Below are 144,179 nucleotides of genomic sequence, written 5' to 3' on the forward strand. Positions count from 1 at the left end.
TCCTAAGTGTCCTCTCCTCCCCCCCCCCCAACTATTTTTGTATCCTCTGTCTGCTGGAAGCTCAGGCCTCAGTCAGGTATAAACTTGTTATTAATGAAATGGCATTTGTTGTGACTTTTCTACTGGCCGAACAAAGGACACCAGAATCAGGAGTAGATTGTTCTAGTGTTTGCTTTATTTAAGTTTCTAGAAGAACTCCAGTAAGTCTGAAAGAATTATAACATATACAGACAGACCAAGGCAACTGAACAACAATGCAACATTACAGGAAAATTTAATCAACCAATAACAATGACACAATGCACATATTTCTCCTTGCCAAAATATAGACCTTGTTACATTTACAAATCTAGGTGCTATGGTTGTTTTAGTATGTGAATAGAATAAAATCTTTCACTGCAAACCAGCATACTTCAACAGGAAAAAGAAACAACCTCGTGTTGTGTGTCTACTTCAGGGGTAGGCAGTACTGGTAGACATGTTGACAGCCTGAACAACTTATTGCAAGCTGTTTCGTTTGCTGGACTATTCCCAGCCACCAAACAAAGCTACAGGTTAGTGTCTTCACCTTTACCATCCAAGATGTCCAACATGTAGTTCCTCCAACACTCAGGTTCTCAAATGATTATTATTACTCTCAATCCCCACATAATACAACTTCTGTTAAGTTGAAATTCATCATGGAGCTGGTAAAACTCCACGGACTGAAATTCCAGCCAGTCTGGGTTGCCACATAGACCTGAAATAGTGTTGCGTCTCTCCTAGTTTCTGCTTCAATCACTTCGGTTTTGAAGGGAAAACTTTTCATCTCTATCAGAGAAAACATGTCAAAGATTCTCCATCTGATGTAGATTATTCAGTCTGTTTACCCTGTATGATTCATGAGACAATCTGTCTACATCTGTGTGACTGTGCATCCATTTGAATTCTATTTTATATCTGTGCCTTTCGAGGAACAATCCCTAACGCTGCATTTCAGCAGCTGCTATAAACGGAATCCCTTTTTGTGGACTAAGCATTGACATTAGTGGTTAGTGATGAGTGATGATGGAAGAGAAGTGAAACTCTCTTCTATGTAAGTCCTGGTTCAAACATTTAACTCTCCAAACCAAGCTCAACACTTCCTTGTTTATTTGTGCATTATTTTTTTCTGCAGCTGTGAGTATGATGCAAAAACTATCAGGCATTCACTGCTGTCTTTCCTAATGTGTGACATAACTGCACCAGTGACATTGTGAAACATCTCCAGCCAATTCCACTGGTAAACATGCGTTACCATGTGTGATGTGTGGCTTGATATCATTTTTCTTTGCTTTTGTGAAAGCTTGTTTACACACAGGCTCCCCACTTGTAGTAAAATATTCAAGGGGTGGAACACAGTGGCTAAATTTGGCAGGAACTTGTTATAATAATTAACCAAGCAACCCTAAAAGCCTGTAATAATGATAAAATCCTTTGCCTGTAATTATGGTGGGAAACATCTTGGAACCTTCTTCATTCTCCATCTGTAAATAAGCCTCTGCTAGATCTATTTTGCTGAAATGTTGTTCTGCAGCACAGTTGGCAAAAACACTCTAAATTCTAGACAAAAGGTATTGCTCACCCTGTAAGAGAGGATTAATGGAAACTTTAAAATCACCACAGATCCTGATATTTCTAATTTTTTTAGCTACAAGAATCACTGGTGTAGCCCATGGGCTCTAGTCAACTTTTGGAAGACTTCTCTCAGCTTCTGTCCAATCCAGTATGCACCTTTTCGCATATGACAAATGGATGTGCTTTGTGAAACTTTAGTGTGTTGTATTTTCCTGGAAAACTAATTTATCTTTGATGTGCTTGATATGCTAATAATATTTTTTTAATACAGGCATAGCATCATCCAATATTCTTTTCAGCATACTTTCAATGATCTCTGTGGACAGAAGAGTAGCATGCAGATTGTTGATGGAACTCCAAACCTCAGCCAATCACAACCCCAGAGGATAAGTATACCTGTTTTCACAACCTATAAGTTAATTGTATTTTACAGTTATAAGTATCACTCCCATGGGAATTATCTTTTCTCCAATATAAGTTTTTAATTATATTTCTGTATAAAATGCCCAGTCATCAATGGCACAAACACATCAATCTTCCCAATAAAGCAAGCTTTCCTGCTGTGCTCCCCTTTGTCTTTACACACTGCAACTGGTAAATTCTTCTTTTGCTTGCTTGTTTGTTTTTACTGCAGCTTGAGTGGCTTTTTTTCTCCACAGTCCTAATTTATCATCATTTTTCTACACAATAGATATTTCTGCTGTTTTACTGAAAATTCTAGAAAAACTAACTCCACTGAATCTGCAAGAATTACAACAGATATGGTCTGGCTAAGGTAACTGAGTAGCAGTACATAATTACAATCATGCTTAATCATCAATAGCAATAATAATCCAATACACTACAGCATTTGTGATAAATTTTAAATGATGAAAGGAAAACAACTGTGCCTTGTACACCTACAGAATGCATAGAACTACAGTAGACCCACCTGACATGAGGCTATCAAGCAGAACAGCCTCTGCCTGAAATGTACAGGAACTCCATGAAAGTTGGATTTAGAAGAGAAAGAGGCTCCTGAGATCCCACCGTTAACATCTGATGGATAATGGAAAAGGTAAGGGAATTCCAAAAGGACATCTATTTTTGCTTTCTTGATTATTCAAAAGCTTTCAAGTGTGTAAACCACAGGACATTAGAAACATGGGTGTCCCAGGCTGAACAATTTGTATGAAGACTAGGAAGTAATAGTTAAAATAAAATGGATAGCAACTAAACTGGGAAAGAATATAAGAATATACCTATACTTATTTATATAACTCATATGCAGGACATACTGTATCATAAGAAATGCTGAACTAGAAGAAATAGAAATTGGAATTTTAAACAATTGGAAGAAAAAGCAGCAAACTCAGATTTCACTTTGATTACCAGAAGTAGGAAGATTTAACAAATTTCTTTTGAAGGTAAATTAAGAGAATGTAAAAGTCAATCTGCTGCTCAGAATTCAAAAAACCCAACGACTAAGATTATACTAACAGGCAATGCCAATCCAATGAAAATAGATGAAGAAATTGTAGTAGTAAGGTATTTAACTTCCTAGGTTCACAAATTCACAGGGAGGGTGATTACTGCCTTAAAATAAAGAAACATCTGCTACTTAGAAGAAAGACTCTTATAGATCTAGACAACATGCAGAGGTATCACACTGACAACAGAGGTATATATTGTCAAGGCCATGATTTTCCCAGTTTTAACATATGGCTATGAAAAGTTGGACCATTAGAAAGGCTGAACAAAGGAAAACCAAGGTCTTTGAATTGTGGTGCTAGAAAAAAAATGTTGAGAACACCTTGGACTGTCAGAACAACAAATAATTCTATATAAGATAAAGTAAAACCAGACTACTTACTGGAAGCACTAATAATGAAACTAAAGCTTAAATAGTTAGACACATAATGAGAAGGCAAGAGTCATTGGAGAAAATCCTGATCCAAGGAAAAACCAAAGGCAATCAAAAAAGAGGCCAACAGAAGACAAGATGCCAAGATACTATCACTGATGACATGAGCATGAGCTCACATGAACTCAAAGAAACAGTTACTGACAGACAATCCTGATAAACTGTTGTCCATCAGGTCACAACAGTCAGAAATGGCTGAACAATAACAGAAACGGGTGGAGGAGGGAACGAGAGGCTCTTGAATTGTTGCTGAACAACTCCCCTCACCATTAACAGACTAGTTGGAATGCAATAATATGTGAAGTACATCATATTTTCTTTACCAAGTGTAACTGAATAAATCTGCAGTTGAAGCTTCTCAGGGCACACGTACTAAACTGTACCAGCTTCCTAGAGATCATACACTATCCCAGAAGAGTAATAGAAAACTGAGCAATAAACCTAGCACCATAAATTTAACTTCTTTATACTGTTATTTTAGGACAGGATCGGTATCACTTGATCAACTATCAATATAATTTGCAGTCAGATAAATAATTAGAAACAGGAACAATCAAATCATTTTGAGACTGTGTTCATCCGACAGTAAAACCCCACTGAGCATAAACAGGCTGTTTTTCTAAGTAGACACACATTGCATGGGCTGAAAACCTACAATTCTAAGCAATCAATTGGCCTTATTTCCAAGTAAACATATATCCACCATGTAATTAGGATATTGAGTGTGACTGCCAGAGCCTTCTTTCTCTGGTTGAGGATAAGTACTGTGAATGTACATATGGGATGTGTTAGTCATGCAGAAGCTGTTAAAAATGTTTCAGAGATAAATCTCAGGGATTATACATGGTCATTCAGTTATGAATACTCCTCAAAGGTCTCTGAAATGGCAGAACTTTAGAGCCTCCGCTAATCCTTTACAGATCTGACAATTGTGGAACTGGGAAGGGTATGATGGCATATGATTAAGATCCACATTGCAGCATAAGCAGTATTAGTTATGCTGTAGCATGCTGGATTATTATAACAAACAGCCTGATCTTGTACATGTTAATGAGAGGGGAAGGGAAATTTGAGGGTTCACAGGATTGAAGCCATCTCAGTCAGGTTTACTCCTGAGTAATTACATATAGTTTAGAAGCAGGCTAAACATTCAACTATTTATAGTTTTGCACTGCAATCTAGAAGTCATAGTTGCATGGACCTGCAATATATTTAGCTAGCTTCCTTGCAACCTCATCATGTGCATCTACTTGAAAGTAAAGCTTCCTATGCTCTGCGGTCATTGCTTCCAGTAAATGTTCAAAGAACTGCAACTTTAGAAATAAATTACCTCTACTTTGATGTCCCCTTCACGGATCATTACTTTGCAGTGATGAAGGGGCTTCCACATCCCAGTGACATTAAGAGATGTACCACTGGGAGTGTACACTCCCAAAAGAATCATCCATGACAGGTCACAGACAAGAGATCAGACTGCACACAGTCCATTAGAATTGTCAACCTACTCCAGAAGTCTGTCAAGAAATCCAAATCCATTTACAACCAGGACAATGTCAACATGATACTGAAAGATAAACCACCACCATCACCACCCCAGATCAGAAGATAATTAATGAGCTACTAGGGAAGAGCAGAAAGCAAGTAGAAATAGCACCAATGCTTATGTGTCTGGATTAAAACACAAAGGAAGTCCAGCTGATATATGCCCAGAGGCAAAAGGAAGTTAGGAGCTGCAAAGACTTTCATGCCATAAACATCAGAAGAGAATCTTCTCTTGCAGACAAGAAAATCATAGAAGAAATGGAGAAGCAATAATTATTACCAAAAGGGTATCAAAATCCAAAAATTATAAAATGATTTCAATTCAAATCTAAGTCAAGTCACTCAATAATATGGTGATCCAAGTCTATGTTCCAACTACAAATGCAGAGGAAGCAGAAGTTGAATGATTTGCAACATCTTGTGGACACAACATTAAAAAAGACATCATACTAATTATATGAGAAAAGAATGCTAAAGTTGGAAATAAGTTAGCATCTGGAATAGTGGGAAAGTTTACCCCATGTGTACTAAACAAAGCAGAATACAGAGAAAACTTCCCACAAACTACTCTGTGTGTGGACATAACCATATGGACAACAGGCAGGCAGGCAGGCAGGCAGGCAGGCGGGTGGGTGGGCAGAATGAATGAATGAATGAAGGTAGACCAGTGACTACTGGTGACCTCCACTTATGGCAGAATTCTACATTCTATATAATATTCAGTATTCAAAGCAAATGTGATAACTGGGCCTATTTTGTAATCATTGAGTTCAGAAATTACACTAAACTTGAGATAAGACAAGGCGGTGCCCTTGGATGTGTTATCATTGATGCCAACCAAACTCTGACTCACCCTATTTTAAGGCATAATAATGAAGGTGATGGAAGCTGGCAAAGGACAGTCTCTAATGATATCTTTATTTACAAGAATGTTTCCAACTGCAACCCAGTAGTTTATAAAGAAGTGCACCCGTCAAAGCCACTACCTTTCTTTATTGCACATCAGTGGCTGCTGCTCCGTACAACAGGTTTCTATGTAATTTTCCCCCCCCAACCATTTCACACATCGGTCCCTCAGCTTCCCAAATGGTTTCTGTGTTTCAAATCGTTCTTCTATACAGTACAAGCGACCACTTCCTGGAAGGTTTCTTCTTCCAGAACAAGGATTACGTTCGCCTGACACGCTGAGCCACAAACAACTGGTCGCGTTCATAGCAATGGCACTGAATGAAAGCAGCTGGTGTGATCAATTCAGTGTGTTCTGCGAATCGAGAAAACAGGGCCGCGCAATCATGGCCCTGAGTCCTCTTTACGTCGGAGCTTGCGCTCTTGCTTCAGAGCCATAAACGAGCACACTCAACATGAGCGCAGAGGCGACAGGGTTGCGCTCGCCCGCCACGCAATCTGTTGCTCAGATACCGCGGCGCGCGCCAGACAGCGGCTACCCATCGCCGACTGCGCTCTCGCGCTTGGTGACTCAGCAGTCGGACCGAAATCGTCGCCTCGGAGAGAGGCAGCGAAGGTAGGCCGCCTCACCCAAGCGAAGGGAGGCAGCTCAGCACGGGTGTCTTCCGTTTCCATGGCTGCACGCGTACACGCTTAGCAAACCGCGCGAGGCCTCAAGGAAGGCCGGGTTTTCCCAAGCCGCGGGGCGGGTTTTGGAGACGTGGCAGCGGAAGGCGGAGCGGGCTGGGAGGAGGCACTATGGCAGGGGGTTGGGCCGGATTCTCGGAGCAGGAGCTTCGGCGGCTTCAGGGGCATCGCAAAGGTAACCCCAGCGAGGAAAGATGCTAGCAGCGGCGGCGGCGGCGGCGACGAGGAGCGGGGTGGGTTGCTGGGATTGGCGGAGACCGGACCGACTGGGATTCCAGGATTCCAAAGCATCTGATCGGTTCTCCTCCTCTGACGTCATCTCCCCAGGGCGGGGGATGCGCGAGGCGCAGAGGCTTCGGTTCTCTGCCAGAATGGGAATAACCCCCCTTAATTCCAGAGGCGCTTTCTCTAAGAAAACGCATCGGGTCGCTTGTTGTGAGAGCAAGGATGAGCTAGGAGGTCTCTGGACCTACCTGCCGCAGGGAAGCTAGCATTGTCTGCACATTTTCGAATTAAGAAAAGCCCCCCCCTTTTTTTAATGAATTTAAAAATGGATCGTTAAAAGATTCAACGCAAACTGAGAGCCAGTTTGGTTAAGATTCTGGTCTAGAAACCAAGAGACGATAAGTTCTAGTCCTCCTTTAGGCGCAGAAGCTGTCTCCGAGCCAGTTGCGCGCTCTCAGCCCAGCCCACTCCATAGGGTTATTGTTGTCTGGAAAATAGGGGGAGAGAGAACTTTTATGCTGCTTTGAGCTATTCAGAATAAAAGCGGAATATAAATCTAATAAATAAATGCCACAAAATAAGGAGGACTGTTCTCTTGCCTAGTACATAAAGCTTTACACAAGGAAACAAGCATCTTTTAGAACATTAACTTTCCTCTACCAGACCTCAAAACTCTTGGGGGGAGGGAATTTATGGATGAGGATGGGCTTCATGGAAAGTGCCTTGGAAGAGTAGAACTGGGCTCCTTAGCAACTGTTTACCCAAGGCCTAAACAATCTCCCATATCAAACCCAATTTAAGGAGCACAGAGTAACCTCCTCTGGACCTTGAAGACTTTTCCAGCATTTGCCATTCTTAGTGCCAGCTGAAGCAACAATTTCTTAGGGGGGAAAATGAAATAATGAATCTTCTTTGCTGTATTTGCTGATAAGGATGGAGAACTTGTGAGTTGTAGTCAAAAACCATGTGGAGGCTAACATCGGCTTGAGCTTGCATGGCTGATGATCATGGAAAAAATATTAGTGCTGCTATTTGGGCAGGGGTGGGGAGTGAAGATGTAAAGGACCAATCCCTGAGTCATGTTCTTTGTTGAGACTAATTTAAAAGGAAAAACTGCTCCCATGATGCTGTTCCAAAAATACTTGATTCCAAAATTAGTGCTAGTCTATGCAAGTCTCAATTCTTTTATATAAAAATGCAAAAGTTCTCCTATTGTATAGAAATACCCCATTCTCATAAATATATGAAAGTGTGGCAACTAGGAACTGATGGGCTTAAAGAAAAATGACCACATATTTATTGCAAATTAGGTCCATGTACTACTTCTTGTAATGTCAGCAGGAGCTGCAGAAGTACATTTCTTAATAGTTTAAGCCAATAGTATCTTTTAAATATCAATGTCATGTGAATTTTTAGTAGTTTAAATTGTTTTTATGAGGGCTGAACTCAGAACAGATGATCTCACATGTTTTTCTTTTATTCACTTCTTTGGCGGAAGTTATTTTTTCAGAGGTGTAAAACCAACATCTACCTATTTGTGCTATTTAGATCCATCGGGTCCCCTGTCCAAACAGCAGAATCAAGCACTTTCAGTAAACAAAAGCTGCCAGCGTCTGCAACAGAAAAAGCCTTCTCAGAAGATAGAAGCAGCAGTGGAATTGCCAGATGGAGCAGCTTTGTCACCGTTGGAGAAGAGGCTTACTGTGCCCACTCCAAAATCACCATGCGAGCCTCTGGCATCAACTGAACAACAGGAAACCAGAAATCAACAGGTGGAAGTTGGTCTTAAACAGTCTTGTAATGTTGATCCAACTGCAGCAACAAGTCATCAACTCGTGAAAAAGAAAATGGAATTGTTAGTAAGTCTGTGATAAAGTTGCAAGAATGTTACCATCCTCGATAAGTTAATTGGAGATTTGAATAGTAAACTGACATGCACCCATTTTTTCAATGGTTTTTAGAGTATTAAGTAACAAGAATTTTTCTTCTTTTTGTTTTGGTATGTTTTGTGTATAGTGCAACACCTGATCAATTCCCCAATCTTGATGTCAGATGCGCAAATCCTTGTAGGCCTTTCCTTGGGTGCAGACAAAAAAAGAGGGTTCTGTGTCCATAATTTTCAATTTCTAGAGATACCTGTACACGTGTATAATTTTTGTAGTAGAGAAGAGTTTCAGGCAATTATTTCCATATTGACTCATTTACCAAATACAGTGCAAAGAATGGGGGGGGGCATTGGAGCAATCAACTCAATACTTATTAGAGTCTTGTGGGGAATTTCTGCTGCTCTGAAGGAAGCTGGACTGAAAGCACACTCCACCATGCAGATTGCAAAGGTTGCTTCATTTACAGCTTTTCATCGAAAAACCCAGATGCTTCTCAAAAAAGCTGCAGGTTTCTTGAAAAGTTTGAAAATCATAGATGCAAAGGATTATTGTATGTTTTCTGTAATGTCAGCCCAACTCCCTCCATAGAATCATTATTAACTAGTACAGAATTTGTCAAGCAGAAATAATTGTTCTGTGGCTGCTGTATGTGACCTTCCTGAGGTTTCAGTTTGGCCCTCAACGGCCCCTCCTTATTTGCAAATTGGGCATACCTACAGAGGTCTAGTCAGAAGGAAATCATATTCAGAAGAATGAAGCTGCATTCTACTTCTATCTAAGATCACTCTGAGGGCCCTAATATGTGAAATCTGTAGATATTCTGCCCTTTGAATCTTGTGATGCATAGGCTACATTTCTCCTTTCTCACACCCATATATTAAGATGCTATTTGATCATGTATCCTATTTGAGGAATTCAGAGAACCTGAGGGATTATAACTGAACTCTGAACTATGCCCAAGAGACCTGACTTCTGAATCCAGGCCTGGCACTGGAAGAGTTTCTTGAGATTTTTCAAACGTTTTGAAAAAAATGGAAGATACATTGTGAGTCAGTTATTTGTTACAAAGGCTAATTGAGGAGAGAAAAAAGGAATAGAAGTATGTATTGATTCTTTTATTTTGTCATTGTTCAGGCAGGAGAAGTCTCGGTGGGAAATCCTTCAACAAGAGCAGAAACTGATGGAAGAAAAAAATAAACGCAAGAAGGCTTTCCTTGCTAAAGCAATTGCTGAAAGGTGCGGAGACTTACAGCTGGAGAAACACAATGCACGTTTCGTCTGTATTATTACATTTTAGTTAATCTGTTTTGCAGCCCTTCCTCTTTAAACATGATAGAAATTAAAAGTCTTTTGCCAGGTTTTTAATTAACTGAATTAATTAGCCTTAATTTTAATTTAGAGTGTAACTATTTTTATACTTTAAAAAAAAAAAGTTAGCTGCTTGAATATGCATTCAAGTAGAAAAGTAGGATGTAAATCAAATAAGGAAATATACTTGAAGATATAATCCCATTAGTTTCATAAGGGACAATCGAATTGTTTCTCTCTGTGTATCTTGGGGCTTCTACCATGAGTCCTAACCAGCATAGGCAATGGTAAATGATGGCCTGAGTTCTAATTCAAAACGTTTGAAAGATGGTAGGTTTGCTTCCTGAAAGTTACCCCTTAGAAAACCCAGGTTGAAAACTGCTGGCTACTTTTCTTCTTGCAAATGAATATGTGGCCTTAAATATGTTTCTTTGATTCTCTTGAGAATAACAAACATCCTTTCAGGAAAATGATGCAGTGTAAATATAGGCTGCTGCTGCTAATTCTAAAGAAAGGGGATTTAAGTGCTGTTCAGTGAGGGCTGGAACCCTGGTCTCCAGCGTGACAGAGCCATTTAGTTTTTCAATTTTGAGTTTCTAAAACAACTGTTTTCGATATTTGTAGAAGTTGAGTATAGCTGTTCTCATATTTTAAATTGATTTGTTGAGTATAGCTGTTCTCATATTTTAAACTGATTTTGCTAGCAAGTATGTGATTTGGCAGGGGATATAAAACCTATTAAACTGATGTCTGTTTTAAGCACAATTTATATTTTTAAAAAAGTTTTCCTATAACTCAAGCTTTCATTAGAAAAAAACTCAGAGTTTCTTGGGAATCTGTGTCTCCCCTCTCTGGAAAATAGAAGCTCCTCTGCTTCTGTAATTTGCATTTTAAAAGAACACGCAATGATTTTGGGTGGTTGTATCGGGCAATTGTATCTTCTATTGAAATGCATGGTTGGTTGTAAGTACAGGTCAAATGAATTTACTTGTTTCTTCCCCAGATCTAAAAGAACTCAGGCTGAAACAGTTAAATTAAAGCGAATCCAAAAGCAGCTCCAAGCTTTAGATGACATGGTATCTGCTGATATTGGGATCCTGAGAAATAGGATTGACCAGGCAAGCTTGGAGTATTCATGTGCTCGGTGAGGACTTAATGCCAACTTATTTTTTTCTTCCTAACAGCGGTATTGTTTGATTTGCTGCCTTAAAATACAGCACATTCTTGCAAAAAAATTATTTCATCAGCATCTGCTTTCATTATCTTCAGATTTATTTCCTGCTGCAATGCTCATTAGCCCTGTTCTGTTGTTATATTTTGCTAATATAGCCTGTGGGCACAAGCAGTTTGAAAAATGACATAACGCATCGCTGCTCCAGCGAAAAGCTAAACAAAATTGAAGAAAGCAGCAGTGTTGATCACCGGTCTAATTTGTTTGCATTATGGCTGAAATTTTTTCGTTGTTCAGTAGATGATAAAGTATTGTAATTACTCTGGTGTGATAACTATTGTTCTCACTCAAATGTTACTAATTTCAATAATCTGTGGGGTTTTATGTCTTAATTATCAATGTGTTAACCTTGCCAATTAAAAAAAAAGTTTCCAATAAGAGAGATAACAAGCGAGCAAGAAATGGAGGATGCCAATTGCAGTGATGCCAATGCAAGATTCTGCCCCGCTAGTACTTTCTACATCTCAATACCCATTCCATTTTCTGTCAGAGAAAGGATATCAGGGTCAAAGGAGTGCTACTCGTATACTGAAACTCACTTGCAAACCCATTATCCCATTCCCTGCAACTGTTGGCCTTTCCTGTGTTAGGTTTGCTATTAACTTGGTGTAAGCCTTTTACACCATTGTCAAAATACCTCTTACTAAAATACTGTACAATTAAATATAATTAAATGTTGGGTTTTTTTAGGAAACGTTATGATAAAGCAGAATCAGAGTATGTGGCTGCAAAGCTGGATCTCCAAAAGAAAACAGAAGTCAAAGAACAACTCACAGAGCACTTGAGCACAATCATACAGCAAAATGAGCTCCGCAAGGCCAAGAAATTGGAGGAGTTAATGAAGCAGCTGGAAGTAGAAGCTGATGAAGAGAACCTGGAACTGGAGATAGAGGTAGAGCAAATGTTGCAACAGCAGGAAGCAGAAGTTGGAAGGCAGGTGGCTGAGGCACAAAAGCTTGCTCCAGTTGGTGTGCAGAATACAGCTCCCCAGACTTTCAGTAAAGGACATGAGAATGAAAGCCTCAGAAACGTTAATGGAGCAGCCTAGAAATTCCCATACAAATGACCAAAGTCACACAGTAAACTTTGGTTCTGAAGAAATTATGGTTCATCTGGAACATGTCTGATAACTCATCTTTGATTGTTCGTGTCATAGAAGCACTGGCATATAATGACAAGAAGCCTTTGAATTTGTGCAGTTTTCCAGTCTCTATTATTATTAGATTCATGGTTTATATATACAAATGATCTTTTTCCCCTCTCCACCTTTCCTTCTTGCATGTGATCTATTATGGAGGGAAAGGATAATGTTATCTACATAATATTTAAAATGCAAAACACCGAGCCAGTAGGAGTGAGGAATTGTGTATATCTTGCATGATAGAAGATCTCACTAGATCCTACATTATTGGCTTAGACACACAAGTTTTAAATGACACTCGTTTTTCAATGTTTACAAATGAATATAAAAGGATATGGATGAGTGAATCAAAGAGTGTATCAGAGTGTGCCCCATTTTTGTCCTTTGCCCCCAATGTGATTCTCCAGCTGGCAAACATTTTCTACCCTTGTTAGTGATTCTGTTAAAAAAAAATGGTTGGGCCATTAATGATTTCTCCTTTAAATTAAGTGTTTCTGGACTAAACCTAATTACTGAGCAATAAAAAGGGGAAAATACCTTCCAATATTTTAAATGTATTATTATTAATTAAAATATAAACAAACAAACATTGCAATCAGTAGCAAACAAACAATGGCAAACACACATTTAACACTGTGTTAAATTCATATTTGGATTCTCCAGATTTTCTAGTGATTTAATTATTTCACCTTTTTGTTTTATTCATCCTTGCCTGTTTCTCTACTGTTCATGTGTTGTTGAAGTGTTAGTCCGTTGTCCTTACTTGCATAATCAATCAACATGTGCCAAATTTCAATAAAAATGTCCCTGCTCTTAAGAATTGGGTTAGTTTTTCTTGTATTGCTGCGTTCTGCAATTATTGGACTTCAGAGTTACATCAAAGACTTTATCATATGCACTAAAATAAAATGATTTCATAGAGAATTGTTAACATTCTTGTTTTTAAAAATGAAAATGTTGTGGTTATGAATTGTAAAGCCAAATACAGCACAGCTTTTTTCCCCTATTACCTGTAGCTTCTCTATGCCCTAGCCGTAGCCTAACCATAAAACAAATCAATTCATGTTAAGAGCCATTGCAGTTGTTACCTGTTCACTTCCAAAGAGGAAGTCACATCATCTCACTGTCTACTGACTAACTTGGTGTTAGATGGTTATTTGATAGATCAAGCTATTGTGTGTTACTTATGTGCTATACCAGTGTTTCTCAACTTCAGCAACTTCAAGACATGTGGACTTCAATTCCCTGGCTGGGAATTCTGGGAATTGAAGTCCACACATCTTAAAGTTGCTGAGGTTGAGGAACACTGTGCTATTCTGTCATCAGAAACTAAGCAAGGCAAGCTGTTTTCATTTCTGGGGTGAAAGCAGATAATGCTGTTAAGGGCAAGAGAGAGAATTTGAAAGCACATCACTTTCAGCACAGACTTGTTTCTTTTATTTTTATTGTACTGAACTGTGAAAAATAGCTGCATGTTCTTAGTATGGCTCAGAAAAAGTGGCAGTGCCAAAGAGGAGGGACTCAGGTCCTACTAAGACTGGAGGACCTGTCATAAATATTATTAAATGGTGAGCATGAGTGTTTTTGCCCTAAATGTCGGTGTCACCCTGATAGTTAAGCTACAAAATAGCAGAACCCAGGGAACAATATAAATTAACTGCTCTCTTCACATGGCTCAGATTCTGAGTAATGCTTCTTGGCCATTTCAGCAAAGCAAGAAAAGAAAAGGCAACTTTACATGTTTCAACAACAGTTACTTTGCACTCTTGAGTATTTTAAATAAAATAAAACTTAGGTCGTCAAAATCTTTCCAGATCAAGTAAATGCACCCTCGCCTCTTCATTCAGTTATTTAATGAAGTGATACTAAGTACTACTTGCACTAAGTGAATCTAGTGTTGACAGAAATGGAACACAAAAAAGATACTAAAACTAAGGAAGCGGTAGCATGCTCGTATAGCCGCTCAACTTCCAATGAAACTATGGGTGGGGAACAAAAAACATAATACACAAATCAATTAAAAGAACCTCCGTAAAAATACTTTATCAACACATCCTCCCCTCAAACATACTGGGCTCCATTAACATCCCAGCCTTGGGGAAATGTCAGATCTTAAAGGCCTTTTGGAAGGCCAACAGGGTCGGGCTGTCCAAATCTCCAGGGGGAGGCTGTTCCATAAGGCAGTGGCCATGACAGAGAAGGTGTGCTTCCTAGCACCCACCAGGTGACACTACTTCACCAAGGGGACCTGGAGCATGCCCACTTTGCCATATCTAGTAGGTCAGGCGGAAACCATCAGGGATAGGCAGTCCCACAAGTATATTATCCCATGCTATGTAACACTTTAAGGATGACAATCAGCATTTTGAATTGCACCTGAAGCCTACCAGGAGCCAGTACAGCTTACGTACAGTGGTGTTACATGGACATACTATGGTACACTTAACACTGTGTGTGCAAGAGCATTCTGGATCAGCTGAAGCTTCCAAATGCTCTTCAAGGACAGCCCCATGTAGTGAGCGTTCTAGTAATCAACTCGGGACATGATTAGAATGTGCCTAATAGACAAGGTTGATATGCAGCATGTCCAAAATGTACAGGGATAATCCCAATTGTCTTGTGTTATTCCATATACTCCAGCCCTTTCCCTCTATCCTCCTATACAAAACACTGTTTGCCCTGTTTGTGTTAATGGCTGTAACCTCTCATTTCACAGCCAGTTAAATCCCAAATCCCCTGGCAATTAGATAAGCTTTGGAGCAATCTGATCCCAGGGGTGTGCTTTGTATGGACCAGCTGTCTTGAGATCCTCCATTATTAAGACATGATTGCCAAGGATCAGCAATTCTCTGCACTAGTTAAGTTACAACTTCTCTTTATTTTACCATTCCTTGCCACTTAACCATTTTGGTCTTGCCATCTGAGGCAACCAACAGCAGCTGTGGATTGAGAAGATATGGATCTGTATCTGTACCAAATGTAAATCAAACCCCCTCTCATTTGGCTTTCTTATAATACAGTAAAACATATCTCAGATATTAAGAAAATCTTGGTGTGATATAAGTGTGACATCAGATCCATATCATATGAGAACAGCTCAACAGAATAGCTCAACTGTCTACTCAATTGATTGCCATCTTTGGCTGTACCCACAGCTCTGCTGGAGCCCAGGGTTGCAAAAGCATCTTCTTCTGCTTTTTTGCCTTTGCTACTCTTCTACTTGCAAAGGTTTCAATGACTTTGGGTTGACAGCTGGTTAGCCTTTTTTTCCTCTCCGCCAAGATCAAGAGACTGCCAGGATGTATAGAGTTTTGGCACATTCTGTCAACATGCTTGCAACTCTGTAACAGCGCTGGTTGATACCAGAAGCATTAGGAGGCAAAGACAAAGCACACCATATCAAGCAAATGCTTTTTTTAAAAAAGTGGAAAAATATGACTATTTTGTTACGTAGCTGGATTCTTCCCAACTATGCAGAAACCTCTGCTTTACATGTAGCTCCCTTTCCTTGCTTGCAATTAGCATGGAACCACCAGGTTTGCTATGAATGGGGGTGCAGATACACCAATCATGTCTCAGTGACTAATGGCTTTCATTTTAGTACTTCTTTTTACTAAATGCTGGCTGTGAAATCATATAATTGAGCTTTTTTTTTTCTGCCTGTCATAGTGCATCCTATGTATGTTTTGGGATAAATTTTACTACAACAAGTGAGATAGAAGTTTTACAAATAAGCAAATATTTCGTGGTATTTTTCCTACTAAGTATACACCCAGCATTAAGGAGCTCTTTTTAGTTCCCATCTTATTGGATATTGGTTTTCACTTAAACTCTGTTCTGATTCATTCTTCATCAATCTTCTTTATATAAGAAGCTTAGGAGAGACTATTGCTAGAAAAGGGAGGCCAGAGTAAATACAAAGAGCACCTGAACAAACCATGATTTGACACTCTCAGTTACTAGGTATTTTTCTTCTTCAAATGTTTGTTATAGCACAATAAGTTGTATGAATTAGGGGCCATATTTTGTAGTTACAGTCATTTTTTCAGTTAGCTAAGCATAAATCTGGGATAATGAACTGTTTAATGTTTGCGGGACAGATTGTATATTCTTGGTTTTGTAAAATCCCCAGATCTTTTCCAAACTTCTATTAAATGAATATGTTCCTGCTTGTTCATGTTCCTCCCATCTATCTAAGCATCAGTTTATAACTAACATTATCTGATCTAGAGAACAGTCAATCCATGGCAGAAAGAGAGAGATTAGAAACATTCTGAGGACCAACTAGTATAGCTGTTCTGTATTTTAATTAATATCTAAAGTACCTGGTAAACTCCTGTAGTTTTCCTATGCTGTCTTAGTTGCAATAAGCCAAAAGGGAAAAAAAAAAGTGATGACCAGGTTATGAAAGGTGCCTCTGGAACAGAATCCCAGCATCAGGGCATGGTTGCATACAAATATTAGGCACAAGAACAGTTCACTATCCCTTATTGCAAGGCAAGGAAAAGTATCATTTGCTTAGTTCCTTCAAGTCAGCTGCTTCAAAAGATGCAGAGCCAATTAAAAAATGGCAACCTAGCATGTGCTTTGCATAAACTAGATACTGTGGTCAGCACATGTATTTATTTTACAGATATTCTGCTTTTCCCTACTTCAGACCTTAAAACAGAAGTCCCCAAACTCTTCAGCTCATCAACCCCTTCATGAAGTTTCAGATTGTTCATCGACCCCCAAACATTTATTATATGAAAATAATTTAATAAATACTACTTTAACTAATAGTACTGCAAATAATAAGAAGAAGAAGAAGAAGAACGGCCCCTTGGATAGTTCCATTGACCCTTGGGGGATCAATACTGACCACTTTGGGGAACCTGCTTTAAAAGGATAGGATAAAAAAAATCAGGGAACAATGGATAAAAACAGGACGGAAATAAAATAGTAAATATAACTGTGTATAATACACAATATCAGTAAGTGCATATCAGCTGAGTCTTTACAACTAAGAAATGTTATGACTTACTATTGTCCTTGCTCTTATTTCTGCCATAGTTCTACTAAGCTCACCCCTCATAAATGAAAAGCTGAACCTAAACTGGGCACTCTATTAGGTTCTTACATCTTCCTGATCTGTATCTGACATACCGTCCCAAGTCTGTCTGCCAAGTATGTTTTTTAAAAAAAAAGCCAAAATGGTGGCCACAACCATGCAATTAAACCTCTGCCTGTTTCTTATGTGCCCATAAAAAACAGGAGGAACTTCAGTCACACCATTTTGACCGCCATCTTGACTTTTTGACCATAGCTTGTAGACACCCCTGCACTTTCCTCTGCATTCAAGTAGCATGCACAAAAAAGGCCTATCTGTGCCAATGTCTTCCAAGGGGCAGGTTCAGCTGTCATTCAGCCATTTATCTCCTGGAAGCGCCTAAGTCTCCACAACAATAACTAAGCAGAATCAGAGTGGTTATAGTCAGGGTTTACTTGGATTATGGCTCCCATAGAAGAAAAGGAATAAGTATAAGCACTAAAATAAATTAGCAATAATGTCTTTGTCAAGCCATCCTCATTAAATCTGACGTGGCTCTAATTATACTCGATGCTAATTTATGGCTACCAGATGGGGGCTACAAAAATTCAGATAACACCTAGATGGCAGAAAATATATTTTTTTAATTAATTAATTAATTAATTAATTAATACAGCTGCCCACCTCACATATGTGATGCAGAAAAATTTAACTCTGCATTGCCATCTAGTGATTATCTCAGTTTTGCAGCCCGGATCTGGAAGCCCTAATTAATTTGGAACAAAAATCCTTTCCATTGCAAAAACATGTTTATGTTGAAGGCAAAGCCCACTGGGTAAGACCAATAAGGAGTCTAGTAGCATCTTAAAGGCAGGGCTCTAGACATTTTGGTGCCCTAGGCAAAGTCATGTTCTGGCATCCCCTATGGTTTGGCTCATCTTCCAATTTTGTTAGGAATTTCAAAAAGGCACCCTCTTGTTTCTTTTTTTCTTCAAGTTTTTGGGCTTTACACTTAGGATTTTCAGCCCTGGACAATTTTTTTTTCTTTTCTCAAACATTTTCACATGATTTACACAGTAAGTAATTTTAATTACACCAGCACACATTGTTGTCATATGGCAACAATTCTGAGAAATGATATTCAACCCTCCAGCAGGCGCACTGGCTCACAGGGTACACCATTACTGCTTTTTGCTTTTTTATTGAGTTTTTCAGAAGTCTTTTCAATTTGGATGCCCCATAAAATTTGGAGCCCCTAGACCAGTACGTACTTGGCATTAGAGCTGGCCCTGCTTAAAGATAACCCAACTCCACTGCATTATTACAAAAGCTTTTATGGATTACAATCTACTTCATTCTTTCTCAGTCCAATTTACCTCACAGAGTTGTTGCTGCAGGAAGAAATTGGAGGGAGCACTAGAGGTGCTGTTTTGTGAACTTCTATATAAAAGGTGGGATATATGTCTCATAAACAAAAGAGGGAGAGAGAAGAAGAGGAGAAGGAGAAGGAGAAGGAGAAGGAGAAGGAGAAGGAGAAAGAAAAGGAGAAGGAGAAGATTGGAAGATACACCACTAAGGGCCCAAGAGTCTGAGTATCCCCAGAGCATTTAGCCTAGAGTCCTTCATCCCTGGCAGTGCTGTTGACTGGACTTCGCCAGGGATGAAGTTCAGATTAGGAGATGTATGGACTTGGGGAAAATCACATTCTCTTGGATCAGGTCTAGTGAGAGTTATGTGATGAGGTAAGAAGCATTCACTTTCTGTTTTTTCTTCCCCTCTTGTTCCCTCCAGGTCTGTTGGGGATCTCCTTCCTCAGATCTGGCAAGAATCAGACAGCACAGTGCCCATCCATTTCAGATTAGTGAAAGAATGTGATGGAATGTCATCCGGAAAAGTCTCATTTGCTAAATATTATGGTTCTGGAGAAACAGAAAATCTAAGTGTTATTTCAGAAGATCAAAACATAAGAAATAAGAGGGTGAAGATGATGTCTTGTGAAGAACCGGATGCATTTTTAATAAGACTGCAACTTTAATTCAGTTCAGAACGTAGTCTACACTATTACAAGTTATGCTGATTAATTTGTGGGGAAATTAATTGGTGGGACTGAGAGTTGATGGCACTGATTTTTCTTTGGGGGTTTTGATTCTGTTGTATTGTTAAAGTAGGCAGTGAAAAAAAATATTGTATAGAATACCTTTTACTTCTAACAAGGAACTGTTGATTTTAAGCCAGGATAAAAATATGTGACAATTTGCAGATGGTTGACCACATTACTTTTTTTATAGTACTGTAGTCCCTTTAAAGTTGAATTTCACAGTCCACTTGAAGACTCTTGATTGTCATAAATAATGCACAGATTGGAGACTCTCAGTGAGTTTAGTCTATAATAAAGACACTCTCACAAACATATATTTTTGTACAGTACTTTTAATTATTTTGCAAATGATTGTTAAATACAGCAGATATCAATTTTACTTAGTGCTAAGTTATGTAATAAATAATTACTAAGATAGCTAATCCATCATTCAGTTGGTCCAATACAATAAAATTCTGTAACTCTAATGGGGGTAATCAAAATCAAAATATGAAATGCAAACTTTTGGGTTACAGTCTTCTTCAAGTAAAAATGGAGAGAAAAGCTTTTCAGCAAGCTCCTCCCCACATCTGCTGGCTATCTTGGTTAAGCAACAATTACACAGGAAAGATCCTGTGCAGATGTAACATTATGTCTTAAATATAACAGCAATGTCATAAGATGAAGCTACTGGAAAGTGGTTTCTTTGCAGATGCTTTAGCATTTATGAGATTCTGGCATTTGTGCTGAATCTGGCAGGGTACCTAATATATTTGTTTGCATATGTGTTTGTATTAGTTTGGGAATTTGGGACTGCAGCTCATCTTAATATCTTAATTTGGGAGCTAGCCTAGAATTCAAAGAAAACTGTCTTTTATACACATTAAACTTTATTTTTCTTGCCAGTGAGTTTCCACCATTTTTATTAACTGAGTTGGGGGCAGGAAATTTAAAGACTGAATCCAAGTTACTGCAGTGCTCAGTTAGAGTGCTCAAAAAGGAGAACCAGTGTTAAAATACTGCCTCCTCCTCTGATATCTCTAACCCTGGATATCATATAAGTAATATAGGAGTAAGGATGACACAATAAGAACAATGTAAAAGAATAAATAAAAATAACAAAACACAGGTGGAAGAAAGATCAGTTAATGTTTATGTACACTTACACAGTTATTATTACAAGTCCTGTACGTGAAGTTGAGAAAGTTAGGCTTGTTGAAAGTATGCCAATCCTGATTTAAAATACAGATCACATTTCTTTTTCTGTTTATGGCATTTTCCACTAAACTCTTCCCCCAAAGCCAAATTGTTTCTTCGTAATCTATAATCAGAAACAGAATGAAGATAGAATTCATTCAGATGTCTGGTCATGCAAGTTAGTGCAAATAAACAGGGATGTTTTCACCGCTTACAGCTATATTACAAAGGGTTTCTCTGTGCTGTTTTCTTAGGACTCTGGCCCAGCTAGCAGTGGTGGGACTTCATCTGTCCCCAAATTACTCTGTTAATCTCTCTCTCTTGCTCCTTTTGGTGCTCCACTACTATTCCCCCAGTTGCTAAGGCGGCTGTAGGTTTCATTTTTCCTCTGCCACTTCATGACTGATTGGTGGCTGAATTGTGAATTCTGCTCTGGACTGACTCTTAGCTTTGGCCTAAGTAGCTTTGACTACTAAGTATTAGTATTAGTTTAACACTAAGTCTAATACCCCATTCGTTTTTTGTTGTCTGAGACATTTTCTCATGGGATGGAAAACATTTCAGGTTTTGATCCACTAATACAAGTACCTGGGCTGTGCATTCTGTGCTCAGCAGAATTTATCCCTTTATATGTTTGGGATTTGAACTAAACATAGTATTACACTTCTTAGTTAACACTGTCTTTCAGACAACATAGAGAGAGGGGGGAGAAAAATCCTTTCTGTCAAACAACCATGAAACCTATAAATGTCAACCAGAACAAAAATATCTGTAGTCTCCTTTTCAACATTTTTTAGAGACTCTGACTTATTGAAAGATAACCTGCCAAGAAACATTTCCAACTTACACAGAAAGGGTAGGAAAACAGTATAGCAGTTGTGCAAATTTGTTAAGATATTAATTATACCACTTTTTCCCTGAAAGGTTTAGATAATATGTGATATTCTACATTACAATACATGAAATGCACTCTCTTTACTCATCACCTTTAGATGAACACCAAAAGAATTTTTCAAAGAAAAGACAAAAGAATAATGGATGAGGCTAAATGTTCTCCAGGACTTCCAGCTGTTTTTTTCTTTACAAAATTAATTTTTTAATTGCTGCAAGGGCCATGCACTTTGCACTCTTATGGGTTTTTTTATTTAACTTTATGTCATTAAAATATAGAACAAAATTTAATGAGAGGCACAGAAATGGAGAAGTAGGGAAGAGGAGATTTATTGACAGAAATGAAATTTGAGGAATAAAAAAGGTGGAGCTCTGAATAACTGTCTGAGGGCAAAAGAAGGTAATAGCGGAGAATAAAAAAGTGAAGGGTAAGAGAAGACAGGGGAAAAAAAGCATGGAGGAGTGAGAGAATATTTAAGAAGATGAACTTACTAATATGTACAGTAGTAAGTTCTTAGCCTCAGCCATATTTATTTATCAGCGTTTTGCAGAGAAATTTCCAGGTCCTTTTTCTAATTTGCTACATTTGATACCACCTTCAAATCCAAGTCTTACAAAGACAAGAATATCTGACTGCTTCTCTTACAGACATTTACAGACTGTCCAAAGATACATATTTTTGAACAGATCTTAGCCCTAAGATCCAATTTTCTTTGGGCATCTTCAATCAAGCATTCCATCCCATCCTTCCCCAGTTGCACAGAATCTATTTTGTTCCAGCTTGAAAGGAAGGGCTGCCTCTATAGATTTGCATCAGCCTAGATAGATAACTGATATCCACTTGATTACCTACAAATCAGACAACTGTCACCCTTTCTTTGAACTGCTGCTGAAGCTGGATGGGAATGCTAGCTGGATGCATCTGGATGTTCTCAAAGTCCACTTTAGCTTTAATCACATCAGCAAACTGATTGTTACTCTTTGGGACATGATCTCCCTCCTGCAGGTATCTATCTCCGGAATGCATATCTTGTGTACTCTTGTAAAGATGTTGTGGCCTAATTAAAGATGGGCCCTGTTCTCTAATTTGAACAAAAGCTCCTTTCCTTTCCTTTCCTTTCCTTTCCTTTCCTTTCCTTTCCTTTCCTTTCCTTTCCTTTCCTTTCCTTTCCTTTCCTTTCCTTTCCTTTCCTTTCCTTTCCTTTCCTCCCCTTCCCCTTCCCCTTCCCCTTCCCCTTCCCCTTCCCCTTCCCCTTCCCCTTCCTCTTCTTTTTTCTCTCTGTCCCATAACTTAGCATTTCCTTAAGGCTGTTTTCATGTTGAATGGATACCTGGGAACAATGCTTTGGGCAGTGATATTTCCAGCGATGAAAAGGCAGCCAAAGTTTCTAAAACTCATTAGAAGGATTCATAAATAAGTGGGGCTTATCTAAGTTGCTTCCAACATGTTTGCCAACAAGAATCCAATTACCTCATTTGCGATGAAACAATCCGCTGGACCTACTAAACTTTAATTCCGAATTTCCTTTTCTCATATACCATTGTGTTACAGTCTGCTGCTTTACAGTTACCATGTAGTTTATCTCATAAAGAAGGGCAATACGATATGGCAAAATGTCAGAGCCAGAAGTAGAAACATATTTCAGAAGGGTAGCTGAATTAGTTCTTTATAAAACACCATCCACACTAAATGGAATTCCAGCCAAAAGAGCATCACCAGAATTTTTTATTTATTATATATATATATTATTATTATATATATATATATATATATATATATATATATATATATATATTATTATTAAACAACTTTTTAACAAGATAAAACAGTAAATTTTTTTGAAAAGAAATACAGAAAATAAAGAAATATAGTGAATAGATAAGAAAGAGAAGAGAAAAGAGAAAGAAAAGAAAAGAAAAGATTATAAAGAAGCAGCTTCTGATCTTCCTAATGTTGACCCTTCATGTTGCCCACATTTCCAGCAGTTATAAATGCATTTATATTTACCCTTTCTCTCTAAGATTACATCATAAATTCCATCTTTCCATAGTCTACAGTTTCTAATCAGCAAACCCATAAATCACAAATTCATTTTTTTTCTTCAACAAAAAGTCCATAACGGGTTTCCCATCACTAATAAATGTAGTTATTGTTCTTTCCCTAATCAGACAAGTCAATTTTGCCATCTCTGCTAATTCTGTCATCATCACCATCCAGTCCTCCATTGTGGGTATTTCAGAGTCTTTCCATGTATATATAACAGTTTCGCAGCAGTTATCATATACAAAAACAATGTTCCATAACTCTTTTCTAATAGCAAGAAAAATTCTGGTTTCAGCTGAATGTTGATCTTTAAAATTCTTTGTATCACTGTGTGTATTTGAACCCAAAATTTTCTGGCTTTTTTTACAAGTCCACCAGGCATGACAAAATGACCCTTCATGTTGCCCACATTTCCAGCATAGATTTGAGGTACCTTTATGCATTCTGGATAGTTTTTCTGGAGACATTTACCAACAGTACATCATTTTATAAAATTTTCTTTTAAGTTATTACATAATGTAAATTTCAGTCCTTTTAACCACATATTTTAAGAGCATCTCCAGAAATTTTAACTTACCATGGGGTGACTTTAGACAGTGGGAAAGCTAGGGTTGAACCACAAAGCCAGGGCCCCACAATCAAAGGGGAGGCAATGAACCCCAATGATTAGCAGATGATGACGGTAACAACAAACTGCCCTATGGACATACATAGTCCACCAAGGACATGCCAACATCCATTAGGGATGACTCTCATCACAGCATTTCTTCAAATTCATTCTGTACTTGGGGGTCAAGATAGGAGGCTGGCTAGTGCTACAGCTGTGCCTTGTTTCAGTTTTAGTTTAAAATACTGTAACTGTTTTCAGCAAGAAAAGAATAATTATTCCTAAAAATTCAGTGGGCCATCAAAGAGCTTCCGCAGCGCAGCCCAGTATAGCTTATCAAGGAATAACTGGCAGGTTTGTGCTACTTTTTTTTTTTTCTGCTGTCACTTTTTTATTACTCATGAGCACATAATTAATTGATGAATTGGAGTTCTGCTGCTTTAAAAAACCAAAGAAAAGACATGTGGGGAAGATCAGGAATCAGATGAGTTACTGAATCTTAAACTTGGTCTGGGGTGAGGTTGCTGAAATGGTCACTTAACAAAACAGCAGGCAGATAGGACTAGTGTTAAAACGTGACATCCTTATTTTCTTGTTGTTGTTGGAGCAAGGATGTAGATAGTGCATGTGTTATTAAAAAAAAAGTTATAATAGTTATTAAAAAGTGTATGTGGTGGTGTGTACCAAATGATGGCCTGTCTAAATGGATGTAGCATTCATCCAGCTAGCCGAATCAAGGTCCACTGCATTTGTATAGTTATGATACTGTTATAATTTAAGTGAGTTTAAGATGCAGAACCATACATGTTCAGAATGTTTCTCCTTTGTTCAGGCCAGGAGGAGGAAACAGAAGAAATATATTTGCGTCATCACTGAATTAGCACAAATGGCCATCTCAAGGGAGCTGTATGAGACTATGGAGTCCAAGTTCTAAAATGATCTTGCCAGGAGCAGAAGGATGAACACTGCAGCCCATGACCTCATGAGAACTAGCCCTCCCCACCTCCCAAATAGGAAAAGAAGGATGTAACACCACAAGAGACTTCCTCAGAGTCTTCCATATTCATGGAATTCTTTCCCCCCACCCCCAACAGTTACAATGTTGAATTACTTTGCCAGTTCCAGTGGTGATATTTACTTATTAGCTGTGCAGTCTAATCCTCATATGCTCCAGGAGATCATGGACCAGACTTATTGTCAAAATTTAAGATACTTCCATACTTACTACAATCATTATTTTCTAAAATAATTCAGATCTGTGTTTCCATGTCCGTAAAAACAAATCAAACAGCAGTCAAGGGGAAACTGCTTTAAAACACAGAAATTTGTTTAGTCCAGCTAAATTCTGGATTAGACATTTTTCTTCCCTGCTGACATTTTTGTCCATGCATTTATGTAACTTTGTTTATGAATGCAAGGTTTTGCAAAACCAAAGCCTAAGTGGAAAATTCTTTAACAATAATTCCAAACATTCTCATTTATTATATTTTTAAAGACATGACAGCATGCAATGAAACATTTTCAAATGAGTAAAGAGGATGCAAATGACATAGTGACTTTTTAAAGATTAAAGACAAGTTTAGAAGTCAATGAGATTTTAATTAAATTAAATGGTACTTTAATGGGTACTTACTAGGGAGATTTATGGAAACATATAAATTTAGTTTCCATGAGGTGAAGTCTAAGCTTTTAAGAATTACCCTTCGTTGTTTTTTCCTCATGCAACATAATCCCCAAATATTTGTGAATTGTGACTAAATGCTGAAGTTTCCTTTTTCAAAAAGAGAGTTGGAAGGTTGAGGGGGGAGTTCAGTGGTGCCAATTTGTCTGCCTGTGTTCTGATTATTGGGTGCATTTTTAATTGGGGGTGTAAAGGAGAGTGGATGAAGGGGGAGAGAGGTTTCTTCCTTCAGGTTTAGTGATATCTGATATCCATCCTGAGTGCAGCCAGAAGGGCAAACTTTACTCTCAGGCTGCAAAGGAGGGAGGGAGACCCTGGGGAGGGGAATGGGCAATGGATTTGATTTTCCTTTTTCTATGCCTTTCTTTTGTTTTTTGCAAACTTTGCAGGATATCTGTTATTTCCTGTAGGCAGTGATGCCTGTTTTAGTATTTCTAACTCATAACTCTGATTTCCCCTTCCATTTTAAAGAATGGGATAAAAAAGTCCTTGAAAAGAAGAGGGGGACTAATGTGCACTTATTTGTTTACATATTCTCCCTCTTGACTGCCCCTGTCTCCTGTCTAGAAGTGCTATCCAATGACCCCTGGCACTGATTAAAGTTTCAAGATGACCCCGGAGAGCTTTCGTTACACAGGCTGGTCATAAAAGTTGTTTAAATGACTAGCTTATCCAAACTCAGGGCTTTCTCTGCGCAGAGTTCTGAGTCTGTTCAGTTCCCAGGCACAGAAGAGCCCATTAAAGGGCAGCCCCACTGAAGTACCACTTGGAACTTGTTCATCCCTACTCTCTGACTCAGCTCAGGCATCACACAGATCTACGGTGTGGTTTGTTTTTGCTTAGCATGTGATGGGAACCCAGCTATGGCTTATATTCAGCATTACAGTATGTGCAAACCCATCTATTATGAGCTATTCAACAAACTATGGTTAAAATCAACCATGTCTTAGTACAATGTGTGACCCTGGAATGCTCTCTCAAAACTAATCAGCAGACATGGTCTTTGGTAAATCAGTGTTTGGGGTCTAGCCATGCCTAATGTGAAAACCTCTTTGGGGAGGAGAAGCCACTCCGTGGCAGCCATTTTGCTTTAAAAATGTGTACAACACAGTCGCCAAAGTTTGACTGTGTCCACTGGTCAGCCCAACATTCCATGATCTCCTTGTGTAGATTCTGATCAGGAGGTGAGTGAGAAAAACTTGCAGTGGTGAAGAATGAGAGGTTCTTAGTCTGAGTCCAGAGTTCAAGTCTGCTTTTTTTGGAACTGCTCTACATGCCCCAAATATCCTTTCTGAAGGAAATATTTGAATTAATTTTAGTTAAGTACACTCATGTTCTCAATCAATCTTGTAACAAGATGTAGTGAGTGCTGAACACTAAACTGACTTGACTGCATGAGACATGAACTCAAACATGCATTCTTAATGTTTTGGAGAAGTAGAATAAACTTTGGTTTCAAGTTGCTGCCCTCTCGTAGACTTGATTGGACTCCGATGGTCTGCTCACCCTAAAGTTGCCTGAGGTATTTGGAGTTCTAAAGCCTAATTTTCAACTGCTTGTGGCATTTCTAGATGATATCAAGATGTTTGGGATTTTTTAAAAAGTTGAATGGACTGTGGAAACTTACCATAGCCTTCCTGAGTCCCAAAAATCCTTTGAAAAGGAGCAAAATGGAAGAAGCCCGCACCAGGCTAGGTTAAAAAAATTAATGCAGGTAAGTAATTTAAGTAAGATTATAGCTCTTAATTCAGTTTTGCAGGAAGAGTGCAGTTTTGCAGGAAGAGTGCAATATGAAGCAATTTTCAGCAAGTGAGATATTAGTTATGGGAAATATTTCAGAGAGTGCCCCAACACTTTTTTCTTAAGTAGGTTTATTTTATTTTGTTTTGTTTTATTTTATGGTTTACATTCAACCTTTTGTTCAAGAGCTCAAGGTGGCATACATTGCAGTCATTCCTTCAATTTTTTTCAACACTCAGTGATGGCTGAATGACCCAGAGAGCCTCTGTGGCTGAGAGTGGACTGCAACCTAAGTCTCCCCAGTTCTTTTCCAAGACTTTAACTGGTTCTGGTCCTCCTTACTGGATATATTCATCCAGAGGATAGGCAGCCATCTCTTAGGGATGCTTTATTTTAGATTTTTGCATCAAGCAGGGGAAGGACTCAGTGGCTTCAATAGCACACTTCTTAACCATATCCTTTCTTACTGATGAATAATTATTGCTTTTCTTGGCTGTTGCTGTTTCCCCTCTTTGGTGCTTCTTCTCCCTTCATCTTCCTTCCCCTGGCCCTAGTCTGGCTTTTTTTTTTTTTTTTTGAGTGATCTGAATAAATCAGTAATTGTGTAAGAAACTACCATGATTTGGCTGCATGCTAATCTTATGAAGGCAAAGTAGAGCTAAAGCAGGGGATTCTTGGATTCACCACTCTTTAAGCCTCCTTCAAATGATTGCTGAAAAGAAGGCTACTTTGGAGAGCTGACCTGAAACTTTGCCAAAAATCATCTCCCTTTTCAAGTCCCCCTTGGAACTTCTTCAAATCCTCCTGAGCATTCTCAAGGATCTCCCGTCATCATCATCATCATCATCATCATCATCATCATCATCATCAGTTATACCACTTTCTCACCCTCACCCCAGCAGCCAAGATTTAAAAGGCCCCAAATCCCTTTGGAGGTCAGGAGGTATCTACCCAGCCAGACAACTGGTGCTGATCAGAGATGTAATGGCTCTCAGCCAAAACGCCATGGATTAGACAAGAGGGAAGTATCTCAAAGTGGGAGCGACTATACGGGTTTGTTGAAGCTGCCTCTGGCTGTTTAACCTTTGGCCCCTCCCTGCAAGATCTCTCACCATGTTATGTTTCTGATTTCTTTTCCAAAATTTAGACTGCCTGCCTTATGGGAAAAAGGAAGGAAGGAAGGAAGGAAGGAAGGAAGGAAGGAAGGAAGGAAGGAAGGAAGGAAGGAAGGAAGGAAGGAAGGAAGGAAGGAAGGAAGGAAGGAAGACTGTCTACAGGACATCCATATACTTTCTCTAACTGTATTTCAAAGAATACTGAGAAGTAGCTTTCATCTATGTGAGGGAAGTAATATCACATACTAATTACCTGGATTTTATTTCCTTCCTTCAAATAGACCAAACAACAGGTCTATGATGCTTCTTAGATAAGTTATTCATAGATTTTGACATGGCTGTTGAACCATAATGGCTTAGTTCTTACATACTTTTAAGTCTTACTAGGAGGACTTTCTTATGTTAAGCCAAAAACAAATGGCTTACAAAGTACATTTTTAAAAAATGGTATAGCATGAAGTGTGAAGGCAGCCTTAGTGTATGTCAGCCTTCAATAACTGGGTTGAGAGAATGCATTGCATCCTACAAGTTAGCCAAGACAAACATTTTCAGAAACTTTTATTCCTTGATATATAAAATCCCTCCTTATCAGGAGCCTGGCAAGTCTTAAAATTGGGGAGGGGAACTCCACTGGAGAGTTGGAATTGAAGAATCAGATATAACTTTTGGCTCAGAGCAAAGCAGGATTTTTCTGAAACCAGAATTCTGAATAAATAATTATTTTCCTAACAAAATTCTTGACAAGAAAAGCCACTTGGGAAGCAATTTGAAGTAGTATAACACAGGCAGGAGGAAAGTTAAATGCTGTTTTCCCACTCCTAATTGCCATTCTAAAAACAGTTTTTCTCATGGAAATTGGGTAACATTGTATGCCTTTGTGTGACATTTCATCTGGCTCTGAGAAAACCTTGACGTGATGAGGGAATGGAGCAAGGAGTTTGAGAGGGGTGTGGATTCCTCTTTGAAGACACTGTCTTGGTTTCATCTTCTTTAGCAGGGCATCTGGGGGATGGATAAGAAGTAGAAAAGGCAACACTGAAAGGAGGGATATGGACTGGTGGATAAAATTATAAACAGCAGGGAGAAGAACTCACCTAACAAAAAGGATTTACAAGAGATTTAGGACTCGTGAACAAATGCATGAAATACTTTCATAACATGCCACTTCACACATTTGCACATGAGTACACACCAACTTCTCACTTGGAAAATCTAGGATGTCTGAGAGAAGACTTCTAGCCACAGTCAAGATATCCTGGGGTTGAGATGGTGGAGGGGGCAAAATTTCGATCATGCAGGGCCAGCTGCTTTCTGAAATGGCATCATCCCGTAAAAGTACACCTGCTGCATAAAAGAATAGTGTAGGAGGAAGTCAGGTTGAAACTATTTTTACACTGCTATCAGCACAAATGATCGCAGCAAAAACCACAAGGTTTGTCTTTATTTAGCAACAATCAACCTGAACCCAAGGTAAGCAGAAATGCCTGATTTTGGTGTTACCCTATAGAGTTACCTTTATCTAGCATTTTTATTCCTTCTTCAAAGGCTCTGGGTGCTATTCTATTGCAGCAGGACTCTCCTGGTATTTCCTTGTCCCTGTATCTGCCTTCTCATGAGACATAGGCCTTTTTATTGCTTTCTAAAAAGATGATTTCACTGATTTCATGGCTAAAATAGCCCATGTCAATGATATGGTCAAAGGATGCCGGGGGTATGGGATGCCTGTGGCCTCTTGAGTCTTTGGCTCCCTGCCGTTCAGTCCTTGTCAATTACAGTACATCCCAAAGCTGATTTTGTTCAGTCTTTGAGGATTTCCTGGCTTTCAGGTGGAATCTGGGTCAGTCCTGAAGAATAACTAGCTGCTACTAATTGGTGGCAGGGGCTCTGGTGCAGGGCAGTGTAAATGATTTATTTATTTAATTTTTATATAGCCACCCATCTCACATTCATGACTCTGGGCAGCTTCCAATTAAAACATAAACAATGCCAAAGAACAAAAAACAAACCCCCAAACCCCATACAAACAATACAAAGCATTAAAACAATTAAAAACCATACAATACAATCACTGGAAAAGCACAGTAACTGAAGAACTGTACAGCCATTTTATAGTTGCCACACCACTCTCTGATCCCCAGGCCAGATGACAAAGCCACATCTTCAGGCTTTTCCAGAAGGCCATCGAGGTCGGAGCCGGCCTGACCTCAGGAGGAATGATGGGATGGGTAGAAGAGAGGCGGTCCCTCAAAGAACCCAGCCCCATGCCACGTAGGGCTTTATAGGTCATCACCAGCACCTTAAATTGGACCCAGAAGCAAACTGGCAGCTTGCGGAGCAGAGGTGTAACATGCACAGATCTAGTTGCACACATAACTGCATTTTGCACCAACTGAAGCTTCTGAATACTGTTCAAGGGCAGCCCCATGTAAAGTGCATTACGGTAATCCACATGGGATGTGACCAGGGCATGAGTGACTGACTGAGGGTAGAGCCTCCTGATCCAGGAATGGGCACAGCTGGTGCACAACTTAAAAATGTGCAAAGGCCTTCCTAGCCACAATTGCCATCTGCTCTTCTAGCAGGAGTCATGAGTCCAGAAGGATCCCCAGATCGCACACCAATTGAAGAAGAACCATCCAAAATGTGATTTACTATTTGAAATGGTTAACATTGTTTAATGTTCCATTAAAGTTGACAGCAAATCTGTTAAAATATCATCCCAAGAGTTAGTTTAATAATTTGGGTTTCCATTCCCATATACTGGGGATTGCCTTCAGTGAACAAAAACAGTAGAGGAAAAAAATAGGATGCAGTGAAAAGAAAGTGCAGTGGACTCTCATCCCTGGGACTCCAGAGTCATATAAAGGGTGGGGCATCTTATGGGTGTCATTTTTGTTTTTGTTTTCCCATAGGCATGGATACAATATGATCCTGGAAATGTCAAAACAACAAGGCTAACATTACTGAGTTACGCTACTGTCTAAAGGCACATACTTGGTTCCTGCCAGGATGCTATCCTCACTGTATTTAAGTGCTCCTGCTTCAAAACAAAAGAAAAAAAGACCTTGGTTGAGTCACTCTATGTTCCACTCAGATCAGCATTCTTTGCAAAAAATCCCAGCAGCAATTAGTGGTCCATAAGAAAGGTGGCTATTTGGCTAGCCATCGCTGCAGACAGGATGCTGGGTTAGACTGAGCCTCAGTAGAGAGGTTTTATCTCCAATCCACCTAACCCTGCAGTACAGAAAGTTCTTCCATGGGTCCTGGGAAGACATTTCTGGGTTTTATTTGTGGGTGCACAGGGGCCAATTGCAAATGCTCAGCAAGGGACAGATGCTCGGCATATGCCCAGAATTATTTTTTAATATTTCTTTTACGTTCATTGAATGTGGATATGCACAGAAGACGAGGGGGTGGGCTCCATATCCAAAGTTATCTGGAAGAGTTTTCTGGTGTTTAAGAAGATCCTGCTTTCAGGATGGATGCCTGTATCTGTGTCTCTGAGTGTGGAAAGAAGCATTGGAGGAATTTTGTCCCTAACTTGGTAAACAGCCTGGCAGCATCCTACACAGCCTGAATGAGAGAGAAGACAGGATAAAACAGCCTCCTCCCCATCCAGAGCTCCTTAATTAAATGCATGGCAAGAACCAGGGGAAGCACATCTGGTTTCAATCTGCACAGGCCTTTGATGGCATCAGATGTTCTTTTCCCAAATTGGGGGTGGGGGTTGGAAATCTTGGCCTGCCTGTGGCAGCTCTGAGCCCAGGCTGGCTCCTATCACTGAACCACAGGGGCCCTTCTCTTTCCCTGCCATTGGTTGACCTTTACAGCACACTCACTCCCCCTCTGTCCTGTTATTCTCCCCATCCAGAGAGCACTCAAACCTGGTGAAGGAAGGTCCATGTTTTACCTGCTGTTTCCCTGCTTTTTTATTTTTTTTAATTTCCAAAACTATGGCATTTTGGAGGAGTTCATATTGTTTTGGGGCTCCACATTTAAGGAACTGTTTTCATTAAAAAGCATTGAGTTTGATGAGATGGGAGATCAAATGAGAGCCCTGTCTGTGGTGTTGCATCACCTGTGTATGATGAAGACCCTGTGACTGAGACCAATGTGTCTGTGGAGACACATGCCATAGGAAGCCATCCAGCAGAGAATCAGGAATGGTTGCCGCTCTTTTGTTGCCAGTAGGCCTGCCATGCAAGGCTGAGTTTTGTTAGGTAAAAGTTGAGCAACTTAAGGCAAATCAGCCATTAGTTTAATATAGGGGCAGGCACACAAAAGCTTTACGAGACAATCATTAATGGGTTGAGGGACACAGATACATCTTATGTATGCATGTAAACATACATGTAGGTACGCACACAAACTAACAATTTGCATTTTCTCATGTTAGCTGTTAGCTTATTCTTTGGCCAAAAATGAAGGGACTGGATTCTGTCTTACTTTAAAATAGTCCTATCATATTTCAGCTGTATCAACATGTTTGTACATGATTCTCACAGCCTCATTTTTTAAATGGAAAGCCTTTCTGCTAGAATGGCCCTTTTGAGCCTGAATATGGGAAATGAGTTCAGGCAAAGCAAGAGACTACCTGAAATAGAGCCGCACCAGTTCCTCAACAATCCCTCCAGCAATCAAAGCACATCCTAGTATGCCAGGTCAGCTGGGTTCTTTGGCACTTGGGTCAGAAAATCCTTAAAAAGCTTCTCTTTTTTAGTGGCAGTGAAAGGACAACCATAAGAACTTCACCTTGCTGGGTCTTCCCCAATACCCCAAGCAGATACCTGGGCAGGGGACTTACAATTAGGTCTGTTGCAACAATAATGAAAAAGCCCTCTTTTCCCCAGCAGTTTTTCTTAAGAAGCATAGCCAATTGCTCCTGGAGAAATCTGAGGATCTTGTCTTCACCTGTGAATTGATCCCTATTCCCCTGACCTTTTAGATTTGGGTAGAGGTGTGCTGTGGGGGTGGGGTGCTGCTGTTGATCTGGTTTTTCTGAGACTCTCTTTGTTCACATCTCTCCTTGTTCTTGTCCAGGTATATGGATTGTCTTCCAAATCTGTCAATGAGCAGCTTGGGGATTTCTTTTACAAAAGCACCACACCCCAAAGTGGCATGAGAAGCCTGGCCCCGAAAGGGAGTGCAGGAATACACCCTCAGAAGCTGTAGCAATGGCCACTCACATAAATGTTTACACTGGTTTAGAGAAAAGATGGAAGAGCAAGCTCCCTCTGACTACTCATGATGGACAAGTGACTCCTCCAGTGCCGAAGGTAAGATGCTTCTCAGTGGCAATTGCTGGAGAAGACAAAGGAGAGGCTTCCTGTTCTGTGGTGGGCTTCCCATGGGCATCTGGAGAGTTTCTGCAGGAACAGAACAGGTCTCTGTAATGCATAATGCATTTCTACATTCACATATAGGACAAAGAGAAAGAATGAATGTCCTATGCAGGGAAATATATTCAGTTTATTGACATGATCCAACAAAAGGTCAGCTGTTTTTACCACCACTGATTTTAATGGGTGAATCAAATTTTCTCTCCTATTGAAAGTGCTAGGAGTTAAGAGTTAAACTTTGAATAAATTGGTGCTATTGACACCCCCTCTTTTGCATCAACACAAAACAATGCCCCTGCAAATCCCTATCCTGCCTCTATTGGGACTCTCCGCCACTCATTGCACAGCTATGAAACCAGGAAGATCCAGCAGCCTTGCTTTTCCTCTCTGCAACATCCTGAGTATAAGGAGGGATGTTTAAATGGGGTTTTGTTGATTATTTTCATGTGACTCTCCGCCACTCATTGTTTAGATTTGCAGAGCCACCATTGTTTCAGGCAAACTTATTGGTTTTCTGTTCTGCCTTTGCTCTGGTCTCTCTTGAGCACATCACCAGCCAGCAGGAGGAGATCCATCAGTTAAAGTGTTGCTGCAAAAAATAGGGTGACCAGATGTCTTTGTGCCATTCTGCAATTTCTGGCTTCTGCTAGGATTTCTCTAGGCTGATTTGTCTGCTCCCCCTCCCCGCCCCCAACTCGGCCATCTCACAAGTCAAATATAATAGGAAATCAAGAAACACAGGGGAAGATTACTCCAAATTATAAAGGGGAATCTATGAAAAGTCCTAAAGTATCTATGCAGTGCCAAACAGACTCTAATTTGGGCAGAGAATCAAGACACCAGGGCAGAAATAGACTGAGAGAGGAGATGGTCCCTGCCATAATTGTGGCACTGGGTCTTCCAGACTGACTAGTCACTGGGCAACCAGATCTCTTTATAGGGAGACAGGATTGAAACTGACAGTTGTAGGAAACATGAAAATAATCAACAAAACCCCATTTAAACATCCCTCCTTACACTCAGGATGTTGCAGAGAGGGAAAGCAAGGCTGCTGGATCTTCCTGGTTTCATAGCTGTGCAAATACTACCTCCGTCTTCTGTAAATAAAATAGCGGACCTCTGCTTTCTCCTTCTCCACCTGGTGAGAAGTCAGAAGAAAAGTTGGCGTAATAAGAGAGAGGCTGGTAGGGATGGAAGGGGAGGCAACTGATATGAAAGCAACTCTGGAAACAAAGCACTAGCGGAAAGGACAAAGGCTGTGAGAGAAAGAGTTGCAGTGGAAGCTGGCCAGTGACCAACATACCCCAAACTCACTTCTGTTGGTCAGAACCACAACTGGTCATCTGATCTTACCTCCAGGGTAATGGATGCATTAGACTCACCTTGGATTAAAAGAAGGAAACTATTTTTTCTTTTAATCTGGCAAATGAAGTGACAACATAAAGGTAAAGACTCCCTTGAGCCCAGTGTAATTTTTATTGATTCCATGTAGTTTTCTTGGCAATTTGCTGTTGCTACTTCTGGGACTTTTTCCTTTACTTCCTACAAGCCTGAGATTTCCTAGTGGTCTCCCATCCAAGCCCCAGGACATTCTTACCTACAGTACCTTTCTCAAGATTAGTGGAGGTCAGCAACATGCTGCCATCTGCTGTAGACCAGGCCGTTTTAAGGCAGGGGCTGGAGAGGGATCAGGCCAAGATGTGTGACCCAGTGACCAGTCTGATGTCCAGGCAAGTCTGAGTCATTTTAAATTGCAGTTGGGGAAAAGGCCAAAGACAAGAGCTTTTGACTGAGCCCATTCGAGCTGGGAAACACTGAGTAATCAAGTTCATAATGGACTAGATACGGTAATCCTGTATTGTATTTACTTTGTCGGCTAGGTCGGAAAGAAAACACTCATACACGCTGCTCTATTTTCCTTTCGTTTGTTTTAGTGGCCCGAAGCAACACCTAGGACAAGTGGGGGGAAATATACTAAAAGTCTAACAGAAGCTAAGTTGATTAGCCACGCCCGGGATGGTTTCCTAAAGAGCCCCCCGCACGCCCCGCCATGCAAATGAGATTCTCCGGCAGGACCTTCAACTAATCCTCCTCAGCCGTTAATTAGCAAAGCAAATAAGCAGCCGGGCTTGGGAGTCATCTCCCGCGTCCGCCTGGGCTTCCTAGCTTTCGACTCTTCGCGGGGAGAGGGGGAGGAATACTTGGCTCCGGGCAGAGAAGTCGCCACGCGCGCGCGTTCCGGCTAGCGGGTGGGAAAGTGGATCCCTAAATGCGAGGGTGTGTGCGCCGAGGCCGGACTGGAAGGGGGAGGCAGCGGGGGCGGGGGGAGGAAGGAGGTCTGTGAAACGTCAGAAACAGCACAAAGCCTTTGCCACGTAATTAGAGGCTCCTGTTAAGTCTGGCTCTGCCCTCCTGAGGGCCCTGCGAGCTCCCCCGCCCGCTTGCCAGGCTGCGCCGTTGCAAGTGCCGGAGGGCCGCTTGGTCAGGAACCCCAGCAGGAAGCGGGCCGGAGCTCGCGCACTTCCCCAGCAGCCCCCCTGCCCTCACCTCGCGGGCGAGGGCTCCGCTGCGCCGCTAAGTCGGCCCGTCGGCAGAAAGCCTCGGCAAGACGTCCGCCCCTCCCGCCTCCGTTGCTCACCCGGCTGTCCAAGGAGCGCGCCCAGCCAGGGAGACGCAGGCGGGTGGCGGGGCTCGCGCTTCAGTCAAGCTCTGCTGGGACTGAGGAGGCGCAGGACGCGGCTGGATCTGCCGGCTCTGGGCCGCTCCGCGCGGCTTCCCCACCTGGAGCAGCCTCGCGGCCCCGGAAAACGGCAGTGGCTGGCGGGCTTGGCCGGGCGCCTTTCGTCCGGGACTCCCTCCGTCCTTCTCTCCCTTGGCTCCCCTCCTCCTGCTTGGCCGGGGGAGGCAAAGCCATGACTTCCAGCTACGGGCACGTCCTGGAGAGGCAGCCGGCCGTCCTAGCCACGCGCCTGGAGAGCCCCGGCAGCCTCGACAGCCTGCAGGCGAAGAAGAACTTCTCGGTCAGCCACCTGTTGGATCTGGAGGAAGCCGGCGAGTTGGTGGCGGCTCAGACCGACGAGAGCGTCGGGGAAAGCGGGCGAAGTCTCCTGGAGTCTCCGGGGCTGACCAGCGGTAGTGACACTCAGCAGCAGGACGGTAAGTGGCGGGGCCGGGGTTTCCCGCCGGCCGCGCGGTTCGCCGGATTGCTCTTTCGCCCTCCCCTTTCGGATGGCCCCGGAACAAAACAGTCTCCTGACAGCTAAGCATCTGATCCAGGAACCCGACTTCTTAGACACGCGCGCGTGCACACACACGCGTGACACGGCGTTTTCCAGGCTAGGTACACAAAGGAAGACTCGGAGGATAAAGCCGATGCATACGTGCGGAAACGATGCTGTCCTATTTTTAAGATAATGCGTTTAGAGGGGAAAATCTGCACCCATTCCACGGGGTTGGGCATCCCGGTCTCTGTCAGCTCGCAGGAACAAATACCTTGAAGTTAATATTAGGAGTCATTCCCATGACCACAGCTTCCCTTCGTTCACGAATTCAGAGCGGCTTAATGTTCATCACTCCTTTTTGACTACACCTAATTGGCAGTGCAAATTCACACCCCCACCTTTTTTCACATTTTACGGCGAGTGTGAAAAGATAACGAGAAGCCAGCACGTGTTGGGAGGGGTTCTTCTCTCAGGTTGTAAAGGCACTTCTAGTCCTGTGAGAGGCGTCGGAATATCAAAAAAAAACGGGCGGGGGGAAATAGAGATCGCCTTCAGCTCATGGGTGTTTAGGATAGAAAGCTTCCAACGGAGCCGCCTGGTCGTGCCCCATACTTGAAAGTCTTGGGGGCCCTCATTTGGGAAGAGAAAACCTTGTGGACATCAGACTTACTGCCGAGTAAGCATGCGCAGTACTAGGTGATCAGGCCGTAAAGCTTCCAGGCGCGCGGCCTCTTGCTCGGGAGAGTCCTCGGATCTCGGTTCCGGGGATTTGGAGTTTCTGATAAAGTGCGCCGCGCGCGCTCGTTTGAAAAAGCTGAGCGGAGTAGAAGCGCCCTTCAGAAAAACCTCTGCAGAAAGACAACGACCTTACTCTCCCGGCCGGGATCTGTGGCCGAGCTTGGAAGGGAAGGAGGGCGAAAGTTGAGCGGCCCCAGCAAGAGGGCCCTCAAGTCTGGCCTTGAAATGTGCAGCGTGAGCGCCGCCGAAGGTTTTGCTGCCTCGGCGACCCACAGCTGGGGTGTTGTAGGCCCAAGGCGAGCAGGCGGCCGCTCAGTTCTCGGAAGACTGAAGTTGGGTCCGTCTTTTTGGAAACACTTCTGATCGGCGTAGGGAAGCCTGGTTCCCTCGCCCCCCCCCCCCCATTTTGCTGTATACCGCAGAACAAGCTGGAGCTGGAGGCTTTTTCTAGGTATCAGTTCCAGCGGTCAAGCAGAGCTTTGCGGGGTTTGTTTTCCATGCCGTTCCTTGCTCCCCCTTAATTTGCCTCTCTTCCGCTCTGTCCCCTGCATGCTTCTCACCGAACCCTTACAAAAGCTTTTACCATTTCTTCACTAGGGATATTTAGCATTTTACTTCTTATTCAACCATCGCTGTGCTGCTGCACTAAGAACGTCGGGCTTCATTATCGCGGCAACCGTGATTAGGAAATGTCATAACCCACTAGTGACAAAATGGGGTTCCGCTGCCATCGATTTGGCTTGGCTTCAGCAGGATTACCCAACCTTGGGGCGAAAAGAGAATTTTCAGGGCAGCGAGGCGAGCCCTAAGCTGGCTCCAAAGTCTGCCCGCCGGCCTGTTCTCAGAGAGTTCCCGTTGGAAAAAGGAAACCGTCTCGCGCCCCTTTCCACCCGACGCAATCCGCTCACCTTCGCCTCTCCTGGACTGTTGCCCTGGTCACGAGGCCGATCAGAGCCCGGCCACTTTAAAACAGGCGGGTTTCAGGGAATTTAAGGAAGAAGCCTCATTAAAATAGGCAGATTTTCTTGGAAATAAATATGCTGGGGGTCAGAAATGAGTGGCAATCTGTCTGTGATAATAGCCTTTGCCAGAAGTAACTTCGAGTACTCTCCAGAGTTAAAGCTGCAGCCCTGGAAGTGAAGTCCAATGTGTTCAGTGGTACTTATTTCCAAAAAAGATGGGTTAAGTGTCACCTGAAGGGAAATACTTTTTCAAATAACCGATTGGGGATGGGGGACTAGATTTTGCAAGACAAGTCCTGCTGCAGAGGCGATCTCGGAAGCGTTTCGACGCCATCTAAACTCGCTGCAGAAAATGTCCCGCGGGTTTACCTATACGTGAAGACGGGGAACTCTACTTTGGTGTCGTTGAATCTCATCAGTCTGCACTTCTGAGTCTTGAAGTGTTATTTCCAGCGTCAAAGCATAGGCTTAGGATCCATTTTCGATCAAGGGAGTTCTGACCAGATTGTGAAAGGCGAAACTGCCAGCTTCTTCTTAATTTTACATTCATTTCGGTGAAGGACGAGGAGCACAGATTCGGGCAAGACGGCACATTCCCGTGATGTCGTCTTCGTTGCTGGACAAAGCAGGCAGATTCTGGAGAAAGCTACGCTCACTAAGAGGATTATAGCCAGGCTCTGGTCAGGGGTAACCTCTTCCCCGGGAATTATCACAAAGGATGTTCCGGTGGGAGTAGGAGAAGACCAGAGGAGTGGGGCATAATGGTATTACGGCTATGTGGAAGACCATTGGGTGGGCTTCGAAGCATAAAGCAACTATTTGCACAGTCACCAAGAAACGTGCAAAGCGGATCTGCTGCAGGACTGTGCCCTGCTAAAGTTTCCGGGTAGGGAAACTCAGTTCAAATATCTTGTTAACTTTCTGCCACCTCCTGAACATGCGCACCAGGAGATAACTAGCCAATTAATCAACTAATCCAAACCCTGCGTCCCCATAAAAGGCCGAGTTGCCCATCTTGACGCATCATTCCTTGAGAGAACTTGCGCCTGAGCAACGCTTCTTTCCATCAAGGTGACTTCTTTGACCCCTGAGAGGTGGCGGTGGTGGGGGAGAACCAGGGAGGAAAGAAGCACCCAAGGAAGGGTCACCGACAGGGCTATGGACCAGATTACACCGCCTGCAGAGGAAAAACGGTGTGCTTGTCGGTGGATTGCTGTGTTCTGGGAAGCCCCTCGTCCTTCCTGCGAGGGGGGCGCCGTGCCTCCTTCTCTCTGGCCGAGAGAAAGGAAGCTCCTCACCCCCGGCCGTTTTCCTTTGCCCAGGCTGGAAGGTTAGATTAGCGGGCTGCCCGTTTTCAAGGAAAAGGCTTGGAGTCGGAGAGAGACCTGTCTCTGTTGGAAGAGGCTCAAGAAAAGATGGGAGGGCTTGAGTGTCGAAGCCCATCAGGAGTGGCAATGATTTTGGGGGGGGGGGGCTGTGTTGAATTAATGGGTGTACTTATTGATATTCCGCGGCTTATTTTTTTTAAAAAAAAATAGTTCTCCAAAGTTACTGTGAGTCTCGGAGTACTAAACCAGAGAACCTGGAGGAATGAAACTGACAGCATCTGGTTTTTGAATTCTTCGTCCTCTTCTTTTCAGTTCTACCGTCTCAGCTTCCCTTACCTTTCCCACGTTGCAGAGGGAATGGAGGAGCCGGCGGGGAGATTTTTATAAGGCTAGCTCGAAAGTCGCAGCTCGCTCTCTAGTTCCCTATTCATCCGGATCATAGGCGGATAAATTCTTTAGCTCTTAATGAATCGCACAGCCGCTCTTCGCGGCGCAACGGACACCCTAAGCAACATACAAGAAGAGTTACACACATCAGTACCGCGGCCGCTTTCCGGCGCAAAGCCGGAATCCGGACTGCCCCGCCCGCCACTCTGGTGAGTAATTTGGTCATACGGACTCTGAGCCAGCTGCAAAGCATCTTTCTCCAGCAACTTAAGGAAGGAGTACCAGGCTTAGTTTCTCTAAAACTGCATGGCTTTCTCACTGGGAAAAATCAGCTTGTCAATAGCAGGTCTGAAGCTAATCCAACCAATCTGAGAATTAAAAACAAAACAACTCTTCACATAAAAGGACCCAAACTCTTTTTTGGAAGAAAAGGTTCCACCAAATGAGGAGTCAGTCTCTTTGAATTTATGCCCACTGGAGTGGAGGGCAAGGCATAAGCAACGTTTGACCCAGTTGTCATCCTTAAATATATGCTGCCCATTCCAGCTAACCAGAAAGCTTTTGGCATTTCCACCTGGGTTTAAAAAAAAAAAAAATTATGACGATTATATGAGTGATGAATAATAATCTGTCTGAACTGACATGATCTTCTGTTATACGGCCTGATGGAAAATCCTGTCTATCTCCAACGTTTGCCTGCCCTGGCATTCTAGATTCTGCCAAACAGAACAATGTAGCTATAGATTTCGGATCCAAAGGGGAACTGACTTGCTTTTCTGATTGCCTGATGAAGAACTGTATCTTGCTGCAAAGCTTTCCTATCCTAGCATCACTGCACAATGAAAAGGAGATTTAAAAAACAACAACTTTAGAACCCGTGGCAATTATTCAGATAAAAGCCAAACACAGAGTTGTCAAGATCAACATGAATTTGTTTCACGTAGTTTTTCAGGAGGAACTAACATACCAATGCAGGTCGGAGGATGTTGCGGTTTGCAATAACCGTTGCAGAAAGCCCGGCGCTGTTCATCACCTTGCTTCAGAACCACTTTTCTGCGTGTTAATTAAGAACCTCTTCAACATCCAGCCTCAACAGAGGTCTGAGTAAATCAAAAGTTGGCGCGAGAACTTGGGCTGTGGTCCAAATAAAGACAGGCATAACATTCGCTCTTAAGGAAATAGTCCTAGTTACCCACTGAAATCAATCCATCTGATAGTGATTCTGTCAGAAAAAGACATCATCTGGAACTGAGGACAAAATGTCTTGCATGTCACCTTACCTGATGGCCCCGCATTTCCTTCTAAAATGTCCCATCTCGGTTTGGTTATTAGCAACTGGTATCCAACCAGGGACGTTTCCACTGATCTAAGAGCTTCTTCCCTCTTCATTGTGAACTGTGTCTGAGTGAGCTGTTCAGATCTGATTTATTTATTCACTGATTAACTGGTAAAGAAGCAATGACCTTGAATAAAATCCAGCCTAAACTAAGCACTTTCACTGATAGCGATTTCAGTTTAATGGGCTTTCAACCAATTAAGAGGAACAAGAATGAATACCCTTCCCAACTTCATTTGCAGTACCTATTATTTCTCTGTACGATTCTCCTTTTAAAAGTGGCCCGATTTGGCTGGAACCCAATCTGATCTAGGGGAAAATGGGTACTCTCCATTGATTTCAGTGGTGCTTTTTCCACATAGAATTTGGAAGTACATTCCACTAAGCTGCTGAGCTGAACTCTATCCAGATTAGTCGATTTATATCCAGATTCTCTCACCAGCAAAATCGATTTTTTGAGATGATTAGTGGTGGGGTTTAGAGCAATTAATTGTTCAATCGCTTTGAAGAATTCCAAAATATTCATTCAAACTACAAATGCCGCCATAGTGCATTCCGCAGAACAAGAACAAAGGCACGGAACGCGAGGCAGAGGCGACCACACCAGTCCTGAATAACAAATACTAGTTGTTCATCTCTGTTCTGTAATCTGCATCATATGTATGTGCATAGAAAGAGAGCACATTCTTTTTAAAGAGAGAGAGAGATTAGTACGAATGCACCTCACTTTGAACGCAACAACAGTTTTCCTCTCTTGCCCTTGATTTGCAAAGGAAACGGGTTTGAAAGCCTGCAAAGGTAGTTTCCCAACCTCTTTAAGGATCGAGCCGCGCTTTTGATGTTGGTCAAACGAAGCCACTGGCGGTCTCATGTGGCCCGAAAGGAAGCTGCTGCGCAGCCTTTCTTTTGAGTTCGCGGCTCTCAAGGACTCGTTTCAGAACGCTGCCGATCCCCAGTTAGATTTACACCAAATAACCCAGATGCATTGACCAAGGCAGGGCTGTCCCGGTCTCCTCGTCTCCCCGTCCCTTGCATCCTGAAAGAGCCGCCCCGCAGCTCGAGATCAGGAAGACAGGAGCCCCCTGCCACCCCCCGCCCGATCCTGGGCCTTAAAACAGCGACGGGGAGATACAACTTCTGCCCTTCAGGGAATGTCGGCTTCTCTCTCCGCTGCTTGCTCGGAATAGTCGGAGAGTCCCCGCGAAACTCCTCGCGCCGTGTTTGAGGGGGAAGAGGGGTCCAGTGCCTAGTCTTGTGCACGGCCGTTTAGAAAGGGGGCAGGCTCGAATTTTGCCCCGGAATGCGCCGAAACGATCAGCTGCGGAGGCCCTCGGTCGCCTCCTTCCTTCCGTCGTTCCTTCTTCTAAATATCTCTCCCAAACCGAGGGAACTCGCCCGGGTCGAAGAAAATCAGCTTGGCGAGGCTGAAAAGGAAACTCCTTGAAACTTAGGGTTCCCACCATACGCCTCTCCACGATTAATTCGCGTTTGCTTTGTTCAGCCTAGCTGGCTGCGGTGCCCCACGCAGCGAGCTATAAGCTAACTGCTTGCCATGAATTCACCTCTCAGGGTGGATTGCCGAGTGGCTGTGGATGAGGTGGTGTTTTGGAAGCCCAGGCCTAACAGGCTGTGAACATCGCCCGACACCTTGAGGAAAGGCGGCCGGCCTCGAACCAGCTAGCTGTCTCGGTGCAGCCTCAAATGAGGAGAGACTTCAACAACAGAGAAGCCTCCCAGCAGTCGGTCGTGTGGATTGGGGTCTTCTTTAACACCTCGAAACGAGGGCAGCTATGTTCCACCATATGATGAACCACAAGCTAGTCAACACCTATTACATCACCCCAGTGACATTTATAGCTTAACATATTATGAAAATACAGGCCTTTGGTTTCACCGAAGTGTACTTTAGCGCGTGGGGCGAAGGTGAGAGTAGGTGCGCGCTAGCCTAAAGGGGCATGAAGAATATTGGGAATACAAGGGGGAAATTGGAATTAACATTATTTTTATATTCTTTACCTCTACCACTACTTAGTTTTCTTATTACTTCTCCAAGTAAGAGGTGTCTTAAGCCTAAGCAAGGGGTCGGTCCCACTGACTTATCTTTCACAGCCCGCTGCCCAACACGTTTCCTCAGGTATATCACGGGTTTTGGAGATGAAGCCAAAGTCGCTGTCGTTACGGAAAACAGCCCCAGCAACATGATTTGCGAGAGCTACTTCGACCCTGCTGGGGAAATTCGATTGTATTATTGATGAAACTCGGAATTCAGAGCCCCGGGACTTTCACTTTGCAGCAGTCAAGATGCTCTCATGAGATCTGCCCAGCATAGAACGAAGACTGAGATCTATTGTGACCCAGTTTCCCTGTTTGGAAGGACCTAGCAGAAGCCCTCCTTCTCCTTAGTTGTCTTTTCAACCATTTCTGGGGCTGATTCACCGCAAAATATGCAAGAGAGGTTAGCTGGCAAATAACGCATTCCTACACAAGTCACTATCACCATCTTACTCCAGTTTATCTCAGAGGAAATTTCAGGTAAAAGTGTTTCTGACTGCAGCCTCGAATCTCAAAGCCGCGGTTTCAGAGATGAGAGCCTTCACATGAAGGGGACGGTGAAAGCGGACGGCCAGACTGGCTGGATCCTCTGAACGCTGCAGAGTCAAAAGGCTGCATCCCCCAGTTCTATGCTTCAGTAGAACTCCCAGAACTCGGGGGAAATTACTTCTGAGTAAAGAGGTATAGGATTGTTCTGTTCGAGCGGGAAGGAAATGCCGAACACCCCTCATTAACCTCCATAGAGGTCCGCTGCTTTATGGAAGAGAGTCCGATCAAGAGTCTCATATTTAGAGGACAGGCGAAATCCACTTTAGGCGGGGACTCAGTTGTTTTCGCTGGAGCCTTATTTGCTTCTAATGGCCGCTGGTTGGGACAGCGCAGCAAAATCAGGCAGGCTACAGGATTTGGGTAGAACAGCTTTCTGCAGCCGGGCCCTTCGAATATGTCGGGTACTCCCCTGATTCTCAGCCAGATTGGCAAAGGTTGGAAAGGCTGCCACAGAACAATTCCAAACAAGTCTGGAATGTGGAGACCCCGCATTCGGCGGGACAGTGAAAAAACAGGGACAAGATCGGGGCGCGGAGTCCGGGGTTCAGCCGCAGCCCCAGGCGCCGCCACCAGCAACTTTTGCGAAGAGAAGAAAAAGCAGGGCAGGTGCACAGGAGTCAGGCTGCCGCCTCGAGGCATGCTTCGTTGGATTTCAGCTTTAATTAATCGAGCTGCTGATCAAGTCATTTAGCAAACTATGTAGAGACGGTTTCTTAATATACGATGGATTTTTCGGTATATGGTGCCTCTGCTGTCTTTCAATCTATGGCAAACACTCAGAGCGACGAACCGCAGCACAAATTTTAGGATTGCCTCAATTCAGCCATTTCCCTTTCTCTCCCCCCAGCTCCCAACACCATCGAGATAGGTTTTCTCCAACACTGTGTTCTCCGGATGTGAGATTTCAGTGCCCATAATCCTCAACCAGCATTTTCTTGGGTCGTGAAGTTGGGGATTCTAGGATTTCCTGTGCTCCAGCCTAAATTGGAGATTGGAGGAGCTGGTCTAAATCAATTCATGGTTTAGGATAGAATATGCCAACGAATCTTAGCCCCGCTATCTATAAGCCGCTTATTTTTCAGGTTTGATTTGGTTGGAGTTTGACTATTTTTCGTCCTCCAGCTTAGGTGGAATTCAAGTTTCTGACTCCCCAGAGATCTTGGAGAGAACAGTTTCAAATGTTAGGCATCTGAGAAATTATTTCCTGTCTTTTTACTTATGGTAATAAGTGGTAGTAAGAACATTTTCACTTGAATCCTGGTAGTAAGTGTGAAACTATAACCTTATGTCTGTAGAGTTTTATGATTGAAAGCCACTCACAAGAAAGATCAAACAACATGGTTGTGCTTGCAAGTAAAAAAGTTTCCTTCCTAGGAAAATTAATCAGAATGTTGCCTGCATCCTATTTCCATGAAGATTTGCTATTGTCATATGCAGTGTGTCTTGAAAGAGGCTTTTATCTGTCAGTTGCAAATCACCCACATTAATCCCCTTTGCTTCCTTTTCTGATTTCTAACTTTTTAACTACACTGGCATGATGCCTCTACCACACAATGTATGATACTTTTACATAGTATAAAATGCTGGGGTGAACCTCAGTGATGCTAAATATTTTCTTTTCTTTGATTGTCTTTCCAAAAGGAAAGTCAGATTTCAATATAGTCAAGTTAACATTAGTTTGTCTTTTTAACTGCACTTTCCTGTTTGAACTTGGTTGTTGAGCATTCTTTGAACCTTTTACTTGCTGTCCTCTGGCTTTTTATTTAGTATAGTTGGGAGGACCCACCCAAAGTCAAATAATTAAAATTCCATTAACTTCAGTAGGAGATTATTATGTATGAGCTTGATGCTTCAGTTTAGTTCTATGAGTCTTAAGAGGGTTTAGTTCTGGTTTGATTGCTTCTTTAATATTGGGCAACATTTGAGAGGTGACAAATTGCATTTTATATTTAACGGTATTTAATATTGCATCTGAATTTTACTATTTATGGACTAGGATGCAATTGTATTTGCCCGCAATATTAATTTGGCAGCTGACATCTGCCAAATTATTCATCTCCAATGAAATATGATTAGAACAGTGATATGAGTGTCCTAGTGACCCTTTCCTATGGGTCTCTAATTGCTTATAAAGACAAGCACCCACTCATCTCCTTCACATGGCCAAACCAGCCTTCCTCACAAAGCAGATTAGATGGATTCCCAGCTTGCTATTATGGACCTGGGAATGGAGTGATTGACTTATTCTATTCAGCTGATAGCTCCACTTCCACAGTCATAAGTGTCTAATAGAATGCAAAAAGGTGCTTGCATAACTAATTTCACTGTTGCTTGAGCAGCAGGAATTCCAAGGGATCATCTGGCTGAATCCTCTTGACCTGGGATGGTGTATGATAGTGCCTGTTATAAGCATTGATTCTGTAATATTATTGTTGCTGTATACTTTACTTCCATCACCAAGATGAATCCATAATGATAATATGTTCCTGACTGTCATTATGGATCCACCTTTACAATGAAAATAGGATACATTCTGTTGAAATTTGCACAGCACAAAATCCAGATGAACTAAAACATTTTGGAAGAGTGTTAACTGCCACTGAAATCTGAATGATGTTCCTAAATATTTGGCAGTCCTCCAATTGTGCATTGCTGTGAAGGAACTCAATATCCATTCTTTTTCTCCACTGGCCATGCCAAAGTTTTTATTCCCTGTGATTTTCTTATTGAGGCAAGAGCTCTAAAATTGGTGGGTGTGGTAACATATCACATCTCCATTTCCCCCCAGTATCAGTGGTCAATAATTTATAAACATTCTACAACAATTCTTCCATCTAGATGTCTTTATTTTTCTGTTATAGCATTTATATAGTGCTTCTGGAATATTCAGTTTCATTTATATACAATCAGAGGCATTTTCCAACGTGCCAAATTAGAATATTATCCATATGGTGCAGTGGGAACCAAGAGAGAGACAGAGAGAAGAGTTTTTCTTATGTCTTAAGGGTAAAGACTTGAATCAGGGACACCCCAATTCATTATATGCAGCCTGTTTCAGTGTTCTGAAATAAGTCTGTTTCCATGTGTGTAATCATAAGAAAGTATCCCTAAACTCCCCATTCCTCTTTTAGTTTATGAACTAAAGGATTATGAACTAAAGGATTATGATCACCATCATTAAACTCTTACCTAGTATGACTTTTTTTCAGAATTAAAAAGGTTGAATATCAGAGATAGAAAGTTGAATATCAGAGATAGAAAAACAATAATTTTCAAAAATTTGACATGTCAGATAAGAAAGCAGAAGATAGGGGGATAAGAAGGTTGTCAGGAACCTAAATGTGTAGAAATCACATATAAACACTTTGACAAAGCACAGCTAGTAAAGTTAGACAGAGGGCTTAGCAACAGGAGACATCTTTTCTGAAATTATTAGACTAGGCTGATGAACTCGATAAGAGGCCAACATAAAGAAGTTGATCCTTGCTGTAGCAGGGGAGATGGACCTTAAAGCATTGAAGGAATGCATATCTTTCATGAACTAAATCAGAAAATACTTTCAGGATATTATAAATAAAACCTCATAATGTCTGGATTCACTAACATGCTGATAGTTTGAAAGAAACTCATTCAAAACAGCAAGCATTTTGTCAAAATCCATCCTGAAGCATCAGCTTAAATTTTTAAGAATGTTATTTTAAAGCCAGTGAACGTATCAGCAACATTCCAATGACAATGAAAAGACTGCTTGATCTTCTCCTAAATGCTTTTTGCAAAAGGTTGCCCTTGAAATCTAAGTTCAATTTCCAGAAATAGAATATAATACAATATTAGTATTTCATGGTTTAATCGTTTTCAAAAGAAATGTTTGAAAGGTAAATTAGAACTATGGGCATAGGACAAATTTTTATTGGCCAGATTTTCTTTCAAAATATCAAGTTAGTTTGTGCCTTGCTCTTAGAGGACTAACTTGTTTTGTTTTCTCCCTGGGCATTCAGCGCCTATTCATTGCGTTTCGCTACTTTTCTTTCATGTGGGGATTGATATGCTGGGCGTTTTGAACTTGAAACATTTCACTTTTGAAATGTAGAATGTCAGAGCCAACAGGAGGGAGCAGCATAGTAGTCCCATTGATCAACTTGCTCAGTAAAGACTGTTTGTCTGGTCCTTTATCCCATTCAGCTTTACCTTCCCTTGGCTCATGTGACATTGCCAGAGCTGCTGGATCAAACCAGGAGGAAAACTCTACTCCCAGCTTTCTGCTTTAAGATCAGAAATTTGTACCTAGAAATTTCTAAATGCCGGACTTGAACCTGGCAGTAATTGGTCATATCGGCAAACTATTCTCTGCTTGAAGGGTGTCAATAATCCCATTTTCTTTTATTTTACTATTTTTAATTTCTGTACTTTGTATTACCTAATTATATTGTACTTATCAGTATATTTGATTTGTGACCATAAATTATTATTACTATTATTAATAACACCAACTGCTTTCTAGGCATTGTGTAATGACTAAAAAAAAAAAAAAAAAGGACACAGAGCCTGATGTTAGGCTTTTAGTGTAAAAACAGCCTAAAGGAAAAGGGATGGAGAATGAAATTAAATTCAGGCACCAGGACATTTCAGTTACAGAAAGGCCAGGTGAAGTAGCTATTGGGGAGATACATTTGGGACAGAGGAGTCCAATACAGCTTTTCCCAGCTGAGATGGTGCCCTGAACTTCTTGGATTCTCCCTCAGCTGCAGTCTCTCAAAATATTCCTAATAAAGGATAGTCTAGGGAGAGAAGAAGCCAAATGTCCCCTTGTCCCACTCAAGCAAATCCTACTTCACATCCTCCTGTAATGCAATTTATCATGAATCACATCTAACAAATTGCGGTTTGTGAGGTAACATGGACTATGATGCTGTAACTCTTGTTAGCTGTGAGTAGGCAAAATGGAAATAAGACGCAGAAGTTGAATTCTGGAATTTATTCTACAGTGATGCCTTGCTTTTTATAAAGAAAGGTTAAATAAACATGCCAAGAGACAAAAGGGTTCAGGGACGTTCTTGGCAAACAGAAATATTAATTCTAGCAAGTCAATAATGTCAGGATAGCAAACGCAGCACCTCTTTCTGATTTTCTGTTTTGCTTCAGTCCCATGACACATGCCTAAAGATGCATCTCTTCAACAGTGGAAATATTCTTGACTATATTTTAGTGCTATTGGTATGTATAATCTGAAAGAAGTCATCTTTAATTGCAGTCTTTGGTGAGATGGAAGATTCTGTTTTATAAAAACATAAGTGCAAGCCTTCTTTGCACTCTTAATTGTTGAGAAGTGTCTCACTTATAATGCCAATATATCCCTGTTATATAAAAGGTATTTTCCATTCACTTATTTTTTGTTTCCTCATATGGAAAATAAATAAGTAAAACACCTTGGCAGTCTTTTAAGTATTTTCCAGTCTGCTGTATGCCTATGTCCTCCTTTTTTTAAAATTTGCTATTTATGTTGCATGAAGCACAATGAATGCTATATCACTAATATAAAACTGCCTAATGAATAAATATCTGTTAACACATCAGGGTTTGTAAGATAAAACATTGAATTGGCATGACTTGACAGATTGTCTTTCATGAGTATCAACAGTTTTTCATTTGCACTAAGTGTTCATTCTAGATGGTGTAATTTAATGAAGTATGAAACCACGATAGAAGCCCATGGGAGAGTCCATTTTAAAAGCTAAACTGTGTAACCATTACTCCATCAACAAATCAGGCCTTTTCCTTTCCCTGAATTGCACTACAGGTTAGAGACAGATGTTTAAAGTACACTAAAGCAGCATTTATTTTTCTTCAGTTATTTAAGATTTGAAAAGGGCTTAGAGTTAGTAGCAATCTTTCAAGAGTCCACTGTCCTGGCGTGCCACTTACTAAAGTACTTTCCTTCTTCAGAGGCAACTTTTTCCATGGATTTTCTGGGTAAAACTCTACCTCCAGCAGAAGCTAAGCTGAACATGGGCAGAACTGTTTATGCTTATATTTGTCTTTCCCACATAAAAATGTGGATGTTGTAAATTCTTCAGGGCATATCTGAATCTGTCCTTCTTTGTCTTACTTATATGAAAAGCACCAAAGACATTAAGGCTCTTCCTGCCTGCCTGCCTGCCTGCCTGCCTGCCTGCCTGCCTGCCTGCCTGCCTGCCTTCCTGCCTTCCTGCCTAGGAAGTCCCAGAGAAGCCCTTTCCAGTTTTTTTTTTCCTTTTAGAAAGTCTCTCTTATCTTCTGCTCATTGGAGGAGGTATTGTATTCTCCAATTTGTGATAATAGCACCTCCCAAGAGATGGAGAGAGAACCCCATCTGTTACGAATTCTGATTGCTGAAATGTCACTATGTCACCCTAGTCTATTTGCCAGCAATCAGCCTAACAAGAAAATGGTCAGCCAGCAATTCTAAGAATACTTATTGAGAAATATTTATAATGATATAAAATTATTTTTTTTTAAATAAAATGGTTCTCAATTTATTTTTATTTGTTAAACAACAAATAATTCAAAAGGCACATGGAAAATGGGAAAACAATTTGTCAATGTCTGTCAAAAATAATTTGCCTTCTTAGTTTAAATTCTTTGTGGAATAAAACAAGGCTTCTGAGGGGGAAACAAAATGACAAGATGGGGGAGATCTGGTTGATCTTCCATGTTGAGGGAGAAGGTCCTTTCTAGCATAATGGGCGTAGCAGACAGATCTCAGGTAGAAGAACCAGTTGATCACAAAAGACAGCAGAGTCATCAGGTGACAACAGATGACCTCCTAAGTCTGTTTAAGTTTCACGTTAAGAGGACTTCCTAAGCATTGTAACTAGAATTCCAAGAACTGGAATTACTAAGGATTACCTGCTCCAGCAGACAACATTTTTGCTGCAGTGTTCAGTAGCATCTGAAGTTCCTCAAAAGGCAACCATATAGGAGCACTATTCAAAGGCAGCACTGTAGGGAGACGATCTTGAGGTGTGATCATAGAGGTACAATTAATACTGTACCTCTATGATCACACCTGCCTTAAGTGTGAAAGCATACCATTGTCACAATAGCTCCTGGCCATTGTGTCATTCACTTACAAGTCCTTTTGCACAATTGTATGCAAACATCAGAGGCAGAATTGCCGTTATTAAAGCCACTTACTTGGCTGATGGGACAGTTTTGGTCCTGAACAGTATGAAGCTTACATGCTCAGTCCAACTGAGCTGCCCTTAACTTTTTCCCCCATTCACAGCTAATCCTTCAGCAAATTCTTGGATGAGGTTTGCTCTTTCCTGTGTAGGAACAGTAAGTCGTGCCCTTTTGGCCTCCAGCCCTGGCACCCAGACTGTTTACTTAGCACTGGGCAGAAAAGGTGAGGTTATTCCAGAGATCTGCTAGAGTGAGAGGCCATATCCCAGGGAGTGGTGACAGAGCAGCTCCCTGATCTCTGCGGTTTTCCATGTTTGCACTGAGGCCTGTGATCTGATTCCCCCTTAGCAAGCAAATTGTACAAACGTTTGCCTCCAAGCACTCTCTCCAGCAAAACCTCAGGACTGTTTTCCCAGCATGGGATATTTTTCTTTCCCTTTTGGACTCAGCAGAAGCTGCAATGTGGCATGAAGTAAGGCGCCTAAGAGACTCCAGGGCTGCATGATGTCATGATGGATCACAGTAGAATATCAAGGAGAGAGTGGAAGACAACGTAGGGATGGGGGCTTAAGGCAGGAACTGAGCAGCAGCAATCAGATCCCCAAACAGGCAGGTTTGGATGGTGCGTAACAAGAAAATGCACTGGGAGCAAGAAATCTAATTTCTTTGTTTCTCTTGTTACACACCATTCAATCTTCCCAATTTACAGCTCAGTCTGATAAGGCCTTTCCTTTTGAGCCCTGTTCACTCAGCATCAAGCCAGCTTAAAAGAACACTAGCATAAACTTGGCTGTTCCCATTGCTTCTCTTGTATCTGTTCCAAGTCACTGATGAAGGATGTTGCCCTGATTGGAGAGAATGGCCCTTGATATAGGCAAGGGGAGGGGATCTTCCCCCGGTCTCATTGCAGTTCTCTTTCAGCCAGTCACCAGCCAATACAGAAAGCATCCCCCAGACAGGGCCCTGGAGCAGGAATGGGGGAGATGAGACTTCAGGGTTCTCTTGGGCTTCACTAGGTTGGTTTGTCTGCAATCTCATTCTGGCATCTTCCAAATTTAAATAACGTGAACTTTAAAAACATCCAGGAAGACCCCAGGGCAGAAATGAGCCCAGAACAGAGGGAGACAGATCCTGCCAGGACTGTCCAACTAGCTTGTCCTACAGAAAAAGGTAACCAAAAAGGGCTAGTTGTTGTGCAACCAGCCTGCTACTTGGATGAGGAGGAGGAGGGGGACGTGATTAAAGTGGACCAATAGAAGGAAACTGACAAATAAGCCACAAAAAAACAGTTTCAATTCCTCATTGTTTCCAAACAGTGCATTTCAGAATACCATTATGCAGAATAGTGCAGAGCCACTCCTCCCCAAAGTAAAATAAAGGAGATCTGCTCTCCTCCTTTTTGCTTTGTTGGAAGCTTGGAAGTAGCAGACGGAGGTGAACATGAAGGGAAGGTAACTGAGGAAATACAGTGCTAATGGAGAGGGCAAAGGCTGGTTGTGGTGGAGGCTGTGCAATGGACAGAGGAGATGGGTTATGCTCCCGCCTCCCCAAACGCTCTTCTCATCACATTAGATGAACTGTGCTTGCTGCCGAGACAATGGATGACAAAACATTCAGATTTTAATATTTAATTTAACTTAATTTATTCAATTTAGGTGCCACCCAGCTTCAAACTTCACTCCTTGAAGTTATGGTAGGATAGTATCTACTTCGGAAGGAAAAATGCTACTTTACTCCTTGAAGTTATGGTAAGATAGTATCTACTTCGGAAGGAAAAATGCTACTTTAAAACCAGTAGATCTAATGATGATTTAAAGACGTTACGCTCAAGCGCTTCATGCTCCTTCCTTGCACTTAACAATCTTCTCTGGAAACATCAGTTTTCATCCTTGATGGCACAGCCATGCCTTCATCTCTTGCCCCAAGACCTGCAGCTAGTGCTTTTCTTTCGTTTTTGTTTTTTGTTGTCGTTCAGCTTGTATAATTGCAGAGTGGAGTGTGGGAAGAGAGGTGCAGAAAGCTGAGAAGCCCAGATGGAGTAGCAGAATTTCATCAGACCCCACTCTGTCCTACCCTAATTCCTGCTGCAGTGCTGGGATTGTTGGATGTATGGGCTGCCAGCTGGGCATGTGCTAAAGAGGGGGACAGGAAGGTCTGAGTCGGAAGCCAAGTGTTTTGCTTATATCCTGAGTGCACATGCCCAAATCAAGACAACACCGTTTTGCACAGTAGAGGCAGAGTAGGGATCAGCAGCGGGAGCAGTAGATTTCATACCAGTGTCTTTTTCTGCTGACTCCAGGATGATGAAGAACACTTTGACTCAGAAGTAGAAAAAGGCCAGAAGACAGTGTCATGTAACTGAGAGGGGAAAGATTGGTGTTGTCAGGGAATGACTGTCATGGTAAAGTGCAAGTGGATGCAGTCATAGCTAATACACCTTTTGATATTTCAGCAATCTGCCTTCAAATTTGTGCCAGGCTGAAAATATTTCTTCTGCCAATCTAGATGAAGTGGCTCCTATTATCCGCAACCTTTCCTGAGACTTCCTCACACTGAAGTGAGACTGTGGAACATGTTGCTTGTTAGTGGCTTAGCAGAACCCGTTGCATTTTTTCCCCTGCCTGTGCTTCAGAACAACTCAGTGGGTAAAACTGATCAAATACACAGAATCCTGCTTGCCTATTATGGAGGTGAGGTTTCCAATTCAGATGGTATAGCAAAAATCTTTCTGTTCCTCTTGGATAAAACCAGGACTGAATAGAATGGTTGTTACTGCCTGTTACAAAGAGTAAGTTGAAATTGGAGTGATTCATCCCAGCTATTGATAATTTAAGGAGTATACCACCATCTATTACGGGCACTGGATAATCTTCCAGTAAATTGTGTTATGTGGCTCAGATCTGTTTCTACTCATCTGCCTCCCTTCACGTTTATCCAAAACTTCTACCTGAGACATCTTCCTCACTTAATCCGTCTCTGTCCACCTGCCTTGATCAAACCAACTGTTCAGTTGCCTCAGTTGTTGCATAGTCCATCACAAAACTAGGTAGATTGAAATCAGTTACCATTTTAAAAGTACAGTATAGATTTAAATTGCTGACTTCCTAATTTTCCTGTTTTCCAACATCTACATATTTTGATTGGTTGTAATAACAATTAAAATAGAATTGTTTGCAACTATATATAATATTTCTATGATGCAGTAATATAAAAATCTGGTTATATTGTTCAGATAACTGCTGTACTTATACAGCACTTAGGAGGGCAACTGTGAAATTAAGCATTTCAGCTTGGCCATCTATGCACACATGTAAGATAGGAGGCAATATCACTTACTGGAAGATTACATTCCCAAAACTTTCCATAAGGCAGAAGTAGCTAGTACTGTACAGAATAGCATTTCTCTAGTGACTTACAGGGACAATCAACATCAGTGTTGATGTTTACATTTCACCTGAAACATTGTTTGCTTAACAATGGTTTATTGGATAAATTGCAATTGGTTTGGTTCACAAAATATGCTAAGCTACAAAACCATGATTTACAAGTTGCAATGTCTTGATTCCATTTGTAGTGTTACATTTATTTCAGCTTGGAGTCTAAGAAATCACAAAATAACAACAGGATCTCTCATTTCATATTTGATCATACTTTGATAGACACATGGATTCATGTTTATTAAGACTTCAATATGCTTCTTTGTATTATACTGATTTAATATTAAAGCAATTTGTTTTGAGGAAGGAATAATATATATCAATCTTTAAATCTTATTTAAATACATTATTTTATTGGAATATCAAATAATAGTATTAAATCTGAATTTTAAATTCTAGTTTTACCTGGAAAAATATGCTATTCTTTAAAACTGATTCTTACAGTAGGATATAAAACAGTAGGATATTAAGTCAGCAGTATTGGGGAAAATGCAACGTCATGGTATATTTGTCTTTGTGATATTAATCTCATGCACCCTGAAAAGTAAGAGATAATGGCCTATAATAGAAATATTCCTCATCTTATTATTTAGAAAAAATTTTTTGAATACAGCTGGTACATTAATTTGACAATAGTGGGGAAAAGGTTTTCTTTCCTGCAGTGATGAAATGGGTACTGGCCAATAGCTCTCATAACAGCAACACACACATCTGTTGAATTAGACTGTATCTTCCTTCCAAGGAATGAAGGGGAGGAGTCAAATTTCCCCTAAAATGACAAAAAAAGAAAAAGAAAGAAAAAGAGTAGTAAAAGTAGGAGACAATTTTTTTCTGATTGCAGTGGGAGAAAAGGAGTAATATATTTACACTGAGAGCTGCAATAGTACTTTCTAACTGCCTTCAGAGTTCTGAACATTTTTTTTCTTCAGCTTCATTTACATACCATACAGTTAAAAATTAACATATTAGTAGATACTCAAATATAGTAAAAGGAAAAAACAAAGGACTATTTCTATTTTAGATTGTTCAGTCTTCCAGGAAGGTCATGAAATAACTTTTAAAAAGGTACAGACAGGATTTTTCTCTTTCCAATAGAAAGTTGCTTCATACAGTAAAAACCTGCATCATGGTTAGAATGACATAAACCTTCTGCAAGGGTCAGGTATGACACCTTGTTTTCAGTCTTTGTCTTTCTGAAACATACGTTGTTGTGCCTTGGAGTCAATCTTGACTCCTGGCAATTGCCTGAACAAGTCCTTGCAGTTTTCTTGGCAAGATTTCAGAAGAGATTTGCCATTGCCTCCTTCCCAGGGCTGAGAGAGAGTGACTGGCCCAAGGTCCCCCAGCTGGCTTCTTGCCTAAGGAGGAACTTGAACTCATAGTCTCCTGCTTTCTAGCCTGATGCTTTAACCACTATACCAAACTGGCTCTCTTCTGAAACATATCTACCAATTAAACTGAAATTTTGCAGACTTGGTTGACTGTTCAAGATGAACATTGGGGCAAAAAGTGAGTAAAAATAGTGTCAGGGACTTTGAATGAAAGGAAAGTGGGCTGGGAAAACTTTATCTCTAGGCTGACATGTTCTGAAAAGAGAACAGAACCAGAGCTTAGATACTGTAAGTTCTAAGTAGGCCGGTTGGAATAGAGCTGGATCTTTGCAGGAAAACAGAAGTGGCAGAACTTAGCAAAACAACCAGAGTGTTTGTATAAGTTGGAGTTTTAACAGATCTTTGAAATAGTACATACCAAAGACATTGTCTGTGTTCCTATGAACCTTTCAATGCTAGCCCAAAAAATACAGAAAAAGCTCTTTCCAATAACTCCCTAACCAATTACAGTTTCCCTTTACAGAAACAGGCAGCATTGATTTTCTCCTGCCTGTCCTCCTATTACAGGTAGTCCTCGTTTAACAACCACTAGTTCACAACTGTTCAAAGTTACAACAGTGCTGAACGAGTGGTACTTATGACTGATCCCTGAAATTCCGGCCATCCCAGCACCCCCATGGTCCATGATTGTAATTCGGGTGCTTGGCAACTGGCTTGCACTTTCGGCAGTTGCAGTGTCCCACAGTTACATGATCACCATTTGCAACCTTCCCTGCCAGATTCCCACAAGCAAAGTCAATGGGAAAACCAGCAGGGAAGGTCGCAAGTCACTCCAGTAAGTTGCTTCAACCCTCTCCCACCTGGCAGCAGCCACCTGCAGCTCTGCCATGCCTCATGCCGTGCCTTACTTGCCTTCTGGCCTGCTTGCAAGCCACTGGAACTCACTTAATGACCCATGATCCTTGCTTAACAACGGCAACGGGGAGTGCCAGGATTGCTGTCGCTAGGCAGTGCAGTCAGGTGATGTCACGCTTTATGACCACATCACTTAGCGACAGAAATTCCAGTCCCAATTCCAGTTACTGTCATTAACTGAGGACTATCTGAATCAATAACAGAGAAAACTCTTTCTAGGATAATTTAAAGAAATAGTGGTATGGAGTTGAAAGGAGCCAGGGCCATAAGTAGCAGTCATTCTGGTCCAAAGTCTTCAGAAGCCTGTTCTTTTCAAAGATTTTCCAACCTTCTTCCCTTGAGCAAATAGTTTCTTCCTATATTTTTGCAAGTCTTTTGTCTTGTTGAGAAATAAAGATGTAAAGTAGAATTCTATGGAATTCCCCAGAGAGCAGGAAATCTGTTTCCAGGATACAGCATTCTGACCAACAACTGCAATGAAACGACTGATGAGCTCTTGGGCTCTCAATTTTTAAAAATAATCTCACTTGTTTGCATTTTATTTTACTCTTATCTCATTCCTTGAATCTCACAACTATGTGTCTATGAATTAAGTGTAAAACATCACGTATCTAACAACTTAGACTCTGGAAGTAGCTGTACTGATATCGTATCCTGAGAGTTTCTGTATCTATGAGCCATAAGTAAACTCAATCATGCTTTATAAGGCAAAAGTGTGCACAAGCAGTTTCAACATATCTGGATTATTGTCCCAAAATGTTTGTGTGCCTGCGTGTGACAGGGAGAGAATATATGTAAAAATTGGAGACTTCCATGATACCCAACTTCCATCCCTTATCTCAGCGTCTGGAGCTTTCCCCATTATTCAACATTCATCCAAGAAGGGATCAGAAGTTCAGAAAATTAAATGTTCATTTTTTTTATCTCAAGAAATTAAAATGGATTTGCTTTATCTGGCTTCTTTCCTTGTCATAAAGAATTATAGCCTGCCACTCCAATGGCAGGCTTTATTTGGCTTTTATTTTATTTATTTGGCTTTTATTTTAAGTCAGAGAATTTAAGGCAAGTTTTCTTTTTAGAGTCAAAAGTGATATGATACTATAGAGCTATTTGCAGGTGTTGAAGTTTTTTAGAGTGTGCATTTGGGTTTGGCCTATACAAAGGCTTCAGAAAAGAGTTCTGTTTGACCTGAACCATATGAGAGGCTGCACAGTATAGTCAGATTCCAATCCAAAGCAGAATTTGTCTGGACATTAATTACTGTGGGAAGAACACAAACAACTATGGCTTTTTAAAAGAATAATTTTCATGTGCAGTGGATGCTTTTCAAGGGATGAAGTTTGCCAGACTTCAGGGAAATAAATGCTCACATTTTGAAGACAGCATTCCTTAAATTGCGTGTGGTTTTTTAAAGGAAAGTGCAATACCTGCAATTTTGTTCGTTTGGAATGGAATTAGATCACAATTTTATTTATTTATTATACGCGCACACACACACTTTTATTATTGTTGTGAATCACCTAGAGTTGTGTTTTACAAAATGGGCATATATATATATATATATATATACACACAGAGAGAGAGAGAGAGAGTGTGTGTGTGTGTGTGTATATATATAATATATATATATATTAATATATATATATAATAATATATATATATTATATATATAATATATAATATATATATATATCCGCCCATTTTGTAAAACACAACTCTAGGTGATTCACAACAATAATAAAACCAAAACCAAGAAAACCAGGTGCCTAACCCATCATTTCCAACCCATTGATCGATACAATCCCTGGGCTCATACCTTCTCTGTTCCAGTGCCCTATAGGTCTAGCAGTAGAGATAAAGGGGGGAGGGAGGTACAAAACCATCACTGCATAAAATATTTTGATGTGGAGATGATCCCTAAAGTCTTTGGCTACAGACTGACCATTATTTGACTGCATTCTCTCACTTGTTTGCTCCAAAAGTTTGATGCCAACATTTAATGACTTAATGAAGCTTTTCCCCCAGGTATAGTATTCACCTTTCTTCAATACTCAGGAATATGGAGTTGCACACAAAACTTCCTGAGTATCCTATTTCATTTGAGTTATTAAGGCAGTAGTTTTGGCATATCAGACTACAAAATTAGTCCACAACAACCCAACTTGATTTGGATTGGCCTAGATTTCATGTACATTTTTCATACTTACAGTACTTTAAAAGTTCAAATAAAAAGATGATTGACTAAATTACCAGCAACCAGCCACTACCAACTGATCCTGTCTCCATATCTCCAAAGGTCTTCTGAATGTGAATATGTGGCCTTATATTACCATCTGAAAAGCAGGGATGCCCAGGCCATGCTTCCCTTGGCTCCCAACTGGTGGATTCCCCTGTTTCTTTACCTCATCCACTTGTGAAAGAAAAGCGGGCACCAATTGCTTTCCTTTCCTTGAGTGGGTCTTTGAGAACATGTGATTTCCATGTTCTCATACAAATCATTGCCAGTGATTTCCACTGGTAAACTTTTGTATGTGTTCCATTGACTCTCTTCTTGTACTTGACCTGTCCCCCATCTGGTGTGTCCACTGGTAAAAAAGTAAAGAAAAGACCACAGTTTTTTCATTCTTTCTGTCACTTGGATTGGAAGGGGTGTTGGGGTTTGAAGTGTTCTCTATGTTAAGAATACTTGAGAATGGGACTCTGACCTGAGCAATGATTAGTGAAGCAGGTTTAATAGCTATAATAGAAGGGAGATTTGTTTACAGGAAAGACACTGCAGGAATAGACTAGAGGAGACTCCAAGAGTATGTAGTTGGTGTGTGTATGCCTGGCAAAGAAAGGTAGAAGGAAGTGTCTTCAGATTAGCAATCTCTTAAACAAACGGCAGACAACACGATAGACAAAGAGGGGACACACTAAGTAAATCTTTGCCTCTCTGTCATATCTCTTGTCACCAAGTCATGAGCTACTGAAGAGATGGTGCCATTGGATTTGGACCTCCCACAAGGGGAAACTAGCAGAACTCATGTTAATTTCACCTGGTTTTAAAAAAGAAAAAGAAAGGTCTATGGTTCAATGAGTGAAAATGTAAAAAAGAAAAAGAAACAACCCTCCAGCATTTCTCCAGCCCATCAATGAAACAAAGAAGAAAAAAGGCTTCCCAGGAGAGGGGGCAGGCAATCCAACCATGGAGAACAAGCTGCCTGTGGAGCAACATTCCTGCCACAGTACAGTAACCAGTCCAGCTGGAGGCTCTTGTTTATAATGAAATGAAGCACAGCAGGTGAATTAGACAACACCAGCTGTGTTGGCACAAGATAGTTTGATGTGGAAAAGGAAAAGATGGGCAGAGGTTGGCCTCCTGGTGGACCGCAGTCAGGTAGAGAATGACATTGTGCACTCTTGCCCTCAAGAAATGGCTAGTGGCCCAAACTCCTGGTGAGCAACCTGGTCACGCAGATTAGCCCTTAAATTGGGCAGGTAGGAAAAGAGTACAGGAGTACTACTCTCCACCATTTGTTAGCTGACATATTTTTTTAAAAAATATTCCTATTACTGCAATTCAGTAGATAACCTAACAGATTGTCTAGTAGTAGATTAGTAAAATAAGCCAGTTTTGCTCACAATGAAGTAAATTCCACTGCCTTTAATGAGACTTTTCTTATTGCCTTTTTCAGTATTGCTTCCTAGCAGTATAATTCTATGACTGCTTACTCTGAAATAAATCTCATTCTGTTCAGCAGTGTTTAATGTAGCAAAAGCCCCAATTGGTGAATCAGATATGTGATTGTCGTCTGACAGTATATGGGTTTTAATAGTGTTTGATTTCTTCTAAAGAGTTTAGGTATAATAGAACAAGCTGATCAGGAATATTTCAAGATTAATAAATAAATAAGTACATACATACACACATTATTTATTATTATTATTATTATTATTATTAAATAAATAAATGCATACATACATACACAAAGCTGTTGCAAACCTGTTGCAACCTTCAACAACTTCTCAAGCCAGAAAGCAGTGAGGGACTTTGAGACTGAAGTCTTGTTCCTTCAGTATCTACTGAGACTGCTTTGGTGGCACTAAGGGGGCTGCATTTTCAAAATTTTCTGAAGCCTGTCTCAGTCACTGGAGCATTGCTTTTTTCCCACAGTGTGCTTTCCAGATGTGTTGGATTGCAACTCCTGTCATCCCTCAGCCAACGGTCAGACTGGCTGAAGAACGATGACAGTGTAGTCCATCTTATTTGGAAGACAGCCATTTGGAGAAGACTGGTTTATTGGTTTCTATTTAGGACTAACATGTCTGGACTGCAGAAATGTGAATGACCATTTGATGAAAGCAAAGAGATCTATTTGTTGCCATCTAGGGAGCATCAAGACTTTTGCAGCCCAGATATGGTAGCCCTAGTTTCTACCCTTAGCTGATCTCCCTGAAACAGGTACTAGTGTATTTAGCCAGGGCTTCCTAGTGGCTAGAGGTAAAGCTCACCTCATTTGTGAATTCATCTAGCATCTTCCAGTATTTCTCAGCCTCAGCTGCTACAATGTGGATAAAATAATGTTGACGGCCTTAGAAGGGCTGTTGTGGATCCCTGAGAATATAAATGTGAAGTTTTTTTGAACATCTAAGTACTTTACAAATGCTTAGTTGTTAGTAGCTTAAAATCATTTAGTGCTTAGGCTACACAGCTGTCAGTTTATGTGGGAATGACAAATAACAGCATGTGAAACTAATGTACTAATTCAAATAACTCACAGCATTGAGAATCTTCAGAATTCCTCCAGTTTCAGCAATCAAAAGAGAACTGGTTGTATAACACATAGCCAATTAAAATCCCTCCAGAGAAGAGATGAACCATGAGAGGTTCCATTTTCCATCCTAAATCTCCAGCTTGCTGCCAAATACATTATGCACTGAGTGTGTGGAGGTACATAGCAACATTTCTGAAGCTAAAGGCAAATTTGCTGCCAATAATACATAGAGCTTTGGAAAAGCAGCGATTCCTCATTTAACCAATGCCAGTTGCAAGGACTTGGTGCTCAGGAATAATCCCTCAAGCCAAATAAAATACAGAATATGTCTGTGGTGTGGTTGTCAGCATATTGTTACTTCCCGGCTGAGTGACAGAACACATTCGGCAGGGAAGATAGATGTCTCCAAGCTGCCTGCCAAGTTCAGTGAAAAAGAGCTTTTCTTGGACGTTCTCTTCTCTCTGGAAAAATCTTTCCTGTTTTCATTCCCCCAGCAAACATTTAATGAGCTGTGTTTTACAAACCTATTAAAGGGGATGTCTGAAACTCATCTTCAGATATGTGGAACATTCATTTTTCTATCCTGATATATGACACAGAATATTGAAACTGATGGCTTTTTTCTCAGCAGCTAAGCAAAATATAGAATCATAAAATGTAAGACTTGTAAGGGGTCTTCGTGATCGTCTAGTCCAACCCACTGGCCAGTGCAGGATTCTTCTACTACAGCAATCCCTAACAGATGGCTATCCAGCCTCTGTTTAAATATTTCCAGCAAAGGAGAGGCTTTCTGTTCCATTGCCTGAAGCAGCTTGTTCCAGTGTTGAACATCTTTCACCATTAAGATTTCTTTTCCTGATAACCAATCAAAATTGGCTTCCTTGCATTTTCCTTCCTTCCTCCTGAAATAACACGACATATGTCTACCCCACCTTCTACATGACAGTCCATCACATACTTGAAGATAATTCTCATGTCTCCCTGCAGTCCTTCCTTCTCCAGGCTAAACGTACCCAGTGCCTCCACCCATCCCTCATTATTTTTTTCTTTGAGGTTCCTTATCATCTTGATTGATCTTCTCCAGACAAACACACAACAGTTTGTCAATGTCTTTCCTAAAATACAACTGGATGTAATATTTTACATGTGGTCTGACCAAAGAAGAATAGAGAGGAATGATTACTTGTCTTTATTGTGACACTATACTTCTATAGATAGAGGACTGGATTTGCTTTTGTTGTTGTTTTGGTTTTGCAACTGAATCATATTGTTGGCTCATGTTCAGCTTATGATCCACCAAAATTCTTTTCACGTGTACCGCTACCCCATATGGTCTCCCCATCTCCATCCTATATCACCCCTTTGATTTTTCCTAACCCAATGAAGGACTTTCCATTGGTTCCTTTGAAATATATCTTGCTAGTTTCAGTTTATCCTAATTGTCTTGAATCTTGATGCTGTTCTCTAAGTATTTGCTATCTTTTCTCCCACAGATTCAGTAATCCTAACTGTGTAGCACATGATCCCTCCTTCCAGCTTGACACTGAGCCATTTGACATATATCCATTAGGTTCATTTGTTCAACCATTTCTGAGTGTATCTAATAGTAGCATTGTACACTCCACCTTTTGCCATCTTCATGTTTAGGATTTCATGGGAGAGTTTGTTAAACTCTGCTGAAATAAAGATACACTATGTCCATTGAATTCCCATGGTCAAAGAAATTAGTACAGTAATTCTATTTTAAGAAGAGAGGGAGATCAGGTTGGTTTGTTCTCGATAAGCCCATGCCAGCTCATGCCAAGCAGTGCATTCTTTTCTAAATGCTCCAACTACCTAACAATCTGTTGCACAGTTACATCCACTATCAATTTCAAGTTGACTGGACTGTCATTACCAGGGTACTCTTCCCCCTCCCCGCTTTTGAAAGATAGGAACATTTGTCCTTCTTTAATCCTTGGTGCTATGCCCATCCACCATGATTTTTCAAACACTGCAGAAAGGAGCTCCAAAATGTTATCTGCAAACTCCTTCAAAACTCTCAGATGTAACTGGTCTGGTTCTAGAGACAAACTCATCCATGATAGCCAGGTGTACCATCTCTTTGCTTGCCTTGTCTTGCTAGTTTCTCCTTGTGTCAGTTGTTCTTCCCATCAGTTGCTTCCACCCTCCTTCTCCTTCTCCTTCTCCTTCTCCTTCTCCTTCTCCTTCTCCTTCTCCTTCTCCTTCTCCTTCTCCTTCTCCTTCTCCTTCTCCTTCTCCTTCTCCTTCTCCTTCTCCTTCTCCTTCTCCTTTTGCCTTCCCTTGCAAGACTCTCTGTGTATGTTTTAGCCAATTTGACTTTCTTCATGCAGATTGTGGCTACTAGCTGATATGCCTCTAGGTGATTATATTTGTTTTTCATTTCTTATACATGTCCTTAGTGCAGTCAAAAGCTCCTTATCATCCATAATAGTTTCCTAAGCTGTCCCAATTTTTTTTCTCATTGGAGTGGTATCTGATTATACTTCCATTATCTTATTCTGAGAAGTTCCCAATCCTTCTGATTTCCCAGTGACCTGAGTTAATGGGATGCTGCCCAGCACTTTTCTAATCTTATTGAAATGAGTAACGCATGAAGTTGATGGTATATAGTATGATTGTTGTTTTATATTGCCTTAAGCTTAGATTGTTAGTTACCATAAGCATTCAAAGACTTCAGCAAGTGAGGTCTTGACATAATGAATGACATAAAAATAACAGACTTCCTGTATTTTTGTGCCCATTTTTGGGTGCCTCCACATCCTGCATATCAGGGGGTGGGCCACTCTTGGGGAATGTATTCTCAGCAATCCTGTACTAATTCCACCTTCTAGCCCCTGTTCTCAATCCAAGGCCTCACCATTGGATTCTTGGTGGTCCTGGTCTCAGGCTGCTGCTGCTTAGGGCCAGATTGGTTTGTAAAAATGCTCTCCTCATTCAAGATCTTATATTGGAAGAGAGGGCCAATCTGGCTTGTGTAACTGAAACCTAGTGGGCATGGAAAGCAGACTTCCTCTTTCAGACATCTGCGACCCCTCCCCAAATTTTAAGTGTGGCATCAGCCGTGATCTCAGGAGAAGAGGCTATTGTTATTCAGGAGACTCAGAGTTGCCACCCTGCAGATGTGAGACCCTATTTGTGAAGTTGAGCTCCAGGGAACAGATGAGATTGCTGATTCTGTACTGATCTCTCTGCTGCAGGGCATCATCCCTGCCTGAGCTGCTTGATTCAGTTGCTGGGTTGGTGGAGTCCTAGGTTTATGGTCCTGGGGAATTTCAATCCTTGGGCACTAAGTCTGGAGTGGCTTGGGAGTTCATGGCCATCATAGCCACCATGGACCTATCTCAAGTCATCGAGGGGATGATACACAGTGGGGTCACATGCTGGATCTGGTTTTTGCTCAGGGCAGGGGCAGGATCTGGAGTTGGGGGATGTTTCTGTTTGTCATTTGTCATAGACCATTCACTCTTTGATTGCTTTGGAGTTCTCCCTGTGTACTGTCTACTGCTGGGAAGCAGGACTTATTTATCTGGTCCATCTCAGGCACCTGCTGGGGTTGGGTTTTGGAGGGCACCTGAGCATCTAGTGCAGCATTTGGTTGAGGCCTTAGTCACTGCTTGGAATGAGGGGGCGGCAATGTCCTTAGATCAGATTGTGCCTGCATGACCTCTTTCTTTTCATGGGTCCTGGAGGGTTATCTGGTTTTCAGAAGTATTCTTTGAGATGAAACAGCAGAAGAGCCATCTAGACCCATGCTAGAGGAAAACAAAGAGTGAATCTGACTGGACACAGATAAAAGCCTTTGTTAAGGATTACACCATGGTGATAAGAGCAGCAAATGGAGTTTTTTGCTGCTCTTACTGTGTCTGCAGATTGCTGTCTGGGAGCCCTATTGCTGGGGAGGACTGGGTTGGAAGTTCACCTGCAGAGCCACTGTGAAGATTTTTCATGACATCTGTCAGATAAAAGTCACTTGTGTAGACTTGGAGTGTGTTTGTGCAGGTCCTATGGATTTGGCTGAGATATGGTCTAATTGGTTATCTGGGAAGAGTTTGACCTTGTTGGCCCTGAAAAAGTGGACAAGGCCCTTGAAGTTGTGAGTGGATCCATGCCCCTCCTGGTTGGTTAACGCCTCCTAAGAGGTGTGAGATGGATTGGTCGGAGCAGTGGTAAATTCTTCCTTGAGAGATGGAGTGGTCCCACCTGTGTTTAAAGGAGCAATGGTCTGCCTTCTTTTCTAATCTTACCTGTCTCCAGCTTCCCTTTTTACAGAAGATTGCTGAGAGGGTGGTCACACTGCAGCTCCAAAGGGCCCTGGATGAAGTTAATTATTTGGATCCCTTTCAGTCAGGTTTCAGACCTGGGTACAGCACATAGACAGCATTGGTTGTGCTTGCTGATGACCTATGGCAGGACCAAGATGAAGGTGGTGCATCCATCCTGGCCCTTGATCTCTAGTAGCCGTTGATACAAAGGTATCCTTCTCGATCTACTCAGGGAGTTGTGAGTGAAAGGTAGGGTGTTGTGATGGTTCTCCTCCTTCTTCCAGGGCCAGTTGCAGTCAGTATTGATGGGGGAGGTGGATAGGAGAAATCTGGCCCAATGCCATTCCCTTGTGGGGTTCCTCAGGGTTTGCTTTTTTCCCCTGTTCCTGTTTAACATCTAAATGAGACTGCTTGGTGGGGTCATGTGTTGGCTTGTGGTTAGATATCATCAGTGTGCTGATGATACTCAGTTGTACATCTGAACCATGAGCTCTCCAAGTGATGCTGTTGAAGTTCTGTCTTGGTGTCTAGAGGCTGAAGGGATCTGCCTGGGGGAGAATAGAGTCAGACTTAACTCTCATAAGATCAAGTGGGTCCAGGGATTTCCCATCTTTGTTTTAGATGCAACTGCACTACTGTAAACAGACCTGGTGCATAATTAGGGAGTCCTCCCAGACTCACGGCTCTTGCTCTCATTTGAAGAGCAGATGGCAGCTGTGGCTAAGAGGGTCTTTGCAGAGTTCCATCTTCTGCATCAGTTTTGTCTACTCCTTAGCCTCTACTAAACTCACTCATGCCTTAGTCACCTCTCATTTGGATTGCTGCAGTGCATTCTGCATGGACCGCCATCGGTGACCATTTGGAAACTTCAACTGGTGCAGAATGCAACAGCGTGGGTAGTTATGGGTATACCTTATATGCCCATGTAACACCTCTACTCTGTGAGCTGCACTGGTTACCAGTGCACTTCCAGGTGCAATTCAAGGTGCTGGTTCTTACCTGTAAAGCTCTTCATGGCACAAGACCAGTTTACTTGTGGGACCATCTATCTCCAATTACATCTGCCTGTCCAGTAAGCTCTGACAGAGTTTGCATGCTTTGAGTCCCGTCACTTCAATGATGTCATCTGTCAGGCCCCAGAAAATGAGCCTTCTTTGATTTTGCTCCCACCCTTTGGAACAGTATTCCCCCAAGGTTCAGTTAGTCCCAACCCTGTCTACCTTTGAGAAGGCATTAAAGATCTGTTTGGGTCATCATGGACATATCTATGTGGTCACTAGGAGTCAAAAATGATTTGATGGCACATAATCAATCAATAATTGCCGTATTCTTGCTCCCACTGCTGAAGAGGTATGCCTGGCCTGGCCCTTTATGAGGCAGCTGCTGGCTGCACAAGCCTTTCTTCTCCAGGTTGTACATGGCAATTTCCTTGTGAGACCATGCTTGTTCATCAGTGGGAACAAGAAGATGGTGAAGGTCAGCTATGGTGGCAGAGCGCAGGGTGGCAGTGGCCTCAGAGTGCAGTGTGGCGAGGGTGACTGCAGCTGGCACTGGGCTGGGGCAGCTGCAGCTTTGCACCACGCTGCTGGGTCAGCCTGGGGCTGGGCTTCATGCTGCGCTGTGGCTCAGGGCTGCTTCTTGCAGCCCCAGAGCCACCGCATGCCAAGAAGCCCCTTTGCGCCATGCTGCTGGGGAGGCAGAGCACAGGACAGCCGGGGGCCAAAAGGGCATAGATGGGGGAGATAGGCAAGTGGGGGGAGTTGAAGTGCCTCTGAGGTCGTAAGTGCAGGCAGGTTGCCAAATGCCTGAATTTTGATCACATGACCGTGGGGGTGCTGCAATGACTGTAACTTTGGGGACTGGTTGTAAGTCCCTTCATTGAGCGCCGCCGTAACTTCAAATGGTCATAAGTTGAGATCAAGGAACCATCTAATCCACCAACCGTTTTGAAAGCAGATCACACATAAAATACCACCTCCTCTGTTTCTTCCCAACAGCATCTGAATTTGGAGGTTCTCTGTGGTCAGTAATGATTAATATTCCTACTTTCATTCCTATTTTCTTTAACACTATCAGCTAGTAGAAACCATCATACCTTATGGAAAATAATATATTTTGTCAGAAGAAATACTTTCTCTTGCTTACTGCCAGTCTACTTCCAGAATTTCAGTGATTGAAATTTTAGATTGCTTTCTACTTTCTGCATGCCAGGGCATACTTTAAAAATGTCTGTTTTGTTTTCTGTTTTCTAGGTTAAAAAGTCCAGATGTTTTAGATGTTTTGCAAAAAAAAAAAAAAATGGCTCCAGACACATTTTCCCTTTATTTATCACAACTTTTTTTGTTCTTTATGATTAACGTGTGTCATTTGCCCTGTAATTAAAAAGTGTACTGCATTTTAATAAGCTTCTAGCTTTTTTGCAACTGATTCAACAATATGATTTTACATGCAATGTTTGTAAGTGTTTTGAAGCTGAAACAGACTGTCCTGCTGAGCTCTTGATAAGGTCAATATGTGAACCAGACATTTCCTGAATCCCAGTCCAATCTCTGAGCATCTCTTCAACACTGGCTCTCTTTTACAGGCATCAAAAAAAAGGAACGATACAAAGTATATATCTGGTTTTGTGTGTGTGTGTGTTTTATATCACATCACTGGTATTCAACTTTATTTTTCATTTATTGGCTCTATATTTTAATTTTAATTATTTCAGTAAAGTAATTCAGAAAAGAAACATGCCTCAGAATAAAAAGAGTATGCTCATGAATCCCTACCTAATATTTTATTTACTGCACTAATATATGGGAAGAAGAAGTATGTACAATAATGGTATAAGATAAAGAATACTTTATGTTTTCATTACTACTGCCTTAATTCTTGTTTATTGCATTATTTTTATTTTAATTAAATAGTTTCATGAATTGGAACTGAATTATTTTGGTACAGGCATTCCAGAGCTAACCCTTTTTTGGTCAAAACTGAGACCATAGTAAAAAAAAAAAAAACTTCCTTTGCAGCTGAACCTAAGTTGACAAGAAACATAAGTTTAACAGTTTGATTTCTTACTCACAAGCTTGAATGGAAACAATCACGTCTTTGCTCACAATATGGCCAAAGAGGAGAGTGAAAAAGTGGCAGATGTGTGGGGGGGGCGGGGGGAGGAAGGAAGGAAGGAAGGAAACGGCTTTTGCTTTTCCAGTTTGTGTTGCATTACAATGAATCCCACTGTCATGGCGCACAAATGGGCTCTGCTCAATAAATAAAGATACCTGATCTGGAAAAACTGCATAAAATGGCATGTAGGGTTTCAGCACTGAGTGTGGTGAGGATTAACAAAGCAAACCAAATGCCCCCTAGAGCATTTCACTACTACTGAGTTGAAATGTTGGCCATTCCACCTTGGGTCATCACAAAATAATGCCCTCATAAAATTGTCTCATTGTATCCCCAGTCTCTATCCTTCTTCTGTTGTGGTTCCCTGCAACAGCACTTCACCAGCCAGCAGAAAGGGATACTGCAGTACGAATAGGGTAGCTCAGATGTAATTGCGATGCAATTCTGCGATGAGTGATTCTGCTCTAGGCTGGTTTGTCTTCCTTCTTCCTCATTCCTTAAAGTGAAATGAAAAAACAGGGGAAGGTTAGCTCCCAGTCATAAGATCTCAGATAACAACAACAACAACAACAACCATTTAATAAAGCAGCACCACAGATTCCAATTCAGACAGTGTAATCTGACATAGACGGGGATTCCTATTCTGTTGCTTGCCATATTTCTGTAGATATTCCATCAGTTCCAACTTGGAAGAGTTGCTGATCTAATCTCGTCTTCTAAAATTAAAGGTTCCTGTAATGGGGGAATTATATTTTACGGTATCTTGGATGTTGACATCTCTACTGTACACAATTTCAGTATACCCCTTCCATTTTTGCTTGATTTTCTTTGAATCAATTATTGGCAGTCCATTGGTACCCTTTAGCATAACAATTTGAGGTTGGAACTTCCATGTCTGTTTCCATCTTCAGTGCCTTTACAGACGTTGTTGTAATGCTGCTTCTTGTGTCTTCTAACAGCTGTCTGAAATTGTTAAGTTCCTTCCTAAGACCGTTGTCTTTCCTGGTATTGGCTTCTTTTCTTTTCTTGGCAATTTCCACTGTTTGTTTTGACCTCTGGTTTGGTTTCTTCTGTTCCTTGGTTTTTGGCAGTCTCTTTTCACATTAATCCTTAACAATGTCTTTGATTTCATTCCACAGTTCCTCTGGTTTCCTATAAATTAAGTTCAGGTCTTCAAAGTGATTCCTGATGTTCTCCTTGAAATGGTGGGGAGATAGACAGACAGACAGACAGACAGAGGATCATATAGTATAAACTGGTTGGCTTAGCTCTTCCATTTTAGCTTGGCTTAGTACTTGCACATGAGTACACATGTGATGTGTTCCACAGGAAGCCCCTGACCACCCCCTTGCTGTTATAACTGAGCTCTTCCACATCCTTGTACCAATAATATAGTAAATTTGATTTCTGTGTGCTCCATTTGATGATTTCAATATATGTGTGTAATTTTGGTTGTTTGAAGAATGTCTCAACAGTGAAGATCACTGAATGGGCAAAAATATGTAAATTGTTCTCTTGCTTCATTTCTGTTTCCTAGGACATACAGTCCAACTACATTTTCATTCTTACTCTTTCTAGTGTTGGCATTCCAGTCTCTAGTCACAAGTAGCACAACTTGCTTGCATCTTGCTTGCATATTCTGTTGATTTCCAATAGGAAATCAACCATAAGTTGACCATAGAAATCATCAGCTTCCATGCATAAACTTGGATAACCATCATTTTAAGTCTAATTGAAATGATTTGGCCATCGATTGCATTGCACCCACGTACTGTCTTTGCTATATCCTTCCTAGTCATGCAAGCAATTCCCATTTCTTCTTTCTTTTTCATGTTCAGAGTAGTACAGTGTATGATCTTCTGAATGAAAGTATCCATTTCCAGTCCATCTCAATTCACTGATGCCTAAGATGTCAATGTGTAGACAATTATTTTAGTCTTTCACTGTACTGAGCTTTTCCATGTTGCTATGTTCCATTCCACTGTAATTCTTTACAGCTTTGGACTTTTTTTCCTGTGTGGCAACATCAGCAACTAGACATCCAAAGGCTTTAATCTATCCATATAATAAATACCATTAGTTCTCCAAAAGACGTTTAACTCTTCCTCAGTAGCACACTGAGGGCCATCTAGCACCATATCATCAATAACTTTACGATGTCTGTCCATGTGGTTTTCTTAGTCAAATACAGGAGGGGGTTACCATTGGCTTCTCCTATGCAGTATGAAATGATGCCTTTGCTGTCATCACTAAAATCTACTTATACTGCTGCTGCCCAATATAAGGACCTGCTTGCTTTATCTGGCCTGGTGGGATGACCTTCATGCCTTGGGTGACCCTGTTGGGCATATATTGACATACACTCCTGGTATTCTTTGTTCATCCCTCCCAGGAATATCCCCTTCCTGCCTTGACTTAACAGGACATGGTGTGAAATGTTTAAACTTTTTAAAAAGCATTTCCTTTTTCATAGCAGATACCCTTCATCATTAAGCAATATTGAGCAGAAGACTGGTAAATTAGTTTACTTTTAAAATTTTAGTGCCACATGGATATTTTGCCTCACTGTCATAATATTTTCTATCACTTTCAGTGCCATAAATATTTCATAGAGATAATCTTGCACTTCGTATTTTAATAGTTGACAATCTACTATTTCCCCAGACTTTATCATTCTTAATCCTTCTGCAAAAGTGGATAGAAGGCTAGGGCTTTCCCCCCCTTTTTAAATAAGAAACATCTGTGTTTTTGAGGTATTTGGTCTCAGCCAGAGTCAGGATTTATTGTAAATGCTTCCTAAGTGGGTAGGAAATACTTTATGAGTCTTCTCAGGTACCTGGGATCCAAGGACACCATGCTTCTTCTCTTTCATCAGAACATAGCTGAGTCAGAGTAGAGAACAGAAGTTAGACTTTAATTACTTTTTCACTGCCCAGGTGGGGAACACTCCAAATATCTTGCAGTGGATTTCACAGTCCAGCTGTGTTCCTCCTGTCACTGTCATTTGCTGCCTGTGATTTGGAGCAGATGGGAAAATGAAAAGGAAGGCACTGGTAGGGATGCTTTTTGTCAAAAGTGGAGTCATCCCAGAGGCAGGAAAGCAAAAGAGACTGGGGTAACTGCATGTGGTAGGGAAAGAGGACTAAGGCTGCCAGGTCACTGGATCTAATCAGAAGTTTCAGAGATTTAGTTTCCAAGGAAAAAAGGAAAACCTTAAGGTAAGAGTCAAAACCAAGAGTCTGCTTGACTTGAAAAGTAGGGAAAAGCACCTTTTTTGTTTTTTCTGTCTTTCTCTCCACTCCTTTTGTTTTTCAGCCTCTGTCCAAAGACACCAAGCATCTTTCCCCTGAATCAACTATAATTTCTATTCCACTCATTTCTTCACCAAGCATCTTTCCCCTGAATCAACTATAATTTCTATTCCACTCATTTCTGCTTTTAGCTTATCAGGTTGTACTCCTTGATCTGCAGACACCACTCTTTAGTTCCTAAGATTCTTTGTCTAATGCTTGCAAGACCTGGAAGTCTTGAGGAGATGTATATGTTACAAGATTCAGGTAGATCTAAAGGTATGCATTCAACAGTATTATATTAAACAATATGCAAACTATCAGATTAGGGCTGCAAAATCTAGATGGCAGCAAAGCGATACAGAAAAGTAGCTTTCTGGTGCCCTCTTGTGGTCACTCAGATCATTGCAGCTCAACTCTGGTTGTTCTAATGAAACTTGTAAAATAAAGTGCTTGAACCACGGGGCAAATAAGAAGTGACTAACTAGATTAAAGAAGAGGTCCACCAAAAGTACTAGCAGTGACTTGCCAAGCGTCATGGGACCTTTGTGGCCAGAATGTATGTGTAAATAACCATCTACCATTATTCTACCAGTTTAGTAAATTGTACTTAAAGTTATACTGTATTTAATTATGGGAGATTCCATTTTTCTAGAAAAACTGTGACAAGTTTTATCTGCATTGATGTGGTTGTGGGTGGCAATTATGAATATTCATTCTTGAGATCACGGACATCTTGCTGTTGATAAACAAGACACACATAGTCTGCTTTCTATTTATCAAGTTGCCAGTTGGGTGCTGCAAAATGAAAATGGAGCCCAGTGAAGTGTAGTAACCCATCAAATCCTGTGAGTGTAACCTGGCAGCAAAATTACATTTCATCCATTTCTAAAGTGTGTGATTAATAAGAATGCTTGCCACCCAAGAGACAGGGGGAGAAATCACATCCAGAAGTGCTCCATTTCTGGAAACATGTTTTAAATGTTCTTGGATATTTTCAGTATGACACAGGATCCATATGAGTATAAACTTTTATGCCCCCTCTCTACAATGTCCCACAAGTTTAGAAACATTTTCTTTTAAAGCTTCATTTTTCTTTGAAAATCCCCTCTAGTGATCTTCCTGATGAGCCTTTTATTGGGCAATTACCCTATTTCATTCATGAAATTTTAGGAACCAGATGATTATATTTTCTATTTGTAAACCTCCCATACTTTTCTCATCATTTCTTCCTTCCCTTTTCTTTACACACATGTATGCACATACACAAATCTGCTAAATAGCAGGAGGAAACCCACCCAGAATTGCTGTACAGAATTGCCTTTGGACTGGTAGTTTTAGGAGTCTTCTGTCTGGAAACAACCGTTTCCCACTGCTTTGAATAGAAGGAAGCAAGGTTAAAAACTTGGTATTACACTACTCAGACTTTTTGGACATATTTTCCCATCAGCCTCAACTTCATGGATAGCCTGTGGCAAGGGGTTGTGGGAATTGTTTACTTCTGAACAAAGGGTAAATAATTAATCCAGTCTTCTTCTGATTTCCTTATATAGTATCTGCCTACAATAAACTGTGTCAGTACCATTACTGTATAAGATGAATTTTCAGTTGTATAGCTATTGTGACAAAGCTAAGGATGGAAGAAATCATCCTCATCATTTTCCTTCTGAAAGAATCCAGAGCAGTTAATTGCTATTCTATGTTATGTAAGCAATGTGATGGAAAGATATCCCATGGACACATTAGAAGACTATCGTTTATATTAATTAATTTGTCCACCAAGTATTCGTCATGATATAGATCAATTCTAGTTTCTAAAGTCTCAGTCTTCTGTAGTAGTGTGGCAAAGTAGCAATATATAATCATATCCAATAATATTGGGCATCATTAGTCAAAGGAAAATACTTATGAGTATCCTTGATTTCAAACAAATTTATTGTCCATCATTAAATTACTGCAATTCAAACACATGCTTGTCTTTATCTGGGTTATACAGGTAGTCCTCGACTTACGACCATTCGTTTAACAATTGTTCAAAGTTACGATGGTGCTGAAGAAAGTGATTTATGACCGGTCCTCACACTTAATGACTGTCGCAGCATCCCTGTGGTCATGTGATCAAAATTCGGGCACTTAGCAACCGGCATGTATTTTCAATGGTTGTAGTGTCCTGGGGGTCATGTGACAGCCATTTGCAACCTTCCCAGGGAGCTTTCAAGAAGCAAAGTCAATGGGGAAAGCAGGATTCGCTTAATCACTGCATGATTCACTTAACGATCGCATGATTTGCTTAACGATCGTGGCAAAAAAGGTTGTAAAATCAGGCACGACTCACTTAACGACCCCATCACTTACCAACGGAAGTTCCAGTCCCAATTTTGGTTGTAAGTTTATCATGTAAGTATGCATGATAAAAATTATTCTTATGACATGTAGAATTGTGTAAACCAAGCGCAAAATATTCTCAGCACTACTAATATGAGTTGCTCTACAGAGAGCCCTATTTAATGTACTATATTAATATATCTAATAAAACAAATTAAATTATTTAAAAAAAACAATGATCTCATCTGTCTTTGAGTTGGGAATTTTGTTTTAAACAGCAGTCAACTTTTGGGAAATATCCACAGGGTTATATTACTCATCCTTGAGATTTAGAATCTCATGATAGCCATTAGATTTTGGCAGGCAACCAGGAACAATACATTCTGGCTATTCATCAGACTAGAAGGTTAAGAGATGTGAGATGCAATAGTGTAGGAGCTAAATGTGAAATCCATTCAGTGATCATGATGGGTTAAAATTGCCGTTCCTGAGGGACTACACGGAGCAAGTGTTTTGGAAAGCTTCTACGTGCTTACTTCCAAGAAATTCCACTGATTTTGAAAGAAGTAACTGCAGCATGATAATATAGTATCATGTGCTTTGCTCTAAGAAATTATCAGCAATTGCAGATATCCATCGTGAAAAGCCACCAAGAGTTGTTTTGATTGTGTCAGGATATAAATATAATAAATAAATAAAGATTGACCACAGTGGATACTTTTCCATGTCAACTGCTCAGCCACCTCCAATGCCATCACAAAGAGCAGGTGTATTTGCAGGGTGAAGTGGAATATATGAACATCTGATTCTGGCAATCAAAGATTAGCTGCTGGATGTATGTCTCCTTTGATCAATTCCTGGCTTGTGGCAGCATCCATGGAGGCTCTTTCTGTTCAGTTTTGGCTTGGCTTTAACTATTAGCTCCTGGTTATGACTTCTGTATTACAGGTAGTCCTCATTTAGTGACTTCCTCATTTAGCAACCATTCACAGTTACAATGGTGATGAAAAAGTAACTTTGCAACCAATCCTCACATTTACGACCTTCTTAGGTCTGTAAAGCAAAGGAAAGCTGAAGTAAGATCATATGCACAGTTGCAGTTTTACTTAGCAATCACTTCACTTAACTGAATTGCTGGTCCCAATTGTGGTTGCTAAACAAAGACTGCCTGTATTTTCTCCCATATCATCTTGGAATTTCTCCTTCCCAAACTATTTGACTAATAAGAAAGTTCACAAGTCTTTGAATTCACCTTCTTTCACTTATGTGAAATGAATCACAAATTATGATTCATTTAGATGTGATACCATTCTGCTCCTGCAACTTGCAATTAATAAAACAGAGTGAGCCTGTGGTTGTTGTTTCAAATAAACTTAAAGTAAGATCTTAAGTTGCTGAAGTCTGCAACTAGTGTCACTAGGCTAATAACTTCCTTTTGCCTAGTTTAGGAAATCATTTTGGAACCAGCCAAATCATCACCAAATCTCCTTCTCTCCTTATTTGGTGACCACAGACAAAACAAAACAAACCCTCGGCAGCTCACGTGAGTCACAGGGAGCCATCACATCTATCTTTGCCAAGTTTCAAAAAATGTTCCATATAGTTTCACCTAGTTTCAAATAAATAATGGAGGAAAGAGAAAAATATGCCCTCAAAACTGCTAATTTCAGAGAATCCAAAGAGATCCACCACATCATACAAGATGAAAGGGTCTTTATTCTTAATTCAAGGAATGCGTTGAGTTGCTTGTCTGCACTGAAAGACCAATGGAGCCTGGAACGTAATAAGCAGTCTCAGGTTGTGTTGTTGTTGGATCTCATGCTTCATTTTTTGAGTCTAAGTCAAGACAGATTTTGCCAGGGGGACCCATAAAGCATATTAGTGGTTCAGAGCTTGCCTTTTAAATAAAAAACTGCTTAGAATTCCTACTAGATCTAGGTATTATCTTGAGAACCAGTTTCATTTCAGTAAATAAGATTCATTTCAGTTTTTTAGAGTAATCAGAGTTTTGCCTTCGGTGGCTTGACCTTTGGGCTATGGCTTGTATTTGCTTCTTTCATTAGCCTGCAACACCCAATCCATGCCAATGAATTATGGCATCACTGCTCTTCCCCAAGCATTCAAATAGCGAGAGCAGGCAAAGAACGTGATCTGTGGCCAGGCATTCTTGCCTGTGAACTGAGGTTTGGAAAGATAGACAGATGGAATCTTTATTTAAAAGGTAATGTTTGCTAACTTATAAATCCAGCTGGCAAGTATATTTAACAGGCACTTTTCTGATAATGCTTCTTCTGTAACATATAAAAATGAATTTTCAGATACAAAGACCATCCTAGAACTAAGTAATAAAGACTCTTTTCAACAGAGATCTAGGACCAGATTGGCAAAGACTTTGGTGAACCAATGAGTATAGTCTGAATTAGGCATGGATAAAGATAGGTGTCACACCAAGTGGCAGTATATAACCAAACTTGGCTAATGAAGGAGGAGGTCTTAAGTAACATGAAACTTGCTTAGGATTTGGAGTAGAGAATATCAGGTAATACAGGACTGTAAACCGGACCGGAACGTTGGAAAACATCTGAAAAGAAGGAATTGAAAAATGACAAACTACTACCACAATGTTGGCAAGAATCACACAGATGTGTTCATACAGTCACCTGAATTTCAGTTAGGATTTAATCAGTTAGGATTTTATGAGGTTTTCCAGGACAAAATATCATGTTAGTACCTGCCATAAAAAGTAGACCATCTACAACCTACCTATGTACCATGTAAAATATACTTATGTACAAACTGGAGCTGTCATCAAAGTGTTATTTTAATAGGTCAGCTTTAATACAATTAACATGATATTTTGTCCTGGAAAACCTCATCTGGAACAATCTTAAACTAAACCCTGACAGGATGAAACGGTTATGGGTGAATGGTTGTTCTAGTGCCAGAGATTCTCCATCTTTGGTTCTGAATGTGGTTTAACTGGTACACAATCTGAGGGTCCTCCTGGGCTCACAGCTCCCTCTTTAAGAGCAAGTGGAAGCTGTAGCCAAGAAGCTTCTTTTGCATATATTCATCTTGTGTGCCAATTTTGCCCTTTTCTGGACTGGGGATCTTATGTTTTGGTCACCTCATGTATGGGGCTGAACTTGAAGACCACTCAGAAGCTAGAGCTGGTCCAGAATGCATGGCGTGAGTGTGTTGCATTGGTTACCAGGTTTTCAAAATGGCATGCTTTCCTCCCCTCCCAAGGACAGGAGAAAAGCACATTGTTGCAGGTAGGGAAAATATCACATTATTTGAATTGAAACTGAAATTTGGCAAATGTTTGATTCGTAAAGATTTTCTGACAGCCATATCATTAGATGTCGGAAAGGCATATGGAAGATTGGTTTATATTATGAATTAAATCTAATTGAGTTTTTGGAATAGAATATTATGATGGTGTTATGATTTCTTAATTGAGAGAACATTATAAATTTAAGTGTGTAGTGCATAGTTTGAACTGTGACTCTAGCTATAACTCACTAGTGCAAAATGAGCACTGAAGACCATTTTACATGAAATCAGTGCCTAGAGGATTAAAACTGAATCTTTATTAAATAAAAAATAAAAAGATGGTGTTGGTATTGAGCTTTAAATTTCTGTGTGCATTGGGATTCAAAATTGACTTGGAAGCCCCCTATTCTGTATGTGGGATAATCCTCATCTGAATCTTGGGGGACTGATAAAGACATTTTGTTGCTTGTTCTATTGAGCTGTTATTAGCTTGAGATGGAACGCATGGGCTTCAAAATAGTTGTTGTGAAGATTGAATGTTATTAAAGCAAAGACTCGAAGACTAATGTGTGTTACCACCCCTTGCAGTGTGGTAGAGGGAATAAGAAGGAAATGGCCTCTAACTTTGAGGCAATTGTGTTTATAGTGTAGACTGAGGCATAGTCAGGAAAGCTTAGGAATAAATGTTGGGAATTTATTAATGTCTCTGGAACAGGTGCTACTATGAGTAATTTCCATGTAAGAAGAAATTGTTCTTGGTTAAGTGCTACTAAGTTGGACATGCAGTTTCCTTATAGGAAGGAGGCTTTCTTTCCTACATAGATGTGGATACCTCTGAATCATGGTGGAGATAAATTATATGAGGGGCAGGAAAACATGTCTTTGGCCTAGAGAAATTAAAACAGTATATATGCAATCAGTCGGATCACTAATACTCCATTTATACTGATGATTCAAGGGAAATGGTGTTGGGAAAGTGGCAGCTTTTTACGTTCCTGCTTTTAGAGTTTGTAAGAATTTTGATTCTTTCAGTTGTCTTTTAATTACATCAGCTTAGCTAATGACAGTGTGGTTAGCTTTGGAATGGACTGAGAATTGAAAGAGCAGTAATGCTATCTGATTCTTTGTCAAGATGGATGTAAGAATGAACTGCTAAATGAATAAAGAACTGTGGATACTGGATTTTTCAACTCATCTCAATTGGATTCCAGCCTATGTAGATATTTTAGAGAACGGAAATTAGATTATATATCTAAGGAGTGTTTATGTCATGCTGATGTGGGTATTCCTTTGGAGATCAAATGCAGACTTCAATGGGAGATTAGAGAAGAATGGCAGAGGCAATGGGAGCTGGAACTTAGTAAGAAAGTCTTTTCCGTTTATCCTGATCTGACTGATTTTAGGGCTTGGATTGCCTTGTCTGGGTGAAACAGATTAGTTTTTTTCTAATACCTGTTATGGTAGAATCTTCAGAATGGGAAGAGATGCTATAGAATGATGTGATGTTTATGGAGTAGAAGAACCAGTGATCATGTCCTTTGGGACTGTTTCCATTATAACAAAGAAACAGGTTTGCTGTTATGGGGACTGTCTGCCTTGGGTGTTTGAACTCCTCCTTTAAGCCTGTTGCTTAACGATAGAGTAGTTTGAAAAGCTGTTCTGCAGCTCTTGTGGATATTTTTGCAGGACTCCAGGATATGCAATTTATTGTGAATAACTGAATTTACAAGTTATTTCAATAGATTATGATAATAGGGCCTATCTTGGCCTTGTTCCATCATTGTCCCCAAAGAGAAGACAAATGTTTCGCATTCTTAGGTATTATGCTTTAGTGGCTCACTTGATCAGCTAGTACTGCCTCTACTATTCTGGACCCAAGACTAACTGTGAAACAACATAGCAGCTAGGCTGTCTCCACATGCATGCGCATGCACACCTGCTTCACTTCACCAGCAGTCCTAGTGGAAGCAGCTATGCATGTGCATGATATGCCTGCAATCTGGGAAAGACTCTGAAGAGCCCTTGGAGGAAGGATGCTTTGCCTGTACTACTGGGCCTTGTGAAGCATCTCTTCCAATGCTTTCCCCAGCCAACTAGTTGCTTTCTCTTCCCTATAAACGCTATTTATTTTTAACAGAACACCAGGTATGTTTGTCCCTAGTTGAAACTGTTGATTCTTTTAAGATTGGGTTGTTCTGAAAATCCATTAAAGATGCAGCCTGTAAGTTAGTTTAGCTGGAGCAACCTACTGAATGTGTTAGTAAATTTTCACTGCTTTTGGTAGGTTGTTTACATTTTAAAATGCTTTTCTTGAACATCACTGTCCTTCATTCTTATGCGTTGAGGAGCTGAAAATCAAGAAGTTCCCTGTGTTGAAGGGGGCTTGCTCCTCAGTAATAGCAATTGGATTGCAAACTCAGTATAGCTCAGTTATAAAATGGCTTGATTTAGCATCATGTATGAATTCAACTATTGTGATTTGTAAAGTATTGTTTATTGTTTTGCATGATGTGTAAGCCCAGCTAGTTGTGATAAGTCACATAGTTAAGCAATCTATGCCTTAACATGCAGTGTGAATACAATCTATGTCAGATATTGTATAGAATGCTGTGTTTGCTAAGAAAAGTTAAGTTTATGTTGCTTCAAGACTAGTAACTCAACAAGCAGATTACTACTGGATTCAGGAAAGGCTTGGGTTTTGTTTTTTGTTTTTTCTCCTTGTAGCCAGCCACAGATAATATTCAGTTACTGTATGCTCTGTGCAATTAGTGTTTGTTCATAGACTCTATGGTTTCTTGCTATCTTGTGTGCAGACTATTCAGTAAGGAAGTAGAATGAGCCAGTTCTCCTTTCTGGGTGTGGCCATGCTCACTCTTGTCCAGAGAAGAACCAGCCTTCCAGAACATGTTCTCTAAAGCCCCTTCTGTCATTGGATTTAACAGTTCTCGCACAATATGAAAATAGACAGATGCAGGGGAAGGCATCTCCATAAATATGATGAACAGCTGAGGTAAAATGTTTTCCTTTGTTATCATGTTGTTAAACCCAGGCCCAGCCCTCCCATCCAGAATCTGCAGGCAAAATAGAGTGCACCCCAATCCTCCTTCATGGATTGGGAGAAGAATTTTCTTATGTATCATTTATTTGTTTATTCAGCTTATATCCCACCTTTGTTTTCAGTTGAGCTGAAATGGCTGTAAACAATGTCCCCCTAACCCAAATACAAAAATGTAAAAGCAGTGTTAAGTTGCATTCCTGGAAAATATTCCCAAGGATTACTTTACAGAATCCCTAAGGGTGGAATTACATGCAAAATCGAATTACATACAAAATTCCAGATTAAATATGAAATTAACATGTGTTAGAAAGGCTGCAGATCACTCCAAGGGAATCACTGCAAGCTTCAAGTGAAAAATATCTTAAAAGGCTTCTTATGGCTCCATTACTGATTCTTGGAACGGGGGCACCATCCCTAGCACATTAGTCAGAGGCAAAAACTTGTATTCGTTCTAATTTTCGTACAATGTCTTGCAATTATTTAATAAACAGAAGAGTTTAGCTGTTGAATTTCTATTGGTCAGGTAGCTATCAAAAGCTCAGCAGCTTCTGCCAGAAAAAAAGTTGGCAGCTCAGCTGGATTATTTCATTCTGCTGTTAATCATTTCACTCATAGTGGCTTGCACAGTTAAGATCTTGGTTGACCTGAAGTGGTTTATTTTGCTGTTGGAGTGGGTGTTGTGTTTTTTGTTTTTCCCAGCTGAAGGTTTAATATTGTGTGTGCCTGTGCTTTGCTTCCACCCTATAATAATACTTAAGGGACCATTTTATGTCTTACTTTACTATGGAGATTGCCTTCAGGGTTATGAGGTCGCTGTGTTCCCAGCATATTGTATTTTCTTGCTGTAGAGCTGAACATATTGTAAAATTATGTATGCGTGTTTAATACTTAGAATTCTTTACAATAGCTTTATTAGACAAAGTAATGATAAGGCTGGGCTGGAAAAGGTCACAATAAAAAGGACAGTTAAAGGGGAAATTCACTTAGTGGAAGAAATTTAAGTTTTATTATGCCGTGAATTTTATCAAGCACAACATCATACATCTGGATATCTGCTATGACCCATTTTTCAGGTTTCCTCAATTTCCCTGCTATTATCATTGCTGTCATTGCTGTTTTCCCTACTGTTAAACAGCTAGTAAACCATCCAGCGGGGGGGGGGGGGGGGCAATTCCCATAGCTCAGACACATGAATGTCTGGTCCATCCAGGGCAATGGTCTTGGAGAAGCAAGCTCTATAGTGTGGAATAGTTCTGTCATATTTATGACAGCAAGATAAGCCTTTTTTTCCTTGCTTGCTAAACAAGCTCAAATTCTGTAGCAACTAATTATCAGAATGTAAATTAATAAATCTAGGTTTTGTAAAAAATAAAAATCTGCAGAACCCAAATATGTGAGCCTACAAACCCAGGCTAGGTTTGATTGATTGATTGATTGATTGATTAGGTGTCATCAAATCAGTGTTGCCTCTTAGCAACCACATGGATATGTTTTCTCCATGACAATCTGTCCCTAACCTGGTCCTTTATGCCTTCCAATTGTGTACCCATCGCTGCTGAAACTGAGTCCCTCAACCTTGCTACTGGCCATCCTCTTTTCTTTCCTTCCACCTTTTCCAGCATTAGCACCTTCTCCAGAGAGCTAGATCTTCACATAATGCATCCAAAGTATAATAATTTGAGCCTGGTTATTTGTGTTTTGAATGAGAACTCTGTGTTGATTTGTTCAACGATCCATTTGTTTGTTTCTTGGCTGTCCATGTTATTCTCAGGAGTTTTCAAAAGCATCAATACTTTTTCTATCCTGCTTCTTCAAAGTCCTACTTTTGCTTCCACAGAGTGTCACAGGGAATACCACAGCTTGCACTGTTCTGATCTTTGTAGGTATAGACACATAATGGCATCTGAATATCTTAGCCACCAAGTGCTAGTCTGCAGCATATTCCTTGACTGCTTCTCCCTTTACTGTTAATGGTTGCTCCTAAAAGGCAGGAACTACTTCAAATATCTACACTGTCAATTCTAATTTAGTTTCAGTCCCATTTTTTCACTGTGCTTCTTGACTTTTATTACTGGAACTTGCAGATCCTTTGCATTTTTGGCTATCAGAGTAGTGTCATCAGCACAGTACAGGTTATTTATGTTTCTTCCTCCTATTTTGAAATCATGCTCATCTACCAATTCAGGTTCCCTTAATATATATTTAGCATATAGGTTGAATGCTAGATTTGATAGTCTACTATTATTTTTAGCTATAATTTCCTTTCTCACTTTCTGCTCCACAGGGAAAAATAAATGCATCCCTTATTGTGTTTAGCAAAAACAAAAGTCATTTTACTCAGGAAAATCTGTATCCATATTTGAGATGATACTGTTTCTACCTCTTACACTGATGTTGCATCTTACCTCAATTTTTTTTTTTTTTTTTGGTGGCTTCAAGTCAGTTTTTGACTCCTGGCAACTACCTGGAGTAGTCCCTCAGTTTTCTTGGCAAGGTTTTTTGGATGTGGTTTACCATTGCCTCCTTTCTAGAGCTGAGGGGGAATGACTGGCCCAAAGTCATCCAGCTGGCTTTGTGCCTAAGGCAGAACTAGAACTCACAGTCTCCCAGTTTCAATACCTGGCATCATTTTAAAAAAACCATGAGCCTCTGATTCTTTGTTTCTGTGGCCTTTAAAAAATTACAAAGGCTGTTATGGCAATTTTAATGATTTCATTATGAGTTCTTATGGCCAATAATACATTATCAGATACGGAAGAATGTACTAGAAGCTTTTCTTGCTGGTTCCTACAATAGCTGGTCACCTTTGACAATGTGTATGTGTGTGTGTGTATATGTATATGGTTTGAATCAAAGAATTTGAGAGGTTTTTTGAAGAGAGTATTTTTAATGGAGGTTCATCATATGCATATAATTTGTTCTATAAATTCAGCTCTTAATTCTGGATTGTCTCTAAAGTAAAGATAAAGAGGCATTTATTTTGTTTGTTCTAACATTATCAGCCAGAAAAAAATGATGATCCCATAGCTTTTTATATTAGCCCAATAAAAGTCATTCTTTTTTCCTCAAATATCTTTATGTGACTTCTCAAACTAAACAATAGGCACAATTATTCTTTCAAGATTTCTTAACAGGACCCATTGAACTGAAGGGGAGCTTCCCAACTCTTGGGCAGCTACCAGGCCATTACTCCATGGGATTAGTTCATTATGCAAATTCCGAGATAATGTTCTCCATAAAGAGCTCCAAAATAAGGTTCACTGTAAGGTTACAATAAAATGGCAGACTACATGTATCACAGTTGACAGTCCATTAGAATATTCTGTGATGTATTGAATTTATTTTAGACATTTATATACAACATGTTATAAATGTTAAGTATTGAATGAGGACTAGAGAGACCCAGGTTCATGCCCTTCCTCATCCGTGAAAGCTGAGTGGGTGACTTTGGGCCCAGCCCACATGACATGGTAGCTGTTGTGGCAGTAAAAGTAGAGGAGGAAGAGACACTGTATATATTCCCCAGCTCCTGGATGAAAGGTATGAAGTCAATAAATCAATCAAAGTTGTTTCTAGAATTCACAGATAGCATTCAGACTATCCATATGTGCCCAAAATAAAAAATAATGGGATGTAAATTAGATATTGTAATTGTCTCATTAATTGCAAAGGTACTTCTCATGAGTAACTTAATCTAAATGCTGCCTATAATAATAACAACTTGGATATACAGTGGTACCTCGGGATACGAATGCCTCTACTATCGAACTTTTCGGGTTACGACCAGCTCCGGCCGCAAAAATTTACCTCGATGTGCGAACTCTGCCTCGGGGTACAGTCATTTTTCCGCCCTGACACGTGGTCCGCGGCCATTTTTCCGCCCCTGACACGTGGTCCGCAGCCATTTTTCCGCCCCTGACACGTGGTCCGCGGCCATTTTCCCGCTGCGCGGCACCTGGCCGTTTTCCCGCCGCGCCTGGCCGCTTTCCCGCCACGCCGCGCCTGGCCGTTTTCCAGCCCTGCTGCGCCGCGCCCGGCTGCTTTCCCACCACGCCGCGCCCGGCCATTTTCCAGCCCCGCCGCATGGCGCACGGCCGTTTTCCCGCTGTGCCACGCGGCGCACGGCCGTTTTCCCACCCCTGACGCGTGGTCCACGGATGCCAGAACAGATTAACGGTAATTACATTGAACCTTATGGGAGAATTTGCTTCGGGGTGCGACCAAATTCGGAGGGCGGAACGGATTAACCGGATTTACATTGAACCCTATGGGGAAATTTGCATCGGGTTACGACTAACTCGGGATACGCCCAGAGTCACGGAACGTATTAAGTTTGTATCCCGAGGTACCACTGTATAGAATAAAAAGGAAACAGAAGAACTATATAACAATAAAATCTAAAAACAATTAAAGGAGAGATCAAATTAAAGTTACTTTATGCACAGGGTGCATAAAAAATAAAATGGAAATATGTTGTATTGCAGATTGATTTGAAAAGGAATATTATGCTGTTAATCTTAAATAGAGAGCTAGTTTGGTATAGTGTTAAAGGCACTGGGCTAGAAACCGGGAAACCATTAATTCTAGTCCTGTCTTAGGTACAAAGCCAGCTGGGTGACTATTGGCCACTCTCTCTCTCTCTCGGCCCTAGGAAAAAGTCAGTGGCAAGCCATTTCTGAAAATGTTGCCAAGAACACTGCAGGAACTTATCCAGGCAGTTGCCAGGAGTCAGGGCTGACTTGAAAGCACAAAACCAAAAAAAAAAAAACCCTCAATAAGGAACAATTCCTTGAACAGATGACTTGCCTATTTTTATTTTACTGCATTTTGCAACTGGATATATGGAAGCATGGACCTGCAGCTAAGTTTGGCTCCTTGCATCTGTATAACGTGCATAAATGTCAGATTCACATACTGCTTTTGCTTGTTCTTCACTTAATGCTTTAATTGGCTCATGGATGGAAGAGATTAGGATTTTGGATTAATTCCCAGCATTCTTAGTGAGCTTTGTCTTTGAGCATTGTGGTTAGGAATTAGGGTTGTTTTAGCCCAACAGAAATGGAGGATCCCAGACTGGGGAGGATGACTTTATGGTAATATTTATTGTTACCTGAGTTGATTCAGCACCATACTGTTGATCTTATTGTTGGCCTGCAAGAAACCTAGATTTTCTCTTTGACAATCTTCAGTGTATTCTCTGTTCACAAGGCATTTTCTATCCTTTCTGATAGAATCATATTTCTTCTTTATACATTCCCAAAATATTCTTATAAGTAGAAGAAATCCGAAAGCATTGTGTGCCAGGGGGATGGGAGGAAATATTGGCCTATTCATGCGTGGGTGGAGGACGTGGGGTCTGTAAACAACTTCATACAATAATGTGAACACCATAATTTATATATTAAGCAGGATTATCGTAGTTGATTGAGTCTCCAGAGGAATTGAGGGGTGCAGCCAGTATCAAAAGGAGGAGGAAACGAACAACTGGTTTTCATAGTATGCCTGATTATCCTCTCAAATAAAACTTTCCTCTATTAAAATTACTTCCTTCACACAGTGTGTATCAATACTTTGCATGTTCCTCCTATGTGGTAGAATATGGGCAACAATGTCTTGGCTTACCCAGTAGCCCTAAACTGAAATCCTAGCTTGTACAGAATAGTGTGGTTGATGACGCTGAAAGTTGCCGGCCAGAAATGGTCGACGCTTCAGCGGTTCGAGTCCAGCCTTCGCGTTAAACAGGGTGAGCTCCTGTTTCCTCCCCAGTTCCTGTCAACCCAACAGGTCAAAAACTCACGTGAGTAGATAAATGGGTACTCTCACTCCGGTGGGAGGAAAAATGCTGGCGGCGCCTTGCAAAAAGGAGTTGGGAGCAGTTGCCGGTAAGCGTGAAGAATCGCGCGTGCCCGAAAAGGGCGCGAAGCAACAGAAACCCCGCCTCCTGCACTCGCCAGCTGGGCTCTGCTCTAGGAAGGAGGCTCTGGCAAACCACTTCTGAAAAACAATTGCCTTGAAAACTGCAAGGACTCGTCCAAGCAGTCACTGCAGGGTCAGCAATGACTGAGTGCAGACCAAAAAAAAAAAAAAAAGCGTGCTTGAGATAACACTGCTTTACTTGCACTTCTGCCATACTAGTCAACGCCGATCAATATAGTATATTAGCAGTGAAAGCTGCATACTGTACAGGTATGATTAAGGTTGGTAACCTAATCTTAATCTTCTCTATATTGTTAAAAATCTTTATGGGAAAGCTTCAGTTGGCCTCTGCTTCTCATCATGTCTCTGGTCAATATCTAAGAGCCCATCTGGTGAAGACCATGGCATATGGAAGATGGAACTTGGAATATAAAAAGAGCAAATGGTAAAGAGTATGAATTAACAAATGAAATGAGAGAGAGAGAGAGAGAGAGGGAGGGTGTGTGTGTGTGAAACTAAAAGAAAGCAGAAGGATATAGTACTCTAGATCTGAAGGTGGTCTGATCTTGTGGAGTTTATAAATACATATAAGGTAGTGAAGGCTTAATTATGAATCAAAAGGTGAACTCATTCATCAGAAGGTATAGGTTGATGTAATCTACATAGTTGTAAATGTTTGTAAAAGTAGGAATCCATAGCTTGGTGATAGCTGCATGGTACATTCCAGTGAATGGTGATAATGGACAAAGCAGAGATTAGTTAGGAGGAAAATTGTGCAATATTCTGAATGCATCCAAGGAAAAGTGACATGAATGAATGGGTGGATGGGAATGAACTGAAAGAGTGCCAGAAAAGGGACGGTTATTTAGAGACCTGAATCAAAAGGACTATTTGGTAAGTATCTGCTTTAAAAAAAGGTCTACTATTCTCAAATACTTGGTTTAAGCATAAACAAAGAAATGAATATACATGCAAAGAAATGAATATAAATCTAATAGCATGATTGATTTTCTTTTATGATGAAAGATAGAAATAGTGAAGGATACTAGGTGATGGGAAGTTCTGAATGGGGGGAAATGGGCATGGGAGAAAAGTCCTGTATGAAAAAGTATTTGGAAACAGATTAGGCACCTAACAGAATGAATGGACAATGACATAAAGGGAAGATTATGTGGAAACTGCTTGGAATGGAGGGAAAACAGTTGTATTACAGAATGTGGAGTAGAAGAATGAAAACAAATGTTTGCTAGAATAATGGGGTAAAAGAGGCTGTGGATGATAAAATAATTTATTTGATTGCATGATTGCTATAAAAATGAAGAGAAATATATATGAGGAGTAAGAGAAGAAAAGTGATTATATTCTTTGTAACTAAGAGCAAGGTACAGTTAAGATTAAAAGAGGCAGAAAAAATGCAGGGCAATTTTGATGGCAATAGACATTGTTTTGGAAGTGGGTGTAGAGGGCTAAAAAGCGGCATGTTAAAAATAAAAGTGATGAACAATTTTGGGATGAAACTCAAATGAGGGAGTGCTAGAAGAAGTATTTTAGAGATTTGTATGGGAATGATAATGATATACTGAAGAAGTGAACTAAAACAAAAGCTGCAAATATTAGTGGCAATAAAGATCAATGTAAAGAAAGCTATAAATGCTGTGAGAATGTTGAAAAATGGTAAGACTGCAGTGTAGATGGTGTAACTGGAAAAATGTTAATGTATGGACATGCCTTGGTTATGGAGTGGCAGTGTATATAAGCATGTTTGTTTATTTATTTATTTATTTGCATTTGAACATGTATAAGCTCTATTTGGAAGAATCCTTTTATTGTTCTCTTAAACAAAGGTACAGTTAGCAAGAATGAGTATTAACAGGGAATACAGGGAAATTGGCGTGCCTAATACGTGTGTCTGGGAAGGTGTATAGAAGAATTCTTACCAAAAGGGTATTAATTTGAAAATGCACTAAGGCTTTATGTTGAGCAGAGGTGCACACTTCAGATTTTTGCTTTTCAGCAGTCATTGGGAAATGGGTGAACTGGAGAAAGAATTATTATTATCCATTTGATACAGAGAAAGCATGTGATAAATTGAATTAGATTTAGATTACAGAAAGTTTTGTGTGAATATGATGTTGAAAGTTGATTACTGAAAAAGTAATAGTGGTATCTAATGATGGTAAAATATGTGTGCGTATAAACAGATTGCTTAGGAAAAGGTTCAACACTGAGCAGGATGTAGGTACAGATATTCTTGGTTCTTTACTGTGTTGACGGATATAGATATGGTTATGGCTAATTAAGGAATGATTGTGGTGACATTAAATGTGTATCAGATGAGGGTACGAATGCACATGTACCTTTGTATACAATGATGTCATGTTGAATGAAAATCTGAATGACTTGCAGTAAACATTAGATTGTTCAGTGCAACAAGAATCTGAAGATCAATATATCAAAAAACAGGGTAGTTGTATTTGACAGGGAAAATGGAGTGTCATATTATCAGTGGCAAAAAACTAGATGAAGTGGATGAATTTGCATACCTGGATACAATTTTTACTAAAGGTGGAAAAATGGATGGAGAAATTTTTAGATATGGAAAGGCTAGTAGAAAAGTAATGGATAATATGTGGTCTGCTGTGTGGAATGATTATTCAAAGAAGCAAATTGAATACAAAATTGGTTGAGCAGCACAAAGTGTATGTTGGCATTACTTTGCCATACAGAGGATGAATGAGGATCAAATCACAGAACAAATGTATGAAGGAAATTTGAATGGGTCAAAAGGAAGGGGAAGACTGAAGAAGTAGTGGGTCAGTGGAGTTACTGAGACTCTGGAAAAGAAAGGCAAGAAGTTTAAAGGATTAAACTTTGTTTTGTATTAACAAAAAAGCAATGTATATGGAGATGATAGAAGTCAGGATGATTTGTAAGTATAGAAAGGTATAATGGAGAGGTATAATGAGTGCTGTTGGTAAATTATAAATTAGATTTATACATTTCTTTCCTTACCTCATGCTTTCATTTTCTTTGACTAATAATTTCTTACATCTTTTCTGCCCTTTGCAAAATGTTGATCTTCTCAAAAGATAATAATAGGGTGATCAGTATATGTGTATATCTTTCCTCAAAAGGGGATGTATTAGAGGCATTTTATCAGGAATGGAAAGAAGGCACATACATCCTTTTTTTCCAAACCCTTTTTTTCACTCTGGAAATTTTAACAGTGTAAAATAAAAGTCTGAAAATTATAATTCTTTTGTTGTACATTAGCAGACATCTAGCCCTTTTTATGTGATTAAGATACATGGGGCCATATGGAACTCACCCTTGATATCCTCAGCCTTTTTTCCTTCTGATTAATAGACCCTTTGATCAGTTCTGGAAACTGCTTTTTAACATCACACTCCCCACCTCAACCAATACATACATACATACATACCAATATACATATATATAGAGAGAGACAGACAGACAGACAGACGGGGGGGGAGGAGGAGGAGGAGGATTTCATCCTTCTGGTATGTTCTCCTTTAGCAAAGTTTGTGATCTCCACTTAGGAAAAGATAGCCCAAGATTTAAGGGAATTAGGCTCAAATTAAATATAATGCTAAATGTTTCTTCGCATTTCGTTTGCAGGCTATAACTATTGCGGATATTGCAAAGGTCAGGTTGGGTGAAAATAAGTAGGATAAGAACTGACATGCAAGCAGTCCTTCCCTCCCAGTTTCTCTGAAGCTGGAAATTCCCACCAGTGTGGTATTTCCCCAAAGGAAGTATCAGTTGTTGTTTCTTAAATCCTCATTGCTACAAGAGAGCTGTTAAATTAGCTTGGGAACAGCCCTGAATAGATTTTGGGGAACCTTAAGTTAGAATGTACACAACAAAGTCTTTGACAAAGTGGACTGCAATTCACAAAACTATATACCATAATATGTATTAGACTCTAAGTGCCACAAAGGCTTGTGCTGTTTGTGCAACAACAGAGTAATATTGCTGACTACCTTTCTGGTTTCATGTATGGTTGCTTCATCTGTTGCATCTATCAAAAGTTTCAAATGCTTGAACAGGGTACCAAGCAGAGAACCAGTTAAAGATATTTCACTTATAACTGATGAAGTTTACATGTTGATTTGAAATAGCCAAATCTTGGGTTGCAGTTCCTGAGTTTTAGTTTAACACAGCCAGTAATCATTGCTCTTCATGTCATGAGGGGTGGGAGTGGGGATACTGTATCCAGTCCATCATAGTTGATGATATACATCATTTGAAGCATAATATAGCCATAATCTCAGTTCTACGTGGGCAGGACTGACAAAAAATGTATATACTTGCCCTTGTTATTATAGAAATTGCATGTGTCATTTTTATTGATACCAATATTGGCTATCCCTACCGGTTTGAGGCTACTTGGTTCAATAGCCCAGACAAGCTAGTAACATTCATAGGTTCAGCTTGGGATTCTGTGTTAGGAAAAAACACATTTTGGGAGGTTAAAACCATTATGGATTGTTCAATTCTCAGATAACACATATGTTTAAAAAAGCACCATTAACTCTTATTCCTGCAAGCCACCTAGAGAATGTCCTGTTTTGACATATAAATGTATTAAATACATACACTTGGAAATATATAAGGGGGGGCATCTGGTCATTAAGTTATCCCTACCACCTTCAGTCTTACTGTAACTATTTCTTTGAGGCTGCCTTGTTGTCTAAGCTTAGTCTATATTTTTATGCAGTTAAACTAAAGCTAATAAAAATGTGAAAGTCTTGTAATTCACACATTTGGGATCCGATAAATAAACAGTGGGGTCTTTTTGGGTTGGTTGGTAGTTTCAGTACCCCAACTGAGTCCACCTTTTCTTAGTGACACATTGGTGAAAAAACTCTCGGTTACAGCTCGCCTGGGAACCTGGAAATGAAGTCTAGCCTAAATAGTAAACCGTTGATGCACCCTTGTACACATATGATGTTTTGAAACATTAACACAGCTAGAACATTTTGTTGTATTTTGTGGGTTTGGATGGCATATAACTTACAACTTTCACTGAATGGCAGTAAATATGGATCAGTTGTAATATTTTTATATAGCACCAAGCACTGTGGGAAAATTTCTGTGATTCACAAAAGCCAGGCTGATAAATGTTCTGCCTAATAGCAACTGTGATCAAAATTAAAAAGTATTTTTTTAGTTGAAATAGTTTTTCTGGCTCACAAAGATTTTAAAGGGCAAGTGTTGGTAAAATTCAGCATTGCAAAGAAGCTTAAAAACTATTAAAATACTATTGGTCTTGATCCCATTTGCAACACAAGTTATGAAGTCCTGAAAAGAGTTTATTACACAAAACAGACTGATCCTAGGCTGTGCATCTATAGATATAATGAGTAACTAATGTTAATAGTATATAGCACTCCCTTTGCGTGCTGGTACCTTATTGTGTATATTATTTCAGTTGTCCAAATTATTTTGATAAGGACAGATTGAGCCCTAAAGTCATTGAGAAGAAAAATACTGCTTTTCCACTCAATCAACAAAGGGGGATGCATTTGAAACACTGTGCAGCCATTCATATGTCATCATAGCTAAAGACCACCTGCATTTGAAGAGCCATAGAACAGTCGTGGAAAATTGCATGTTGTTCTGTTTTACTGCTGTTGTGGATTATATCTGACCTCACTTGTTAATTGCCAGGCAGTTTTTTTAAATGTCTTAATCTCTAAAAGCCATGTATTTGATGAAAAGAGAGATTCTTCAGTCTCCTGAATCACCTCCCCACTTCAATTTCTCTGCTCTCTTGCCTGCCAGGTGACCAACTGAATTCTGAAGAGAAGAAGAAACGAAAGCAGAGGCGAAACAGAACCACCTTCAACAGCAGCCAGCTTCAGGCCCTGGAGAGAGTCTTTGAGCGGACACATTACCCAGATGCTTTTGTACGGGAAGACCTTGCACGCAGGGTCAACCTCACCGAGGCCCGGGTCCAGGTAATGAATCCAGCACCCCAAAGAACAGAGCAGATGGCTTACTATTCTCATTCATTCTATCCTATTTTTTTCAAAAGAAAAAACAAAAACACAGAGGTAGACACATTCTCCTTTCTTTCAGTGCCTATAAAAAGTTTTTGCTTCAAAAAGTGCCATCTTTCTATTTCTACTGTTTTAAAATGTATTTTGATTTCCCCATCCCCCATGTTTTATTTCATTTTTTAATATAATTTTCTTAAAGGTTTTTAAAAGGAAATGAAAACTAATGCAAACCAATATAATGTAAGGAAAAGAAAAGAAAGAGAAAGAAATCAAAGAGAAAGCTAAAAGTGCAAGAGAGGGGGAAAAGTAAAAAAAAAAATGGAAAAGAAAGAAAAAAAGATTCAAAGAAGTCGCTTCCGATTTTCTTTACGGCAGTTATAAGTACGATTTTAAGTTTACCCCTTACTCTATGGCTACCACATATACTTCACTGCTTTCTATAATCTATTCTGCCTAATCATCAAAACTATAAATCATAAGTTCATTTTTCTGTTTCACGCAAAAAGTCTATAAGAGGTTTCCAGTCAGCAATAAATGTAGATATTGTCTTCCCTGTATTTTATTTCAGTTACATCAGAATGTATATGGAAATTTGCTATAGACACGAACAAAAAAGTGTGACAGAACAATGTGTGTAATAATGAATTGCTATATTGTGGATACAGATGGTTGCAAGAGACATATGCAGTCAGGTGGGGGGAAGAGGCTATCCTTTAGTTTTATCCCTGCCTCCCTATATAGTGGAGCAGCTGTCTCAAAATTTGGCTTAGGCTGATCAGGGACAAGGGTAGAGTTTGGATCACGTTTTTGGCAGGCCAATACATTATATCCATTCAAGTTCAGCTGATGTATGTTACAACCAAAAGTATTAACAGTGTCATCAGGTTGTTACAACAAGAACATTTGAATTTGAGTCCTTGAACATTTAAAATAGTTTCACATATAAAAATAGTTTCACTGATCAGATTGTTTTTTTTTTAAGCTAAAATGTTTTTTAAAATAATGTTTTTAATTATGAATATCAATATTTCTATAGATTGTCATATTATATACAAAGTTGTTGACTTAAATGTCTTATTCTGAGATCAACATTTCGGCAGTTTTCAAGGATCAAGGATGAAATAAGTGGTAAGTGTTTGATTAGGGCACCGTGGCTAGACAAATTAAAACTATGCAGGGCACCTAAACTCAGTCCCTCACTACAGATCTTTCTATATGTTTTCCTGTCATAAATGTCCAGCCTTAAGAGCTAGAAACCTCCCATTTTTAGATTTCTAATGTAAATCAGATAGTAGGTTATGCACAGAATGCCATAGCCTCATCGTCATAGAAGATGAGCAAAGTTACTGAAAAGCATTGTCCTAACATTTTCTTCATAAACTAAAATAGTTATGGGAGAGAATATCATTACCTGCTCCTTTGAAGAGGTTCAAATATCCTCCTTTACTACGAAGTCATTCAGGTTCTGAATCTAAAGGTGTCCTGCCTTCCTGCAGGATTCAGCAGCTACTGCTGTACGGCCTTTCTTTTCCAAGGTAGGAAGACCTCTTACAGAGATGGCATGACGACACCACATTACAGTATAATGTAATACTGATGTTCTTGAGATGGATCCTTTCCAACCTCCCAAAAGCTTATGTGAGCTTCAAGCTTGCACTAGTTTAAACAACATTAACAAAGATAACAAATACATACAAATATAAATAAAACAGGCACTTTAGAAAAGAAAATGAAAGTTACGGATAATTGCAACCTCTATCCTGGAATGAAAACATTAATTATGGAAGTTAAAAACAAGCTTTTCATTTCTACTTAGCAGATATAATGGCCAGCATTTTCTCCAGTGTCTCTTTAATCTCACTCATGTGCATGAAAGAAACTGGAAATTTTGCTTTGGCAGGGTTAACCAGGAATAGGACTGGTGGCTGAACAAGACTTTATTTGTTCCTTCAACATGAAGTGTTCCATTAGAGAAAATAACTAACAGAAATTGCAATGTTCTTTTAGTTACTAAATTAGACATCAGATCTAACCAGTGGCTTTGAAGCTAAATCAGATGAATAATTACATAAGTGGCAAACTTTTTTGTTGCCATATCAGAAAGCGATGTTTGTAATTTCACTAGTCTGAGTAGTGAAATTACAGTAGTAGGAAGTGGACAGCATTTCAGATAACAATGAGTCTCATCCAGCATCTATTTGGAGGATGCTTCCTATTATGATGTTACATAAATGAATTCTATAGTATTTTATATATATTGGCTCAACAGAATCAATTAAAACAATTCAGTGTGGGATTCCATGTATAAATGTTCTGGACATAGTCATTGTAGGCTTCCTGTGATTTCAACAAGCCATGTGTAAATAATTCCTGTTAAACCTAAAGGGCTTAAATGTGTTTTGTTTGGGCTGGATTGTGCTCAGAGTGCTTGTCCCAAAGAAGTAGCAGTACTCATATTTTTGTAGAATATCTTTCTGCAGTAGACTTTAATCTATAAAATACCACAATAGGGGGAAACTATTAGATTCTAGAAGGAGTTACAAACTTTCTCTGCTTTAACCATCTGAAGAAATTTAGGGGGAATGAGAAATGTGTCAAAAATTTATGTGTGTGTTTCCAACTGAATTTATAGCATAGGCATGTTCTAAGCCAAGTAGGGCTGCCAAAAAAAATCTTTCAAAGCAGTGGACTTTACTGAGGTTTCTAGAGGGGTGCCCAGTCTATTTTTAAGTTTAGAAACATATGCTTGCTGCATTCACTAAGGTGATGGCTAGAAGCCTCTGAAAACTGTCAACATTATTTTGAAGAGCAGGGGATGGAATTGCTCATAGGGTGTTTATCCTGATCCCGCTCTAGCAGCTTGTTGATAACTAGATCAGTGCAATAGATGAGGCAGTTGGGAAGCACCTCCACAGCAGGACGAGGCTTTTCTCCTTATTACAGTTACAACTGCTGGCCAAGTACAGTACCAACCATGAAATGCTGGCACTGACTAAACCAGCTCCTACCTTGCCTTTTCTCAAGTAGATTTCACTTTTTAAGTTCAGAAGTAGAAACAATAGCTTCTTAAATGCAGCAGGAAAGGGGAGTACAAAAGCAATTCATTGCAAAACTAAGGATGAAAACCTTTCCGAAATCTAGGAAATTGATGTGAATATGAATAGCCTCGTTCCATTAGATTTGATTATTTATCCAAAGGGTTCTCCTCCTATGAGGAACAGGGGAGCCGTGGTTCAGTCCTCTTCTTTTCTCTCTCCCTTTCCAATAGCATCCAGTCAAATGACAAACGAATGACAAACCATTTCCATATTGCAGCCCAAAACACTCACCAGATCAATTTGAGGCTATCTTATCTATTTCTAAGTGGAAGAAAGTCATTGAAAATTTGCCAGAATGGCACTTTCCTTCTCCATTTGCTCAGTTTGATAGTGAAAGTATTCTCCCCATCTCTGCTTCGTAGATAAACAGGCCACCCAGTGCATATTTATTAAAAATGTAACCATTAAATTTAGCCCTTCGGGTGTGTGGAATAATAACTTTCTTGTTTCTGAAAGATCATAAACTCTGGTTAGATAAACTGAAGTGGTATGGTTGTTTCATCTTACCCTCTTGACCCAATGTCTTAGGAGGGCTTTTTTTTTTTTTTTATGGTAGAGTGTATTCAATTCCCTTACATGAAAATGTGGTTAGCCAGCCCTGCTGCTTTTTGTGAGTGGAGTATTGAAATGTTCCCTGGATCCTACTTTAACATCCCCACTGAACCAAAAACATGTCCTTCTGGCCAATAAAAACACAGTCATTATGTGAACTGAGGCTACCTTTGCTTTGCTGACCGGAGCAGTGAAAGATCTGTTTTGATTTTGATGTAGAAGATTGCAAGACCTATTACCTGAAGTTGAGCCAAATGACGGATGCACAATATCTTACTGTAGGCAGAGTTTCTGCTCTACATATTTAGCTCTGTTTAATTTTGGGCTTTAATTTCTGACTTTCGTTTCTCATCCTCTTGTTGGTATTGAAGTCTGAAATAAACAAAGACAACCTGCAGCACCAAGGATTTTCACCCCACAGTATCTGACACCTGGCTCTGGCATGCTCCTCTTCCTAGGTGTGGTTTCAGAACAGGCGGGCAAAGTTTCGCAGGAATGAGAGAGCAATGCTGGCCAACAAAAACGCATCCCTCCTTAAGTCCTACTCAGGTGATGTAACTGCAGTGGAGCAACCAATCGTACCTCGCCCAGCGCCAAGAGCCACTGACTATCTCTCCTGGGGAACTGCCTCTCCTTACAGGTGAGTATTTCTTTCCTGCCATTCATACATAACCTGAGGCTGTCCTAGATGAGATCCACATAGCTAAGGACCACAGAAGCCTGTCTCAGTTATGAGCTGAATGAAAGCAATTCTCAGTACCCTCAAGCAAACAAAAGTTCCTAAGATTCTTCAGGAGAAGCAGTGATTGGCAAGCTAGTTTAGAAGCAAACAGCATGGAATGTCCTTTCGATGCCCTTCGAACAGTCACTCATGCCCTTGTTATCTCCCAGATAGACTACTGCAATGCGCTCTACATGGGGCTACCCTTGAAGAGTATCCGGAAGCTTCAGCTGGTCCAGAATGCAGCTGCGCGAGCTATTTTTGGGGTCCGAAGAAGGACCCATATAACACCATTGCTCCGTGAGCTGCATTGGGTACCGGTTTGCTTCCGGGTCTAATTCAAGGTGTTGGTTGTCACCTTTAAAGCCCTACATGGCATGGGGCCAGCCTACCTGAGGGATCACCTCTCCGTCACGATTGCAACCTGTCCCAGCTGATCACACAGAGAGGGCATGCTCCGGACCCCCTCGGCAAAGGAACTCCGACTAGTGGGGTCCAGAAGGCGGGCCTTCTCTGCTGTAGCCCCCGCCCTTTGGAATATCTTGCCCCTGGAGGTGAGACAGGCCCCCTCACTCCTGGCCTTTCGGAGGGACTTGAAGACCTGCCTCTGCCATCTGGCCTGGGGTGGGGAGGGAGGTCATCAGATATGGGGTTGGCTAGCCCCCTAGAGGCCTGGTGTTGCTTCCATCGGCCTCCTGGATTTTTCCTCTTCCTTTATTCTGTGCAAATGTGTTTTTATAAATTTTAACTAGATATTTATTTATTGTTTTAATCTGTTGTAAGCCACCCAGAGTCCCCCATTGTGGGGAGATGGGCGGGAATAAGTTTGATAAATAAAATAAAAATAAAATAAATAAACTTGTAGATTATCGTCTCCGAACAGGCTACTTTCTAGCCAAGATACCAAGCATAAGTGGAAGGAGGTATAGAAAAATAGAAAGGGGATAGTGCTGAGAAAGGACAAAGAAAGTGGATTCTATGGAGTTTGGCAGCCTTTTCTGGAAAAACAAGGATGATAAAGGACAGTGATTGAGTAATGGGACGCCCATTGGACTCACTTGCATTCCATTGGGACTCTTGTTTGTTTACTTGGTTCAAATAGCTAATGATTAATATTCATGATTAATGGGGGGGGCTTCTATTTATAAAGCAAAACATTATAGCAAGAACCCCCCCCCCAAAAAAACCGGTATTAGAGGACTACTTGATTTGGTTTCAGTGTCCGATTTCATATATCATGCTAGCCTTTGGTTTGTTTTAATCATAGTTTGATAAACAAACCACAGAACACTAGTCTACCCTAAACTCTAAGCCATAAAACATAATTTAGAATCCACAGTGGCTGAGTTCACGCATCAGACTGTACAGTATGGCTTGGCTTAGCATATTAAGGGAATACAGAAAGAGACACCGGTTTGGGGCAAAATAAAGAGTCAGCAGCTGAAATCTGCAATGTTTTTTCAAGATAAGCATCCTACTTAGATGCCGAGTGGTGGTGCCAAGGCTATGCTCTAAGGAGTAGGCAGAGCCAGGACATCAATTAATGTGATCTATTTAAAGTTAACTAAATGCATTTCCTTTGATTACTCCTCAACCTCTTCAGAGAAAGTAACACTAGGCACGGGGACACTCTTTGAAGCCATGCGTGGCTCTGCTCCAATATGCCTGCTTCCAGCCCACGCCAGGGCTTTCCCATTTTACTGATTCTTCTTGAAACTTCCATAAATATCCTCTCTTTTGGAGGTTGGTTGGCTGGTCAGTCTGTAAAGTGCTGAATGGCAGGGATTGAAAAGCAGTTCAGCCCTTCACACACACATGTGTACCTTTGTTGCTACATACAACTTTGTTCACTTTATCTATCTGTAAGGCATGCCTGACCTACATCTTGGGGATGGGAGGAGAATGGTGTCAGGTGAAAACCACCCTGAGCCAAACGTTGCTCCCAGCCTCAGAAGTAGGGGGTGCAGCTTGGCTCTCTGTGGCCATTTCTCCAGCATTTCTATTGGACAGACTGCTGTGTCATCCTTTTTCCATCTGTGCAGTTCCTTCCCAATTCATTCCAGGCAATTAAGGATCAAACCCTGGACATGATGATACCACAGTGCTATGTAGCCAACATGGCCGAGCTGTGCTGGCACTGCTCAGGCCCATTACAGCAATGCTTTCTGTGCTGACCATTACCCAATCCTAGCCAACTGAGTAAATTCAAAGCCACAGACCCTTAATCTTTACTTTTTCATTAATCTCTGAAAAATGGTTTGGTGCATCTTTGCCATTTTGGCTCAACACTGATTCATTACATCTCTGCTCTTTTATACCTGGCAAGATGCCCTTTTAATTACTGACAAATTATGAGAAAAGGTCATGTTTCCTCAGTAATTGGCTCCTGTGCCCAAAGGAAGAACTGTTCCCAGGCCTAATCACTGTTGTTTTCTTCTCTTATACCATTGGCAGCTCTTTTGCCTACCACCCTCAAGGATCATCCTTTGAAAGTATTTTTTTTTTCTTGAAAAGAAGAAGAAAAAACAAAAGCAAACAGTGTTGTGCAAAACTCATGGGAAATGCTCTTGGCAAAGCTCTGTATAACAGAGTAAAACAAACAAAATAAATGTGGACCATGTTTTTGCTTGGTATGTCATCTTTTTTTGATTGCCAGTAAGCCTGAGAAAGGCAGGGCAGAACCCAAAGACTGATTGATCTGGCAAACAAACAGTAATGGGGTTTAAACCACTGGGAATATCTCCAGCACCAGACTCTTGGAAATGAGTGGGTTTATTTGAGGAACTTGGTGAACCTAAAGGAGATTAGTTCACTTTTCTTCAAAGAAGTGGGCATTGAACCACTGGAACAAATCTGGTGCACCAGTTCTCAGAAGTGTTCATTACAGATACCACTGGTCAATGCCTGATTAAAATTAAGCTCTCTCACTCAAAACAGATTTCCAGGGAGCTCACAAAGAGACAAGCCTACAACACACCAGCATCACATACAAAGAGTGGGTGCAGAAAGCAAGGTATAGCCTTCTGAACACTGCTGGAAACATTTTCCCAAAAACCAAAAATGGCTCATGCATCAGAGTCATGGTGCACAAAACAAAGCATACCCAAGCTTTCTATCTAAAACAATCATTTCCATCCTTGTGATGCACAATTACTTCTTTTCATTTCTGCAGCAAGTCATTAATCATTTGATGAAGGCAAAGAGCTTAGCTTCTATAATTTGAGAGACCTAAATCAAAAAGGATTGGGATGTCTTCAACTTCTAGCTGAAGGCATGAACAATGTCCTAATGAGCCAGTACAGTAGCACATGCAAGCCAGAATTCTATCTCCAGCAGTGGACTGCTTAGGAAGCCTATCACATTCTGGTGAGCCATTAAGATTTATGAAGGAAGTCATATTTAGAACTGAACAATGATTGAATAGCTATCAGTGTTGGCTTGACTCTGCTACCCATTAACTTCTCTGTGAGTTGACCTGCAGAAAAAGCTGCTTTAGAACATGTTTTCCCAAGTGTAAAAACCACAAAGTCTGGCAGAGCTCTGCCTTGGTGCCTCTGCATCTCTGACTCAACACCTGGCTTCTCTCAGAAGGGGAGCAGCAGATGTGCATTTGGGAAGCTGGTGCAGCTCAACTGCAGGATGAAGAGAGAGCCCAAACAACCCTTTGCCTGTGTCTGCTTTTTGATAATGGCTGAGATGGGTAATAAAAGGAGAGTTTTGTGACCAAGAGTTGAACCAATATTGCTTCTTTGTTTCTAACGAACAGTATTTAGGGACATCCTTAACAGAAAGAATACCTCACATATATTTATCAGAGAGCTACTGAATACCTATTTAGCCCCTTTCCATTTAGACTGTTGTTAACTTCATGTTGATACAGCTACCATCACTGGTTCCTGGCCTATGTATGCATTGACACCCCCCCCATTTTTTATTTTTTTTTTGGGTTGTTGTTGTTCCAAAGTCCTTTCTTGCTAACTCTGAAGAAATTGCTGGCAAATAGCTGGTATGAAAATATCTTGGGTCTTAAACAAGCCAAGGAAGGAATAGAATCTGTTTCCTAAGAGCAATCCAGAAGCTGGAATCTCAGTACTGTACCCTGCTCCAGAACTGCAGTCTCAGGATGTCTTCACAGTCCAAAGCTTAGCTGAGAAGTGGTAGTTGAGATCCTCACTCATGAATGCCATTTGATTTGCCACCACCACACTAATGTTGAGGTGGATGATCCCTGCAGTACAAGATACCTAATGAACTCATTTGGCTATTTATTTCTCCCTCCTCTCACACTTCGCAAAATAGCTCCTCATCCCTCCTAAAATGATGTTTACATGAGGAGGTTTACATGCTGTGGATGTAGTATACTTAGATTTTAGTAAGGCATTTGATAAAGTAGACCCCAGCCTACTTCTTGACAAGATAAAACAATGTAGGATAGACAGTACCACCTCCAGATGGATTTGTAGTTGGATGACTAACCTCACTCAGTGTGTGGTCCTTAATGGAACTTCATCTACATGGAGGGAAGTATGCAGTGGGGTACTCCAAGGTTCTGTCTTGGGCCCAGTGCTCTTCAACATCTTCATAAATGACCTAGATGAGGGGATTGAAGGGGTGCTCATCAAATTTGCAGATGACACAAACCTGGGGTGACTTGTGCTCCTGCACAGTCTATTATTTTTCAATTGACAAGCCAATAGGTTGAGAAAATATTGTCAATGTATTATATCTTGATTTTAGCAAGGTACTCCATGCTATTTTGATTAATATGCTCCTTAAGTGTGAGCTGGATAGCATGATAATTAAATGGATATATAACTGGCCTGAAAACAGAACTCAAAGAGTGTTCATCAGTAGTTTTGCATCAGACTGGAGGAAGGCATCAAACAGGTGCCTCAGGGTTCAATCCTGTGTCCTGTACTCTTCAAAATTGTTATTAGTGCCATGGATGAAGAAATGGAGGGAATGCTTATCAATCAGGGAAAATCACACACATTTTAAAAGGAGTGGAATTTTGTTCACAAAGTTGCATGCATCATCTTGACTTTTTTTTCCCACTGCCCTCAGTGCAGATACTCCAGATGATGTTAAATTGAATAGTGTGGCAAATACTTGCTATGAGCCATTGCGAGTCAGAAAACTACTTTTGACATACAGCAGGAAATGACAGGTGACAATTGTCTTTCTGATGGACAGTTGCCTTTCTTATGGGAGGCATGTAGAGGATGATGTGCATCCTAACCTTGAGAAATGGTTAGTGGTCTGTATTCACATTGGGGCAACTGGATAGTATGAAAATCAGCCGTTAGTCACCAGCACAAATTGGAGAGCAGAGGGCTGTTCATCAGGCTTTGCCCTGAAAACACAATGATAAGGCCTGAACACAGCTACTAGTGCCTGGTTCACACATAATGTTAAGCCATAGCCTGGATGCCTGGCTTTATACATCATGTTAAAAAACAGTTAAAAAAAAATCAAACAAACCACATCATGGCTTAATTTGATAAGTGAACAGAAGAACTGTATTATAGGTCAGAGGGCTCTGTTCATTTTCTAGAGAACCTCTTTTTTACCCAGCTGATATACACGTTTTCTTCTTAGGGTGACCCCTTTCCTCTGTGAAAAGTGACAGGACAGTGGAAGTATCATTGCCAAGAGCTGCAACGTCTCTCACCTCCACCCTGCCACCCAAATCTCAAATGCCTTCCCTTTCACAAACATTGCCTGGATCCACCCTTACAAATGTTGCTTGATGCCTTCCCAGAATCCTGTAGTTAGAACTATTGAGCTAAAGTGTCTTGTCCATGAGAAGGAACAGTCAGAGATAAAACTTCCAGATCTCTTCAGGTCTCTGCAGGTACATGTTTAACAGAGTCATTTAATACCTCCAGCTTGCTTGTCAAGCTCTGCATGTGGACATTGCATACTGAACAATTAATAAAAGCACTAGAATGGAGTGCTGGCTCTACTTCTACTGATATACAAAAGGACCTTTGCATTCCAAGGGTCTTTTTTTTTTTTAAGCAGAACTGTATAGGATGGACAGTCTTTAGATTCTCAGACTTGAAACTTCTTTGCATTTTGCAACTACAGAGAGAGCAGAGAAAGTGCCATAAACCTGTATGAGAAGATATTTTGCTCCATTATAAATGTTGTTGCTAAATTGTGATTGTTTTAATGCAACAGGAGACAATTATTATGTACGCAGGGAATTATAACTTTTTTAAACAATTACATTCAATTTAAATCAGTTTGGTTTTCTTCTTGCCCCACCCACTTTTTGAGCTGTGGCCCCAGGCACACCACTCCAAGATCAGAAGTGCTCCTTGGAAATAAAGATTGGCAGATTACAATTACATAATATGGCTGTAAATGTTGGTCTCCAAGCTTCTGGCCTTCCACTTTTATTAGTAGCTTGATCTGCAGATGCCATGAAAAGTTTCAGCTGCTGAAAATCAAACTGCAGTGAAAGACTTGAACAGGCTACTCAGTTGTTTTTCTGGATAATTGACATACCTCATGCAGGTCACCCGCATGCATGTGAATTGTAGAATTAAAAGATGATCTGGTGTTGTTGCTGTTGTTTTCCTCCCTCCCCTCTTCTTTCTCTGCCTCCCAGCACTGCCATGGCTTCTTATTCTGCTTCCTGTACCAATGCCAGCCCAGCTCAGGGCATGAATATGGCTAACAGCATTGCAAATCTGAGACTGAAGGCAAAGGAATATAGTTTACAGAGGAACCAGGTGCCAACCGTGAATTAGAGGGCAACAACCTGCAAGATCTAGAAAGAGCAGCCCTGCCTGGGGCAACTGTCCTGCTTTGCCATTTGTTCAGACCTAGAAAGCACACCAACCCAAGCTGAAGTTTTGCATTGGGAATAAATGCAGGATCCAAATGAATGGGAAACAGCTTCCAATGTGGCTCTGCTATTCCCCCACAAAATATTGCCAAAGTGCCAAGAAATCTCTTTTAGCTCATCATAGTGGGAGCTTCTTCAGTGAAGGACACAAGGCTTGAATTCATCCTAGGAATGACTGCAAATCCAAAGTTCACTGATCCTGCACTTGAACTCTTCTGTTTCTCCCATTGGACCCTTTTCTTCGGTGTTTGCCCCTCATCTCTTTTATTTGAAGCCTTCTTAAAAAATACTCTGAAATGTTATGCCAAAGATCTTCATGGTCATTGATGCTCTGATCCATTCAAAGCACAAGGGATCCCACCTGATGTTGTGACCACCAGCATATGCCTGATGCCTTAGCATCCAAACTTTTATGTCTATTGACTAGAACCTCTCCTTCTGTTAGCTGTTTGAAGCCAATTTTGATTATAGATAAGTGTGTCTCACTGTTTATTCTGCCACAACCTCTTTGATATTGTTATGCTGGTTTCCAAAGAAACTCTAAATATGAAAATATGTTATTTTGAACCAATTTCTGCCAGTGTAGGAATGTACAAGTTTTCAAGTCACATAGAACAGTTCATCCTGGTGAGAATGTATAGGAATGTGATTGAGATATTACTCTGTGAATTTGAAAAGCTTGTACAAACTTACAAATTTTGGAAAACCCAAGGAGCAGAATCCAGATGTGCAGGTACTATAAATGGAAGCTAGTTTTCATTGCAAAAATTAGAGGCCTTAATCCAATACAGAGACAGGCGTGCTTAAGCCTATCGTATTGGACTAAGTCTCCACATACTTTCTTTGCTACTTGTTTTGTTTCATGCCGCACTCAACAGTATTGTCCTGAATCATTTGATTTATATATACTGTATATATTTATATATATAAGATATACATGCAAGCTTTGTGAGTTTTCTTTTTTTTAATTAAACAAATAAAACGAACTGAAAGCATTCTAGTTGTAAGTGGGTCCTGTAGAATTTCTAAAATAATCAGTTTCTGCTGTGTTGTGTTGTGAAAGACAGCTGTCAGGAGTAAAGTATGATTCCCTCAGGCAGAAAGCAGAGATTGCTTCTCAAGAGGGCACTGTATATGCACATTTACCCAGATGCGTCATGGAATACGACAGCCCAACAGAGCTATAGTCAAGGCACTGGTCTGCAATATCCTTTCTTCCTAGTTAAAAATGAAACAAAATAAGCATACAGACCAAGCTTTTCTAGCAATTCCAACTTTTTCCTTTTCCATGAGCCGGCTGATCTAGATACCTCTTGCAGTATTTAAGAAGCTCCAGAATGGTGAAAGAATTCAGAAAAGAAGAAACTGGAATATTTTGATCATTACATTTTACTGTATGGCGATATGTCGGGAGTCCCTTCCCTGCAGCAGCAGGTGAAATATTAGTGCCCAAGTGGGAAACCTGAATCAGTCCTCCTTGTCTTTCCAACTGATTGAGCATCATGGAACAGATTCATTTCCCACATGCATATTAATAATGAAGAATGTTTATCAGCACCAATGGGAAGGGAAGTCTTTCCCCAGCTGGGTCTGAGCCTTGAGGAAAGTCTGGTGGAGTGTCTGAATGGGACACTCACCCCTTGCACCCCAAGAAAGGTTGTATGTTTCTTGTGTCATTTGGTCACCCATCCTAGTACAGATTTTAGCTACAAAGAATAAGACTACCATTCTATGATTTGGATTTGTGAAGTTTCACAAATCTCTGTTTCAGCTGTTCAGTACAAGAATAGTTCAATTTTTACAGACCAAGCTGCAGGGACATGTTTTGATCACTTTGAACTGGAGAGAGGAAGACACTAAGTCCCAATCAACCTTTTTTTCTTTCCTGTTCAAATCTGCCTCCTTGTTCTGCTGGTACCACTTTTGCTCAGTCTAAACCAGCAGTCAGGTACTTGCTACCCAATAATTTAACATGCTACATAAAATATTCAAAAATAAGTGTACAGATAACTTAGATTTGAATTCACAGAATACTGTACCATGTGTGGAAGGGGGAATTTAATCCTCCTCATTTAAAAACTCACACAGAGAGACACAAACAAATTGAACTAATAACAACTATAATTAAACTTCCACCAGTGCCAGTGGAATGTTATTGTTAATTGTTGGGAAGGGATCAGAACTGAAGGGGAAAGGATTACCTTTTTATACCCACAAAGCTCTCTAGCTGGATCACTCACCCCATGTTTACATTTGATTAACACAAAGAAACAAACAGCGTTGCATGATGTAATGGACATATCATGTAATTTCAACCTGAAGTTGGCAGGGGCAGAGAGACAAGACATTGAACTAAGGAAAGTGTTATCACTATCATTACCAGAACCACTATCCATTGGTTGCTCTGTCTAATGGTTCTTCGTCCTTTACATTCACCACACCCCATTATTGACAGCAGTTCAAATGCTTACAGTTTTGAGGTCATGATTAGAAGGCACCAAGCTTGAGGGCTGGCCTAGCCCAGATTTCTATTGACCATGCCCTTAACTTTACCAGGATCCAGCCATGACAAAATTTGGCTGAGCTGGACTCAGATGTATCAGGTTTCTGGAGGCCCATCAAGTTGGCCAGAAGGCTTGGCTAGCCAAAGCTAGAGCAGGCACCTAGCAGGCTCTTCTCTTGATTGGCCAGGTTCCACTTCCACCCTCCAAGAATCAAACGCTTGGCCTGATGAAATCTGGCAATCTTGCCCAATACTGCTCAGAAGGTAGAGTTGGCAAGTGGTGAGGCAGCAATTTTGCAGATGTGTCATTTTTGTCTGATTTGTATTTCTTGTTGGATGAAATGTAAGGATCCAGCTGCACTGTCTGAGTACAGCCAATCTCCAAAATAAGTGAAAAGGAAAAGTCTTTTCGCTATCCTGTTGTCATTGGAGATCAGTCTCCCATAAACTGTTCTGAAAAGCCAAGCCTAGCATGGGAACGTGAAACTTGGGAAGTAGAGGAAAATGCTAAGTGAGCATACCACAATTTTTGATTCTCTGGATCAAGAATAACCAACAGTTTTGTGACATTTTACAGATTTTTTATGGCAGAAGCATTTTTGGACCATACTGTACTTAATCAGGGAATCCTTCAGTTCCAAATAAGAAAAGGGCTTGTTTTCAGTTGGAGTGGTGCTGAGTTAATATGGGCTGATGATTGTAGGCCAACGTGGAACCTCTCTCTGCTCCACTTAATAGGCCCAGCTACATGGAAACCGACTGAGAACAGAATTGTCCTGCTGCTGAAAGGCTGACGTCTCCCCAATAGACACTCAACTATCGTACATTAAAACATGAAAAATACAAATAATCACAAGTTTGTATTTTTAATTTGCTAACATACAATGAAAAAAGTCCTCAGAAAAAAATGAGGTGAGGCATCTTTTTGGTATAAATAGGTGCTGGGGAAAACAGTACTGACAGTTAATGGTTCCATACAAAACTCTTCCCCTAGAAATCCCTGGGTCCTACTTTTTAGATATTTAATTATATAATTCAAATAGTATGTGCTTTCCCTTAGGTGCTCATAGTTAAAAAATTAAATATCTGTTCATTTATAGAACATAATATCCAGAATACTAATTATTGGACAACAATAAAAGAGTAAACTATATCATCAATTCATTACCCTCTTTTTAAACTAACTTGGTCAGTTACCATTTTTATTTATATTTCATTTGAATACAAACAACATGGGAAAAGAAAAAAAATGTGTAATTAAATAGTTCGCAATATTTATAATCTGCAAACATGCATCCATTCCAAACAATGTCGGTCTTCGGAATCTATCCTTCCACACTGTTCGTTGGGAAAGAGTTCAGTACAAAAAGTTTTGTTTATATTTAAATGTAATAAAAGAAATTACATGTCTACAAAGAGGCTTCCCTTGATTTCTTCTATGGATAACCTATTTGGCAAATTCTTTATTAACATACAGCAGCAGCAGACTGGAGTACTGGGGAGTTGGCTGATTTCCAATTGTTCATCATCTCCATCCGTGCTGCTGCCGATAAGAATACTGAACATTCTTTATCCTGCAAAAAACCTGTCACTTTCCCACAATCCTTAAACATTTATTAGAAAGATTAGAATTGACTTTTAAATTTTATTTTTAAATTTTTGTTTTTTATTGTGTTTAAGGGGAGAGGACTGACACTGAGCTACTAATTTCAAAATGCTGTCCTTAACCTGGGTTTATAGCGATTTGGCCAGGGAACCACACCAAACAGCAGTCCATTGTGCATTAGTAAATATTATCAATAAACATTCCCAGATCTGTTTCCCAGATAAGTTTCAAGCCCTCAGTATAAATATATTTGACACATACCTGCTACTGCTAACTTTTTGAGATCCAAGAATAATAGATTTGATTATAGACTTAAATGTAAACTAGACTTATAAATTATAGACTTGATTATAGACTAGACTTGAGGCTATACAAAATTTTCATTTTCTTTGATTTAGGTAACTTTTCATTTCCTTTTGCTTGGATAATATCTACACAAACATTTAAACTTATTTCAGCTGGAACCAAGATAGTACAATACAGTCTAATGGACCCCAAAGGGTCCATTCCAAAAGATTTACCAATATAGAATAAATCTCCAGCTTCATTTATATCTTTTTTACTCCATCCTTCAACTTGAATTATTTGAACTTTGTTCAGAAATAAAGACTGTAGTAAAATATGACAAATAAACCAAAAGTGTAGGGGTGAGATATTTGTTCCACATCCTCCAACTAAGCAAGGTGATTTTATAAAACAAGTTAGCAACTGACGTTACCTTTTTTGAATGAAGATCTAAACAAAATTAAGCCATTTTCTAGCTCCACAAACAACACAGGTCTAATTGTATTTGTATTGCCAATTAGGAGAGAGTTCATCATTAAATACAGATTGATCCCTAATTGTCTTAGAAAATCTATACTTTTTTTTCCCTACAATCATATCAAATGTCAACCATCTATTGCCACTTTTGAATACTAGAAGGCAACAGAGATTCTGGATCATTTTTCTGAGACAGGAATAAAAGCCTGGGCAATGCTATCCCTACTGAAGCCAATCTTCCTGGTAAGAAAGGTTACAAAATGTTCTACACTTTCTATTTCTATTATATCAATTTTATAATTAGAATGTAGTTTTTAGGTACAATTAAACCCTTTCAGGTTATAATCCCTAAATATTTAATATATGGATGATTAACAGCAAATCTTGACAAGAATATGTATTTCCTGATAATAACTGTATGACCAAAGAAGGAAATTAAATGAGAGTAAAATGTTCAACATTTGGTACAAGCTGTCCCTGGACCATTTGCAATTCCCAGCCCTCTCTCGTTTTAATTCAATTGATTCTCTCTTTTCAAACTATTCCTGTCCCTCATTTTATGAACTGATTCTCCTAACTGTCCCCAAATCCAACCACCATCCGTGCTGAGTCCTGCTGTTCCATCATTCCTTCAAGCCAGATTTGGTGTCGGAAGGCTATATTACTGCCAAAATTGTTGTCAATGTGCCTCAGACTGCATTTTGTCCTTCTAGAACCTGTTTATTTTGAACAACAAAAAAAGTACAAATCTATGTTAATTGGTTTCAGTATTGGGGCACGTCCTGGAGAGGGGATGTCCAAAAAGACAAGAAGACAGCTGTGACTGTGTGATTGAACTTGTGGCCCTTTTTTACATGCAATTCATGTAAAAAGGGACCGTTTTTTTACTAGTCCTGATCTCCCTGCCTGCCCACCCCCCCATGGACACCCCTGCTTGAATATAGATTTTAACTATAATATGAGGTATAGGAAAGTAATCTGAGACAACTTTTTATAATCATTCCAGTTTTACAACAATGTAAAATTAACAGAAATTACATTCATTGCTGCTTAAAACATGGATCTGTTGGATAGAAAGTCACACCAGGGTGTAAGTCTAGACAATCTGATGAGGGACAAGATGGCTTAAAATTCAGTCAAGGAAACCTTTTTCTTGTGGGTGTGTTCCTAGGACAGGGAGGTAGTTGTGATATTCAGAGTCAACGTGACATCTAATAGGAGCAGGAGAGAATTTGATCAGTGGCTTCTATGGTCTCTGGGCCCTGGGAACAAAGATTGGGGGAGCGGGCAAAGACAAGATTTGAAACCATTCCAGATGCCAAGATTTGGCACCAATCTGATGCTCCAAGGAGAATGTACTTTTATCAAGTCCAAACCTTTGGCCAATATATGTATCCCCACTTTAGAGCTAACTTGGGAGCAATAGAATAGGGTAGCATGTTTACACAACGCTGGAGATTAAGCAATGCCATGTGGCACAAGTGGTCTTCCCCATTTCTGGAGATACTGATGCCATTCATTCCTGGCAATTTGGCTTTGCTCCTGGAATGGAGGAAAGAGTTCTATGCCACAATATCAAAGGAACATCTAATGGCCATGCAGAAAAGTTTATGTGCCTTTACTTGAGTCAGAACAAGTTTGAAAAAGATCATTTTCAAGGATGCTAATGTGAACCATGTGCTTTGTAGTATCTCATGTTGAATTACTAGGCAAATATGTTTGGCTTCTTTGGGGAAAGTATTTCCAGTAGGGATGGATTGCTTTTTCCCATTTAATTTAGTGGCTTATTCCACCACATTTCTCTGCCTATGATCTGTCTCTGTCCATGGCTTTGCTTTCTCCAGTGCTGCTATCCTGAGCTGGAAGTTTCCTCCTTTCTTGTAAGTTCCTTCCCTGCCCCTTATTCTCACATCTCCTTCCATTCACAATTCTAGGATGCTGCCTCTGTTTCTTCAAATCTCTTTTCAAAATTCTCTGAGATTATTGTTTAAACTCCTTAATCTTCAGATGTAATTTCATTTCATGTGCTTTGTTATTCTCCCCACTTTTGAGTTTAGATAGTAATCTTTTGGAAAGTAGCAGCCTGTTGTTTTAAAAATGAAACCCTAAAATATTGGTTTTTAATGTATAATAGTATAATGGATATGAATGTTTAGTTTCCCAAAAGCAACAATTTCATGTCTCATTTAGTTCTTAAACACAGGAGACATACATAGCTTAAGTCTCATTTCTCAAGCACAAATTTGTCTTGTTCATCACTCTATACATCTGATGAATTGAGCTACAGCTCATGAAAGTTTATGCTTTTAATAAAATTCATTAGTCAGAAAAGGTGCTGCCATATTCCTGGTTTTTTGCCACTATAGACCAACATGGTTCACCTCCTACATTGTTCATCAAGTAGTTCCCCCATCCTGTAAGTCTGTAAAAATTATCTACAAATTTGTTTAGGGTATTTATTTGTAAAATTAATTTACAGATAGTAAATTGGAAAGAATGGATATTTGTTCCATGCCTAGCCTTTAATCTTTAACATTAAAAAGATAACAGCTCCTTTGATAACCACATGTCCATGTCTATTGTCTTCTTCTGAATTTTTTTTTTTTTTTTACTTGTGTTAAACTCCAGGATTTCCTGGTAGTCTTTCATCCACGTATTAACCAGGGCTGACCTTGGCATTTTGAGATCTTCCAAGGTTGGCTAAGTGCTGTTGCCACATTTAAAATTACATGGGCAAAGTCTGTAACAGGGTCTAAAAAATGTGCTATATCTCTAGGCTATTTTTTTACAGTTTATTGTTGGAAGAAATGCTTTTCATTCATGTGTTCTGTCATCAGATATTTCAGATACATACATCAAAGCATGAAATATTTCTCCCCCGCCCCCCCCGCCCCCCATTACTGTGAGTGCAGACGTTTTCAACTCACACTCTCATACAGGAATTTGCAACAGGCTTGATTTCTTTTGCCAAGAGAAAAGTCTGAGTGTGAAAGGCAATTGTTTGACAAGGAAGAGGGAATAGGTGAGGCTGCAGCCTCTACATCCTCCATCAAATCTATTGCTGGCATAAACTGGAGCACTCTTTGTTTGGAATACCAAGGGAGAACATTCCACAAGACAAGAAGGTTGTCCATTTGATCCTCATTACGCCCCTCACCTGGAATGCAGAGGGTTCAGCCTACAGGAAGGAGTGATTGGCAGGAGCTGATTGGCAGAGGGACAACACAAGGAACCAAAACATTCTCAGGAAGTGAAAGGCAGCTGGGCTGGGAGGAAGAGGATGGGAAGCCCAACTGACAAGGGGTGGGCTTAGCATCTTCACCAGCCCCCCCACTTTGCTGGGGCAAATACAGCCTCTCTAAAACGTCATACCACTGGGACTTTGATGCATGGGCTATAAGAGAATACTGTATGCAGTTTGGCCCCTTATGCTCAGGGCTGAGGTATGGATAGCCTGATCTTTGAGAACTTTAACAGATTGCAGAGCATCACTCTTAGGTGAAAAGGCTACAGGTTTATATAAGTGTCCAGTGAAGCATACAGAGCCCTTATTCTGATTATATTATATCATAGGGACATCCTAAGCTATGTTTGCTTCACTGGATTGAAGGGTACCTTTGAAGTCTATTGAGTTATTGTGAATGCCTAACACAATCGTTCTCCTCCTGGTGTGAATTCCATGCTGGTTGGGAGTGATGGGAGCTACAGTCCAAAACATCAAAGACAGCAATAAGTTAGAGAAGGCTGTCCTAAAGCTTCGGAAAGAGAAAAGCTTTCAAGCAGTATCAGAAAAAGAGCCCTCACATTTCAGCAGCTAAGCTTAAATTTTGTACTCAAGCTTCCATATAAATGTGGAATAGAAAAATAAAATATAACCAGAACCAAAGGTTATGTGTATTAAAATGGGTGCCCACTAACCATCTGAGAATTATGGCAATTTTTCTCTGAATGTTCTTGCCAACTAAAAAGTTTGCAATATAATAGCATTTTCTAGAATATAAGACACTATATAAACTGTTAATAAATTGCAATCAGCTCAATGGCACTTATTGATCATTTAAATCAATAGGAACATGGCACCACAGAGTAATCATATATGTATACCTATCCAGAAGTTCCACTAAGTTGAATACCACTCAGGTTTTTTGTTTTGTTTTTCTACAGTCTTGAATGCTGGAAACCTAGAAATTAGAAACATTAATATTGCAATATTTTGGGGTACTGTATCACCAATACAGTGGTTAAGCATGACTGATTTTGTATTGTTACCTGATTAGCCAGGGCTGCCTGTACATGTTGTAATTCTTGGTTCTTCTAGAGTTTCAGAAAAAGCAATCAGCAGTAAACCTATTCTGAACTGTAATGCATTTTAGTTAATCAGCAGAAATTTTATCAAGTATTCCTGCTAAGATTTAAAAAGGAAAGGAGAGGAAAAAAGAAAATAAAAGGTCTGAGTGCAGTTATTTAGGGGTGCAAGCAAAATTTTATTTTAGTGAATTTCTCTGGTCTGATAATGTGGAGATCAAAATTTAATGATTCCTTAGCAAATTAAATAAATAAATAAAATTCTGCCCTCCATTCAAAAACCGTAACGAAGTCCATTTTCAGTGTTGAGGAAAATTTTGTTTATAAAACTTATGAGAATGAATACACTTAGTTTAAATGCAATTTTTCACACGGATTTTTTAAAAAATGCACTTACTGTAGAAAGAGAAAGAAAGGGAATTTAGGTTAAATAAACACAGACTAAAAGCAGTCTGAGCTGTCAGCCCACTTGCTAATATTCTGTACTGTTCCATACTTATTATACTATAAGTCAAAAGTGAAAAACGTGATTCTCCAGCTCTGCTTCATCTGAGATGCTATGTCGCTAAGGATGTAAAAAAGTCATTAAATATGAATTTGCGTATAAACTAAAATACCTGTGTTTATGTTGGCTCAACTAAAACACAATTGAGTTGGGGCAACTAAAATGTTTCCGTTATAATATAAATATGCTGAATTCAAGGTTAGAACATAGACCAAAACTGAACTAATGTTAACAACAAATCAGCTTTCCCCAGAAATACTCCTAAAGTTCTCTTCAGATATAGATGGAGGAAGGGAGAATTTACTTTTAATTGTAAGATTTTTTTTTAAAGTGTCTACTTATATAGTTTGAGAAACAGATGTTTGAACCCACCTATATCAAAGACATGCATCCAGGACTGGTGTGTATAAACTTGGTTTGCTATGTAATGCATGCAATGGTTTTTGATAGACACGTATTTCAGGTATAAATGATGTGTTTTTGTTGTTGTTTGTTTGTTTGTTTTGCTGTCCATTTCCCAAGTTTCCCTCTGCAGAGCATGGTTTGCTTTGCTAGATTGCAAAAATATTCAGGGACCAGTAGCTCCAAGCACAAGAGAGACACCCTTGCCTCTGAGAGTTCAAAACTGTCTTTGTTGGTTTTTTCTACCTACAAGGAACCTATATGTCTTTGCTGAAGAACAATATGTATAATTGTTTTTCCAGTGTAGGAAGAGAGAGATGCAACATGAACATCACATTTCAAGGGGGAGCCTAATTTGAACATCCACATCTCTTCCCACAATGCATCTAACTCCCACCCATTCCAGCCTCAACAAAAGGAATCCATGAATGGTATACACCTTCCTTATTTGAACTCTCAGACTAGAAAGATAGAACTGTTATCTATATCAGTGGATACGTATCCTGGAACCTGTCCTGGAGGTTCATGACCTCACCACCCCAGAGGAGAGACTATTTCAGTACAGTGTATATTCCTGTGGTTTTACATATTTCATGACCACCAGGAGGCAGTGTATAACTAGTTTCATCCTTATTGGGACCCATCAGGTACACGTGGCCATTACAGTTACTGGTAAATCCTCAAGGTTCAAACCCTTCTACCAGGAATTGGGCCATCATGCTCTTTGCAGTGTACTTGACTTTATGAGCTACATTATAATGGCCCTGGTTGGAAGGAAGTTTGGAGGAAGAGGGATATGTGGACAGTGTTTGAGTGGTATACATCTTTCTTACTTGAGAGGCAGAGCTATTATCTACATTATCTGTTATCTATGTTCTATGACACCACCACCCAGAGGGGGAAGTACTTCAGTATCTATTCCTATTACTTGTTTATTATTGTTCATTACTTGACCACCTGGAGGCAATGTGTGATTCTGTTACAAAGTCCATCATGAAGCCATCCCTTTTTATTCCCCACAAACTGTGCTTTGAAATACCTCATGAAGAAATCTGAAGAACTAGAAATTATATGTGTATATATTTTGTAACTTTGGATTGGCCCAATAAAATGAGTTAGGTCATTCAGTTGAGTTCAACTCTTGATGCCTGCATGGACAAATGCTTGATACCTTAATTATAATTCATCACTCTTCCAAGGATATTCCAGTAATCTCTTTAATCCACTTTATCCAAAGGTATTCATCTAAACAGAAGTCGGGGTTTGTTTGTTTCTTCTGATGACCACCATGGTTTACACTGCCCTTTCCAGGCATTGTGGTGTTAATACAAATGATAAATGCTTATGCCATCTTGGGACACAGAAGTGATGGTGATAGCCAGTGTGTGCATGCTGAGGTGCTACAGAACCTCTATATATTGTCAAGAATTCCAGAACAGGCTTGAAGGAGCACACTGCATTTTTGTGTAGCATTACCAGTCCTCTTGAATCCATCCATCCATCTTATGATGGGAATGAAGTGTACATCATTGAACTGCAGCTGTATATGACAGGAGAAGGGTAAGAAGCTGCATTTCAGGAAAATTATCAATGCCTCCCCTGCATCCATGTCCATAGACCATAACTTTAAAAGCTTTGATCTAAGGAACCAGTGAGGTTGGGATTGGACTCAATGAAGCTTGCAGCCACTGCCAACACTGATTTACTACCCAGCAGATCAGTTTATGATATGAGGAAACAGAATGAATGGCTCTTCAGAACCTCCCTCTCTTGGCTTATCATTCAATCATGTTTGGTAGTAGTTAAGGGTCCATCTTGATTCATTTAACTATAGCACCATAGACCTCTTCCTGCAATGACATGGGATTTATGCCTTAATAATACAATCATGTTCATAAAGTGTCAGGGATGATTCCTGCAAAAGATTTATGTCCCATAGCAATCTGAGAAAAGTTTCTATGGCCCATCAAAGATAGGGTTACAAGAAGGGGCTGTCTGGGAGAATCACTGTGAGAACTGCATCTGATTGTAGAACACGTAGCCTCCAGGGGCACTGCCTGGATGTGTGTCTTAGCTGATTTTTTCAAGATTTTCCCTATTGCTGGCTTTTTTGATGAACCTCAGTTACTCATAGAGTTTTTAGAGTATAGCGGTCAAATTCCAAACTTGTCTCTGCCACAAATATTTATATCATAATAAGTTTGTTAGTTTTTAAAGTACCACAAGACTATTTTTTGTTTCCGGAAGAAATAAATATAGCCAAGTCTGAAAAAACTATTACAGGATGGTCTTAGGTAAGGTACTACTTTCCTTCTTCTTCCCTCTCTCAATTTGAAATGCAACAATAAGATTAAGGAATGCTGGAGAGTAGGGACTGGTAGCAGAGGTGTTGGGTTGCTAGATTATTACAAATGCAGTCATAGGTATATTTACTATCTTTGATATGAAATGAATCCTGAATACATATGCATAGGGTTGTAGCCTAAAATAAGGTCCATTTAGCAAGCACTGTTTATACATAGGGCCCACACAGGGAATGGCACTATATTGGGCGGGGGCGGGGGGGAGTGGATGGCAAAATGCAGGCTAAATGTAGAAAAAAAGAGGGAAAATTATGAAACATGTTTAAGGAATTTATGGAAGCTTATTTTCCTGCATGGTGGTACCTATTGGAAGCAACCTGAAGCACTGAGAATAAACAAGCATAAAAAGCTTGGGCTCACATACAAAAGGCAAAAGGTCTCCTCCTGCACCAGGTTCTTGATTTCTTGAAGATGCTAACAGCTTCCAGGTGGGCTCTAAGAAGCAGGCCAAGGAGTTCATATACAGTGTCTGAGCTGCACTCAGCCTTCTCTTCCCCCTCACTTAGGGTAGGGTGGATGGACTGTAGGCCACAAAGTCAGTAGGGCTATATCATACACGTTCATGAAGTTGAAGGTTTGAAGCGAACTTTGTAACTGTGTTCTGGCTCCTTTTACAGTTTGCACCGCATTTTTCATCAGTTTCCCATCCCAGAATTAAGGGAAATTGAACTGTTATTTTCAGCAGTTATGGTCAGAAAGGGTTGTAAGAGGCATAACAAAGACCTTACAGACCATATAGATCTAAAACATGGATCTAGAACACAATAAGCTTATTGAACTGATATTAGGGCTAGCAGAATGGGGCTGACCAAAATTTTGATTACTGCTTCCTGGCAGCAAGCAGTTTTCTGGATGCCTTTGCTAAAGTTTTGGAGACCAAATGTGGTAGCCTTAGATGTCCTTGCCTTTACCAATGTCTTCTGGTCTCTTGGTTATTCTCACACACATCTGGAGATATAAAGAACTGGTCCTGAAGACAGACTGGTGTTGGAATAACTGTTTAAGTGCATTGTACAGCTGAGCAAGAGAAGAGAGGACCCTTTCTACTTGTCCATGTGGTTCAATTTGTCCTCCCATACTCCTTAAGGCAGGGTTCCTCAACCTTGGTGACTTGAAGATGTGTGGACTACCACTCCTAGAATTCCCCAGCCAGCATTGCTGGCTGGGGAATTCTGGGAGTTGAAGTCCACACATCTTCAACTTTCCACCAACACTAGCCCAAAGAATAAATCTTTAGTGCTGCTAATGCAAATAAGGCTATACTCTGACACACCTTCATTAAATTCAGATAAAGCATTTTTTCTTCATTTGAACAAAGCTGTGAGATATGCTTCTCACAGACTGATAAATATGATGGGCATTAAAAACAATACTATAATAAATCCTGACTTGAAAAGCACCATAGTTTTGCTGATATTGGCCCTCAATTATTTCTGAAGGCATAGTTTGCAATCTTTAAGCTGTAAATGCTTGTTACACTGACTAAATACTTTGCTGTTTTAGGATCCAGTTTCAATCTGCTATACCAGGGTGAGAAGCTAGTTCTCTCCATCAGCTTCTTAGCCCTCCTAGTGTCCAAATGATAACTCACTGCTCCTTAGATCTTAAAGGAATGGTTAATATTGGGAGTAAATACATCTCCAGCAATTCACGTAAGGCAGATTTTTCCAGTCACTTGGTTTGAAACATTGCCTCACTAGGACTATTTTAGAGAAAACGCTTGATACGTTTGCAAAAGCTAAGCTATCAATAAGAGCTTTAACTGAGGGTAAGCCCAATTCAGCTCATAGAAGATGGAGAGACGTTTCTATAGGCAGCCCCGTGGGTGAAGTAAGATCATTTTTAAATTTAGTTTTCAGTTGAACTAGAATTTCTAATTTGAGAAGACAGGAGTGCTTTACTTTCTTTTTAAGATATACTTTTTTAAGAGCTATAAATCTCCGAGTTGTGTGGGTGTAGGCAGAAGGGAGAGGCTAAAGCTGGGAAGGGGGACAAGACATTACAAAAATCAGAGGGTTTGATCCAGTGGGAATTAAGAGTGCAAACAATAAAGTTTATACTCATATATCATATTGCTTTGTCTGGATATAAATATAAATTAGGTACCCAAAATGTAAAAAGATGAAATAAGAAGATTTTAAAAAGCTAAAGATCAGCAATCATTCCTTAAGAATTTTCAGAGAAGAAAAGATCTTTTGGATGTCTGAGTAAGGTTGGCTCATTGGAATGAAAAAATAAAGGTCAAAACACTGAAAATATAATACAAAAATCTACAAAATAGTCATGAAGCTTTGTTAGATTTTCAGACTAGATGCTCTGTTACATTAAATAGTGAAACTCGCATTTTGAGAGCTGGTAGAAGACTTGGAGATGGTGATGCAGTTTTAGAAATGCGATAAATATAAGTTTAGAAAGAAAATAGAAACCTCTGTTTTCTTGTGTTTGTCGTCCTCTCCAGTGCCTGACCCCATTTAAGTATAATCATCATTCCCTTTAACAGTATACAAAAGTATTCAAATACCCATTGGATGTGGAGGACAACAAATTGGCCTCTGAGAGCTGCAGAATGCATGACAATGAGTCAAAGACATCTCTGCGGGGGTAGAATGTGAATTTTTTGGCTTGGGAGGGGCTTTGTGGAAGCTTAACACATATACCATATATACTCATGTATAAGCCCATCCATGGATAAGCAGAACCTGATTGTTGGGATGTATTTTGGCACCTAAAATTCTCAGCTTATTCGTAGTTATATATGGTATTTTACTTTTTACTTTGGATTAAAAAAGAAAAAAAATGTACTGCTCAGGTTTGATGGCAAAACCTGGATGGTCTCCAGGGGCCAACAAAAAAGGTTGGGTGGTCTACATGTGATCCACAGATTCCTCAACCTTGTCTTGGAGGCTTTAAAGACACTGCAACAGTTGATTGGTAATCACTGCATTGTTTGCAACATGCTCACAGATTAATTTATTTAAGATCCATTCTAAAATTTTCCTGGGTTTTGGTCTTAGGCTGATCCTCCTTACTGCCTTTCCTCTGATGTTTTTCCAGTTTTCCACGGTTTCTAAAAGATAATACATAAAAGTTCATCCAGATCATCAGCAAGTTCCTTCAGTATTCTATGATGCAATTCATGTGATCCTAAAGATTTAAACACATTCAAAGTAACAAGGTATTCCCTGACCATGTTTTTCTCAGTCTCTTCCTTATTAGCATTTTGCTGTCTTTGCTGAGTACTTGCTATACTGATTCTTTGCATTTCCATTTATCTGGATTCTATTCTATTCTATTCTATTCTATTCTATTCTATTCTATTCTATTCTATTCTATTCTATTCTATTCTATTCTATTCTATTCTATTTATATAGCTGCCCTACTCAGTACACAACTCAGGCCAATGTATCTCATCAAAATAAACATAGAAGTGGCAGATAAAAAGCTCATTCACAGATCATGCCACTCCCAAACCCAATGCCAAGAGAAAAAACAAACAAGGAGGTCTTTAATGCTTTATGAAAGGCAGGCAGGGTTGGGGCTAGCCAAATCTCAGAGAAGAGGGATGGTGGTTCAAAAGTTGGGAGCAGCAACAGAACATCAACAGAGAAGGCCTGATTCCTGCATCCCTTATCTAAACAATCTGTTTCTGATGTTCTTAGCACCCTTCACTAACCTCAGCTTTTTCTGGGTTTTAGCTTTTCTCTCTCTCTGGGCCACCTCTGGGACTTCTCCTTGGTGATCTGGCCCTTTTTCCATCTCTTGTTTAGTCTGTCTTTATTTTCAGAACTTCACAAAGCTTTTTGCGAAGCTGCATTGGCTTCTTCTCCTGTCCTCCATTTTTTTTTCCTCATGGGAATTGTTTTCAGTTTTGCTTTCCCTTAAAATCAAAAATTCCAGTATTACATGGTCACTTCTCCCAATGTTCCCACAACTTCCACTTATTAGTTAAGTCTTCTCTGTTTGTTAGTACCAAGTCAGGGAGAACTGATCTTCTTTTATTCTCTGAAGAAGAAAGATGTCAGCCAGAGAAGTCAAGAATTTCCTAGAAGGACCATGCTTACCCAGTTTGTCTCCTAACAGATGATGGAATAATAGTTCTGTGGTTGAAGCTATTTTTATCTGATTCACATATTATGTATTTAGTATTTTAGGTTATACCTAGCCTTTCTACCTTTAGCCACTCAAAGTAGAAAGCTTTGACTTTCTGGTTCTGCTCATTTTGTCCATCAAGCACCAGTCCAGAGCCACAAGATATACAGTAATACCTCAGTTCACGAACGCTTCTGTTCATGAACAATTGGGTTCACGAACAGCACCGTTTGCAAAATTTTGCTTCCATTTGCGAACTCCGCATCGGGTGATGAACATGACCCGCAGCCATTTTCCCTGCTGTAACACGTGGTTGTGGCTTCTTGTAGGCGAGGGAGACTCTCCCTCCAAACAATAACCGCCTCCCCACCCGCCTTCCTGTCCTCCACACCAGAAGTTGCCTCAAGCAAGGTTAGTGTTCTCTCTCTTCGTACTGTACTTTGTTTCATATATTTGTGGTTTTAAAAAAAATGCATATGGTTCAGAACGGATTAACCATATTTACATTGAACCTTATGGGAAAATTTGATTCGGTTGGCGACCAAAATCGGTTGACGACTACATTCGTAGGGGTCAGAATGGATTAACCGTATTTACATTGAACCTTATGGGAAAATTTAATTCGGTTCACGACCAATTCGGTTCGTGACCAGAGTCGTGGAACGAATTAAGTTCATGAACTGAGGTACCACTGTATAGCAATGTTGTCCTCTGTACCTAGCACAGGGTCATGGTCTTGTCTGCCAGGTATATACCAACCTTCAGGATCTAGCATCCTTGTTTCCAGGGAAGGCCCAAGGCATTTTGTTGCCTGAGATGGAGCAATTAACAGAGCCTTCTCCCCCACTTTTACTTTGGCGCAAGTCAAGATGTATAGTTACTATCCAGGTCAGCAAAATAAAACTCAAACCAGCATCTCTCTTATGACTTGCCAATAAAAACACAATCGTATCTTTCAGTAGGAGTAGCCTTGATTCTCTTCTACCAGTATATCTATGACTTGACTCAAACTGCCCTATTTGAATATTAAAGACAAACTCTTTGTGGTTTTATCTCTAGCAAAGCAGAGCCCTATCAGACAGATTTAGGCCACATCTGGTTAATCATTCTTTTTCCCTGAGTTAAACTTACAGTTATTTGGAGTGAGAATCTAGATGATTTCTGGATACAAATTCTACAGTTCTCAAGCAGAAATTAATTGTTATGATTGGAAAAATGCCTCTTCCCATTTGACAAACAATGTCACATGATTACCTTGTAGAAACTGGTTCTAGAAATACCATCAGTACCTTCTAGATAGTGTTTCAATGTCTGTGATAAGCATCACTCCTCCCACCCTCATCCATGTCATTCCAAAAGCAACAAACTATGTTAGATTATTGCTTTTTATGTGGGAAAGCAATGGTGGCCTTTCAAACACAGCTAGCTGACAACACCCACAGCAAGTCTACCCCTTTCTCTAACAACGCTGCTTCATTAATTCAAGTAAGTCTCCTTTATGTTCCTGTTTCTTTTGCTGTTCAAAAGTAGATCACTGCTAGCCTCCCTGTAGCAAGAATATTTTTCCCACCTCTCCTCATCAAATGTGGATGAGAAGCAACAGTCCAAATGCTAATCCAAGGCTCACAAATTTAAAAGAAAAGAAAACTTTGGGCACAGTCCAGCAAAGTTCTTTTTATATGATTGTTTTGAAAAAGATAAAATCACAAAAATCACATTCTATAGTTTTCACAGAGTTTCAGAAAAAGTTCTCAGTTTAGCCCTCCGCAACCTAGTGTCCTGATGAACTATGGTTCCTAGAATTCCCAGTCACCATGATCATTGGTCAAATTGACCAGCAATTTTTGTAGATTATTACTTTGATAAAATCTGGAGAGCATCAGATCACTAAAGACGGCTTTCGGTTTTCCATTTTCTGTAGGACTGCAACTACAGACTGCAGCACCACTATGTGGAGAAAGAACGAGAAAGAAAAAACAGCAACCAAAATTTGAAACTTCAAATGAGGGCACATAGAAAATAACCATATTGATTCACAAAAGAAAAAAATAGTGGATAACACCTTTACTAAAATCAAACAAAGTGCTTAAAAAGGAGTTGCAAGCTTTCAAGTTCTCTTCATCATGCAAAATTTCACCACCACCACCCCCAGCAAAATGCATGGTGAAGAAGCAAGATAATATTATATCTAATAATAATAATAATAATATATTATATTATATTAATAATAAATATAATAATAAAATATTAGTCTAGATTAGTGGTTTTCAAGCTTGGCAACTTTAAGGTATGTGGACTTCAACTCCCAGAACTGGCTGGGGACTTCACCTGGGAGCTGAAGTCTACACGTCTTAAAGTTGCCAAGTTTGAAAAATACTAGTCTAGATGTTTTAATCATGAGGTTTTCAGTTCCAAGTCAGGCTCAAGGCAGAGATTGAAAATGGAATGCTTGTACTCTGTGTCAACTTATTCCTAGCATTCAGATACAAAGAAAATGGCTGATCCTGCCCAGCTGTGGAACACAAAACCATTAATCTGCCAAAGAGGTAAGGAGGATAAAGAGGGCAGTGAGATGGACTGTTAGAGCTACAACAAAGCAATGCTGCCATAACTACATTAAAGCAATGGTTATTACATCAGAATTCTAGAACCCCTGAAACCAACTCATCAACAAAAGGAAAGGTAACATTTCACCTACATTCTAATGTTCTAATCACACAAAGCCCACAGTCAAGATATAAACAAACTCCTAGAAACCAATATCTGAAAGAAATCCCTGAAAAAGGAAGAAGCAGTTAATCCAAAGCTGGATTTAGGAATCTACACACTTGGGCGACTGCTGAGGCTTCTAGAGGGCTTTGGGGGGAAGATGAGGTGGTGGTAAATCTGTTACACTTCTTTGACCTGCTTCCAGAGATGAAGAGAAACAGCAGCAGCATCAGGCCACTGCCACTTTCCTTCTTTTTCCTTCATCAAAAAGATCAGATTCCCTCCAATAGGGAATCTTTTGTCTCAGCAATGACGACTTTATGTCCCCCATATCTGCTGTGTAACCCAAGCCTCACTGGACTGAATAGGAAGCTGTCCAAAGGGTCTATCATATGCCTTTCGTTTGAAAGACGATTATTCTGGAGAGCATTTAGGGATACAGATACAGGCCTTATAAATTAGATCTCCTCTGTCTCATTTTATCACCCTCCAATGGCAACCAAAATTTACTGCCCAAGGATCCATTTCCCCCGTCTTAAGATAGGAGGAAGGGCGTCCCAGCCATCTAACTTTATTAGATTAAGGGTAAACCAAATGGATTAGTCAGGGTTGATATCAGAGGTCCTTAATTTAATTTCCACTGAACAGAAAGACTGGGAAAGTGAAGTCTTAAAAAAGAATCCTTATATAGAAAGATTTGCTGAGAACTACAGTACCAGGGCAAATCACATTCTTTCTCCAGCCAATCAAACCAAACTCAGCTTATGGAAATTGCAATCCTTTTGCTCAAAGCTTGTTTCAGATCTAAATCCATACAAAATCTATTTTTGCAGTGGTCTTGCTTAAAATATTTATCCTTAATGTTATGTCAGTGGCACTAATTGAAAACAGCATTTGATGAAGCCACCACATATCTTTTTAATTTGTGTGTGTGTGCGTGCATGTGTGTGTATTCTGACAACTAGCTGTAAATATATGGTCCCGCATTGTCTACTTCCAAATGGAAAAGCCCTTTCTGCTTGCAGTTACTGATCTTATGAATAGCAGATTTGTCCTTAGGTAGATTGGAATCAAAGTAAGAAAACATTTTTCCTTCTGTGATCTTAATGGAGCAAATTGGCTTTACAAATGTATTTGTTTTACATTTAGGATCTGTCTTGAGACATGAGTAGCATTAGATTGGCACAAAAAAGCAAAGAAGCAATTGTCTTTTGAGAAGCTTGGTGTCGGACATTTCATTTTCAATCTCATTTCTGCAGTATCTATTCTGTTCCTGCTGCTTCCAAGCTTATATTTATTCCACATCTCTAGTCCTTCCCCCAACCCCATTCTGCAAAGCTAAGGATGTTTTTGAGATTCACTCAAAACTGAGTGCATATGTACTTGTGGGGGGGGGGGGATCAAAATTAGAGACCCCAGAAAACAACTCTAGTATTTATGTAAGCATTACATTAAAAAAGGACCCAACTGTACCATGGATAAATAATAATGAATATTAAATGAATTGTTGAAAAAGGACAGCAGAACTAGCTCACTGTCCAACTTGGATTCTTCACTTTCAGCTCTTTGTTTTCACACCCACTCTCAATTTAGCTTAGCAAAATGCTCTTTCTGAGGCGTAGCAGATGGGCCACATTGCTCCTTCATCATCCATTTGCCTATAGGAGTTTCACTGAGCTGCAAGGAGCACAATGGGGAGGAGGTGAGCAGACCAAGCCAAGGCTACAGAACCAAGCAGTCCAGTCATGTGCAGCAGTCCACCAGGAACTTAGTGAATTTTCTATTTTTGTTGTCTGCTGAGGACTTCACAAATAAACAGAGTGAATGGGTACCTATGAGCTTGTGTTCTTTATTGGCTCACTGTGCAAGCTAGTTTTAGCTCTCTATACTGGCTGGTTTGCAACCTGCCAAAGCAGCCTGACACCAACCAGGTAATGGCACATGGCAGATGGAGATAGACCACTTGTCCCCTGTAGGGAGAAGGGCAAGACTTCTTCAGATGTTCTCTAGAAGATATTGGGCCACAGGAAGAACAGAGCTATTTCTAGCACAAAGGCAACTTAACAAAGAAGAGGTGTCTCTCCGCTTACACAATCATCACAGTGCCTAATGTTTACATAGTAAAGTTCTTCTACCCTAGTTTCTGAAAAGAAGTTCTGGGACACATTAAGACCTGATTCAAGGGAGCTTCACAGTATTTCAAATGATATAATCAGCTTACCCATGAATTAGCCAATTAAAATCAATTCAGGAGAAAAATTGCTGGGCTGGCTTTCCTCCTTGAGGGTAGTGCAGCCCTGTTGCTATGCTGCTTTTCTTAAGAGGCATGAACAGGAACAAAGCGACCACTAGCCTTGAGTTTTGCTCCTTCAGGGGTTTCTACTCAACCCCCGGCATGCTCAGAGCATTGTTGACCTATTATTATTATTATTATTATTATTATTATTATTATTATTATTATTAAAAGTTTTACAAAGAACATAAAAACTAATAACTAATAAAGAGTAAAAGGAGCAAAGAAAAGTACAATCACAAAATTAACTCCTATTCTATGATTACAAAAAAAAGCTCACTTTCTTCTATTATCCAGTTATTTTCTAATCATCAAAACCACAAATCGTAAGTGCATTTTTGTTCATTTCATGCAAAAAATCTATCAGGGGTTTCCAGTCAGCCATAAATGTAGGCATTGCTTTTTCTGTAATCAAAGAAGTTAATTTAGCCATCTCTCCAAGTTCTATCATCTTCACCAGCCATTCCTCCATTGTGGGTAGTGTTGAACCTTTCCATTTTTGAGCATATAATAGTCTCGCCACCTTTGTCATATTTAAAAACAACATTTCATGACTTTTTTTATAATTGCCTGTCCATTAGTCCCAAAAGAAAAGTCTTTCATTTCAGTTGTACGTTAACTTTTTAATTAATTAATTAATTAATTAATTAATTAATTCATGTATGTATGTATGTATGTATGTATTCGTATCTAATTTTTTTTGGCTTTTTCACATGTCCACCAAACATGGTAAAATGTCCCTTCATGTTGTTCACATTTCCAGCAAAGATTTGAAGTACGTTTATACATTTTAGACAATTTCTCTGGTGACAAATACCAGTGATACATCATTTTATAAAAATTATCTTTAAGGCTAGAACATAATGTAAATTTCAGTTCTTTCAACACATATTTTCCCACTGATCCATTTGATCCATAGTCAAAAATTTTAGCCTGTTTTATCATACATTCTTTCACTTGTTCTTCTTCTGTCTCATATTTCAGCAAAATTTTATGCATTTTATGATCATCATTAGTACACAATTCTATTTCAAACCCAGTCTTACTTTGTTCAAAACCATAAAATCTTTTATCCGTTTTAAACCTGTCTGATAATTGTACATAAGAAAACCATTGACAAGAATATTCTTCTGTTGTCAAATCTTCTCTTGATTTCATTTTACAATCCCTTGAGAAAATTCTAGTACATCATGGTAAGTTAACCATTTCTCATCTATAAAATGCTTCTTGTGCTGAAAGCCACAAAGGTGTTTTTGGGCAAAACCTAAATTTATGTTTATTCCTTACTCTGAGAATAGCTCATCTGACACAATAATTTTTAAAATCTACATTTACCTTAGCTTTGTCGTATCATAGATATCCATGCCATCCAAATCTCAGTTCATGACCTTCTAAATCCAATAACCTTCTATTTCTTAACAACACCCACTCTTTCAGCCAAACTAAACAGCAGGCAGTAAAATATAGTTTCAAATCTGGTAAGCCCAATGCTCCTCTTTCCTTTGCATCTTGTAGTACCTTATATTTAACTCGTAGGTTTTCCCCCTTGCCATACAAATTTAGATATATCATCTGCTTTTGTTTAAACGGTACATCAGTTGTCAAAACAGGTATTGTCCAATACAAAAATTACATTCTAGGTAAAACATTCATCTTAATCATAGAAATTCTACCCAACAGTGACAACTGTAATTTGTCCCATCTTGACATATCTTTTTTAACTTCAATTCATGTTTTAACATAGTTATTTTGAAATAAAACACAGCTCATATTTGTCATAGTTATACCCAAATATTTTACTTCCTCTCAATCTTAAAACCCATTTTACTCATCAGTTCTGTTTGATCTTGCATCTTCATGTTTTGTTAAGATCTTTGTCTTCTTTTTATTAATCTTGAAACCTGCTAAGTTCCCAAATTCTTTTAATTTATTCTTTAAAAAATCAATTCCCTTTAAGGGGCCTGCCAAAACCAGAACCAAGGCACAGCTCTGTAGATCTTAAGCAGGCATGTCACAGCTGTTGCAGAGGTAGAGTTGGGTGGATGGGGAAGCCTCACCACACAGAAAGCCCATAAAAGGAAATCAATGAAAACAGAATAAAATTAAAATTAACAAGCCAAACTATAACCCAACCAAGGATGAATCAAGGCCCAAATTGCCTCCAGAAAAATTCTCTTTTGCAGTTTCCAGAAGGCAATTAGAGTGGAAGTCAACTGGATGTCCACTAGAAGGCCATTCCCCAACTCTCCCTAAAGCGGAGCACTACAGCAGTTTTGTCTGAATAGATTCAACTATGTCAGCCAAATAAACTTTAAAGGCAGTGCATATAGAGTACATTACAGTAGTCAAAGCATGCGCTGATGAGGGCATGAGTCACTGTAGCAAGTCCTCCCACCCAGGTAGGGCCGCAACTGGCACACTAGTTGAAACTGGGTAAAGGCTTCATGGCCACAGCTTCTACCTGATGTCCTAGCAGGAACCATGAGTTATGTTGAGATACCACTAGAGCAGATAGGAAACCCAATGGAAAAACAGTAACTCTGTCCTGCAAGGGTTCAATTTAAGCCTAATTTTTTTTCTCATCCAGACTCTCACAGACTCCAGGCACCAGGATAAAACTTCACTGATATCACCCATCTGATCTTCAAGGCCTCTAGTAGCATTCCCTTTTCAATTAAGTATTAATAAGCACTGATCCAGGAAATTACTTCGCCCCACCCCCATGTACAAAGTCACCAGGAGGGCAGAGGAGAGGAGAGAGCACCTTATCCACTTCATTGGAGGTCACAGGCCCAAAGGACCCCCAGGTAACCAAGAAAGACAATACCACAGCCATTCTGGACAACTTTGTAGTGAAAAGTTGTGCAAATTGATCACAGCCTCTGGGCAAGACTCTTGATGTTTATTCTTCCCTGACAGGGAACTGACCCCTGGAAACACAGCCATTAAGGGAATAAGAGAGGAGAAGTAATGGTGTTTCACATCTCTTAATACCATGGTGTAGGCCTGAACGTGGGCACGTACTTGGGCTGTCGGATTCACTTGTCTAAAAAAAAACAAACAGTTTTGCTAATTTTGACTGGTCAAATTGAGGAGATGTAGAGAGAAATGGAAAGAGGGGTTCCAGGTTATTAGAAGAAAAAAGACTCTAATTTTCCCCAACATATTTTCTATTGTCTGCTAAGTTGATCTGCGTTTGTTCCACATCTTCATTTAAGTCATTAATGAAAATACAGCAGAGTAGAGGGCTCTCTATGCTCTGGATTTCTATTATACCTTTCAATCACATCACTGCACTGAATGCACTAAGAGCTCATCTTGTTTATTTTCCATACCCTTACCATTAGTGTATAGACAACGAAGGCCATGACATGAGCCAATATTCTTTTTGTTTTTCAATGAGTGGTTTAAGAGTCCCTATTTCATCAGCTACCCTTTCTACACTCTTTATCTGAGATCTTTACTTCTAGTACACACATTTTTATCTGAGATTCTTACATTTCTTATATTTTCATCAATAATTCAATTTCAACAATAATTCCGTTTAGAACTCCCCAAATCACACTCATTATGTTTTGGCCAAACCTATTTTATTAATCCTTGTGAGATGCAACCCATCTTATGCCAGCAGTCCATCATCTAGTGTCATCCCTATAATGTAGACCAGACTAAAAAACAGACACCATGCATCCCTAAAGCTACTTTTATTAGAACAGCTATAGTAAAACAATCTTGCAAGTCTGAATATACTTCCTTTCTTCCATCTTTCATCTTCATGAGAATTGGGATGGGTGGGTGTCTGAGCCTTTTTCACAAACTACTTTCTTGGCCTGGGCTCAAGTTTCATTTATCTGATTGTTGCCTTGGTAGAAGATCTTCCTTCTATCCTTCAAAGCCATCCTCTTTATTCACTACATCTAGATTATTGAGTCCCAGAAACTAAATTCCTCCCATCAATACCATCAATGTAGCCTATTACTGATTTACAAAATAGCAAGCTCTCAGTTTAATGGACTAATAGGATGCAAGGGGAACCCATAAGAACTGAATGTCTATTAAATGGCAAATAGGACTTTGTACATCATGTACACAGAATGTAAAAAAAAAAAAAGAAGGATGTACATAAAATGTATAAACATTATCCAGGCTGAGTCACCAAACAGAGGATTTTTTTTTTTTTTTACAGTAATTGCTTGGGGGTTAAGTGCATTATTGCCTAAAATTCAGATTTTGTCCATTACATTCTAAGTTTACTGAATTGGAGTTTAGAGAACTAGATAGGACCCCAGACAAAGAACAATGATATAAAAGTAGGCATTTCATATATAAGACCGTAGTTATTAAAAATAGTACAAGCTGCAGAGATATTAATGAAGCAGAGGTGTAGGGAGGATGAAACAAATGGGGAAATTCTTTATATTTAATTATGTTCCAATTTTTTAACAAGCCATTATTGACATATTAGAAGTAATGCAGTCTACAAAAGATTTCAGCATAAATATTGCTAGTTTGGAATTTCAGGTTGAAATATCTAAAATCTGCCCTATATGCAGACACACTCCAGATTATACTCAGCTTGCAAGCCAAATAACATTTTTCGGGGATAATGACAAATGGCTTGCCATAACTAATATATGTTGGACACAAAAACTAGAAAACAAGGAGAACCTTTCAGATCATAGATGTGCTCCTTACAATTCTCATTTTGCACAGGGAAAAGGCCTCTCAAATTGAGTTCATTTGCAGGAGAAGAAGCAGTTTTCAGGCTGTGACAAGATCAAATTACAGATAACTTAAGATGACAGTGAGGAGTCCCAAACAGGTGAGTGCTTTAATGAAGAAAGAAGAAGTCGCAGTTACTTTGGTGTCTGTACAAGACTGCAGGGGCCGTGTCTTTGTAGCCTTGACAATCCTTTCTTCCTGGGTTAAGATGGTGTTTCTGGCTCCCTCCCACTTCCCAGGGCCGGTCAGACGGAACTGGGTAGGTGTACAGGGCCCAAAGTATACTTCCCAGGCCAGCTTTGGATCTGTCAGAAGAAGACTCAGCAGGTTGGGCTTGACTCCTAATAAGGAGGCCAGTTCATCCATGTAATCAATATACTGCACTACTAAGGAATTATTGTGGCTTGCTGCATACCTAAGGGCAAAAGGTAAGTTAGCCTGTTGAAGACCAGATTCCCAGTTCCTGCCTGAGATTTCGCTGCCTCTTCCTTCCCCCTCCACCAACCCACATCCACCCATTTAGAATTCTAGTTGAGCTACTGTAGAAAGTATTTTGTTGTTCTACACATCAATTAACATTTTAAAGTCTTTGTTCTATATTTTATGTTGTACCTTTGTTCTACTGTATATAGTGTTAGTATTAATATTGTAAAATATCAGAGATTTGTGATAGTAATACTAATACTTTAATTATTGTCTGTATTTTATAGTCTAGAAGTACATAGTTTTGGATTGTAAACTTCACAGTTTGTTATCTAATGCTAGTCTATGGCCAAAATAAAGAATTTATAATTGAACTTGAATGCTTTTAATTCTAGGACATGTGACTCACTGCTATCTAATCTAATCTAATCTAATCTAATCTAATCTAGTCTAGTCTAGTCTAGTCTAGTCTAGTCTAGTCTAGTCTAGTCTAATCTAATCTAATCTAATCTAATCTAATCTAATCCAATCCAATCTAATCTAATCCAATCTATATCCCACCCCTTTCTGCAAGCAGTAATAAGTTTATGTAATGGATAACATTACAGGTAATCCTTGCTTAGCAACCACAATAGGGACCAGAAAATTGGTCGTTAAGCAGGGTGGTCATTAAGCAAGTCACCATGTGACCAGATCCAATTTTATGACCATTTTTATGATGGCTGTTAAGTGAATCACCGTGATCATTAAGCAAATCATGTAGTCATTAAGTGAATCCAGCTTCCCCAATGGACATTTTTTGTGGAATTTACTTAGCAACCACATGATTTGCTTAATGACCATGGTGACTTGCTTAACGACCATGGTGATTCATGTAATGGCCATCATAAAAAGGCTGCAAATCGCAATCAAGTGACTGCGGGGGGGGTGCGATGGCTCGCAACGGTCGTAAGTGCAAGTACAGGTCATAAAGCCCTTTTTCCAAGGCCATCATTTCAAACCACCATTAAATGAACGGTTGTTAAGTGAGGACTACCTATATTAAGTTTGTATCCTATGGGTGAGAGTTATTGATTGTAATTTTATAATTTATTCACAAAGATTCGCAGGCATTTACGTACAAGGCCAGGATATTTTCAGTTCCAACATTCTGGAGAAATAAGCATATTTATATGTATATAGATGATTTCATACCGTTTTTCATTATACTGGATCTTCTTAACAATATCAGCCATCATTTCATTATCTGAAGGTAACTTGTTCAGGCCTGAAAAATAACATCAGTTTAATCTTCTGGTGCCCTCTGTCGTCCGAGAAATATACAGCAGTTTGCAGACAGACAATGCAGAAGTACAGAACATATTGTGGACTGAACAGAGAAACTGAAGTAGACTGTAACTGTGTCCATTACACATACAGAGATGTTGGGAATGAAAGTACTTCAATAAAGGATGAAACGTTGTGTTGATACAGCAAGACATTAGGAGAATTTTCTGAAGAAGTGATGTGGCTATTCCTGACCCACCAGAAAGAAGCTGAGCTTGTAGGATGATGGAGAAGGTCACACCAGATAGACACTAAATGTCAGCAAAGAGTTGTTTTCTATATCTTGCTGCTGCCATTGATTTCTGCAGATCAAATGTGATGGCCCTACCCAATACTAAGCCTGCCACCCAGCGCATAATTTCCTGGGTATTAAGCCACCCTGAACAATTCTGGCTTGCTTCTGTGTAGGCATGCAGCGGCACATGCAGACATATTCCTTGGTAATTTAGAGCCACTGTTCTCAGCCTCATCCTGGCTCCAAAATACCAATTTTGCTTGAAAGATGAACTAGTGCAGGACCAGTTAATCAACATGAACAGGTTTTCTGTATATCTCAGCTTTCTGTTGAACTGAATTCCAGAAGTGGTTCAACCCAGATAATAGCTTTACTACTTTAGTATAAACTATGTCTTGAGATTACTGTGGGAATAATCTGCGCTGAAGCACTCCCCCCATAGCTCCCATTCATTTAAAGCAGGTGTCAATACGCTTCCTTATGGCTTGCAATCACATTAATTAATTTTAGATTTTCTTCCTCAAATATAAAAGTGTTCTGGCTGCAAAAAAGGCAACTTTCATTTCTATTCAAGCAACAGACACTTCACACACAATACTATAATCTGAGAGTTTCAGCATGATTTTCACCCCTCTGACCCAGTGGAATTAAACAAAGCCATGTAATGCCAAGTCAGGCTATTGGTTAATCTTGTCCAGTCTATCTGTCCAGTGGTAACTTTACAAGGGCTCAGCCAGAAGTATTTTGCAGGCCAGCTACCCGATATTTTTTAAACTAACACCAGATGTGGTTGGTCTTGGGGCCACCAGGGCTAGGAAAAGTAAGTTTTCTAAAAATATATATGAAATGGCATTATTTGAAATTACAGAACAATTTTGGTAGAATCTCACCTGTAATCCAAATATTCAAGTAATTCTTCCTTGGTTATTGATTCTTATAAATGATTCCCAAGTAATAACATGAAATGTCAATTGTGAACAATTTTCCCTTTGAAAAATGAATAGTGCCTTTTTGTGGTAGATAGAGAACATATGATCAAACATGGAAGTATTATAGGGATTTTTTTCAGAACGTGGAAAGTTTTTCTGTTAAAATAAGGCTTTGTCTTGGATTTCTATGGACACAATAATCCCTCCAGTGGAGCAAAAACAACAAGCTCTGCCATCATATTCCCATGGAATAATAATAATTATCATCATCATCATCATCATCATCCCACCTTTTTATATATTTTGGTCAGCTCAAGGTGGCGAACATACCTAATACTCCTCCTTCCTATTTTCCCCGCAACAAACACCCTGTGAGGTGGGTTGAGCTGAGAGAGAAGGACTGGCCCAAAGTCACCCAGCCGGCTTTCATGCTAAAGGGAGGCCTAGAATTCACCGTCTCCTAATTTCTAGGCCAGCACCTTCACCACTGCACCAAACTGGCTCATTGGATTGGATGAATAATGATAACATTATGATTAGCATAATTCCAAGAAGTTTCCTTGTTGGTCTTTTTGCTGGTATACATATATTATGCTACATGTACAACACATTTGGTCATATGCAAACATTTGGCAGAGATGGAGATTGCTTTCATAGATACCCAAAGATATATCACATGGCTTTGTTGTTCTTATGCAAAAGAGGGAGTTATTATTAATCAGCAGTGCAACCTTCAGACCAAGCGGAGCATCAGCCAAGAACTTCTAGCATTCTTATATTCTCTCTTACCCTTGAAAATTCTTGTGGCCCAGCGAACTTGGAGCTCAGATACAGGTATAATGGCTCCTACAGGTTGGATGAGGCCAATCACAGCCAGTGTGTGCTTTTCCAAGTGTGGAGGGAAGACATATTTATATAGTGAGATTTTATTTGTTTGTGTCCTGAGTACAGTGTCCTGAGTGAAAGGAAAGGAGAAGTTGTATCCTGTAGCAAAAATTACCACATCGATGTTTTCCTCTGTGCTGCCATCTTCAAAGATCACACCTCTTTCAGTGAACTTCTTCACATGTGGTTTTATTAGCACCCTGCCAGCAATTATAGCATTTGGTAGATCATCACCCATAACTGGGGTCTTACTAAGGAACCTGCAAAATGAAGAAGAAAACACACTGGCCATATTTTTCTCCAGAATTTGTGCTTGTTAACATTTTTATGACAATTTGAAGAAAAATGGGGGGCAAACAAAATGCAGGAAGCAATCATCATACATGTTTTTCAAACCAGCCAAGAAAGCACAGCCTTGGTAAAGAAAAGCTAATTTATGTCAGGGGTGTAATTCAGTGTATGGTGATATATTTTTTTACCCACACATTTATACAAAATATACTGTATATTATTTACTGGCTTTACAATTTTATAACAGTTTTGTCTGATTGTTTTCTGCTTCTGCATCGCTATTGACTTCTTTTTTGTATGCAACGCCACCTTTTGGGAATACGTTTTACTGGAAAATAAGGAAGTGGAAAATAAAGAAGTGGAATTGGAAAAGAACTGGAAAATAAGGAAGTGGAAAATAAAGAAGAAAATAAAGAAGGCGACATGGTGGCGCAGCGGCTTAATGACGCTGAAAGTTGCCGGCCAGAAATGGTCGACACTTCAGCGGTTCAAGCCCAGCCTTCGCGCTAAACAGGGTGAGCTCCTGCTTCCTCCCCCAGTTCCTGTCAACCCAACAGTTCGAAAACTCATGTGAGTAGATAAATGGGGACTCTCACTCCGGTGGGAGGAAAAATGCTGGCGGCACCTTGCAAAAAGGAGTCGGGAGCAATTGCCAGTAGCGCGAAACTACGCTCGCCCAAAAAAGGCGCGAAGCAACGCAAACCCCGCCTCCTGTGCTCGCCAGCTGGGCCCTGCTCTAGGAAGGAGCCTCTGGCAAACTACTTCCGAAACACCTTGCCTTGAAAACTGCAAAGGACTCGTCCAAAAAAAGCAGTCACTGCAGAGTCAGTAACAACTGAATGCAGATTAAAAAAAAAAAAAAAAGTGGCAAGTAGAAAAAGGGTTGAGATGCAGAAAATCTAGAGTTCCTGGAAGTGCATTTTACTCAGACACCTGTGGACAAGCATCATCTTTATCTTTACAACCACCATAACTAGAATCAGACTTAAGAAAAAGAAAGCTGAAATTGGCAGAGTAGTTTCTATGCAGGCTTTCAGCTTTCCCGTAAAAGGTATCATGGTCAATGAAAATTTAATTCTAAGTGAAGAAAAGTCCCAGGATACAGAATTAGGTGCAGAAACCAGAATCTCAGTTTTTAATTTTAAAAAAATGTTTTTAATCTTTGAGGCTATAACTGAATGGTTAAATATATACGGGAAAGGGGACATCTCAGATGCTACAGGCACTGCAGAATAAGATTTCCAGGATTCAGAACTGAGGCTACTGCAGGAGTAGTAAAATCAAGCAAAACAACAACAACAAAACCAAACAAAAAGAATAAACTCAGAAGAAATGTCATTCAGTTTCCAGATTTGGATTAATGCACAGAAATGCTTCCCTTCTCCAAAATTGCTCCTAAAATGTGGTTAATATTCATTTTAACGTGTATATTCCATGTCTTTCTAAGTCTCAGAGTAAGGAGAAATTCCACTTTTACCTGTGCTGGGGCTTTACACCATAGTTCTCATGGTTAAACCTCATATTCAGCTTCTTCTCTCCCCATCGGTTTACCAGAGCCACAGGAAGTATATGGTAAAGGAGATTTTTGAAACGTGTAAAATGTGCTATATCTAAAGGGTATCCGCCATCAGAGACCCGACTGATCACCCAAGCACCTGTTCTAGTGCTCAGAAAGATCTGGGGGAAGAGAAAGGGAAATCAGCAGTAACTCCTTCCCCAGCCTTGTAGTGGAAAAAATAAACCTAAAATGGAGACTGAACCCGTTCCCCCATCTTTTGGATATGACCAAGATCAAACCCAGTTCGCCTCTTTGCCTAATCCCATCCGATCTAGAATGACCCTCCCTGCCCTAGACAAATCCCCCTGCAATCCCGTCTAGACCATAGAAGCCTCCTCACCAGTTCACTGCATGGCCCAAGGGCAACCCTTACAAAGAATCTTAAAGAAACTCCAACTTTTCATCTTATCAGCTGATGACCTCAACATTCCCTCTTCTTCACAATGAACTTCCTCAGCTGAGCTGCCCTCCTGAAAGGCACATTTTGCCTAACAATAGAAATAATCCCAAGTACAGGGACAAGGACCTACCTAGCTTCCCAAAAGTGCCCAGCAAATCAGATCCCTAGGATTTCCTGCCTTATAGCCCTAACCTCTATAAAAATCTTTGCTTTTCCATTGTTCAGGGTCCCTCTTTCTTTTAAGCAAGTACCCAATTATCATTTTAATGAACATGGTTCTTCTCCTCAGTGTTGTGTTCCTTACTACAGCAACCCCCCCCCCAGAAGAGCCCACTCCTCCTTCCACTGATGTATGCTTCCCAAGGGACAACTATGAGTTGCAGTGTATTTTTCCTGAGAGTGGAGAGTACAGGTAGAGGATGTCCAATAAAAAAGAAGAGAAGAGGAAGAATAATTAGCTCCTTCCCTTGCCTTCTACCCCTGATGTTCTCTGCCTAGTTTCCAAGCCACCAGGACTATCTTGCAGTAAGGAAAGCACATTTGGTGAAAAGTAGTATCACAAAGCTCTCTGGCCTCATTGACTAAAGTTGAATTTTCATTCACACGAATAATTTAATAATGTATTCACATGCATTACTAATTGATAGAATTAGTCTCTGAAACTCCATCCCCCAAAGCAACAAATGTACCCCCGTGGTATCTGAACTCAAAATTTGACAAAATTGCCTGCTCTTGTCATCAGACTCAAAGTAAAACTTGTTTAAATGAGCTGAACCTGCTTTGTGATATGGCTGAGGTCGATGGCAATCTCTACTCCAGAATTTCCCAAGCCTATGATGAGGATTCGCTGGTCTTCGAACTTTTCAGGATTCTTATATGTCCAACTGTGAATAATTTTCCCCTTAAATTTCTCAAAACCTGAAAAAAAAAAAAAGGATAAGAAACTATTTTTGCAATGCTGTGCAAAGCATATATTTGCTGGAGACTGAAAAAGAGTAAAATGTCAATATGGAAGCAGGATTTGGAATGATCTTTAAGAAGAATTCTCATGGTTAGATTATCCAAGGATCATCTAATGTCGCATTGCTGCCTGGGACATTCCATTCCCAATTTCTGTTCATACAATTATTAGAAATGACCAATAGATATCGGACAGAGTGATTATGATTCTTGAGCTTCTAAGCAATAACGAAGGCTTAGTGATAGGAAGCTACAGTTTCAAGGTTGAGATGAGAAACAGCAGTAAAGCCCAATCCTTTTTGCATCCTTATCATCACTATACAATGTTAGTAAGGCCACTCTATCTGGGCTACAGAAATCTGGATTCAGAAATGTTTTTTTAAAAATACTTTTTATTAAAGATTTTAACATTACTAAAAGATAATACAAACTAAAATCAGAAAAAAGGAAAAAAGAGAATAGAAAGTGCAGAAAAGAAAAAAAGAAAAAGAAAGAAAGAAAGAAAGAAAGAAAGAAAGAAAGAAAGAAAGAAAGAAAGAAAGAAAGAAAGAAAGAAAGAATATTTGAAGAAGTTACTTCCAATCTTCTTTACAGCAGATACAGGCAAGTGTATCAAATATAGTAGCCCTAATATAGGCTTGAGGTACCAAAATAATAGAAATACAACATAAATTCATAATTGTACATTCATTTTCTCTATCTATTTATCATCTAGTCTAGTGGCCCTAGACCTGTTGCCAGCCATTAGCACCTTAAGTGAACCATACAATCAATAACCCCTCCTCTACAAAAAAAAAGTACTTTTTTCTCAAAATTTGGTGTCCCAATTAACATGGCATCCTAGGCAGCCACCTAGTTTGCATCTATCTATCATCAATCTATCTATCCACTCATCCAATGAATATAGACTGCCCACTTCACAAGGACTCGAGGAGGAGGAGGAGGAGGAGGAGGAGGAGGAGGAGGAGGAGGAGGAGAAGAAGAAGAAGAAGAAGAAGAAGAAGAAGAAGAAGAAGAAGAAGAAGAAGAAGAAGAAGAAGAAGAAGAAGAAGAAGAAGAAGAAGACACAATGTGTTGCCAAAAGAATGGAAGCTTCTTACCTACTACACCAGCAAGTTACAATAAATAGAATGCTAGTTCTAATTATATAAAATGAATGCAAATTTTTTGCAAAAAAAATAACATAATTAAAGCCACTTGGCTGATCCAATTATTCAGAATACTGTGGGTATAACTGATTGGACTCAAGCTGAATTAGACATACTTGATAGGAAAACAAGAAAATTAATGACCATGAATCATGCTTTCCACTCAAGAAGTGATGTTGGCAGGCTCTACTTTGCTAGAGCAAAGGAATTACTCTAGGGATTACTCTAACTAAAGCAAACAGAGGAAGAAGAAAATACAGCTTGAATGATTATACTGTGTCAGGCACAGTTAGAAACCACTGCTGGTAGAAGTTTGTAAAAAAACACTACTGAAGACTATGAAATGTAAAAAAAGATTTCAAAAAGGACGCATCTGAAAGCCAAATGAATGCCTGGAAATCTAAACTTCTTCATGCTCAATATATATATGACATTAAAGGAAAATCAGATTAAAATCTGACTTGGCAGTAGCTGAAAACTTAAATTCTTAAAAAGGAAACTGAAGGAATAATTGTGGCAGCACAGGAACAGGCTGTGCAAACAAACATCATCAAAGCCAAAACTGAACACATTTCAAATGATAGCTGACTATGTAAGATCAAAGCTGAAATTGTAGATCACCTCATTAATGGCTGTAGCAAAGTTGCCCAAACTGAGTCTAAGCAATGCTATTGCTTAAAATTGAAGTAAAAATTGTAATGAGGAATTTATATCCAAAAAATTGGCTTTACTGTTAACAAAAACTACTAAGAGGATCAGACAGCTGCAAAGTCTTAGAAAATGAAAGAAGTCAAGATCTTGTGGGATTTTAAAATGAAAACTGACAGACACCTGAAGCACAACTCACCAAACTTTATTATCATTGGGAAAAAAAGTGTGGTTCATAGATGTAGAACTACTAGGAGACCATTGAATTGATGAAAAACAGATGGAAACAGTAATAAAATATAGAGGTTTGCAAACTGAAGTTGAAAGACTTTGGAAGAAAAAGTCCATTATAATACTAATAGTAATCAGAAATCTTAGAGCCATACCAAAGGGATTCATCAAATATTTGGAAGCTTTAAATTTACAGACTTGACACCACTGATCTGGCAAATAGCCCACCTTGTTTGGAACTTCCTACAACTATACAGACACCACTGCCGCCCCCCCCCCAAAAGTATAGTTGTTGTTTAGTCGTTAAGTTGTGTCCGACTCTTCGTGACCCCATGAACCTATTGCGCCAGGCCTTCCTGTCCTTCACTGCCTCCCTGAGTTTGCTCAGTTTCATGCTCATTGCTTCAGTGATGCTATCTAACCATCTCATCCTCTGCCGTCCTCTTCTCCTTTTGCCTTCAATCTTTCCCAGCATCAGGGTCTTCTCCAAAGAGATCTCTCTTCGCATTAGGTGACCAAAGTATCTGAGCTTGAGCTTCATTATCAATCCTTCCAATGAGCATAGTTATCCCTCCATTTTTCCCCCCAAAATCCCAATTTGCCTGGAAATAAGTTGAAACTGACCCAAATAAATGGGATCCACCATTTTTTATTCTGTAGTCCATAGAGCAGACACTTTGCAAATTGAAGTTGAAAGGTATGTTAAGAACATATGTTAACATATTCTTGTAAATAATAAAACAAAGAATATAAAGAAAAAAGAAAGATGGAAATGACAGAAAGAAAATGTATGGCCCACCACCAGCTTTGATCCTGCCCACCTATGGTTTCACACACAGAGACCTAATTTAGTGAAGGCTGCCTCTAGTAAGAAGACCCCTGGAAATTTTCCCTGTGGGAATGCAATCCTTGCATAAAAGAGTTTTTCCATCCCTTTTTAACTTCCATTTCACACATGATCACTATAGTCTAAGCAAGCAGGTGCTCTAATATCCCAGGTAACCTCAAGGAAGCGGTACATAGTCAACCTTGGTGGATCTTTAAAAATAAACAAGGCTGGAGCTAGCTAGTATTCAAGGCTGTAGGTCAGATTGGGAAGTCAGAAGAGACATGCTAAGAAGACAATGCCAAAACACTGGATATGTCCAGGAAGTCATCAGGTGTCGAGTTCAACTTGAAGGAGATGTGAGTTTACTCCTAATGATAAATGGAATGAAACATATTATTGTTTTGCAAATTCTGCTTCGAACTGGATGGACAGCATTCTTAATTAGCTTATAGGAACATCACAGCTACCTACCTAAAAATGAATCCAGAGGAAAATAAGGGTGCACGTGGAGGCCTGTGCAAATCAGAACAGCATCAAAGACAGCTGATTCCTGCTTCCCATTCACTTCTGTTACAATTTCCCACTGTCCAGTGATGGGGAAATCCGTGTGTTTCCTTAAATGGCAAACTCGAGCCTTAAGATAAAAAAGATAAAATCTTTTTTAAGATTTAGCTTTATGATGTTTTTAACAAAGCAGTGACAAGTGAAGCATGGGATAGAGTTGTTCTCTATGTTTGAAGAACAAGTCTGATCTAGAATATCTATAAATATACTTGCTTAATTCTCACTGCTGATATTTCTGTTTGGACTGCATCATTTCTATAATAGAGAATAGCTTTATGCACATACTCAAATGCATACATTCTTTATTCTATTAACAGTCATGGGCGTATACATCCCCACCACAATCACACTTCACAGTGCCAGTTTTTGTGAAGAGCAATGAGACTATAAATTCAAGAAGTTATTATCTGAAAGCATGGAACAACTGCAATGCTTTAGGCTGGAGTCAGGTGCCCCTTAGGAATCAAGCATATGTATATTTGGAGTGGTCTAATAAACCAAGAACTGAAAGTCAGTGGCATCTCTCCTATCAACTGCAAGGCCACTTGGTGACTCCTGAATGATGTGTAACCTTTAGCTGGCTTGATCAAGTCTGCTGGTTTGTACATATCAATAGATTAGTGGTTCTTAAACTGGGGTAATTACCTCAAGAGTTTGATTCGAGCATATCCTGGGGGTAATGGAGCAGTTTATAATTGCTTGTTTGTGAGTTGAGGATCCAGTTTGGGCTACCAAGATGCTTGTATAAAACAACAGAGTCTGGGTTTTGTTTTGTTCTTTAATAAATGACATTATTCGAGACCAGGAAAAAGTTAATTGGGTCAAACAGTTTAAGAACCACTTCTATAGATGCACTATGATGATGGTTTTAATGGTTACTTGTTAGTTATTAGTTAATCATGAATAATTACAAATGATTTCTTTGTAGTAAGTAGGTTTATAGCTAGATACAGGTGATTGTAGGTTTAGTCTTTTTTTCTTGGAAATAACAAAATCTGGGATAGGTTGACCAGAATTATCTAAGTCCGTGGACAGCAGGAGCTTGTTCAGACAGAAACCGATATCCGAGATGTTCCAAAGTTCTAAGAGAGTTAAGAAAAGTTTTTCTTTTTCTTTACTATATTCTTATTTTTCTTTCTTTTCTATTTCTCTTTCTCTTTCTCTTTCTCTTTTTTCCTTTTCCCCCCTTTTTTTCTGTACCTTCCATTCTTTATTCTTCTATCTTTTTTTAGTTTGTATTAATTTGTATTGTAATTATAATCTTTAATAAAATTACTATTAAAAAAACAAAATTCTAAGAGAGTTACAGGCAGCACCTTAATGAAGAATCTTGTTTTACTGTCTTGTGGGGAAGGGTAATTGGGGTAATTTTCATGGCAGAAACCGATTCTTAGAAAACAATATTTTTCTACAGTTTTATCTTCTTGAATAATTTTCACCATTACCCTTTGCTAATTCCATTTCTTATGACATAACCGGTTGAAGGGCTCCTTACACTGCATCTTGCATCTTGCAACTAGAGTTACTACCAAGATACCCATCCCCCCCAACAACATCTTGATTCTTAGCTTCTTACCTTGAAATGTATGTACCTAAGCAAGTCAAACTGCTTTGCGTACATCCTAAAGTACTCCATCATTTTACTATGATGCATGTAGTTTGGGTATTCCTCAGGAATAGGGAAATCACTGAAACTCATCATCTCCTTTGAACTATTTGTAGTCAACGATTTGTAAATGCTGCTGTGGCCTTCAGTGACATGTTCCTGCAAGAAAGTGTCAAGTAAATAAGAGGGGATTTACACAGAAGGTTTTCCAGATGTTTACCTTGAAGGCAGATTAATATGGCCACTGTTGACTATGAATTCTGGCTATAACTTCTTGTCCAATTTATATTTGTTTTCCTCAGGCCCCAATAGTACTTTGAAAACCTGTCTGACCATATACCATATAGCCATGTGAATTATTCATGGTTTATTCAGATTATTCATAAAATAATCCAATGAGGCTGCTGAAACCATGCTTTCTTTAAATTGTAAAATCAGAAGATTTGGGCTACAAAAAAGTTGTTTTCAAGAAAGGCTCTGAATCTTCCTTCTGACCTTCAGGCGGTTAAATATATATATATATATATAATTTATATATATATAAATATATAAATATATATATATATAAATGTAATGTTTAAAAAATGCACAGAATGATAAATACAGCTGAATACAAATAGTTGAACAGCCAAAAGCTCCCCAAATAAACAAGTCTTACATCATTACTTTTCATCTTACTGATGTTGCACTGATGGTCAAATGGTGGCTCAGCTATATCATGTCCAGATATCTCAAGACAGGCAGTTGTTTCTGACTTGCCCTCTACCTATTTTGTTCCCCTCCCATCTACAGACAGTAAATAGTGATTCATCAACCAGGAATCTCTTGATAGATAAAAGAGGAAGGGCCACCATTATCAGCAGAACCCAAAATAGGAGATTCTCTAAAAAAAAAAGTTCCTTGTTGAGAGAAGAAGGAACAATTGGTTGTTGAGGACAAGAAAGAAGTATTCTAGTGGGGCTAGTAGATGTGGTGGTAGTACAGTCGATATTGTCTATGTGAAAACCTACCTGGAATCTCCACAGTCCCCCTATATCTTCACTTCTCTCA

The 144,179-nt window shown here is 39.9% G+C and overlaps 2 protein-coding genes across 5 annotated transcripts; both read left to right on the plus strand.

Annotated features, from left to right (window-relative positions):
- The first annotated feature begins 6,479 nt into the window (after nt 1-6,479).
- On the plus strand, nt 6,480-12,337 carry GORAB (golgin, RAB6 interacting). Of its 4 annotated transcripts, none has more exons than XM_088153948.1 (5): nt 6,480-6,563; nt 8,408-8,631; nt 9,880-9,981; nt 11,057-11,197; nt 11,975-12,337. In XM_088153948.1, the coding sequence occupies exons 2-5, from the start codon at nt 8,525-8,527 to the stop codon at nt 12,330-12,332; spliced, it is 708 nt and encodes a 235-aa protein (XP_088010074.1). In that variant the 5' UTR covers nt 6,480-6,563; nt 8,408-8,524; the 3' UTR covers nt 12,333-12,337. The 4 variants fall into 4 exon arrangements, with proteins under 4 accessions (XP_088010074.1, XP_088010073.1, XP_088010075.1 ...); XM_088153947.1 differs by lacking the exon at nt 6,480-6,563 and adding an exon at nt 6,716-6,809; XM_088153949.1 differs by lacking the exon at nt 6,480-6,563 and adding an exon at nt 6,748-6,867 and having other exon boundaries at nt 8,408-8,714.
- Nucleotides 12,338-35,588: 23,251 nt separating this feature from the next.
- Nucleotides 35,589-108,673, plus strand: PRRX1 (paired related homeobox 1). The gene is made up of 4 exons (XM_088153440.1): nt 35,589-37,301; nt 93,393-93,568; nt 97,719-97,900; nt 104,598-108,673. The coding sequence occupies exons 1-4, from the start codon at nt 37,058-37,060 to the stop codon at nt 104,737-104,739; spliced, it is 744 nt and encodes a 247-aa protein (XP_088009566.1). The 5' UTR covers nt 35,589-37,057; the 3' UTR covers nt 104,740-108,673.
- The last annotated feature ends 35,506 nt before the right edge of the window (nt 108,674-144,179 follow it).

Source organism: Python bivittatus, unplaced genomic scaffold, assembly GCF_059951505.1.
Source record: "Python bivittatus isolate LINGU-HERP-01145 unplaced genomic scaffold, Pbiv_v1 ctg000700_np1212, whole genome shotgun sequence".
Taxonomy (NCBI): domain Eukaryota; kingdom Metazoa; phylum Chordata; class Lepidosauria; order Squamata; family Pythonidae; genus Python; species Python bivittatus.

Bases quoted from the DNA above. Each gene is read 5' to 3' on its own strand.
- GORAB (XM_007432541.4), top strand. From the start codon at position 8,293: ATGAGGGCTGAACTCAGAACAGATGATCTCACATGTTTTTCTTTTATT. The intron at 9,982-11,056 runs GTGCGGAGACTT...TTTCTTCCCCAG, and splicing joins GCTAAAGCAATTGCTGAAAG to ATCTAAAAGAACTCAGGCTG. The intron at 11,198-11,974 runs GTGAGGACTTAA...GGGTTTTTTTAG, and splicing joins TTGGAGTATTCATGTGCTCG to GAAACGTTATGATAAAGCAG.
- PRRX1 (XM_088153440.1), top strand. From the start codon at position 37,058: ATGACTTCCAGCTACGGGCACGTCCTGGAGAGGCAGCCGGCCGTCCTA. The intron at 37,302-93,392 runs GTAAGTGGCGGG...CTTGCCTGCCAG, and splicing joins TGACACTCAGCAGCAGGACG to GTGACCAACTGAATTCTGAA. The intron at 97,901-104,597 runs GTGAGTATTTCT...TCTGCCTCCCAG, and splicing joins GGAACTGCCTCTCCTTACAG to CACTGCCATGGCTTCTTATT.